Raw genomic sequence first — 109,126 nt, forward strand, 5'->3', positions numbered from 1 at the left:
ATTTTGCCGATCATCTCTGACTTTTATATGTATTTTTCGGGGTTCTGGAATATCTACTCTATCATTATCTTGAATCTCTTTCCCTATACTATCTATACTATCTTCAATTATATCACTCAAAGTACCAACAAATGCATCCAAGTTCAAAAAATTATCAATATCTAATTCTTTCTCTTCGCCAATTACTATTTCCTTCTCATTATTGTAATAATCAAGTAGGTCATCTTCCAATTCAAGAAGGTCTTGGTCGGGATTCAAATGTGCATCAGTTAATATTTGATGAATTTCTTCAGTGGATTTTTCTGTACCATAATATGGCAATTCTTTTTTCACATTTGCATGGTAATAGGCTAAAAGTTTATACATATTTTCAACTTTATTTAAGCCTAAACGTGTCCTTCTTTTACCATATATCCAACCAAGACTTGACCATACTCACTCACATCCAGCTGCATGAGGTGTGATGGAAAAGAGTTTAAGCGCCAGTTGAACTAGGTAATCTTTATCTTTAGGAAAGCTATCTTCGATAGAAAACCACAAAGTATAGGAAGTTTCAGTATCACCTATTTCAATATCAAAAGGCTTTTCTCATTTACGATATTGTTTCATTTGGTGCATTAATTCTTTATGTTCAGCATTTTTTTTTCCCATTTTCATAAAAATTTCATCCGCTACCATTAATAAATCTCTAAAAAGTCCTCGTGCCCAGTAAATCATCAGCAAGTTTTAAACAGGCGTATAAAGTGTTGAAAAATGCCATGTGTTGCTCAACGCCAAAAAACGTAGGGAAACGAACCTTTTATCAATCAACGCCACCTAAAAATGTTGAAAACCGCGTAAAACAACACCAATTTAAATGTAAAACAACATACAGTCAACTCTGGATATAACGAACCCTCCGTTCTAGGAGGTTTAGTTCGGTATATAGTGAATTCGTTATATAATATACCGAACTAGTTTTCTTTATAGGCAATTTAGGCCAAATTTGTAATGCTGGCCAAAATTATAATTTCTTTTAACATAAATTTTCAAAAAAATTACTAGTAATTCTGGCCAGCACTATAAAATTGGCCTGGACTACTATATAGTCACATGACCGTTCGTTATAGAAAGTATAAAGTTATTATATATCTGATATATAGGAGCTGGTTAAGTTTGGTTCGGATGTGTTATATAGTGTTTTATTATAAAAGTTCGTTATATCCAGTGAAATTATTTATAAAAAATCGGTTCTGGAAATTATGATTCAGTATAACGAGGTTTCAGTACAAACAGGTTCGTTATAACCAGAGTCGACTGTACAGTAAAATAACGATAGTTTAAAAACGTGTATACAATGTATAAAAACGCGTATATTGATATTAAAAATGTGTAAAGCAATGATTTTATTGTATATTATTAATATATATATTATATAAAATATGTAAATTTATTTATAATAAAATACGTATCAATTCAAATACATTATCTAATGTAAATTCCTTTTGTTATAATTGGATTGCCGCGGATTTTTAAGCGATCAATATACTAAATTTCTGTTGACATAGCGCCCCTGGTGACACAACCATAACAAGGTGGGAATGTGATTTGTACAACTGAATCACTTGATTGATCTTTCTACAAACTGAAACGTGATAATTATATTAATATTATTAACTGAATGATATTGCTAAATTGCAATTGATACATAATATAATGCATACTAGAATAATACATATAGATTAGAAGACAAAAAATAACAACAACGAATAATATCAAATTATAAAAGTCACGTGAACTTTTATTGCTCTTCTTCTAAATCAGCAACTTCTAAATCAGCTGCTTGATTATCGTCCGTCGTATGCTCATCATAAACATCATCAACACAATTATCAATTCCAATGATTTCATCATCATCATCAATAGATGTTATAGGTGTTTTGGGCAAAGACTCACATTCACATTCTTCAGAATCCTAAATAAAGAAATACAATATTACTAGTAATTTAATTTAAAACATTACATACAATTCAGTTGAGTACTTACCACGTCTGTATCTGTTATATTTCCGGTCCATGAATCGACAATGTCTGCATCGATTTTTGACGAAAGGTGTTCCTCGTCAAATATAACTTCTAATACTGACTGAACCCAAATGGCGTTTTCATTTGTACGCTCTTTATCAGATGCAAAAACCAATTTAATTATTAACGAAATATAAGTATCAGACGACGGATCATCTGAGTCGCTCGGTTTGTATAAATCTTCATGGACCTGTTGAACGTTTTTACTTGCTTTCCATGTTCGCATCTGTTATTTGCTGAAATTATCTTTGAATGGCATTATTCTATTAATACCGAAAGTACTCCACAAACTTTCTTTCAATTTTCTAATGTAGTAACCTTTTTTAACGCGATTTGCAGCAAGTAACTATATTTAATAAAATAAACAAGTTGTTATAAATTTGGCAATTAATGACTAATATATAATACAAATACTACTTACTTGTGAATGCATTCTATCATCCCACAAATAATCGAACAAAACTCCTTTTCTGGACAACTTCATGAGTATTTTGGCGGATGTTTCATCATTTTCTAATTTTTCTTTAAGGCGATTTTTCATTTGTCAGTCGGTTACTCATCGATGCTCATGAAATAATTCATAAGAAAGATCTTTAATCGCATCCTTAATACATACAAATTATTATATTTAGTAAATAATATAAAGAAATACATAACTTTAAATCATATATTTACGTGATAAAATTCATCTGAGTTTTTGTCTTTCTTTTTCGTTTTACCTTTTTTTTTAACTTCGACTTCAGTTTCAACGTTGCGATGAGAATCTAATACTGACATTATATTTGAAATCTGGTCTTTTTGTTCGTTTAACATAGCTTTAAACCTTTCTTGATTATTAATAATCGTGTTGAGTTTTGATGCTGTTTTTTGATTAATTTGTATTAATTTGGCAAATTCACCAGAACTAACTGCTATAAATTATCGTTAATAAGAATAATAAGAACCAATTTGATAATTTATTAACAAAATAACAATGAACAAACAGTATATATCGTATCTAACCTTGATCCGTTACTTTAGATGATGATGTTATCGCATTATTATTTGATGGCGATTCTTTACTAATCACTGCCTTAACGCTGGATGATGATGATTTACTAGAACCGGATGCTGCTTTACCACCAGATGCTGCTTTACCAGACGCTGCTTTACCACCAGATGCTGCTTTATCAGATATCGTTGTTTTAATAGAGGAAGGAGGAGAGAAGGAAGGAGGAGAAATTACCACCGAAGGGATATAAGAGGATATTGTTGATGATTCATTTATTGCCTGATGAAAACAATAAAATGTATTTAATAAACTAATAATGAATAATATAAACAATAAAAAAATTGATAACTGATATTACTTGAGAAGATCCTTTGGTAGTTTTATTGGTACCGATAATAATCTCATCAATATCTCTATCACAAAACAAATCTAACCTTGCAATTTTCGTCTTTTTTGGAGTCTCTATTTGTGAAGCGTCTGAAATTGTTTGATGATTGGCTTCGGTATCTGTTAATTATAATGTATTTTTAGATATTCGTTCACACAAATTCAAAAAAAAACTAAAATAAACCCTTTCAAATTATTTTGTTCGTTGATCTAAAAGATATTAATTATATAAGTATATTTATACAATCATAATAATTTACAACCAAATATATATAATAATTTAAAGTTAAAATAATTACTTCTATATTTATACTCGTTGACGATCTAGTAGATCTAGTAGACCTAGTACTAGATCTAGTAGTAGGTTTTGGGCGTTTTAAATTATTAAAATCTAAAGAGCGTTTGCCGCTAGTTTTATTATTATTATTTTTGTTGTCGTCGTTATCCATTGATAAAAAGATGACTGACAAGAGAGAATTAATTGATTATTAGAATGTGAGAATGAGAAAAAAAAAATATTAGAATGTGAGAAAAAAAAGTAATCATTTTTTAACTCTTATGTGTGATGATCTACTTGATTTACCTATACGTAAGTATACTCAAGTATACTAATGATTAGTATACTTACTTAGTGTCCAGTGTAACTTGTAACAAACATAATTAATGTAATTACTTAATAGATGTTACTTTAAGACTAAATTGCGGCGCAATGTCACGTGTTACAACGATTCATTCGAATTTCAACGCCCACATCGCAAAAAAGTATTAGTCATGTCACGTGTTGCAATGACAAATCTGATTCATTTCTTCACTTCGAATTTCAACGCCCACATTGCAAAAAAGTATTAGTCGTTGTTCATCACATTGCAAAAGTATTAATCGTTGTTCATCCTTACGAAATCATGTGATGTTTCAAATTGAATTTCTGCTGATGAAGTAGACGTGATGAGTAACTATGGACAGCTAGAAATGAAAGCGTTTAACGATGAACAGAACAACTAGTAGTAGAGGTGAGCAATAAAGAGAAGGAAGAGATTAAATCTGAAGAAGAGAGAAAATTTTAACGGGAAATTGTAAATATCGAGGATGTAAATTTTAACAAGTGAAATTTCCAACAAAATATAATTACCTTCATCCAACGCTCAGTTTTGCTTTTGGACGTTCCAGTTTACTGTATTAATTAATCCTTTATTTTATTCATCGTAAAAGTACTAATAATAATAATTATGCGTTAATTTCTATGATGTTTGTTGTGTTTGTTGACACCTTAAATGTGAATATTTTCATCAGTATCATTACGCAGTTAACTGATGGTATCATTTGATATCCTCACCTAAATATTTAAACGACACGATGATTGATTAATTTAATATATGTATTTCTTGATTGATCGTAATCAGTAACACTAACTGTTAACATTGTGTAAACTGTGCAATACGTCAAGCAATACTGTATTGTTAAGTATTGTTAATATTATTGAGGCACATAGTCAATTTATTGTTAAACAAGTTAATATAATAAATCAACATGTAAAAAACCTTAATGTTTTTATATAAATTAACCTACTTTACTAGCGTCAAATAAAAAACTTATTCACCATAAATCAACTTCAAAAAATGGCTATATACTCGTGTCCACATTGTGAAAGAGTCTTCAGTCGTCGTGCTTCTCTACGAAATCATGTGAAAACTCACGATGATATAATTGATAAAGTTCTTAGAGAAATTGCTGAAGAAGTAGAACATGAACAAGAGGAAGTGGGTGACGATGAACGACTTGAGGAGGCGAGCTACGAAGAGGAAGAGGAAGAGAGGGGGAGTACTAATAATGATGAAGTACAAGAGGAGGTGAGCTACAAAGAAGAAAGTGAAGATAATGATGAAGTACTAGAGGATGTGAACTACGAAGAAGAAAGGGAAGTTAATGATGAAGTACTAGAGGATGTGAACTACGAAGGGGAAGAGAAGACGAAGGGGAAGAAGAAGAGGAAGGGAGCAATAATGATGAACAACTAGAAGAGGTGAGCTATGAAGAGGAAGAGGAAGAGGAAGAAGAGGAAGAGGAGGTGAGAAATCAACGTTAAATGAAATTAAAATAATTTATACTTTTGTGTGCGTCTATATATATCTATATATAGAAAGCGATCGACATATTTATCAAGTATTTATTGTCTATTAACATCCATATATAGGAAGTGATTGATGAATCAAGAGACATTGAAATCGAATATTCGCTAATTGACATTGAACCAATCCTAACCTTCGAATCTCTTGATATTAGAGTAACAAATATACCAGAATTTCCAAGCGAAGAGTTTGGAAATTTTATGGAGTTGCTTACTAAATGGAATTTGTCTGATGCATGTGGTAACGATATACTTAAATTTTCAAAAAAGATTTGCCGCGATAATGTAATTTTACCTACGTCAGTAAAAAAGGTCGTCAATTGTTGGATCAAATTGTTGTACCACATATTTCTTTTAAAAAAGCGCCTATCATGACATATAAACAAGAAACGTATTATCTTCATTATCGTCCGATTTTTGACATTATAAAGGAATTGTTGAGCAATAAGGATATATTTGCCCATTGTACTTTTAAATTTACACTATTAAATCATAACAGAGAAAGAATATATAACGAACAATATAATGGACAATGGTAGGAAAGAGTCCAAAAATCACTTCCTAATGGTGCAAATGTATTGTCAGTAATTTTATATTCGGATACTATGACACGTGATCACTTAGGAAAGACCAGCGAACATCCCATTTATTTGACACTTGGTAATATAGTTAGTTGGCGCAGAAATAGGCCTGATGCCAAAATACTTTTGGGTTATCTGCCGATCCTAAAGGCAAAAGATATTTCACAAAAGAGGTCAAAGAGTTTTCGGTTAGCCAAGCGAGTCCTTTATCAATATGCTTTAAATATATTGACACGATCGTTACTTGACTATAATGGTGAATTTGATCTTCAAACAGATAATGGTATAAAGTGGTGTTTTCCGTTTATTTCCGTAATGTTAGGAGATTTACCAGAAAATGCTGCAGTAACTTTAACATTTAACTTTGTTAATTGTCACCACCCTTGTCATAAATGTTTGGTGGAGTGTGAGAAGCTGAACAATGTGGAGTTAACAAACGATCGAATTATCTTAAGAACACCAGAAAATATGAGATGTCTTGTTGAACAAAATTCTGCACAACAATATTCTCTACACGATATGAAAAACATCTTTTGGAATTATCCGTACGTATCACGTGATTTTTAAAGAAAGTGTGTTTATTTTGCCAATTATTTTCTAATATATTTACTCAAAAATAAATGATAGTCAGTTAAATATTTATTTGTCAACAATACCTGACCGAATGCATCATCTCGACTTGGGATTGTTTAATTATCAAGTGATCTACACAAGGGTGTTGTTAAAAGAATTGTGTGGTCAAATAGCGGTTGACGAACTTGATAATCGTTTGGCTAAAATCCCACGATTTTCTGGCCTTAAGATATTCAAGAATGGCCTGGAAAATATTAAGCAGTTTACTGCCAATGAATTTCGAAATATGATGAAGATATTTGTTTTCGTCATAGAAGGAATAGTCATAAACCACCACAAATCATCGATAAGTACATCCCGAGCCAAATGATCTGATGAAGCATTGGTTGACGTGTATTATTATTGGAATAAGATGTATTTATACAGCCGACGGGAGTATTTTAAGGAATCAGAGCTGGTGATTTTTGATGTATGATAGCGAGATAATATGATGATTAGTTTTTTATGAATATTGCAATTAACATGATTATATTTTATTTTGTTTAAAGAATCTAATCAAACAATGGGCAAAGAGCTTTATAAAACTATTTAAAGAATATTCTCTATCAGAACTTCGATTACCAAAGCTGCATAATTGGTGCTATCATATCATTAAGACAATTAGAGAATATGGAGCAATCAACGGGTTTACGACAGAAACGTATGAATTTTTACATAAAGAAGCTGTAAAAATACCCTATAGGTCTGGTAATAAGCGTGACCCAACAGATCAAATGATTAAATCAGTTGGTATTACAGCTAGTACGATATTCAATGCATTATCACAAATTAATATTGTTATATTATATATAAGTTTACCGAAAAGGGATAATTAAATACTTACTTCAGCGTACAAATGTTAATAGACGCAAACAAAAAACTCTAATGAATAGTTTGTTAGGCACATTTAATTTGCAAGATTTTGATGCGTTTTTCAATAATTACCGATCAAACAATAGCTTGGCCCGTGAAGCTCTAACGGCTCTAGAATATTTTCTGGAATTGTTAAACGAGTTTTTAGATTTATGTGAAGGGTTAACCGATAATGAAACTATTAATATTAGTTGGTATAGTTATGCTAATATTTCTTCAAGCGGGGATTACATTAGAGCAAAAAGCTTGTATTATAACGAACCATCATTTAGTGATGTGTCAATCAGCATGAGCAAGGAAGAGTCTGAAGATTATAATACAGCCGAAGGTGGTGCATGTTTTGGCAAGGTACAGAATTTTATTTAATATTGAACTACTAACAAATGATAATCCAAGCAATAACTTACTTATTTTATATTTAGATTCTTATGTTGATAATTAACGTTAAAATTATCGAAAAAGATTTGTCGTTTGATCTTGCTCTTGTACAATGGTACAATTTTTGTAATTCAAGACAATTATACAAATATGATTGTCCTTGGTTGAAGATTATAAACACGTATAACTTTGTGCCTATTGAATCAATTATAGAATTGGTATAAGTAGTTCAACGTGCTGAACGACAAAATGAATATTTTGTTAATACATTTATGTTTTAATTTCGATAAATTGCGTAAAACAATAAATACAGTATATTATACTTGCAAGTATTTAGTTAGTAGAGATAATTAATATGTTGTTTAGTAAAGTTAAAATGATATGATAATTATAGTATAATTATACTTCGCGTTCACTGGCAGTGAAAAACGCGTATTAAGCTTACATTACATAAAACACGTGATGCAATAAAATTTTTTTTTTAAATATTAATTATAATATATGTATATATATACTTAAATTAAATGGTACAATGGTTAGGTCGTGAGATTTGACGTATTAATAGTGTAATTGAGGTAATCGGTTCGGTTCCTAAGGTGAGCAAAATAAATATAATTTAATTAATATATTATATATATAGTTGTGTTAATATACAGTGCGTTGAACAACAATGCATAATGTGTTGAACTACACATTAGAGTTGAATGACACGTATATTAACATTAAGCGTTGATATACTCCAGTATACGGGTGTTGATTAATATTGTAAAACATGTTGAACAACTAGCTGGTATTGATCAATGCGTATACTGGTGTGAATCAACACTTTTCAAACTTGCTGATGATTTCTGAAATATTTATTTGATATATTAAATTTAGTAAATAATAAAGTAAAATAATAAATCATATGATTTACACGTTAAATAATTCATATTATGTAATAATTTTTTTTTTATTTATTTTTTTTCTTTTGAAAAATAAATATGCATTTAAATTTTTTTCTATTTAGTAATTATTTTCATATATTACCATAATCATTAGAATATACATAATTCAAATAATATAATTATATAATACACTATTAAATACTAAATTATTAATAAATAAATTGTAATTTTAATTATTTTATTATAATATACTCTGCTTTTTTTTCAAAAAAAAAACCTATTGTATTCAATTTATTTACTAATTATTATTACCCTATAAAAAGTATTTATATTTAAAATATAATTAAAAACTTTTTAAAATATATTTAAAATATACTTAAAATATATTTAATTTAAAAATTGCGAAATACTTATAATATACTTAAAATGTATTTAAAATTATCTTAAAATATATTTCTAATATATTTAATTTTTGCCCAAATACTTAAAATATACTTAAATTATATTTAAATTAAAATTTAAGTATATTAGGCCAAAGAAATAAAATTATTCGTTTCTTATGAAAAAAAATTGCTAAATTTGACCCGGCCGCCCGGAAAAAAAATTTATTTTCAAAAAAAAATTTAGCCGATTCCTAAAAGATGATTGGTTGATTTAATAAATTTTTTGCCCGGGTTACCGGGTGGAAAAAAAAATTATTTTTTTATGATTATGATTGGTCAAAACCAAAATCACATGACCAAATAAAATAAATTTTTTTATCTTTTCGCAACATTTACATGACCCGCCCGGTCATGAGAAACAAATAAATTTATTTACTTGGCCTTATAGATATATTTTTTACATACTTAAAATATTCTTATAATATATTTCATAATATATTTTAAGTATATTTTAAGTATGTAAAAAATATACTTATAATAATCTTATAATATACTTAAATTTTAATTTAAATATAATTTAAATATATTTTAAGTATATGGGCAAAAATTAAATATATTAGACATATATTTTAAGATAATTTTAAGTATATTTTAGATATATTAAAAATATATTATAAGTATTTTGCAATTTTTAAATTAAGTATATTTTAAATATATTTTAAGTATATTTTAAGTATAATACTTTTTATAGGGTTATAATAATTATAGGTAATCTGATTCAAACTTACCAGTATAATACGGATGTAAAAAAAAGCACAATAAATATATTGGATCAGCAAATTCAGCGTAACAACGGTTAAAAACTGAAATGCACTGCTGGTGAAAAACCCGGTGATCATTATTAGATAATTTTTTAATCGCAGCTCCAAGTCTTGCAAGTCCAAAAAAACAATCAGCAAGAGTGCAAGACTGAGATTCTAACGCTGCAATTGATTGTTTAATAGGACGTAAAGTAAATGCTAATGCACGTACATCATCAAAAAATGCACATGTTCGTAGAACTGACAATACTGCTGTTGAAAGAGTTTCAGGTTTTTCACATTTTAACTAAATAAAAAGGCAAAAAAAAAGAAATTATTTGTTAAATTAATAATTAAATGAATTCAGACAAATAATTTCTAAAAGCTTACATTTTCTAATGGTACTTTATGACGCATAATTGAATCAACACAATCATACATAGTATGCCATCTGGTATCTGCCCACTTTTTCAATCTACCTCCATTAATATCGCAGGCTTTAGCTTCTTCTTTTAATGCAAAACCTTTTTTTATTAAAAAAATTATAAATTAAATAAATAAATAAATTAAAAATTAAATTACCTCTTTGATGACTTTTTTTAAAATGTCACTATAGTATTACACTTTGTTAAAATCCGATTTGCAAATGAAGTAGAGCAAATATCCTTTGAAATCAGATTAATAGCATGCACATTAAAGATATTTTTATATTATTCTGTGATAATTTGTCGTGCATTTCGAATATTTGCTCCTGAATCTGTTACAATCGCTGAAAATTTTGCCAGACTAATTTCATCAATTATTTCTTCAATTGTTTTGGCTAAAAATTCGCCGGTATGACTTTCACTTGATAGATCTTTACAGAAACCTTGAATTTTTAAACAATACCGAATTGATATAATAATGATGTTAAATAAATATCGTGGTGATATTAATTTGCAAATGATATCATTATGATATCGCAATGATATCATTTCAATATTAATTCAATATATCAAAATGATATCGTAAAGATATTTGTTTGAAAAAATATCAGATCGATATCATTTCGATATTGTTATAACAACAATGAATTTTTTGAAAAATGGGAAGTAAATACGATATTAATATGATATCATTCCAACATTAATTCAATATCAATATGATATCGTAAAGATATCACTTTATAATTATCTAATCGATATCATAATAATATTGACAAAATATCAAATCGATATCATTTCGATATTTCGATATTGTTATAACAATAATGAAAAATAGAAAGTAAATACGATATTAATATGATATCATTTTGATATTGTTATAACAATAATAATTTTTTTTTAATAAATGCAATATCAATATAATATTATTTTAATATTAATTCAATATCAAAATAATATCAAAATGATATTATCTATAAATATTGAATTTACCTTTAAAAATATCAAATCAATCAAATATCGTTAAATTCAATTTTATAATATTTTAATAATTTGTAATCTAATTTAAAAGTTAATTTCAATAGATTTAAGTTACCGGTTATTTATTACAATAACAATTTTAATTACAGATAAAGTATACATTAGTTTAAATATTATATAACAGATAAAAAAAAATATCAATAAATCTATAATAAACTAATTCAATAAATTAGAATTATGAGTTAAATTGGTGATGTAAGTCAAAACATTATGCCTTAATACTCCAGAATCATAACTCATCAACCCAAAGTTGAGGATTAACCGGGTACCTTGCTTTAGATTCAGCGACACTGCCCAAGTTGGATGGGGTGTCACAAGTACGCTTTAAAAAGACTCGCTATGACTCTATTGCAAAAAGGATAAGTATATTTGAAAACACCAGACATAAATTCACCTCAGAAGTTTGGCGGGAAACCCCTGTAAACAACTGCAGTTTCATCATTACCAAAATCATTGAACTTAGGAATACAATGAAAAAGTTCATGAGAATGACGGTTTTAAAAAAAAAATACAAATATATTCTCAACTTTGACAATTCACCCTTATTCTTTGGCCTGGAATTCTCATATGACTGCATTATTGTTGTTTGTAATTTGATCTATTGAATCCACCATAAATTGCCTGGCAAAGCGAACTTTTATTAGATAACCATAGCTTCATCAATAAACGTTGCAATGTGTTTGGATGAATGACATCCTGTTTAATAAATTTTAAATGGGCAAACGTGGACCTAAAACCCATTAAAGATAGGCTGCAAGAAGTGCAAAGCAACCTACCAATCCACGAGTGGGTCTAAGGATTAGGGAATAAAATATACGCCAAACACACACAAGTTGATATGGAGTTAAAGTCTTACAAACTAAAAATTATTTTTGCCACTTAATTTTTCAATAATCAATGTTATAAAAAAGTTACTTATGACTTAAGCCTATTTAATTATATATAAAACGACACTTCAAACAAACAGAGCTCATGATATATGAGAATATCCCATCATGCCTATTTTAACCCTTGATTAAAGGATTTTCGTTACGTTAATTATATAAGCTTTACGCCTATATAACATAAGCTTACACCTATATAATTCAAGTCCGCCTTTTCCTATAACACACTATGCACGACGGCAAACGGTATAGGAGGCAGACTCTACTTTCAGAAAGAAAGTTTTTTTTTCAAAAAAAAAAACGTACAAATAAATAGCGGTTAAATAAAATGATGGTTGAATTGACTTTTTAGGAATTAATAGGTCTTATACGTGATACACGATCATTTAATCAGATAATTTTATAAATTTGGTATTATACGAACTTGATCAACCAATAATTGTTTAGGTAATGCACGGATGAGTTCTTTATAGGTGGATATTACTCAAAATAGAGCTAAATTAACTTTACACAGTTTATACAGATAATTGATTACTTAATGGTAATAACACAACAAGTTAAAGAAATTCAAATATGATTGAATCTCAACAGATATTCAAAACTTTTAAAACTTTTTGTAATTTTTCGATTGAAGCTAATTATTATTAAAGTCTATACCATTAAAAGAATAATAATTAAATAAACTAAGAAGAAATACTCAATAAAACTCAATTTTATTTTTTTATTAAAATTTTATAAAATCATTTATTAATGATTCTTCTTCATCATATAATTTTATAAGAACGCACCTAAATCTATAATTTAATTTTATTAATATATTATTATCAAAAGCATAATGTGCAAAATAAATAAAATAACTTACTTGTTTTAGGGTATTTACTATATCACTTCCACTTCGGGAAGGGATAATTAAATTTTTAGTCATGGTATCCAACTCCTTTATACCAGATAAGTTTTTACCGTCCCAAGAAACGTGGACGGCTTCCTTAACAAACTCAACTAACGTATCAGTTCCTCCATTATTTGTTAATTCCAAAATATTGACAGCTGTGAGTTGACGGTTTAAAAGTTTTTGCATCACGTTTTCATCAACGTATTCTTTAATTTCTTTTTGTGAAAGATTTCCAGTTGTACCCCTATAATTAATTAATTAATAATTATACAAATAGCACTATTTTGTTGACTATAAAACAATAAAATAAATAAATACCTGCTCTTTCTTATTTTTTTGTATTTTTCCACTAAATTTAGAATATTTTGGTTGAATTTATTTCAAAAGTCAATTAAAGACTTACGAGTTTTTTTCTAAATGGCTTCTAGCTTCACTAGTATAAATTTTAAACTGAAAAATTTTTACAACCAAATCATCGAGTGCTTCACTACTCAGATTCCTCGTTCGTAAAAATAAGCACTTTACCGACTCATCCTAGAGTCGTATTTTATCCTAAAATATTATGAGATACATTATTTAAAGATTTAAACATAATAAATATTACCATATTATATTAATACTAACTTCAGTATTCTTTGAACTAATGACATAAGATGATTCATTCATCTCATTTGCTAATCGTAAAATATCTGGATTTTTTAGAAGCCAGTTACATATATCTAATTTTGTACAAAACTGAAACAGATCCAGAACTGTTTTAGCCACGCCTAACTTGTCATTATCATTATAATCATCTTCTTCTTCTTTATCTTCTTCATCTTCTTTTTCACTTTTATTCTTTACATCATCTTCTACTATTACTTCTTTTTCTATATAATATATCATTTCAATTATTTCAATTAAAATTAATAGAATAATATCAAAGAGCTAAAGCCTATATAATTAATATTTACCTAATAATAATTGATTGGTTTCTTCAATATTTATTTTTCTCCTCTTTTTCGGTAAAGTCCTTGGATTTTTTTTCGTTCCTATCATACATATTTTTGGTATTTTACTATTTATTTTCCTTACATATAAGCAAAAAATATAATTATATTTACAAAAAGTTATATATATACCTGTTTCAACTTCTACTTGATTATTATAAACTGCTTTACGTTTAGACATAATATAAAATATTAGTGAAAAAAAATATAGAAAAATTTGATTAAGAAAAATAAGCGAAAAAAAAGTAAAATAAATATGTTTACTGAATTAAAGTTCTTTATATTAATTTTGAAACTGGACATTCTCATCTCGCGAGATCACACATTCACACAGTACATAATGTATGTATTCCAATTTTATACTGTAATCAATTCTAAATTCTAATAACCGAGTTCTCATATTTATATCGTGCTCCATCTCCTATTTTTTGATCTAATGTCTCATTTTTGAAGAATGTTATATAACAATAGAATTTATTATCTATTGTCAAAATATAAAATGACTATTATAAGATAAAAATAAATGTTATGAATTTCTGTTTAAAAAAATGAATGATGAAACAATAATGTTAAACTTTCTTTTACGATTAAGTACAGCCTTTTACAGCCATAATTGCTATATTATTCTGACACTGTATGACATATCAACTCGCATGGTCAAAGAAAAAATCAAAATTTAATGATATCGGTATTATTTATGCTTCACAATTAAACATAAGTAAGGGTAGTTAATATTATAATATTAATATAATTGGCATGTATAAATGTAGTTAGATTATTATATCTAGCGAATTTAATCGTTTTGAAACTCGTCAAACTCGAGTTGAATTTGAGTTTGAATTTGCGTTGATGAAATTGTTAATTTTTGTTAGATTTGACTTGATTAAATATGATTTAATTTTACAATTAGAAAAAATAAATTAAACGATTAAAATTGTAAATAAAAAATAGTATAATAAATTCATAATATCTAGTGAAATAAATTAGTTTGTGTGAACTAAGGTTGCCTGCCGAAACCTATTTGGCTTAATGCCGAAAGGAGAAACTCCACATATAATGCCATAACTGCGAAACTGCGAAATTGCGAAACTGCCAAAACTTGCGAAACTGCCAAAACTTGCGAAACTGCCAAAATTTGCGAAACCTTTATAATGAGTTTATCCATAGTTTCGGCATAATAAATAATAATATTTTATATGAATTTCGGCATAATTACAGCATTCCTAATATTTTATTTTTAATTTCAGTTTCTAATAAATTTACATGTAAATAAACAACGTTATAATATTCTAATAATAATATTATTATTGAAAAAATCCTAACAAATGTAACAGTCATGATTTTTTTTCTGGAAATTCTACATAAAAAAAAATAAATTAATTAAATTTATCAAAAAAAAAAAATAACGAAACCCTTCTCCCGGTACTTTACCTTGATTACAAAAGTCTGGTTATATTTTTTCATCTGACAATCCTACAAAAAGAAAAAAAAATCAATTAAATTTATTAAAAAAAAATGATGAAAACACCTTCTCTGACCCTCCCTCACCTTAATTTTAAGAGTCTGGTCATGTTTTTCATAAATTATGAAAAAATTAACGAAAAACTTTCACTGGTCCTCCTTTACCTTAATTTATAAATCTGTACATGTTTTTCGTCCAGCAATACTACAAATAAGGTTGCTTGTCTAAACCTTTTCAAAATCCTACGATTAGTTTCGTCAAAATTTTACTATAGATTTATTATAGTTTTGGCAGAGTTTTGGCAGTTTCGGCATTTATAATAAGTTTCGGCAGTTTCGCTTTTCTCCAAAGTTTCGCCAGTTTTTTAATATAACTTTAATATAGTTTTGGCAGAATTTCGCTTTTCGGCGAAACGCCATCTTGCCTAAACCCCTAGGTTTCGGCAAGCAACCTTAACTACAAAAAGAAAAATAAACAAGAAATTTATTAAATAAAAAAACAACGAAAAACCTTCCTCAGCCCTCTCCTTTACCTAAATCCCAAAGTCCGGTCATGTTTTTCATCCAGAAACACTACAAAAAAGAAAAAAATAAATAAGTTAAATTTATTAAATAAAAAAACAACGAAAAACCTTTCTTTAGCCCCTCTTTTACCTAAATTCTAAAGTCCGGTCATATTTTTCGTCCGGCAACACTACAAAAAAGAAAAAAATAAATTAGTTAAATTTATTAAAATAAAAAACAACGAAACCCTTTCCCTCAACCCTTTCTTACCTCATTTCCAAAGTCCGGTCATATTTTTCGTCTGGCAACCTTACAATAAAGAAAAAATAAATAAATTTATTAAAATGGACCCTTTTCCGGTCCTTTCTTACTTCAAAAAGTCTGGTCGTGCTTTTTGTCTGGCAATCCTACAAAACGAAAAATAAACTATTACATTTTTTAAATAAAAACTTCCTGTCCGGACCCTCCTTAGTTCTTTACCTCATAATTTTTGTCCGAAAACCTCAATACAAGAAAAAAGAGATCATCAGATGATTTGTACTATGCAATCTGTCTGATAATTTAACTTTCCTGTGCCGAATTGGCGTAAATCATTGAGAATTCGATAAATTTGGCAAATTTTGGCAATTACGTCTATATAAATTCAATATGGCTGAATACGGCATTGCGTCAAAAAAAAAATCCATGCCGAAATTAATCATAATTCATAATGTTGCCGAAACTAATATATGTATATCATATGATGTACTATGCCAAAATAGTTACGGCAGCTTAGACAGTTTTGGCAGGTTTCAGCAGTTATGGCATTTCAATATTTTAGACCAATTTTGCGAAACTAGTTTTAGCAGTTTCACATACGCCATCCCGCTGAAACCTCCTAGTTTTGGCAAGCAACCTTAGTGTGAACTCAAATTGAACTCGAGTTGAACTCATATTTGACACGATTGAATTCGTTCGATATTTAGATAATAACTTATTATTTGTAATTGTCTGATATAAATATATTGCAAGGGCATCTTAATCTTATTACCTGCATATATTATTTTTAATTTTTAAATAAAAAAGAAATTTATTTTTGCAGATATCTTAAACATATTACTTGCATATATTATTTTGAATGTTAACTAAAATAAACAGAATTTCAAACTAGAGAAAATATTTATAAGGGAAGTATACGTCTTTTTTTTTAAAAAAATAATCATTTCTCAACAAATTTTAATCATGCCTATAGAATGGACCTGTGCAGCTACTGACCATTTGATAAGACAAAAAAGGTAAAATAAAATATTTTTCTAGATGTCTTCTTTCTTTTATATTACTTACATTATTCTTTTATCTAATAATTCAATAAATAATATCATAATAATGTAAAGACATGATAATGAGCGCTACCATGATATAGATGGTAGAAGTAGGGTCTCCTTCTGGGAGACAACTGCAAGATGACTCTACCAGGACCTACGATTTTGTTACTCTGCAAGACAGTGTGAGCAATGATTCTGAAATTTAATTTGGAATTTCAATGTTAGTAAAGCAATAATAAAATAAAGATAATAAAAAAAAATGTATTAACTGTGTTGATATTTTTAGGATTTTGTTGAGTGGATAAATGGAGGTCATCGGTCTGGGTGTGGGTGGAGCAAGCTCTCACCCACCTTCGAATCTATAACCTGTCGCAATTTTTCCATTCTGAAGCCTTTTAACAATTGTATAGGAGTGTGGTTAGTTTTTCCACTCTATGACCCTTTTGGTTGCTATATTTGAGGTCGAGGGTGTGGCTTATTTGCTGGCCTTTTAAGTTGTCAAAATGGTGTAAAAAATCGTATCAGATGGCACAATAAATTTGCGATCAATTTTGGCTGACATTATGCTTTAATTTCAGCAGAGCTTTTAGGCAGAATATCTTGGTTTCCAGTAATTAGATTCGTGTGATCTTTAGCTTATTTGAGTAAAGATAGTTATCAGTTCTAGAAGACCGCGGTCCTACGGTCTTACACCATAAAAAGACAGACTGATCTGTCTTAGTGTAAGATCACGATCTTTCAGTTCTATATCACATATAATAAGACAGGACTCCGGATATCTAATATAAAGGTCATAATGGACTTTTGGCCAAAAACACCCCTTTTTGCTGAAACTCAAAAAATCGTTTTTTGTAAATATCTCAGCATCCAGTAATTCAATTTTAATGAACTTTTTTTTATTTTGTAGCCCTCATTTAGCTCTACAATTTAAAAAAAAGTTCATCAAAATTGGACCACTGGATGCCGAGATATTTACAAAAAACGATTTTTTGAGCCCCTGAAAAATGGGCCAATCTGCCGAAAGTGTGACTTATGACCTGTTTTGGAGATATCCGGGGTCCTCATCATGCATTTACTATTATTGTATTAGTGACAATCATATGATCATTTTCGTTTAATCAAACACTTGGTAATCATAACCTTTTAGCTAAATATGAGTTAAGCATGATAAAACTAGTTGTATTTATACAAAAATGCATCATTGTGTTTAAACTTACACAGTAGTTAAAAAATTTTTCCCATCGCAATTTTTTTTTTTATTAAATTTTTTTTTTTTTTTGAATTATAGCTGAAGAGCAAGAACAAGAGGATAATTATAACTCTTTTCCATATGAATCCTTTATAGAGGATCAAATTTTTATTGATTATGAGGATGAGGAATATAAAGAAAGATATAGTGAAATAACAATAGAAATGACTGAAAAAGGAACTGAAATTACTGAAACTGAAACTGAAACTTCTAGTATTAGATCTAAAGAATTAAGACAAGCTCGAGTTTGGAAACATTTTGAAAAAAAGACAATTGAAAAAGATGATAAACAAACTGAAACTTATATTTTATGTCATATTTGTGAAGGCCATTTTTCTGCAAACAATTCTACTACAACTCTTGAACGTCATTTAAAAGCTAAACATTTTGATGTACACTAGTCGAATGATGGAATATCGGTAATAAATCAGTTACCTGATAATCATCTGATAATCCACATATCGTATTCTGATATTTCCAGATTAGTAATTCTGATATGGTACCGATTAATGGAAGAGATAGTTATATTTAAATTACATATAAGTTACATATCGATTTATAAATATTATGAAAATATCACATAAATATCATACTCATATTGGTATCCATATACCTCAATAATACCTGTATGATACTTGTATGATCATTATATGTATTATATACTGATAGATCAATAATTTTATTCTGAAATTTGTATAAATTGTATTTATTATATTTATTGCAATATTCTATCTAATGCTATCTATCGTATAATCTAATGTCCTATTTAATGTCCTATCTATCGTATAATTTAATGTCTAAAATTTGAAATTTAAAATCTACAAAAAGAAAAAGAGATGATTAGTATTAATTTAAAGAAATTAAAGTTTTGGGAATAATTTTGAACTTACCGAAATTTTATTATACATCCAGAACTAATCACCTAAAAAAAAGAAAAAAAAATAAAACGTAAGTTAAGTTTCATTAAAAAGATTCAAAAGAAGCCTGTTGAAAACTCACCAAAATTTCATGCCTAGGATGAATATCTTGAAGTTTTGGAACTCACCCGATCTAAAGCCTGGAAACTAAAGCCAATATTTACAAATAATTTAATAAATTTTTTTAAAAAAAATAAAGTTTTGTAAAACTTCTGAAACTCACCAATCTAATACCCCAAGGATCAAAGCCGATATCTACAAATAAAAGAAAAAAATATTAATTAAATTTTTTAAAAAAATTGAAGTTTCAAAGTAAAACGAAACTTCAAAATCCACCTATCCAACATCTAAGAATTCAAAACTGATATTTATAAAATAAAAGAAAAAAATATTAAATTAATTTTAAAGAAAAAGATAAAGTTTCGTAAAATTTCAAAACTCATCAATCCAAAGAATCAAGGCCGATATCTACAAATAAAAAAAAAATATTAATTAAATTTTTAAAAAAAATTAAAAACAAAACTTCAAAACTTATCTACCCAAAGAATCGAAGCCAATATCTACAAATAAGAGAAAAAATGTTAAATAAATTTAAAAAAATAAAGAAGTGAAACTTCACTTCATAACTCACCTATCCAAAGCCCTTATATATGCCTATACGAAAAAAATAATTTTTTCTTAACTTACCAGTCCGAAATAGCGTCTAAAAAAGGTTCAGAACCTGCAAAAAAAATAAGAAAGAAAGTTAGTATACGTTTATATGCCTTCTATTTAAAAAAAATTTTTTTCTTAACTTACCAGTCCAAAATGGCGTTTAAAAAAGGTCTGGAATATACAAAAAAAAAATAAAAAAGAAGGTTAGTATACGCCTATACGCCTTCTATTTAAAAAAATAATTTTTTCTTAACTTACCAGTTCAAAATGGCGTCTAAAAAAGGTTCAGAACCTGCAAAAAAAATAAGAAAGAAGGTTAGTATACACCTATATACCATCTATTTAAAAAAAAATTTTTTCTTAACTTACCAGTCTAAAATGGCGTTTAAAAAAGGTCTGGAATATACAAAAAAAAAAAAAAAGGTTAGTATACGCCTATACGCCTTCTATTTAAAAAAATAATTTTTTCTTAACTTACCAGTCTGAAATGGCGTCTAAAAAGGGTTCAGAACCTACAAAAAAAATAAGAAAGAAGGTTAGTATACGCCTATATGCCTTCTATTTAAAAAAAAATTTTTTCTTAACTTACCAGTCCAAAATGGCGTTTAAAAAAGGTCTGGAATATACAAAAAAAAAATAAAAAAGAAGGTTAGTATATACCTATATGCCTTCTATTTAAAAAAATAATTTTTTCTTAACTTACCAGTCTGAAATGGCATCTAAAAAAAGTCCAGAACCTACAAAAAAAAAATAAAAAAGAAGGTTAGTATACATCTATACGCCTTCTATTTAAATAAAATAATTTTTTATTTAACTTACAGTCCAAATGGCATCTAAAAAAGGTCCAGAACCTACAAAAAAAAATAAGAAAGAAGGTTAGTATACGCCTATACGCCTTCTATTTAAAAAAAAAATTTTTTAAATTTACAGTCTGAAATGATGTCTAAAGAAGGTCTAGAACCTATAAAAGAAGAAAGTAGAAGGTTAGTAGCACCTATACGCCTTCTATTTAAAAAAAAAATTTTTTAAACTTACCGGTCTGAATGGCGTTCAAAAAAGGTCTGGAACCTACAAAAAGAAAAAGTAGAAGGTTAGTATATGCCTATACACCTTCTATTTAAAAAAAAAAATTTTTTTAAAACTTACAGCGTATAAAAAAAGTCCAGAATCTACAAAAAGAAGAAAGTAAAAGGTTAGTATGCCTATACACCTTCTATTTAAAAAAAAAATTTTAAAACTTACCAGTCTGAATGGCATTTAAAAGAGGACCAGAAGCACTCCGGAAGTTATAAAAAAAGAATAAAGAAAAGGTTCTATTTATTAATATATATATATACATATATTTAACTTACTGGTCTGAACCTAAAAAAAAAGAGGGAAGGAGTATGCATGTGACTCCATCACTCCATAAAAAAAAATTTCTGAAGTTACTGGAAATAAAGTTAGTTTATTATTATTATAAGCCGATCATTATTATATAGAAAATACTAAATTTAATATCAGCATAGTATATTATATGATATACATATTTCCGATCAGTTCCTAATTAATTTACTGATCGTTGATAATCTTTTTTTTAAAAAAAATTATTTACCTGTACTTCTTTTTTTTTGTAGGACATCAGAATATTTTTTTTTATAGGACAACTTTTTGGATTTCTTCTTTTTGTAAGATGTCAAATACTGGACTTGAATAAACTGTACAAGTAAATAAAGTGAGTGTTATATGTGCATGTAAAAATAAAGCTCAATTCATTAAAGAAACAATACTAATGTTTCTTTTTCTAATTTTTTAGGATGCTGAGCTTCTTAGATTTCTTGTCTTTTGTAGGGATGTGAACCAGACAGGTGAATGGGATGGACGCATAGGAATAAAAAATATATTTATATTCCTTGGACTTCTTGGGTGAACCTGAACTTGAATTTTAAGTATGTAAGTTAGAGGGAACTGAAGGGAAGGTTTTTTTTTATTAATATATTATATATTACTAACATTTACTCTAATTTTTTTTCTTTAGTCTACCAAACATTCTTGGTTGAACCCAGACTTGAAGATAGTATGGGTGGGAGTTTTACTTAATTGCTTTAAAGAAATGAATGTATTAATATTTCTTTTTTTACTTTGGGATGTGAACTTTAACGTATATCATTGATTAAGTCCTTTATCAATAAAAAATCAGTTTATTACATACAATAAAATAAAAATATTACAATAAATAATTTTACAATAAATTTCAACTACATATAGATTTATTGGTAACCGTTTGAAATTAAAAAAATTATTATACAGTAAAAAGATTGGAATGCTAAAACTATGGCAAAACTCTAAAATTTTAACACTTCAAATACGATTATCTTAAAAAATTATTTGTACAATAATATAAATATCATATAAATATTATATTATTATCATATAAAAATCAATAATTTATCAGATATCCAATAAGAACCAGATAACTTATTGATATGAGTTTAAAAAAATTATTTATAATCATGTGAATATCACTGGCCTATCGGTTACTAATATATGTTCAATTTTTAAAATGATCTGCTAGTGGCATATCGGTTTATGATATTTTTCTGATTTTATCTGATATGTCACAACTCGATACCTCATCATTCGACCAGTAGTATATAAAGACTTAGGTCAAGTTAAATCTAATGTAAAACCCTGGACAGTTGATATACAACAAGAAAAGCATAATCTTTTTGTTAATTGGATTATCACAGACTAGCAATCATTTACCATTGTTGAAAATCAAAGTTTTAAAAAATTTATAGCATCTATTCAACCAAAATACAAAATTCCATCTCAACACACAATAAAAGATATGATAATGAAAAAGTTTGAAAATGCACAAATTCAAATAAAAAACTACTTTCAACTTTCAACTTCCAAAATTTCGTTAACAATGGATATGTGGATAACAATTAGTTCATTAGGTATTTTGGCAGTAACAATTCATTTTATAAAAGATAATTGGCAGTTTGATCACTTTGTATCAGATGTATTGTATATTCCTTTATCATACACAGCTTTAGCAATTAAAGATTCTATTATCAAAATTGTTTCAGAATTAAATATTGCAGATCGATTAATTGGAATTACTAGTGACAATGAAGCAAAGATGTTAGTTCTGACTTGACTGATTAAAGAAGATCTTAATTTATCAGAATTTCGCCACTATCGCTGTGCAGCACATATTTTAAACCTTGCTGTTGAAGCAGCATTTAATATAAGGTTGCTTGTCTAAACCTCTTCAAAATCCTACGATTAGTTTCGTTAAAATTTTACTATAGATAGATTTATTATAGTTTCGGCAGAGTTTTGGCAGTTTCGGCATTTATAATGAGTTTCGGCAGTTTCACCTTTCTCCAAAGTTTTGCCAGTTTTTTAATATAACTTTAACATAGTTTTGGCAGAATTTCGCTTTTTGGCAAAACGCCATCTTGCCTAAACCCCTAGGTTTTGGCAAACAACCTTAATTTAATACAAATATAGTTCCTAATTGTGCCAAAAAGTTGCGTATATTTATTAGTACAGTAAAAAATTCACCTAAACAAATGGATAAGTTAAAGGAGTTTTTTCAAGTTGAAAAAATTAAATTTAAAGTACTACTTCTAGATTGTACTATAAGATGAAACTATACATTCTATATGATAGATCGAGCATTAGAAATTAAACCTCTTTTGGCTTATTTAGTATCAAATCTTACATCATTATCAAATAATTGGCCAAATGAAGAAGAATGGAATATACTTACTATTTTAGCAGACTTATTGGCTCCTTTTGCATCAGTAATAAGAGTGATATCTGCTTTATACATGCCACCCAAATTATTTTGGACTGCCGTAATTATAAGTAAAATCCCAAATTCAATTATGGCATCCCAAATTATTTTGGCACTTTACATAGTAAATTATATATAAACTGAATGAATTATGGCATCCCAAAATAATTTGGGCAGCATGTATAATCTGCTTCTAGTTATCCAACTATTGGTGAAGTTAAATTACTTTTTGAAGGTATTAGAATGCATTTAAATCAATCTCGAGGTGAAAATTTTATTTTACAAGACCAAGTAGATGAAATGAACCATGTTTTTACAAATTATTTTAATGAAATAAGTGAGGCATTACATATTTCAGCCTTTTTTGATCCCCATTATAAAAAATTAGCATATGGTGATATCACTGATATGTCTCAAAATAATATTTTTGAACCAATTCGTAGAGTAATTGCCAATTATTAATTATCAATCTTTTTTTTTTATATTGTTTTTTGCATAATTTTTTTTTTTTTTAAAAAAAAATTTCTTCATCTCCAGAAAAACATTATAAGCAAGTTGTATATTAGATATTTGAATTCTATTTTTACCAATTTTTTTGTAGTATATTTTCTTTTTAAATACTTATTAAATATATTGTATTTATTTTCTAGATATTTTAATAAAAATTTACTGCTTTCTGTAAGAAGAAATATTTTAAAAAATAAATAAAGATAAAGCTAATTAATTATAAAAAAAAAATTAAAAACAAAAAATTTATTTATTATTATACTGTATAATTTTTATTATTTAGCAATTATAATATTTATTATTTTGAAAAAAATATATTAGTATATTAAAATATAAATTATAATGCAGCAATTCTTACTAGCATTATGCAATTTTCAAATATCTAATTCTTTAAAGGTTATACTATATTAAAATTTCCTTTATATTATGTATAGTGCTGATCTGAATTAAAATCAGTGTAACCCATAATGTAACCGTTGTAAGTCTACAATCAGTATTTGTTATATCATAAAAACTATATATAATGGTAAAATTATTAATTGTGAAATGGGATATGGAAAATTTATTGATATAGACATATAATATTGGTACATAGAATATATAATATTAATATATTTTATATATAGTTCAATTTTTTGCAATAAAGTTAATTTATATTTAAAATTGTGGTTATATTAATATGATATGAAAATACAATATTATAATATGTGTAACATTATGAACATTTCAAAAATAATACAAATACATTTAACATTATATAAATGACGTGAAATGTTTATATCGTACAGGTAGTACAACTACAATAATAATATTTAATATTTTTGAAATTCGGTCAAGTAACTGACACTAATAATGTTGATAGTTCGGAAGTATTCTCAATAATTATATGTGGAATGGACCAAAATTAATACTGGGAAATTTTCGAAAATCAAAAAAAATCAGATACTAACGCGTTTTAAAAGTATCACAAAATGGTTTACCTAAATTGATTGTTTCATAATAAAATAAATGATCATGATTTTAATGATTTTGGTGATTCCACATTAAACTTTCCAATTTTGTAACGCGATTTACAATTTTTTTTTTTCAAACGACATAATTCCGAAAGTTCTCCGAAATCACCAACTAAATGAATGTAAATAATTATTACATTAAGCTTTAATAAATGAAGCAATTTTAAAAATTTTTTTATATCACTAAAACAGGGTTTCTTTTAAGAAATTTCTCAAATAAAAAAAAAAGGGGAACTAAACTTTATTTGATTAGACAGGATCAAAATGCCAAGAAATTTTTTTAATAGATCCTCCATCAGTGTTTATGATCATATTATTCTAAATTTGACAAGCTGTATACGCGTGAAAAAAATACAGTATAAAAAAAATATATATAATATATTAGATATATTATAATTGTATTCATTTATTCATTCATTCATTATAAATTAAAATTCGGAATCAAAATAACCGAATATATGAATATTTATTTAGAAGATAACTTTATATGCATAATTCATATAAACATTTTTAAAATGGTGAAATATTTTATGTAATTTCTGGAGATTAAACTCCGTTATTCTAGAATGTGATAATAACTTTATTATTAAATGTTTGAAAAAAAAAAAATTTTTTTTTTTATTATAAACCAAAGATTTATAAAGAATAAAGATTATATAGAAGGATGATAGAGGCGCAGAAATCATAGAGAATAATATAAATAAGGAATTGTGGCGTTGATATTTTTTTGTCGTTCATGTGACGCAACTTAAGGATGAGACGCGCTACACTTGTTTTATATAATATTGATAATATACATAATATAACGTTTTCGCGATTTGATAAAGAATAACAATTCTAATTTCCTTTTTGAATAAATTTATGAATACAATTTCATTAATGAATACTTTCAAAAAAGATTAGTCTCAAACTTTAACTTTGTAAAAGAACAATATCAAAGAAATTTTCGTAGATAAATATTTATTTTAACATAACATAAAGTAAAAAAGTTAATATCATGTAAAAAAAAAAAATTTTTTTTTTTATCTTTTTCTTTTAGAAGAATGATCCAATTTCTATATCGAAAAGTCAAGCATATATGTGATATTTACAAAAAGTAAAGCATAACTAACTGTTTTTTCTACGTAGAATAGAACAAAAATAATTTAATAACTGCATCAATGGAAAAAATCTTCCCGGGTTACGGCTTTATTTTAAGCATTTAATATTCATGGAACATATTCATCGAATTAACTGAAATTCTAAAAATAATGGATTGTCAATTAATGACGATCAATGATCAGATGACTATTTTTATCCGTTGTCATGCATAACAAATTTTTCGAAAGAACATCACAAATTTTTTTTTTTAAAAAAATTGTTTCTATAAAGAAGCATTTTTGTTTTTGTCACATTTGAATATTTTTCCCATGAAAGACTTTTTCTTCTTTTTTTTTCTATTCATTTGGAAAATCTTAAAATTCTAATCAAAGGGATTGTTTTTTTCTTTAAAGGTCATAAGACTAAATAAGGTATTGATTTATTCGGTTTCTTTTACCAGAAAATTATCGCACATGCTATTAATATGTTATAGATTATTGATATTCAAAACAAATATAATTTAATTGTTTTTTCATTATTTAAAAAGTTTCAATCTTTAATATTATTTCCTTTCTCGTAATTTCAAAATATAAACACTTTCTAAATTAATTATTTCAGTTTCTGTATAGAATGGTTTCACAATAAAAAAATATGTATGACAACTTCTAAATGAAAGGGGTAATATATTACCAAATGGGGAAGTTACTGTGGAAGTTACTTAAAGTAATGATGTCTGTCACGTGATTATTATTTCTTTGTTCCATACTTTCCATTCTTAATGATAAATGAGTTAATGATGATATATGCTTACTGCAATATGTTATTTTAAGTATAATTAATGGTCATTCTATGTACAACTTTGTATGATTTTTGGGCTGTATGATAGATTACGTATATTTTTTTTGAACAAAACCTCAGATCAATATTTAATTACGAATTGAATTTGCCAAGAATCGGTATGATTCATCAATAGAATATGTTAAGTGACTTTCGGAAATCAAATTACGATTATCAAGCATGCCACTTACAGCCGTCTTAGAGACGGTACTCCCTCTGTCCCCTTTACAAAAGGTCTTCAAGCACCGGACGGGTAATAAAGGATGGGGGAATGATATACACTACCCGGAAAAAAGTAAGTAAGCAACCGTAAATTACAATAATCGTTACGAAAATATCCTTCTATATGTCTTTTGTGTAATAAGTAAAGTTAATCATCTAGTTGAATTGTATTTGTTCTAAAAATTACATGAATTTTTGGTTGAAAATATTTTATGATTTATCAAATAAATCAGATTTTAAATGGAATTATTTGAGTATAACGTAACATTAAAAAAATTTTGTTTTACCTTTTAACTTTTAGCATATTATTACGAAATATCATCAAAATCAATGAAATGATCGACAAGTTATAATCATTTGACCGATCATTTATCGATCATTAAATTCGGCCCAATTTTTTTTATGAAAACTTATTTTGATTATTATTTCTAACTTTTTTTTATTGAAACCAGAACTCAAGCTCATAATTTGGGCGCTTTGCAGTAGAAAGGGACGAAACTACTAAAAAAAAAAATAAAAAATGAGTTAATATAAAATCTGAACAAATTATAGCATTTAGAATATTTTTGGCATATAAAAGAAAATTTGAATTTTTTCAGTAGTTTCGTCCTTTTTTACTGCAAAGCGCCCATTTGTTCTTTAGTTAATATCTTGTAAAAAACTAATAGGTGCAAGTCATCCTTGTTAAATGTGTGTAACTTACAGACTATTTCGCTGATTTTGAAGATACTTTGCAATAATATGCTAAAATTTCGATAAATAGTTTATTTAAAAATGAATCGTAATAAAGCAAAATTTTTTAATGTTATATTATACCTAACTATTTGCCGTTAAAAATCTGATTTATTTAATAAATTATAAAATATTACAATCAATTTTCTTCAGAAGCTCATGTAATTTTTAGAGTAGGTGCAATTCATCAACTTTACTTATTACACAAAGGACAGGTTAATTATTAAAAAAAAAAATTTATATAAAAAGGATATTTTCATAACGATTATTGAAATTTACTGACTTTTTTCCGGGTAGTATATATATATATTGTATATATATACGCAACATCAAATACACAATAAATAAATTTTTTTTTTATGGCCAAGATTAAATACTTTTTATTATTATTGTCGAAACTTGAATATTTTTTTTTATTGGAAAAATTATTCTGTTACATGAAAATATGTGAATTTTGAAAGAAAATAATGGAAATAATTCAGAGATATTAAAGTGATATTAAGGTGGGAATTACATTAATCTTAATAAGAAACTTGATAGAATTTAATATAACAATCACAAGAAAAAATTTGACCTGTTGAATGTTGATGACATTTGCTGACATACTGTAGTATTGATTAGTTGGTTCACGTCCAGGTCACAAAACTGGTTGCGTAACTTATATATTTGTAAAAAAAAAAGATTCTTTTCTATCTTGTCTATTTGTAATAAGTAAATTTCAATAAATTGAAAATTTTAGGCGTAAATTGAAAATGGGTCTTCCCATAACAATGGAATTGATATACGATGCCTGTTGAAATTGTTGGTACCACAAATTACTCTTTGTCTTCGAAATAAATCTAAATTCAAAGTCTATCGGATCGACGACCTCAAGTAAATTATAAATCCCACACTTTGATGGATTCTAACTTACATTGTGATCAAATTATTACTAAAGAACTGTTAAATATACAGCACGTAAAATTGGAGAAACCTTTTATGGTGTCGAAGGGTCGAAAGAAATAGTACTCGAGAGCACCTGATATTGATGAGTTATAAAAAATTTAGCAAACGTGATAACGTGATATAACGTAATTTTTTTTTCGTCTTTCTGCCATCTTTGTCAACAGTACCGAATACTCACACGTTGTTACCGATAAAGTCGTAATAAATTTAGTTAATGCGAGTGTACGCGATTTTTCTTTACACAATAATACAATAATATCGAATATTCCAAACCTATATTGATTTTTTTCATTGTCATGGTAACCAAGAAAAGGTAATTTTCTGTTATATTTTTTATTTGTTTCGCTAATATCTCATTATCCTACCTTGCAGAATCTCTGAAGAAACATATTGAGAAAGTTGTCAAGGCGAACTTAGACGTGAAGTACGTGAAGTACGTGAAGTGAAAAAAGTACGTTCCGGGTCAATCGTAAAACATGTTGAATTTCTTGATTTATCTAATATAAATTAAGCAAAATTTTGATAAATTTACTACATTATGGTAAAAAAATGAATTTTCATAAAAATTTATTATATTATGGTTTTTTTTTCCCGAGAAAAAATGTACTATTTATAAACACTAGTACACAACGTATAATATTCCTCTTTTATTAAAATATGTACTTTTTTTTTATTGTGACCTAATCTAAAAAAATGAGTGAAATATCGGGGTCTTGTTCCATTCGTAATGAATGACTGAAGCTTATAGTACAACTTTGTACGTTTACATATTAAAATTTCCAAAGAACTTAAAAATATTATAATAATTATAGCAAAAAAAAATATCATACCTTATTAAAATCAGTGATTCAGTATTAGCATTTTCCGATTTTTTCGTGCCAAAAAAAATTTTTTTGACCACACCAAATAAACCAAATTCCAATCGGTTCAATTAAGTCAAAAATAAAAATCAGAGTCACTGACCACAGCCAGACGCCGATCTTGACATTCACACACCTTTTAAATCTGACTAATGAACAAAGTACCGTTATCATCGTCAAACATTACGTCTTTTCTGTGTCACTAGCTGTACATTCGCGAATGATCATCCCATGATTGCTGCCTAAACCTTTTTTGACTAGTTTCGGACCTAAACCCACAACCTTTTAAGTGTCGGTATCCCAAATTATAAATTTTATTTCAACATTTACCAATTGACATTATCTTACTAATTGACGTTAACTAATTGACATAATAAGTTTGAACATTTTTTCCCTAATAGTTTGTGTAAATACCGAAATTATATACAATGACCTTTGATCTGCAACAAATTATATTACCTATTGGCTATTGCTCTAACGACCCATAAAGGTCATAATATAAATTGAATTTAGACTTTAGAGTTTAAGACGAAATGACGAATAACATTTAGGGATTTACCTTACCTTTACATTTTTACAATTTTAACTGGTTTAGCAACATCTTTGGTCTAGCCTTTTAATATTTTCTGCCATAATTTCTATAAATGCCTATTTTTGGTTTGTTTACTGGTACACCAACCAAATTATTAAATTTTCCGCTGTGATATTGAATGTATAATGCAAGTCTCTGTAGAATTATAGTATTTATAGTATTTCCACTATTTGGTTTCATTTCCACTATTGGTATCATTTCCACTATTGATATTATTTCCACTATTGGAATCATTTCCACTATTGGTATCTAATCATTTGATATCATAAATGTTCACGATTGAATTGTTGATCTTTTGGTTAACATAACATTGTGATTTACATTCTTATGATCAATAAAAAATGATAATCTTAAAAAATCCTGCAAAGAGATTGACAAATTTTAAGAATAAATTATATTAATTAATAGTAATAAATAATAATAATAATAATAATAGTAATAGTAGTAATAATAGTAGTAGTAATAATAGTAGTAGTAATAATAGTAGTAGTAATAATAGTAGTAGTAATAGTAGTAGTAGTAATAATAGTAGTAATAATAGTAGTAGTAATAATAATAATAATAATAGTAGTAGTAGTAGTAGTAGTAACTATTATTATTATTATTATTATTATTATTAAAATTGAAAAAATGACAAACCCACCACTAACATACCTCTTGAAACATTGGTCCTCATTATTAACTAGTCGGGATTTCGTGATTTCAAATACCATCCACTTCTCAACCCTTGATAAACTAATACGCACAATGTTACAATGTCTCTTCCTCTTCACTCAAGTTATTTGTTGGCATTCCGTCATGGCGAATAATTTTGGTTAACTTACTTGGCCGCTTTTGGCTTGGTCGTTCAAATCTTGGCCAAACCAATTTTGTTTATTTGTTATTATTAGCTTCTCAGCATTGACACTTGAATGATTAGTCGCTTTATCTTGGCAACTTGGTTTTGAATAAAAGTTTCGTCAAGCGGCGTAAAGAAACTAAGAACTTAATTTTCTTTATATTAAATTAGTTTGATAAAATTTTTTTTTAAAAAAAAAAAGTAAGAAAGAAAATGAGAATAAAAGAATAAAAATAATACATTTGTCATAGTACAAAATATTGGTTTTGGAAAATTATTCGGTAAAATAAAATTGGACGTACTATTTTAGGAAAATAAAGAACACAATATCACGTGATTAGCGGGAAAAATCTTTTAAAAATCTTTATAAAAAATTTTTTATAATAACAATAGAAAAAAAAAAGAAAAATTCAAAATAAAAAAAAAATTTAAATTAAAAAAGTGTTAAAATAAAAAAAAAATTTTTTTTTTTTTTTTATATGTTGTTTCGAGATTGCATTCTTTTCTCAGGAGAAGATATTATAATGAATTAAAATGGGAGTAATGTTTAACGCGTTTCATCCCATTTAGTTTATCTAATAATGTGAATCATTCAAAAACGTTCAACACCTTCACACGAGAAAGAAACTTTAAAAACTTGTTATTGACTGTAAAAGAACAAAGGATACTAAATTCAATCAACTGAATAAATTTGATTGGTGCATGAATTACATAAAAATATGATCGCGTATGTGAATATCGCATATAAATAATACAAAAAAAGACATTTCACGCCAAATGTACAAAGTTTTTCGGAGATTCCGGAGATTATAAAGTTTTATAAAGTAAAAAAAAAATTTTTTTCAATCAAAGTGATAATTAATGAATCTTGATTTTTAACGCGCTATGGCGCATCTCAAATATTTAAGTGAGCAACATTTTTAAATGAACATCTTATTATAGTTAATTTTTTTCCATTTCCTTTAGGTTATTTGTTTCGCGAAACATGGAAATGTAGGGTGAATTTGATATTAATTACCTCATTCTCAATTTATGATATAAATAAATGCCGTCAAAATGATTTGATCTTTTTTGTTTTTGAAACGTTTTAATATAAATATGTCAAGTAAGAAAAAAAATTATGTACAGGTTATATGTTACGTGATAATCTAAAATATACATCCTTTATTATAAATTTTTTTTTTAATGAAGTGGGAAAAAAAACCTGAAAGAATAAAAGAATATATATGTACATATACGGTGAAACTTTACTCTAAAGATCACGATGCGGTAAACACCATTACGGAGAATTAACGCCGTATATGTACCAATAAGGATTTAACATATCCATAAAATGAACAATATAAAAAAACTTTGATAAGATGAACCATGTACATATATAAATATATAATATATAAATATTATATATATATAATAAAAATATATATTTTATATAATATTTGAATATTTACTTTATTTTCATCGAAAGGAATTGAATTGCTAAAATCATCCGTTCCGTTACCTTTTTATCTTTTTTTTTTTAAAAAAAAAATTTATCATCATAACCTAAACTTTATCAAGAAAAATATACTACTATAAAAAAATTATATGAAATATGTATTACTTTAAATAGATTGTGGCACAGCAATATTCGGTTAAGGCTGAAATGAGTAGCGCTAAGAATATCAATTATTAGGATGAATTTGGTTAGCGTTGTACGAGCGCAGTTGATTTGTATCATATTAGTTATACCTTTTAACAATGAAAAAATACTTAATTAATTCTTTTTTAAAAATAAAAGGGTAACAATATGAATCACGTGATATAGTTCGCTTCTCATAATTTTTTCATATGTACAATGAAAACATTTCCTAATTGGGACCCGAAGAAATCATGTGAAATGGTTATTCGTTCATGCTTAATTGGCGTGTTTCACATGCGCAGCTTACGCAGCTTTTTTTTTTTAAAAAAAAATACTTACAATGAAAAATTCCTAAATTATTTGAGATAAAAAATAATCAAACTATTTTAAAAAAAAAAGCCACGTAAAAAAATTAATAAAAACAAAGTATCGTATACGGTTTACAACATTTATTTTTATTTTTTAAGTTAATTTCCGGGATCGACCGGGAATTCCGATCGGAATGCAAAAAATGCAAGCAATTTAATTATTTTTTTCAACGATCATCTAATGTCATACAAAAAAAAAAAAAAGATTTCCGCGTTTTCCGTACACATGCTTTCAAAATGTTTCAGATTAAAATTTCCAAGAATTTTCTCATAAAAAAATCCTCATAGACAATTTTAAATGTGAAACATTATTGAAGGAGTCCAGAAAAAACGTGAAAATTCCATTAATGAATTCTCAAATTTCTATCATAAAAAATTCTTTGATAAACCTCCATTGTATTATTTCCACTTTTTATCATTAAAAAGTTTCAAGAATTTGATTATATCATAATTACAATTTTTTTATATAATCATAATTATTCATAATTATGAAGATTACATAATTACAGGAGATAATTACAGGAGAAAAAAAAAAAAAAAATTTCCCTAAATCAAAAGTAATTTAGGTTAGAACATTGTATTGAAAAAACTTTGTTATGTTTACATGTAAAAAAAACAATTAATTTATTTATTATTTTTTTTTTTTTTTTTTCTGCCAAGAAATGCATAAAAATACCGCTTAAACCAAGTTTTTTTTCTAAAAAGAAACGCACGAGAAAATCCACGTGAAAAAAAAAAATTAAAAAAATCGTGATAATCAGGAAATATGATGTGCTTATTATCTAATTCACTACAAAACAAATTTTTTTCATTTTTTTTTCTATATTTAATTTATTTTACCTGGTAAAAAAAAAAAACCAGGTGTAATAAAATTTGTTGTACTATGGAAATTTCTATCTAATTGTTCTATGGGATGTTGATCAATTTTATTACCGTTTTTGGAAATTTATTTTACAAAAAAAAAGATAACCGTGAGGATTGACGTGAGGATTGCCAGTGAAAGATTACCGTTACTTTTTATCTTATTTTTCATAACATCACATTTTAGTAAGAAAGAAATTCTATCATCCATTAAATTAACAAGTTAACGATTGTTATAATAATCAAAGCCCCAAGACGGAATTAATACTCCAAAGAACCAATAAAATAGAATTAAAAAAATTTTAAAAAAAAAACCAATTTGAATTCAATTTTTAACGATCATTTCCTGTTTGTAAAACAATGGAAAAAATCAAAAAACTTAAATTGCTGCATTTCCGAAAAAGAGAAAATATCAATATCCTATTCCGGTTTAGTTTTCTAGAAATAGAAAACAACCAATTTTTGATTAATTTGCTGCGCACAATGACATATTGGGCTGGGTAATTTAATTCCGGGAAAGATCTACAAACAAAAAAAAAACCTTAACACGAGAATGAAAAAACATGACAACATTTAAGATCACGTGAAGCTTTCTTAGCGTTCTTAGCGGGCGTCGGTATTTTTTCTCCTTTTTTCATTGAAAAAATTAAAAATTTTAATCAGATGATTATCTCTTATTGTTATCTTTATATTGTTTTATAATATTTATTTATTATTTTTTTTTTTTAACAAAGAAAAGAGAATTTGCTAAAATCATTGATCAAATAATTTTCAATTCATTAAAATAAATCAGATTTTTTTTTTAGTAGTAGATTCCGGAACATGTATTCCGTAGTTTCCCGCATGAAGGTCAGAGGGATTTTTTTTTTTTTTTTAAGAAAAAAGGATCTATTTTTAAAATTAAAGAGTAAAAAATAAATTTCAGACCAATTCATTTTTGGAAATTAAGTTTATAAATCTTAATTCTTGATCCGAAAATATCAACAAATCATTTTAATAAATTCGGAAAATTTTATAAACTCATTGTCTGCCCAAAAAAAGGTTGTCGATCATAACAAAAAAAATGGTTGATCTTCAGAATTTTTTTCATTTTTGTAAATGAATTTCCAATTTAAAGTAATAAACGCAGTAAAAAAATATAGTAAGTAACAAAAAAAATTATTTCAAACCTGTCAATTTCTTTTTTTTTTTTTCAAAAATAAAATTTTTTTTTTTTTTTTTTTAGAAATGGTTTAAGTTAAATGATGTCATCATTTTTTAATAAAATTAGAAAAAATTTTTTTTTGGGCGGAAACAAATTATAATTGGAAAACTAATACCAAAACATTTTTTTGTATATAAAAATCAATACTTAATAAATTGAGACTAACTTCAATATTTATTGTTATCAAATTTTAGCCAAATGGCTAAAAATAAAAAAGAATAATTGAAGGAATTTTTTTTTTTTTTCGCTAAAAATTTCATAAAATTTGTTATTGTTTTTTTATTGTTGTACGAATTAAATTAACCATTAAAAAATTAGTCAAAAAGAGTAAAATTATGTGACAAACAATTTTCTCAATTAAAATTTATCAAACCTACTCCGGTTATATATAACATAACTATTACAATACAACATAACGATAATAATACAACTTTTATATAACATAACTATTATAATACAACTATACAACTATACACAACTATACACAACTAACTATACACAACTTATACACAACTTATACACAATTATATAACGCAGCTACAGTATATACACAACGGTTTTTTTTTTAAATAAAAATAAAAATAAAGCCACAAACGATCGGATAAAAAGGGTTTTCAAAGAAAAAAATGAATCATTTATAATCATTTAATATAAGGAAATAAGGAAAAATATAAGGTAATGCGTTATTATTGATTAGATGTTTTATTATTATTATTATTTTTTTTTTTTAAAAAAAAAAAATTTAAAATTAAATACACAACATATTAAAATTATAATTTATTGGTAAAAATAAAATAATTTTCATTTCCAAAATAAGATTCTTTAAAAAAATATTCCTCGAATAAAACAAATTTATTATATTTATTATGTATGTTTATAGTAATTATAGCAACAAATTAAAATCAATTTTGATGTTTCAAAATTTGAATATTTTAAAATATTTTTTTGAAATAACCAATATATTGAATATATTAAATATCGAATATATTGAATATTGAATATATTGAATATATTTAGCATTTTGAGTATATTGAGTATTTTGAGTATATTGAGTATTTTGAGTATATTGAGTATTTTGAGTATTTTGGGTATTTTGAATATCCAGTCAAATCATTTTCCAAAAAGTATTCTTCATTTGCTTCGAAATCAATAATATAAACCTGTTAAAAAACAGGTTATTATTATTTATTATAACCGTAGATTAAAAAAATTAACACATTTTATGAAACATAGTAAACATGAACAACAAAATATTAATTATTAATAAACATGAATAACGAACCATTTTTTTAAATTATTATTAAATATGAATAAAGTCTTTATTGGAGAAAAAAAAATTAATCCCAGATCAATTCAATTTATGTAAATGATAAAAAAAAATATACAATTTATATACGAAAATAAAAATATGAAAAAAAAATGTATGTATAAAAAATGAAATAAAAAAAAAGAAGAAAAATAAAGGAAAAAGAAGAAAAATACAGAAGAAAAAAAAAAAAGATTTATTTTATATATTACAGATTTTGCTTTTGCCAAAAAAGAATACGAAATACGAAAAAGAATTTACAAATAAACTTGAAAATCGTGAAATAATCTTAAAACTTATTACAATATATATATATATATATATATATAATTCGAAAGGGAGAAAATGAAAAAATCTATATATTAACAAGAAGAGAAATCATAAAAAAAAAAGAAATTAAAATTCGACGTATTATAAATTTCTATATCGTAAATTTTTAACGAAAATCTTATTTCTAAAGTAAATAATGTTGGTTATTATTGATCGCGTTTTGGTTATCCTCGTACGAAATAAATTGTTGTGGATATTCGGGATATCCATTATTTAAATTAAAATTGTTATAATTATCAAAATATATCAAAAGATCTAATGGATTATTAAAAGGTGATGGTAATTCATTAGAAGCTTCTGATACACATTGTGGAAATAAATCTGGTGATTCGACAAATTCCGGCATTGGTGACGATGAAGATGATGAATATGATGATAATGAAGAAGACCCGGGTGAAAGCAATTGAGGTGAAGCTAATTGTGGGGGAGATGGAAGTAATTGTGGTGAAAGTATTTGTGGTGAAAGTATTTGTGGTGTAATTTTTTGTTCTGTACCATTATTATTATTATTATTATTATTGTTATTTGAATTTATCAAATTTGTTGAGTTTTCTATTGAATCATTATTATCATCATTATTCGTCGTATCTCCTAGAAAATTGGTTACACTAAAAGTATTTAACATTGAACTATCAACAACTACACTATTCTCGCTAAAAACGTGCGATTTAAATATTTGTCTTTTCTTTGGCTGAAATCTATAACCGGGATATAATTCTTGATGAAGTATTACTGCTTGCAATGCGAGGATATCATAGCGTTCTTTAACTTCCGCGGAGATGTTGGTCCATAATTGTTTGCTTTGACGACATATGTCTGGCATTGCGTATCTGTAACCTAACTTTCTTAGTTCAAGCATATAACAATTCTTGAACAGAAAGTAGGAGTTCGGCGGTCTCGGAGGTACCACTTGCTTGCGAGGCTTCCTTCTTGTACTAATCAATTCAGTTACAGTGTATTTTGGATTATAAACACAATCTAAATCTAAATTTTCTGGAATACATTTATGATTTTTTGTAGAAGAAACTGTTGAAGAAGTTGAAGAAACCGAAGAAGTTGGTAATGAAGAAGGACGATAGACGGAGTTGAGACCATTTTGTTGTTTGCTAAGTTCTTCAATGGCAACTTGAAAGGCTTTGGATTTTCCCATTTTTGTCATTTTTTTTTTTATTTTTTTTTGATTGAACGAATTTAACAAAGTATAAACGAGTAAAAGAAGAAAAAAAAATATCGAGTTTATAAACGAACTAAAGCTAAAAATTTTTATATTTTAACGAGTAAAAAAAAAATTTATCGAGTTTATAAACGAACTAATTTGAAAATTTTGTATTTGGTATTTTTTTTTTCCTTGCAACAAAAATTTCATCCTTATTTATATTTAAAATTTCTGATAATAATGTATGTATTCAATTGTGAAACATAATTATTAAATTTGGTATAGTGTATGATGATTATTGTGATTATTGTGATTATTAAAGATTATATATATACTTTATAATTTATTTATTGTCCCTTTGTCCTGAGTTAAAATACTAAAAAATTTATCGGAATGATTTTCTGACTCAGTTCCTAATACTGTATAAATTAAGAAGTTTTAATTTAATTTCATTTATGCAAATTTAATATGCAAATAAAATATACAAAATAATATACAATAGAATAAGAATTGATTATTTAATTTATATGATAATCGCAAAAAAAAAAAATAAAAAAATAAAAAAAAAAATATATACATTTATTTTTTTTTCAAAAGAGTATCACAAGATGTGTTTTTTCACTTCTTCACGGAAAAACAACAAAAATTCGTGTGAAACTGTTTCTAAATTTATTTTTTTTTTTATCTGATAAGAATTTTGCTTTTTACTTTCATTTATTTTATTTTATTTTATTTTTTTTCTTTAGGTAAAGATAAAAGAGATTTCTTTTTTCGTTGAAAACCGGAAAATTGGCGTCTTGGGATCATGTTTGATAAAAAAAAAAAGTAGAAAAGAAAGAATTTAAAGAATTTACTAAGAAAACTTGCACACATTTACACATCATATGCATTAATGTGTACATATTCGGAATAGCCGTGATTTAAAATAAAATCTTTTATAAAAGTTTATAAACACGTAAGATTATAAAATATTGATATTATATTTATTTTGTACGTGATTAAGTGATTTATATTACTGGTAAACTGAAACGATACCGTATCCAAAGTACCCATTAAATTTCTATCGGTTTTAAAGGTCCGTATTACACTTATATTAAGTATATACCATATTTTAAGTATAAGGAACCAAAATCGGTTATCCTTGTCCGTAAGTATAATGAATATATAATATATATTTATTTTTAATTTCATATAATTTTCAAGTTTTAAATTTCCATATTAGTTAATAAGATAATTAGAACTAATAATATTCGAGACTGAAATGCACATCTAATACTTTAGTAAATTTATAAGTAAAAAGGTAAAAAGAATTTTTAAAAAATTATATTTAGAATTTATAAGAATCAAAATTGGACATAAAATTAACCTAATTAAAAAAAATCATTAAATTTCAACGTGAAATTGACTTTTTTCCAAAAATAGAATTTCATCAATGATATTCTGTTTAAAAAATTTACTAGTTTGCCTTTTTTGATATCAAGAAATATAAGTAAATTTAGTTCGATATCACATGATCGACACTAAGAACAATTTATTTCATTGTTTCAAATAAAATAGTTCAAACATTTTCGTCATTCTACAAAAAAAACGAAACCAATTTCACATGATATATTATGATATATTAAATGGCGCATGCGCAGTAAATCAAGGGACCAGTTCAATATATTATTATAATATTTTTACTTGTTAGAAAACTTTAATTTGTACATTATTATTACATGTAATCATTATTATTAAAAATTCTTGAAGCAGACGCCAATCCCTCATGTAATGAAATGATCTTCTTTACCATATTAATCGATTGTACAAACAAGACGCATGGTCTAATTAAATGATGCATTTATACCGGAATCCTCATTTCCGACATGCGTTTTAAAATGATTTACTTATTTTACTTATTTACCGAATTTATCAATTTTTTTAAACCGAAACTGTATTTTTTGACTAATGTTTGACTATTAATATTATTGAATTTTTTTTTTTTTAACCAAAGGGATTCTCTTATTTCGGAATAATGATTGCGTTTCATAAAAATTTTTTTTTCATTAATAAAGAAAAACATATAACAAATAAAATATAAATATGTAATGTATGTCATAAATTTTTTCATTATTTCAAAGAGATTTCATCCTCACTTCGGAATCAAAAGTACGTCATGCAAAGTGACCATAAAACCATCTTATAATAGCAATAATGTCGTAATAATTAATGCGCATGATTATGATAGTACAGAAGAATGATTATTTCGACAATTTATTATTGTTGAAGAAAGATGATACAAGTAGGTCAGATGAAAGGGTCCATTATGTGATCACGCACATGATCACATGAGTAATCATTGATATATAGATAATAAATATGTTGTACATAACCCACATAACCCACATAACCCAGCATGACCCAACATAACTCACATAACTCGACGGTTAATATTTTTTATATGCAACACAGTACGATAATATTAATAAGTTGAAATTTAGCCAGACAAATTATTTATTGCAATTTATAGTAATTAATAAAAAAGCGTTGAAGCAACTTTATTTTTTATAATTTCTTTATTAAGAAGTTTGAAGAATAGTAATATTACTCCATTTAGAACATCATAATTTATACAATCCTTTCTTTTTATTATTATTATTATATTTATTATCCAATAAAAAATTATTATTTTACTATTACTAATACGCAATGCAATGGCCGCTGATTGAAATGCTGCAATGAACCTGCAAATGATGGTTGACTTCTCTTTAGAATTGGATGACAAAAATAATCAAATGATATTTTTTGACCAAATATTTCATAATTTCTAACATAGAAGAAAAAGAAGAAAGAAAAAAAAAAATATGAAAGGGAATACCAGGAATAGGAGGTAGTGAGGAAGATGACAAATATAAACATAAATAATAATAGTAGGTTTTTCCGCCAAAGAAAAAAAAATTTTTTTTTTTGTTTTGTTTTGAATATCATAAAAAAAAAAAAAATTTCATTCATTCAATAATAATAATATTATTAACAATATTATATAACCTTTGTCTGTCATTTTGTCCGTGGTCCGTCATTTGTGTTTTCTGTTTTATCACATAATTGTTTTCCCCTTCGATACAGAACTTTCAATTGAAAAATTTTAATGACTTAGCAAAATACGGAATGTATATACATATAATATATATATATAGTATTTCAATATATATTAATGATCGCTTAATTATTTGTTTTTATACGACACACATTTTTTACCAGGTAATTATTTTAGTCAGATGACCCCCTAAAAGCATTCCTTTTTTCTTTTTTTTCATAGCTGTGGGTAACAAAGAACATATGCATAAGACAAAGTAAGTAAAATTTATAAAAAAAAAAAAAAAAAAAAGATTCTTTAAAGAAAAAAAAATACCCTTGATAAAGTAAAATGATGATCATAATTAAATTATTATTTGTTTGTTTTGATAGCTATTTAGACTACTTTACTACTTTATTATAAAAAAATAATTTCACGTGTTACGTATCTGTCGATCGGTGTCTATCGGTTGGTTTTTTACCAACAAAAATAAAAATAGAACGGAGTTGAATTACCATCTATTAATAGATTTGTACTTTTGTTTGCTGTTATTTTTAATTACTTTTTTTTTAGACGAGCATAGAAGTAGATTGTGGAAAAAAAAAAAAAATTTATATATATACACATAAATGTAAAGAAGATATTCTTCTATAATATAATTGTGCAATGAAGATTATTCCAAAGATTTCGATAAAGGCTGACATAATTTTAGGAAATTTCGATTATTGAGTACGATAAAGTTTTTTTTTTTTCCAAGCTTCTATATCGAAAAAACGTTAATTCTACGTGGAAAGGCAAGATTAAAATTTAACATTCCAGAAAAAAATGTGGGATGTTTATTAAATACATTATCTATTGAATATCAAAAGTTTAGTGTTTGAATGTTTTGATGTTTCGATGCAGAAAAATTGGTTACGTGTACTTAAATGAATTCTTTCAAAAGGAAATATAAAAGTTTCAAAAGTTTCAAAAAAATATTCTTTGTGTTTCGTATTTTATTTTTTTTAATATAATAATTACATATATATATATTTTTTTAAACAAAGTTTTAATATTGTTTTCATTTTTTTTGATCTAACTTATTTTACTTATTCTTTAAAAGAAACAATTATCATTTTTTTTTTGTTTTTTTTTTGGAATTTTCTTTGTGATCTTTTTTAAATTACTATTAAATAATATTTTCAAGTATATAAAAAAAAATTTTTTTTTTTTTTTATTTCTCGCGTGCATTAAAAACGCGTCGCGTTTTTGTTTATCATAAGCATTTAATCGGAAGCACAATTTATTCATCCATGTTTACATTTGGTTTTATTATTGAATCTCCTTTTTTTTTTAATCAAAAGGTTCATATAGTTCATATTAGGATAGTAATTCATATAAGGTTCATTAATTAATTTATTTATCGGCTTATATACTTATATACTATTAATAATATCGGGTATAATGCATAAGGTCACATCTTAATCATCTTAATTGCTTAAGTGGAATCTTTTTTGTATAATTCACTTCATTTTTTCCGAAGATTCGAAACTTTTATTATAAAGAAATAGAAAAAAAAAAAATTAAATAATTGCAGTGGTAGTTACACAGAAAAAATTTAAGACAAAGAAATTTGGACTATTCTAGCCCACTTGGCAAGCGGGCAAATTTTTCTTCGAGAAAATAATATATTCAATTATTTACCATTATTATAATAATTATTTATTTTAAACAAGAAAACAAACAAGAAAAAATAAAATAAAAATATATATATATAAAAAAAAAATTTTATTTATTAAAAAAAATAAAATAAAAAAAATAAGATTCAATGGATTCAATAATAATAAAAATGGCGTTTTTATAAAGTGATATTAAAGAATAATTTTATCAAAAAAAGAAAAAAGAAAAGAAACAAAAGCCAAGAATAATTTATTACTCTTGAAACCTTAATCCTAACATGATTATTTGATTTAATGGGTTAATCCCAAATGGGACGCGTCCGTGGTTTTTCTAATAATAAAAGAATTACACTTAATTCTCTTGTAAAAGAGAACTGATATTAAAAATTTATTTATGTACAACAAATAAACGTTTACTAACATTAGATATTCTCTTCATCATGTTAACAATGTTGGAACAATTAATTTTAAGTAACAAAAGGTGATAATTAAAATAATTATTCCTAGATTTAGATTGTTTAGATTGTTATGGAATACGGAATTCAGCTCCCGATATTTCACCAAATTCGATCAATTAACGTTTAATACGTTTAATACATGTTTCAAGTTGATGTCAATGATTATGTCAATTGGAATTCAATTCCGATAATTTCAGACTAAATTGATCAAAAGTTAAATTTATATTATATTAAATTATATTTTATTTCTTATCAATCAAAATCTCTTTTCTTGGTATCCGCAGTAACTTAATCACGTTTAATTTACATATTTTTTACATGGTTACAAATTTGACAAGAATCAATTACTTTATATTGACTTTTTCTTACTCATAATGAATTTCTTTCATTTTATTCCGTTATTCCGCGCATTTATTAATTTATTTTGCAGCTTCTTCAAATACAATTTGAAACGTTTTATAAGGCGTATGACATACATTTTGTCTGTACGATTTGTCAGACAATAATTTATTGGCATCTCTGGATATCTTAGGGTATCTTTGGGTAAGACCTTTTTTTGTAATTGCCAACCTTGAAAAAAAAAAAAAATTCATACTCTTTTAACTTTGCAATTATCAACTTTTGAAAAAAATTTGTATTATTTGTGTTTTACATATTCTGACATCTGACTATTCTGTGAATACGAATCACATATCTTAAATAACTATCAAATATCAAAATATCAAGTGGGATATAGATATACTTTTCATTCTTTCATTCTTCTTCCTTTTTTTTATATATATAAACCTTTTTGTTTTCGTTCTTCATTTGGTCCAGTTGGAAATCTTTTGTGACGTGCGATTTTTCGTAGCATCATTTCGATATTTCGATTGAAATCTTACCATGTTATATACTGTATGTACGGTAGTTATTGCACTGTGTACGAGTTAAACCACTGTTTTCTTTTGAATGCTTTTAAATTTTCTACATTATTAGATAAATTTCCGTAAACTTGATTTCAACCGGGATTCGAATTATTATTAAATCTTCGTGAGTTTACTATGGTTATTTGAAAGAACATAAGATTATCGAAATTGAAAGAAATATTCCGAAATTACATAATATCGATCGTCAATCAGATTTTTAATAAACAATTTGATAGTTAAGGTAATAATTTTTAAAATTAGTTATAATAAAGACAAAGAAAATTTTTTGCTCTTTGTTATTCTTTGTTAAAAAAATTTTTTTAATCTTATATTTTAGTAAAATACAAATTCAATTGTACTTTGGAATGAATTCAATTATATTTTGAAATCATTTAGTCTCAAATTGTGTAAGATTTTGAAATTGTGTAAAGTTTTGATCTTTTTTGTGTCAAAATTTCATCCCTCTTGATAAATTACTTTTTTTTCGAAAAATTTCTTTTTCATTATTCAAAGAATCCAGGATTTCTACCTATTAAATGCATGAATTGTATATTAGTAATCTTTAATTTCAATTTTTTTTTTTGTAGTGATTTGCTATCTTTTGTGATTGTAAAACTTTTATCTTTTGTGACGTGCGGTTTTTCGTAGCATCATTTCGATATTTCGATTGAAATCTTACCATGTTATATACTGTATGTACGGTAGTTATTGCACTGTGTACGAGTTAAACCACTGTTTTCTTTTGAATGCTTTTAAATTTTCTACATTATTAGATAAATTTCCGTAAACTTGATTTCAACCGAGATTCGAATTATTATTAAATCTTCGTGAGTTTACTATGGTTATTTGAAAGAACATAAGATTATCGAAATTGAAAGAAATATTCCGAAATTACATAATATCGATCGTCAATCAGATTTTTAATAAACAATTTGATAGTTAAGGTAATAATTTTTAAAATTAGTTATAATAAAGACAAAGAAAATTTTTTGGTCTTTGTTATTCTTTGTTAAAAAAATTTTTTTAATCTTATATTTTAGTAAAATACAAATTCAATTGTACTTTGGAATGAATTCAATTATATTTTGAAATCATTTAGTCTCAAATTGTGTAAGATTTTGAAATTGTGTAAAGGTTTGATCTTTTGTGTCAAAATTTCATCCCCCTTGATAACTTTTTGAAAATTACTTTTTTTTCGAAAAATTTCTTTTTCATTATTCAAAGAATCCAGGATTTCTACCTATTAAATGCATGAATTGTATATTAGTAATCTTTTAATTTCAATTTTTTTTTTTTGTAGTGATTTGCTATCTTTTGTGATTGTAAAACTTGGGAAATGAAGATAATGAAACCTGTTCTCGGGAATAAAAGCGGAATGAAATTTCATAATACGCTGAATTCACGATGGTATTCCTCGTTATCATCATTTGCGAGTGATGGATGTTGAGATAAGATCCACACGAACTGGAAGTTTTCTCGAGTCTTGACGAATTTGACCGGTTAATTTGAACAATTATTTACAATTATTTCAAGAAATTAAAATCAAAAATACCTTTTATATACATGCTATATACGAATCCTAATTCAAATGTGAGTGGATGAAAAATTTTAATTGAACATTATTATGGAATTTTGTTATATCTTTCCAATGGTATGTAAAAACTCTAAGATTTGGTTATTTATTTATTTACTTACCTTTTAATACTTAGGTTCGTATTTTTTTTTTGTGAACTTTGTTACTATGTGAAAACTTTGAATTTTGAAGGAAGTAACTAAAATCAACCTTACCTTTCGTAAAATTTTAAAATTTTATGAATATTTAAAATAATACGAAAGAATGATATGAATATGATTCATATGAAAATTATTAATTATACATGTATTCTCAAATTATTAACTTTCGCATTATTTACTTATTTAAACGAACAAAAAGGAATCAGATTTACGCCTTACTATTTATTTATTGTATCACTGCAATCTTGCATGAATAAACTGGCCGTACAAATTATAAATCATGATATAGTTTTGGCCGGTATGATTTAAATTTTTCACTTATTATACATTTTTATCAATTTGGTCATACATTTCTGAGCTAATGTTTAACTAGTTAATACAGTTTTTTGATATCTAAAAATAAACGATATATATATTTGGCGGATCCCCAAATTTAGGTAACGTTGGCAAATTGTCGAAACTTTTTCGTCATTTCGATATCGATAACGAAGGAAAACCGTAATAGTAGCCGTAATGGTATATACATAAAATTTTCATTTTCATTTTTTGTTGGTTGCAATTTTAATATCACAATTTAGTAATCGCAATTTTAATATCACAACTTTAACTTTATATCGCAATTTGGCAAAATTTAGTATCCGCAATTTAATAAATTTAATATCCCAACTTAATATCCCAACTTAATATCGAAATTTAGTATCTTCAGGTATTATATTTTCAAAATTTGGGTGCAAACACAATTAGTTTTGCAAATTATAATAAATTTTGATGAAAATTTGGGATATTATGAACTTTTTTGCTGGTTCACAGTTAAAAAAAGGTATTTCTTCTATTACGGTAATTACGCAAAACCACCAGATTAAAATGGCGTAATTAAATATCAGGCCATAGATGATAACCTTACTTTGAAAGGTAAAATATTTATTTTAAATCAATTTCCTTTTGGCGTTTTAATCATCAATTTTAAGAATCTTTATTTGGGTAAAAACTGTTAATCTATATAACCTAAATAGGATGAATTCTATTAATATAATTTGAAGGTATTTTTTTCTTCTTTTATTTATTTATATGAATTTTTGATGGACTATAGTTAATTAACGGTTAATGGATAATTTACGATAATTTACTTTACAAAAAAAATTCAAAAAAAAAAATTATCTTGACCAATCAAATAAAATTCAAACAAGTTGACCATCCAATTCAACAGGAAACTCCAAAACGAAAATCTCATATCAATTGATCGAATAAAAGAATTGATTAACAAAAGAATTATAAATCGTTAATCGATTAACGAGAGGTTCAGACTTCAGACCAAGTATTATAGAAATTTACTAGTAGTGTATTATTATTTATACAATAAATATACTAAAAAATGATTACCATACAAAATTTCAAATTTCTTTAGGTGGCGATGAGAATTTGTACAAGAACAAAAATCAACATACGAAAAACAAGAATACAACGACGAATAATTTAACGTTACTTTGTAGCGTCAAACACTTGTAGCGTCAAAACAACGTACGAAACTAGTAAACTAAGAATTACGAGAATGGGTCGTTACTCGTTAGACTAGGCTTCAATAGATCATACTGTGAATTATAGTGATGAATCAAACTCAATCATCATTGATTCAAATCAAATCTATCATAATAATAACTATAATGGCTCTTCAAACAATAATTTTTTATTTTTTGAATTAATTATTTAATCGAACCAGAATCCTTTTTCATTTCCTTCAATTTTTTGCCTGTTCAACAAAATATTCTTTAAAAATGCATGATTATCAGGCTATTAAAGAAATTGAAAAATTCCTTGAGGAATTGGCAGATGCCGAAGACGATTATATCGATGATTATGAATATGATTTTTTACCTGAAAAATATCTTGAACCACCAGATTCACCAATTGAAAGAATTGCAGTTGGAGTCATTAAAAAACGTGTTTCCGGTTTCAATATTCCATTCATCGAACACCATGCTCTTATTGTTAAGACTCCTAATGGATTCATTTCTTTTCATTACGAACGTAATAAAAATAGACCAATTCTTAACCGATGTATTAATCTTAACGATTGGGAATTGACAAAGTTTTACACTCCTAAAGACGGGATTACTATGGCGGATTTATTTCAAAATGTTGGAAATTTTTGGATTTTTCCTAAATTCAGATTCGTTCAAAAAATTCTTTCGATTTTATTTGAACAAAGGTAAATTTTTTGATACACTTATTTTAATTAATTGATTTGTGTAACGACTTTATTAACATGGGTATTTATTTCTTACTTAGGATCGTTAATATGTTGAGAAGAGAATGGGCAAAAATTTCTCTTGTTCGAAAAACTCTAGTAAAAATTAAACTAATAATTAACTCGGGAGTTGAGTGGATTATGACACATATAAAAAGAATGTTTTCGCGATTTTTGTATGTAATTTTTCTTATTATTTTATTTATTATATTGTGGTTTCAATTATTAATTCAGCGAATAAAATTCTTTTTTTTCAGCCAGTAAAAGTCACACAGCATACACAACATATTAAACGTTGAATGTTACTTTACATAGTATATCTGATATGCAAAAGTAATAAAGTTGATTGAATTTCTCAGTGTAATATGTTCTTTTCACATGATAATTTATTAATTTCTTAATCTCGGAAATCTTTGTTAAAACAAGTATAACAAGTTTTATTACAGGATTTATGTGCACTTCATTGTCAAATTTATATATATATAATACCTATTTTGTAACCAAATCCATTTGCTTCGCTTTTTAACTCTCGTTTTTTATTTTATTTTTTTCTTTTTTTTTCTGTTTTCAAACTTTAAAAAATGGGAGCTTCTTATTCGACATGTGCAATTTGTGTAGAGTCTCGGTATACTTCAGAATTTAAAGCAGTTACAAAGAATTGTAAACATACGGCATTAACTTGTCAGACATGTGTTAATAGACACATTGAAGCTGAATTAAACAATAAAGGAAATTTGGAAATTATATGTTTAGTTGAATCGTGTAGACAAATTATGGATTATAGTGATATAGAAAATGTCGCAAGAAAAGAGGTAATGGTAAGATATGATAGAATGTTGGTTAATAGTGCATTGGGTGGAGATCCAAATTTTAGATGGTGTAAAAATTCTAAATGTGGATCTGGTCAAATTCATAGTAGCGGACGTATGTCTTTTAAATTTTCTTTTCAATTATATGTCATGGTTATGTTTTTAACGATAATTTTTGATTTTCTAGACAATGAACCTATAATGAGATGCGAATCATGTGGTCAAAAATCTTGTTATACACACGATGTTCTTTGGCATACAGATTTAACGTGCACTCAATATGACGATATTATTAAAAAAGCGGAAGAGGCAACTCAAGATTTACTTAATCGAGAAACTAAAGCTTGTCCTAAATGTGGTGTAAGAATCACTAAAAATGGTGGTTGTAACCATATGACTTGTAGAATTTCGACTTGTAAACATGAATTTTGTTGGTTGTAAGTATTTTTCTATCTTTTCTTTTTTTTTTTGGTAAAGAAAAAAAATTTAAATAACTGATAATTTGAAAATTCTTTTATTTTTTTTATCTAGGTGTTTGGCTGATTATAATGCGATTCGTAAAAATGGAAATAAATCTCATCGGAGAACTTGTCAATTTTATGCCTAAAGAAATCCTGATTTCTGAGAAATTATATAAATTATGATGATTGTGATTGTTATAGGAATTTTTGATATATATATATATATATTTCTAATATCCTTTTGATATATTGTATATAAATATATATTTTATTTTGTTTCTTTTTTTTTATATATATATATATATATATATAATAAAGGAAATATATTCGAATTACTAGGAGCTTTTATCATGTAATGATTTTTTTTTTTGTAATATTATCAATATTTTTATTTTCTTACCGTCCCAGCCCAACTCCCTATTGGAAGAGAATACTTTTTATTTAATACATTAATGAATCCAGTTTCTGAAAGTATTGTTCCAAGTTGCCTTGTAAGTTTAGGTTCAATTTTTTTTGCTTCAAACATGTCAATCCAGAATTTCATTATCATTACATAATCCATGTAATGATTTTTTATTGTAATATATCAATATCATTACACAATCCATGTTCTTTATGAATATACTACGACGTAAAAATTCCTTACTATCACGATCTCTCAAGTGTCAAATTCTATGGAAAACTGTATGTATTATTACCTTTGTGAACAATTCGAAAAAAAAATCAAATCACGCCGCATTATTAATAAATACTGTAGAAAAAATTTCCAGAATTATATATAGTACATAAATTGATGAAGGTCGTTTTTTTTCAAAGGACATGATTGATCCAAGTTAGATGTGATATTGATTATGAATTCTGGCAGTTCTAACAGTATATGAGATGTTATTTATTGTTTAAAATGAGTCGTGATGAATCAAGAGACTAATTCATTACTGGCAGTATATGTGTATTGTTTAAAGTGGGTTCATATATCAATTCATGATGCTAATTCATTGCTGGAAGATATGGCAATGGAAGCCACGTGCTTTTAGTGATTTGGTTGGTTGATATCTTACCATGTGATATTAAAAAAAAAAAATATATAACATAATATAGGCCAGAATTATAGAGAATCATAAATGTTCTTAAAATTGTTCTACACTTTTAGGAATCTTATTGTAGGTATGATAGCCAAGCAATTCATTCAGTTCGCAAATTCACAGTTTTCAATGGTTGTTTAAGCTACATAGATGAAAATTATGAAATCCTGCTTACTGGATTTGGTTGTAAAAGTTAAATTTGTCTATATGATTACGCTTTGGTGATATTCCTTGTGTTCGTTTCAAAGTGATCAAAATCTATCACATCTTGCTCTGTAAATCTTACAGTATTTACTTTTTCATTTATCATTTAACTTAATGATGGCCTTTAACTATAAAATATTTTATAGATACAAAAAATCCTTGATAAGAAAATTCTCGATCTTAACGATTATGGATTTGAAATAATTGTAAGACAATCCTTTTGTTGATGCTTTAATTTTGATTAAGATTTTTTAAGGTTCTAAAGTTAATTGAATTATAATTTTAAGAAATCATTTGTAAAAAAAAAATCCAATAAAGAAAATCTTAATGGCCAAAAAAATATTTTTGTAAAAATTTTTTTTATTTTTTTTTTTTAAAAAAAAATAAATATCATAAAATAATATGTTAATTTAATAATTTATGGGGGTGTTTATATTAAATTAACGTCAATCTTGACGTTAACCAATATAAATACCACCGTACAATATCTATATTATCGTACGGCTAATGCGGATCATGCTATCGATATTGATATCAAATATTGTACGATAACGAAACACTTAATTTTAATTGAACCTTATCATATTGATTGTAAGCAAAGATAATTATACATGACGATTGGATTATTTTTTCTCCACGAAAAAATAAGCAAGTTGAATCTTTAATCACTATGAATAATTTGTGCCACGAAAAAATAAGCAAGTTGAATCTTAATCACAATGAGGTTTTAGTGGGGTTGTTAAAGAATAGGATGTCAGCTAATGAAGAACCTGTGATTAAGAAGCGTCGTGTGGAAGAAAAAATCAAGAAAAATAATTTTTAAAATTGACATTGCATTGAAACATCATTTATTATATATATATATGCAGATTTCTATAATGTGTCACGTGTAATTCCAATTTCTTATATTGCAAAAAATTTTATTTATTAGATTATTAGGAAAGGGAACAGCGAGAACGCAACTTCCTAGGATTTTTTAATTGATAATTTCATCTATAGGAAATAATATACTATTTAATATATATAATTATTTGTAAACAAAGCTAATTTTTTTTTTATACAACAATTCAAATACAAAAACTACAATATAAAGCTTAATATGTATTATGTTTCAATGGAGAAAGAAAAACCCTATGCATTATGGCAACATAACACCTATAAATGCCGCAAGACTTTCATATTCATCCATTTTTAGTCCATACCTTTTTAAAAAGTTCAAGAATTTCGCCTTCGATATGATCTTGAGGCCTATAGATCCCGAGGGATAATTCATAGGGGTTCCTCCTTGATCACTCAATGTCTTTGTGATGGTTATAGAGAACGGCGTTTCTCGTTCTTGCGACTGAGCACATTTCTTTTATAAAAAAAAAAGTTATAAAAGTTAGCAATATGTGTAAATTTCTTTTTATTGGAAATAAAATAATATACAAATGATAACACTTTTTTTGTTCTATTTCAGTCCTTACTTCATTTATTTTTTATCCGTATCGTCTTGTTGTTTCTTTTTACTTCTATCCATTTCATTTAGTCTTTGTAAAAGTTGATTATTAGTTACTCTTTAAATATGATGTGTTGGATGTTCAACAGTGTGAGTTGTTCAACAGTATGAGGTGTTGAAATAAAAAAATACAGTATGTGTTGATTCAGCAGCACGAGTGTCGCGCATTCCGCCCGCCCATCTTTTAATTGTATTTTCTGTTTTCTTTCCTCTCCGATTTTCTTCATCTTCCTCCTGACTTCTTTTTCTCATGATGATAAATGATTTTTTTTTGTATTTTTTATTTTACTCCTTTTTTTTTGAAATTGTTGAACTAAAAAAAAAAGAATTTTTTTTTTGAATATGATGTGTTGGATGTTCAACAGTATGAGTTGTCCAACAGTATGGGAGGTGTTGAAATAAAAAAATACAGTATGTGGTTGGTTCAGCGCGCATTCTGCCCGCCCAACTTTTAATTGTATTTTCTGTTTCTTTCCTCTCCGATTTTCTTCATCTTCCTCCCCGATTTTTTCTCATGATGATAAATGATTTTTTTTTGTATTTTTTATTTTAAACTCCTTTTTTTTTGAAATTGTTGAACTAAAAAAAAAGAAGATTTTTTTTGAATATGATGTGTTGGATGTTCAACAGTGTGAGTTGTTCAACAGTATGAGGTGTTGAAATAAAAAAAATACAGTATGTGGTTGGTTCAGCAGTACGAGTGTCGCGCATTTCGCCCGCCCATCTTTTAATGTATTTTCTGTTTCTTTCCTCTCCGATTTTCTTCATCTTCCTCCCTGATTTTTTTTCTCATGATGATAAATGATTTTTTTTGTATTTTTTATTTTAAACTCCTTTTTTTTTTTGAAATTGTTGAACTAAAAAAAAGGCATTTTTTTTTTTGAATATGATGTGTTGGATGTTCAACAGTATGAGTTGTCAACAGTATGGGAGGTGTTGAAATAAAAAAATAGAGTATGTGGTTGATTCAGCAGTACGAGTGTCGCGCATTCCGCCCGCCCATCTTTCAATTGTATTTTCTGTTTTCTTTCCTCTCCGATTTTCTTCATCTTCCCCGATTTTTTTTTATCACGATGATAAATGATTTTTTTCGTATTTTTTATTTTAAACTCAAAAAAAGAAAAAAGTCCTTTTATAAATAAACATTTTAATATTGTACGCAAAACCTGCAAAACCTTAATAAAACGCGCAACGCGCCAATCACGTGAACATGACGATTACCACTAGACTAGTAATTTTCCGGCACAAATCACTACTTTTTACTCGCAGACAGCTCTCAAAATTTTAGAAAATGGAGGTTAATGGCCGTGCCTTGCCTTCCTCAATGTTACCTAAGAAAAGTACAGTATTTATAGCATGTATAGCATGGTGGGCCTGTGTCAAAATACCGCTGTATTCGATAAAAAAGGTAACTGAGTGAGGCAAGAAAGAAAGAGGGCTAGGACGGAGGAATACCGTTTGAAAAAATAATTATGTAATATTAGCATAGAAATTTCACCTTCGGCATATCATGGGCTTGCTTATTGTTTTATATTGTATTAATAAAGCGAGCCTCAGTTAGCGAAGCAAACCCATCCGAGCTTGAAGTATTGAAACAACGCATCGGTGAGCTTTGAGGAAAAGAATGCCGAGCCTGAAACCGCAACCGCAATGGAATCATTCTCATTTTCGTCGGATCATACTTCATATGAATGTGATCTTACTTCATATGAATGTCAAGGATTCAGTTAATCCTAAGAAAAAATGAATTCACTAGAAGATTCAGTTAATCCTCAATTAGCAGCACTCAACAACAGAAAGAATATTCGTTTCAAATTTATTATCTCCAAGATATGGATGTTCAATAGAAGTAATGAAACAGCGTAACATTGTGCTTGAAGATGAATTGCCAAGCTTAAAACAACCTCTCTGTTGAGCTTTTCGAAGTTAAATCCGAGAATGCAAAGCTCAGGCAGGAACTCAGGAGCAGAATCGAAAAATAGAGCGATATTGATATCAAGAACGCCTGAGAGTGCAAACCTTATGGCAAGAGTTTCGAAATTGGAACAGGGTTGGTTCCTCGACAGTGAAAGTCCAGACATGGAACGATAAGGAAGCGATACCAGCTGATACCAAGTCATCGAAGGACCCTGATAGTGAAACTAATAATGATATGGAAATGGGGGGCTTTCTTGATCGAAAAGCATAAGAAAAAAGTTAATGATGAGATAAGGCAGAGGAAGCAGGAGAAAAAGCTTCGTGATCAGTTGTCGACAAGAGAGGTATCTTCAACTCCGTTATCCGATAATAATATGAGTAAGATTTCAGTCGGACCCCCTTGCCAAAATAGTCATAGGAAGAAAGGTGCAGAAATATCGTATAACTGATAGCTGATGGGATGATGTCCAATCCGGTACTCCTTACGATGAAATTTCAACCGAGGTCCCCCGCTAAAATTCTTCCACAGTTTCTTTAGCACAGTTATTCAATAAGCGACGGGTGCTGAGCATGGCGCAATCGTGCTATCCAGGAAGAGATTTACTCTGGTATTATTATGAAGAAGAATTCTTGAATCAGGATAGAGCAACTACACATAATAATAAAGGAGAAATCGGTGAAAAAAAAGCAAATGGAATGATCTATGATAAAATCTTGGAAGTTCTTCTATTTTTCGTAAAAAAGAGATCTGAAGAGACAGGATTGCGACTCCCAGAAGTCTAAGCTGTAAAGATATATAAACAAGTACATCACGTCATATAGTGTGAACTCTATTTCAGAGTTGACTAATAAGTGATCAAAGATAATTTCTCGGAGCATACCGATTATAGGTCTGAAATAGAAAAGATGCCAGGATCAGCTGGTTAAGCGAAGTAAATCCACCATCTACATCTCAGGACACTCCAGCTAAGGCAGAGGAGGATGACCCTTTTATTAAGATATTCGAATATCTTGAAGAAAGACAGAACGAAACGTCATCAAGTGAAATTCTTGTCGTTTGCATTAGATTTCATAATTTACACGTACGACTCTAATATGTCAGATGATGATCGAAGAGAAGAGAATCGCTGATACTGTACTTTTTTAAAAAGGGATCGTACTTGGGCAACGTGTCTTCAAGAACGTCTTGGTTCAGCTAAACAATCTAGATCATCACCTTCATCATTCAAATTTCGAAAGTTTCATCATTACGATGTTTGCAAAGATGGTTCATCCAAAGCTATTGCAAAAAAATAAAGGTACTGGTACAGACGTCTCCTTGAGTGTGTATTGCAAATAGAATTCTATGGGACATCAACCCAATGTTCTTCAACCATTTTTTGCTTCTGTGTATTTAGGAACAATATTTAGGTCAAAGGGATATCGAGATTTCTTCATAAACGATAAAAGAATGAGCTATTGAATTTTACGAGATGGAACTCAATGGAACTCAATTGACAGAATTTAAAAAACGTGGTCCTATTTGCGAAAGAATGAGCAGTTATTGATATTTGAAATTTAGAATGAAATTACCAAGAGGAATAGGACACAAATGATTTATGTCATTTACATTGAAAACTTTAATTCTGTTCAGTTGATGTTTTCTGATGAGTTTATTCAATTGCTAGGTAAAGAAGAAAATTTGCTTAGATATAATTTGATTTTTCATGAATATTGATTAAAATGATCCATTATATAATATGACTAGGAATATTTTTATTACATTGTAGAATTCTTTATTCTTTTGTATAAATAAAAAATTGTGTGCAATTCAATTTTTGATACCACAATTACATCCATAATTGCCCATTCGGGTGAAACTATAATGTTATTTTTGTAAAATAAGTGTCATATTAAGAACGCGAACCTTGCGAATCTCCGCGTGAAAAATTTCTATACCTCTTTGAGACGAGATAAAATCATCATAATTCATTTCACTTCGTCACGAAATAATTACATTAAATAGTATGGAATAGTGATCATATGGGTCAGAGTTTAGTTTTACTATATAATCAATGAAAAATTAGGAATTTACTTAAATAATAATAAATGTATAAGTCTGCTAATGGGTTGTTTATTAATTCATTTAAATAATATTATTAAAATGAAAATCAGGAAATTAATCCTATAATTCGTACATAATGCATTTGTACTAATTCTTCTAAAACTACGAAATATAATTATCAACTTCCTTTCTTGATCCTAAAGCGATTTCTTTAAGAATTATATTACAGTCGGGTGAAAGAGACGGTTGGAATATATTCTCACTTATTTGGAATTTTGAAGGGTCTGTTTGCAACAGTGATTTGGATAGTATATTTGGATAGTTATAAATATTGATGCTTTGATAATCTTGTTATAGTATATTCCTTGTTTAATCCTAATATCATCAATATTGTCGAATTTCTTCGAAAGTAGTATTGAAACAAAGCCTTCTTAAGCTTACCGAAGTCAATCTTTTAAATCTTGAATCTTTTCAATTAAACTTGCCTGAGTTCTTGTTGGTTAATTTGGCTCGTTAATGATCATTCTCCAATTTTAACTTAACAATTTTTAAATTATCTGCTTATTACATTTAGGAATAGACGCTTTTTTAAATCTTCAAATGACACGGTCTCATTTGGTTGCTGACTCATTATTTACTTGAAAGTCCGTCCCCATTACAAATCATTGCATGCGACCACAATTCAAACAACCTTCTCCAAATGGCTTTCGAAACTCTAGTGTTTCATAGTCGCGCATATGTAAGCAAATCAAACATTGAATTTGACATCACTACAGTTTCAGAAACGGGCCTCGAAGAACTGAATGTCCTTTGAATTCTCATTAAAATCGCGTAGATCTTCGAAATGAGATTATTAAATTTTTAAAAAATTCATCTTCCACGAATTTAGGTGCGAAGGATGAAATTCCATCAATTGACTATCATATTTGAGCCGCTTTGTTATAACAAATAAACAATACAACTCAGCTTACTGCTTTAGCATACTTTTCAAGTTGTTATCCAGACATGCGCCTTTGTCAATATTAAATTTTACTCTGTTATTAAGAATCAAAGAACCACCCTGTAACACCTCAGCATAAATCAAACTTTTTCTTGATTGAATTTGGTACATTATGCACAAGTGCAGTTGACGGCGTATTGTCAGAATTTTACTATGATCATGATATTGAAATAGAGTTAATAATAGTACTCCACGCACCCAGACATAGTCCCCAACACCAAATATTGTTATTATTTCATCAAGTTCAGACATTATATAAATAATTAACATAAAAATAAAAAGGTACTTTTTAGAAAAACGAGAAAAACTTTCGGGTGGCTTAACCACTTGAGAAATTGAAGATCTATATGAGTATTAAGCGGTTCTATATAAACATATTACTATTTCGTGATCTGCGGTCGAATGTCAATGGTTACTTTGTCATTGTGGTGATATTTTGTTAGGCTATTGATTAAATTTTGAATCTTCTCTCATCCGAAAAGATATAAGTCAAGACTTTATTATTCTCATTCATCCTTAAAGGTCAACATTAACTTTCTTGCTATAACTATTATTATTTTTCTCGTTCCATTTTTTTCTAATTGAAGAAAAATAACTGCAAATTTCTTGTTTGTGAGGTAAATGTTGGAAAATAATTCCTAGACTTGTCATAACTATTATAAAAAAAAGCAATAATGATTTATCATAACCATTATATGATTTAATGATTTTGTAGTTCAAAAATAAACTTGAGTTTTAACTCATAATTATTCTAATTATATAAAATAGATTGATAATACTAGATCCAATTTCTATATTATCATGGATATACCACGTAATAATTGCATAATGATTTCCTGCAACTTTCACCAAGCTTACGCTTATCATATAAAATATAGAACAAATCGTTTAATGGTTACCACTCATACGCTAATAAAAATTAGTAATGATAACTATGATAATGGTAAATAGGCAATATCGTGCCGCCAAGCTTCTGATCTTCGATGTAAATATCGATAAGTTTTTTTCTTCATTGAAACCTTCCAAGACTCATACTTTTATAACTTTATCTCATAAACTTGAAGTGCCCAATTTTGAGTTCACTTAACATCCGAAGATTGGGAACTTTCAAAACCTTTCTTATGAGTATTAAATTTTAGTTAATTTTAATCCCGACCCTGCTCATTCCCCTCGCTCATTGGCTTCTTTAGTCGCTACTAATCCATCAGTTTCTTCCCCTTTTACCATTAAGCAATGGTCCATAGCATAACCGTTTGGATGATTCAATCTGGATCATCCGCTGAAGTTTCGTACTCGGTAATGTAATTTCAACAGCGTTACTGAAAGATATGCGTCATGATGTACGAGAATATAACCAATCGTCTCGTAATGTAAACATTTTAAAGTATTTTTGGATTAGGCTTAGCTATAGCGGAAGGTAAAAAGAATTAGAGATGATATTCTAATGATATATGCCTTATATTAAACACCTCACCTGAGATTTTTAATCTCCATTTTCAGCCGAACGATGATAACATTTCGTCAATTACAAAGAACAAAATATTTTTCTAGTAACAAACATGATTTAAATTAGATGTTCTGCAAAAGCATGTCAACCATGCGTATATCACGAGATCGTGAGTCAAAACTCCTGTTATAATTCTCGGTACACAAATTACACTGGTTTTTTTCCGTTACCATCAGATATGATAATTCTATTTTTGGCCTAAAGAAAATCATCATCGATGTATCTAGCAACGTAAAAGCTAAAATCCTTAGATTATGGAGAGTTAACATTGATGAGAGACGGAGAGTAATTTTCCTGATAATTTATTGAATGATGAAAATGAAATAAAAAAAACGGTTGGCGAAACCTTTAATGACGTCCGAGGGGGAAATATTCGAGTTGTGGTAAGAGCTCCTGATACTGATAAGTGAGTCGTTTAGTAAACGCGTAATAACCTGCTCCTAAAAAACACATTCACACTACTGTCATCTAATTTCTTGTGTCTTGCCAACCATTAGAGCTCTGGAACAAAAGAAAATTTTCGGAAGAGTGTAAGAATGTACAGAATTGTCCTTGCATCTTTCAGTTTTTCGTCAAATATTTTGTTTGATCAGTGAGAAAGACATGGATGGTCAACGGCGCATTACGAGAAAATGATTGGTCCTCTCACTATTTTGTGGATCCACTAAATTGTATAATGAAATTGAGAGACGAGTGTTATATGGAACACAGGCATCGGAAATCAACGCGCGTGATTAGAACAATATCGGAATTGGAAAAAAATAATTATATATGCAACTAGTAAGTTTTACTCCTGTTTGCTAGAATCGCTTTTATACACATTCTAACTTGCCGTCTTCTTTATCTTTTCATGGTTTCTGAATCAGCTTGTCTTTTAAGTATATTTGAATTCACTTGGAATAAATCTCAGTATTGGTAAACGTACAAATAAATATAAAAAGTAGTGATGATTTCCTAGTATAACAGGCTGGGAGGAAGCTGGAAATAAAGGAGATGAACGTATTATTCTTTTTTTTTTTGATGAGTTCGAAAGATTATTTGAAATGAATGAGGATATTCGCTCCAATTTCCTGTGTATTCTTCGCGCCACCAGAAACTCCATTGAAAACTTTGTCATCCAAACTATCGTCGTAATTGGTACATACAGTATCCTGTATACAAATTCGCAGAAAACTTCACCCTTCAATATTAAGGTCCTGGTCCGTAATCCAAATTTCACCCTGGGACAAGTGCGAGCGCTATTTAAAGATTTTGGAGAAGATAATAAGATGGATTTCGAACAGCAAATCATCGAGGATATCTTTATACAAACAAATGGGTACGTGAAAATGTCCAGACCAAATATAAACTATCTTTTATCAACTAATAAATCGTATTATAATAGGCATGCAGCCTTTGTCTGTCTTTGTGGACGAGCAATTGAAGACAATCTCATCAGAATACTCGATAATGAACGAATCTTAAGTTATGAAATTTGGGAACGATACAAAGTCAGATCATTAATGGATACTATTGTTATGTACCCAACATTCCGAAATATGGTTCAGTCTCTCCGGGGTTCAAAAGCTAAGATATGATTGATTTTTTCGGAAAATTTCCTAGCAGATTTTGGACATAAAGTAAAATCTACTGATGCAGAGTATCTTGCTGACGAAGGAGTTCTGGTTCGTGGTGAAGTTGTTGGATCATTCAAACTTTCTTCTCCTTTGGTGCGTTGGTTGATCCTTCAACATGTAATTCCTGCTGTATTTCCATCCTTCCCTCCCTTTCTTAGTTGGTACTAGAAACTTGGATACTTTATATGCCTTAAGGCTTGCTATTAAATATTTTTGATAAGGATGTTATTTTTCAGGCTCGTTATCATCCATTCAAGTTGTTAAACTACCAGTCAATCGTAAGTCAAATCAACCTGTTCCAAGAGAAAGCGTCTATGACGCCAAATTATACCTAATTTTGCAGAATTGACTTAGTCCATCAAATTTTCAAGTTACGGGCCAATGTCAGCATAAATATAGTAACGTCATAGATATGCCCTATGGCCAAAGAATCGTTCTCGAACTCTTAGCGACAGCAAGTAACGTCGATCTCAATGAATACTTTCAATGGGCTCTTCAATATGCGGATCTACTCTCCGCACATGAAACTTGGATCGTTCATATAACATGTGAAGATAGATATATTAATCATCCTCATTGGCCATCTATTTCTCAATTAAAAAGGAATCTTAATGTTGCACATTTTTACCATGATACTTTATTTAGTAGAATTGAATTAATTGCAGGCTGGTGGAATTTTAGTAAACACGAAATGTATACTTATAAAAATTCTATTAATATATAATGCTAAGTGTTTAATCTTGACAAAATCATTGAGAAAAGGAAATTTGTTTTTATACATTGTTATATGTTATTCATATCTTGCGTTACTAAAAATAATGTATCTCGTGATTTTTTCATTACTTAGTGAAATGTTACAAAAAAAATTACAATATACAAAATGAAAAAATCTTTATTTAGGTTTTGTTAGTTGGTATTGCCTAATTATAATCGATTCTTTATAGGCTTCCACTATCTCTTTCTTGAAAGATCTCTTACCTCATCATTGTGTACCCATAACACTCCTTAACCAATTAATTTCATCACGGTATTCTTTAAGCTGATCCTTCAATCAGCCAACCTCTCAATCATCATTTAAAAGCTGTTTTTCTAACGAAGCTATTATTTCATCACGGCTTTTAACGATTTTTAAGTATACTGTATATGTAAATAATAAGTGATTCAATTTGTAAATATAGAGGAAGTGGAGCAAAGTTCCTCTCATTAATTTATTTTTTATGTGAATTTCTCAGATTATAGAATTCTAGGATGCTTAGAAAATATCATTTTCCATTATTACTTAAAGCGAATTGATTAGCTCCTTCGATCTATTAAAACAGATATATGGTGATGCCTTATATCTCAAAAAGTACTTATTATTTCTAGAACAAACAAGTAGCATCTTATTTATTTCAAATTTATAAAAAGAATCAAAATACAGTCAAGCTTATTATAGTGAACCCTCAGTTCTAACATTTTTGTTGAATATTCACAAAATCGCAAGATTTCTTATAGTAAACTTTATATTAATACAAAAAAAAATGGGTCTTTTAACGAAAGTTCTTTGTTAATTTTTGATTTAAAGCATTAAGAACTCTCAATTCTGTGTAATTAGTTGTAATATTATAGCTTTTTATCATCATCATCAATGATAGTATTTTTGATCAGAATCACATTCTTTGCGTCATTGAGGATAAATAACTATGAAGATAAACAACTACCTGGGAAATTCATCAAACTTCAATCTTATCCCACGATCATACAAATTTGTGTATGGCTTAATTAAATAGAAATCTAAATCCATTTTCTTGAGTTTGAATATTTCTCATATGATCGTATCTGTATTTTAAATTTCTAATTATGATTTAAATTCTCTTTTGGTAATGATCATTTAATCGCTCCCTTTGAATGTTGAATTATTATTGATTGGTCAGCATTTATATTTCATAATTTTTAACTATAAAGACTGTCGCCATCAAAAGATTATTTGTTGAAAATAGCATACTTTATTACAATTAGAGTGAACATCACGCAAAAATATAATTAAATGATTCCCATCTTTTTGCATTCCATAAAATAAATTATTAATTGATATATTAATACTATCTCTTTTTTAGTTTTCTTAAGCAACCTTTCTAACGCGAATTAATGCCTTAATTTCGAAAAATAAGTTAGTAGATTATAACCTTCCATAGCTTTAAAGATTACAGCGAATTACTTACCTAATTTTTCTCTTAAGCTTTCAACAAAGTCTGCAAGATCGGAAGCAGGTCCACCCTTCATACCGTAGCTTCTGAGTTTTTCTTCAGTCAGCTTAAGGAAGGAACGACCGGTAATTCTCTCTTTGCGAATAATATCAAAATCTTCCTCTATAAGTTGTTGTAAGTCGTCATGTACCCGCAAATACGAGATAAGTTCTTCTGTATCATAGTGGATTATTTCAGACATGCTTTTATTGTGGAATTAAACCTTGGGCCATTCATTTTTGGGAATAGTTATTTTCGTTACATTACACGAAGTAAAAATCAACTAATTACGTGATCTAAAATATTTCCACATCCTTTTATTTGTCACATGGTTAATATCCTTAATGCCGGCCAATTTTCGTTGATCACTAAAACTCTTACTTTTTCTCAAAAGTATTGTTATATCACATTTACCAAAAGTATTTTTGACATTTTTCATGCATTATTTGAAAACAAATATCTACAATTAACTAGGTATTGGCTAGATCTAAGTTTGCTTTTGATAAAATAAATAAATCTCTTATAATAAATTCCTTCAAATAGATTAATTGATTGATTAAGATCTTTTTTTACCTGTTTCGGTTGAAGTAATAAGGGTCCAAACTTTCCTTACAAAACAATACAAATATAGGAGTGAGAGATTGCATTAGTGATTAATGAACCAGAAAGTAAATTTGCTGTTTATAATTGAAAGTGAATTTGTCAGTGATATTTTGAAATATTTAATTAGGAATTAAAAATAACAATTTCGAATTATGTAAATTGAAAGTACAGTAAGCGAAAGGACTATATTTTAAGTAATAGAATCATCTTTAAGAGAAATTGATTCCATTAAAGATTTGGATGTAATTTCATGTCTAGTTGTCATACGTCTACGAAGATTACGAACATAGGATTGTGGTTTTAATCATAGGACGGGATTGAGTCGAAGTAATAAGTTTATTATTTATAAAAAAAGACTGTTGTATGGCCAGTATTAGTATCTAATTAAGATCATATGATAAACTCCCTTTTGCTTTATACATACTAAAAATGCTTTTTTCCTGCCTGCTAAAATTTGATGCAAGGTTAGCTTTAAGAAAAGTGCAAATATAAACTTGTTTTTATAACGAGTTTATGGTTTTATGCGTGGTAATAATTTACTTGTAATTCTCGCCGAAAAAAAATCTTGGTCTAACTATAGTAGACAAAGATTTATACGACATAAACATGCGAAAACATTTGTCCCGTCACAATTCGAGAAAGTGGACGTTAATGGATTAACTTATACATGAATTTCTAGAAATTTGTCGTCAGATTTCATAAGACCATATTTATCAACTGGTATCCGATCAAAATCTTGAAAGTCACTTGCACGACTAACAAAATCCTGACAAGCCATTATATCGACAATTTTGTAAATCTAATGATGAGTGTTCTAATAAAATAATTTGCTGCAATATGTAATATTTAGTTTATGATAAAATGTGGTAAATTTTATAATTTTGTTCAGAATAATCAACTTTGTAATACACTCTTAACTTATTAACCCTTTATACACTACAGTATAAAAAGTATCATTCATAAATGATTTTAAGACTATTTATATTTTAATTTTTTTATACTTAGATATTTTTATTTATTTATTTATTTTATGTGAAGTTGGCAAGGGCATCAAAGGAGTATAATCTACCCAAAGGGTAGGGAAACTCCACTATAGAACCTGTCATCCGTCAAGGCCTAAACCAGGCCGGAGTGCCGGACCCTTACTTCTAATTAAAGAGAACCCTTACGACCAATTGAGGATAGTATTTATACTTAGATATTTATACAACTTTTATCTTCCTAATATTTAAAAACACTGCAATCACGTGGGCGTTACGTTTAGACTAACCACATAAATAACAATTTACAATTGTGTAACTGCAGTGTGTAATGCAAAGTATAAATCTTGATTTTTTACATGATAGGCACGCGTCATACGCGATTACCGTAATTAAAAAAAAAGCAAAAAAGTAAGAAGCAAAAAAAAAAAGTTAGAACAAAGTTAAAGAAAGAAAAAAAGAGAACAAAGGAACGAAAAAAAGAACCCACCTATATGGAACCGAAATACCAAAGCGCCGAAATTGCCGAAGAACAGGACCTATCGAGGAAATGAAGTTAGCACAAAGTTAAAGAACAAAAAAAGAATGGAACCGAAATGTTAAAGCGCCGAAGTTGCCAAAGAGCCAGGACCTAAAAGGAAAGAAGAGTTAGAACGATAGAACAAAGAGCCGAAATGCCGAAGAGCTGGGATCTAAGAGGAAAGAAGAGTTAGAACAATATAACGAACGAAAAAAAAGACAAAAAGAGAAAAAAAAATGAAAAAAAGTACCTTGGAACCTTGAAACCGAAATATCAAGGCCGAAGAGCCGGGACCTATTGAGCAAAACATAAAAAACAAAAATAAAATCCCTTGGTAAACTATATAATTTTGCTTTTCTTACTTTTTTTGAGATGTTAAATGAGTTATATTAATTGGAAATTTTTTACATTATAGTTCCCCGTTATCCTTATGTACTTGCATTTGAACCATCTGTTATTGAAGTGCGTCATGTCTGGGAGGAAAGAATAGTCAGAACGAACAAAAAAAATGAAAAAAAGATGCACCTTAGAACCAAAGAGCCGAAAACTGAAGAGTCAAAATGCCGAAGTGCTTGGACCTAAGAGAAAAAAAAAGTTAAAACGAAGTTAAAGAACGAAAAAAGAGAATAAAGGAGCGCAAAAACAAGAACCACCTGTATGTGAAACTGAAATGGCAAGGCGCAGGTATTATATATAAATAATTAAAATTTTACTTTATATATGTTTTTAAGTTTTAAATATTAACTGTTAACGTAGTTAACAGGTGAATCCTAGTTTTTTTTTAATAAAAGGAGACTTTTTTCCCTTAAAAATATTAAGAATCACGCGTCAATAAATAAATTTAACCAAAAAAATTTTCAGGTATTCAGCAATAATGAACGAATTTTTCATGCGCAAGTCTTCAGAATGAAATATTTTGGACTTTTTTTTGAATGCAGTATAGAAGAATTTATGCAGAAGATAGAAGCTTACATTACGTCACTCAGGGCCATCGCTGATACTCAGGAAGGCAGAAGGAGCGAACGAGCAAAAGAGTTTCTCAATAATTATAAAAAGGCGAGTTTATTTTTTTTTTTGGCTAAAAACATAGATAAGAAATTTGGTGGCGTGGCAGAGGGACTTTGGGTCCTTGTGTCATTCAAGTCTTCGAGATGAGCTACGAAGCTAATGTTAGGGCGCAGAGAATCTTTGAGATTAGCTGACGTTCAAGACTTTGAGTTGACCTGGCATTGGCCCCACCGGGGCGCAGAAAATCTTTGAGATTGGCTGACGTTCAAAACTTTGAGTTGAACTAGTGGGATGCAAAGAACAGATGGGAAATTCAGAAGCATGTTAAGAATAATACTAATGATCCTTCTTTTTAGGACGACCAGCTGGGGCCAGTGAAAGGCTTCAGTGAAATGTGTTTCGGCAAAATCGAAGTGTCCACCCAGGGAAATGGTATATCAGCGAAACGAAATTGCTTCGGTGAAATGGGTTTCGGTGAAAAGGACTTTGGCGAAAAGTCGGATACCCTTTTCTCATATTATCTTCGTTGAAAAAAACATAATATCATAAGTTTTTTCGCGTTTACTCCAATTAATTTATCAAAAGCCCTTATACTTTATAGTTATAATGAGTATATATTCTGTTTCATCTTCTTTCGTTACTTCCTCTCTGTTTTCTTTTGATAGTTGCCTTACGAATTTGTGGCAATTTCCATTAGCCAGGAATTAATAATGGGTTTGATTCATATGACAAACAAGTTATGTTCAGAAACTATGGCTACTAGAAATGGTTTCAAATTGTAGGGTTGTAACGTCTTATTACTGTTCAATAGCTAAATCTATTTTTGCGATTATCTGAAAGAAATTATATTGTGCATAAATAAAATTCCCTCGTGCAGACGGCCATTCTTAAAATATCATTTTATTTTCTATAGTCCGAAGATGTACGAAACACGGTCATGTAATTAATTAATTATGAGCGAAATTTTCTATTACCATCACCAAAATCAATCCTTATTTTAAATCCATTGCTCTTATTCACGTACGCCTAATCCAATATTTGTTTAAGATAATCAAACAATAAGCTTTATTTAATTTAAGAAAAAATAATTAAACTTTATGATACAGTCAGTATATTGCACATTGTACCATATAATAATAAATTATGCTAATAAAAACTCAACACAATCTGGAAAGATCAAATAAATTTTATCACTATTAATATGTTGAGATCATGTGAAATATTTTGTGTGATGAGGCTAACGTAGAAAGTAAAGGAAAAGTAAAAAAAAAGGTGAATAATAATAATGTTGATAATAATTACTTATAAGGCAGATTTTAAATGTAATAATTCATTATCTCTCTTATAATTATCGATATTTTCAGCATGGTCTGCCATTAAATTATTTTTAATTTGATCAATTTCTCGTTGAGTGAATCCAAGATATTCATTTAGATAATTGTCTACAGTTCCATATATATCACTAAATTTATGTAATGTTAATATCATTGATTCGTATCTATGTATTTAAAATGATATTTCATGAAAAATAAAGGTTAGTAATAAATTAATAAATTAAATAGATTTTTATTTATACAGAAATTTTACTTACTTTGCATTCATTATTTTTCTAATTTCATCCATAGTAAAATGACCTTTACATAAGTCGTAATAGGTTTTAATAATATCTTCATTATATTCTGCCAATTATAAATAAATAAATGTTTAAAAAATCAATTCGATAAATTAACAAATAGATCTATTACTGTAATCAAATACTATATAGTTAATTACTTACGAATATTTCTATTAGTTATTTCATATTCTCTAGCAATAATATCATCGCTAACACCACATAATTTTAATACTAACATACATAATACACCAGTTCTATCTTTACCCATTGCACCATGAATGATAAATGGTCTATTGGGATAATTTAATATATGTCGAAATACTACTTTATAAGCTGGTCTACCTTCATCTAATATAATCATGCACACTATATTATAAATAAAAATTATATTAATATATTTGAAATAAAGGAAAAAAAAAAGTATATATGAATTTCTAATAGTATACTACCATTAGATGAACCTTCGTAGTCTTGAATATATGATGACCATTTTTTGAATAACGCTTCTTTTGAGTGGTCAGCATCTTTAAATATTGAAATATGAATTCTACTTATTCCTGGTATATTTCTAAATTTTATAACAATATTAGTTAAAATTTTTCTATGAAATTCTGTATATTTATTTAATACTTACACGAATCCAATGTCTTGAACTTCAGGAGTTGATCGAAAATCAAATACATTTTGTATGTTAAGCAAATTTAAAGTTTTAATCCCATTTTCAGTAATTCCATTTAAACTAGCAAAAAAAAAAAATTAGCAATTTTCAGATGAGAGAATTTCAAAGAATCAACCTTAAAGAAAAATGAAAAAAGATAACTTACTTCCCACTTCTAAAAATAAATCTTTTACGAACATATTTTCTCGTCACATTAGGATAACCACCCAAATCTCTAAAATTTGTAACACCTTCAACATTCAAATATCTTGGTATACTACTCATAAATTTATTTTTCTCAAAAAATCTCGTAGATTGAAATTCATCCGAAAAATATTCTCTTATTGCAGAAACTAATTCATTATGGTGATCACTATAAGAATGGTTTGCGCCAATGATGACTTTTAGTGTATTATTTGGAACTACGTTGGAGAATTCTGCCGCATCATTTGGTGTTGTGTACTACAATTAAGAATTGTAAAGAAAAAAACGTTATAAGTGGAGGCAAGCTACCTCTTTAAGCCGGCATTTAGGTCATTACTTTTTATAAATGAAATTTTACTTTATAAACTTGCCTCATCATTTGTCCCATGAAGTATTAATACTGAAGTAGATTCCGGAAGTTCACGTACTATATAGAGAAAATGAATATTTAAAATTTTTTCTTTATTCGGTTCAAAATTAAAGTATATTAAATTTAAGAAACACTTACCAAAAGACATATCAATTGAAACAAAATTTGAAAAGCTCTCATAAGTAGTCATAACTCTTTTAATTTCTCCATAAAACTTGTATTCATCAACTTTAAAACCTTCACTTTTAAATTTTTTCAAAAATTCTTTTGGATAATTTCGTAATAAATTACTAAAATGATATCTTGCTGAAATTGCAACTAAATGCGGTATATTCCTCCTTATTCTTGTAACATAATGATATGACGGAAGATTCCCTGTTTCAAAAGTCTGAATGAGTTTGATAAAGTAATGAAAAATAAATTTACGTATATTAATGACATACCCATGGAATGACTTATTATGGCATATAATTGATATCCATATTCCCTTTCTAAATATTCCACCACTGTATCAATGTCGTTAATTTCATTCTAGAAATCAAAGAAAGAAAAATGAGGCTGATACTTTGTAAAAAAGATGATCCGTGTTTTATATTTTATATCAACATAATCACGATTACACAAGATTTTACAGAAAAGTTACCTCACAACTACCATAATCTATAGAAATAAAATCACTTTCTCCATAACCTCTAAAATCAAAACGAAATGTATCGAATGGCAGTTCTTTTGCTAATTTTGGTTGAAAACTAAAGTTTTTATGTGCTATTTATGAAAATATATATTTTAATACAAATGATTTTCATTTAAAAGAAATTTTTCTAAAGAGAAATACCTTGAACGCCATGACACATTATTCCAATTTTTGTACCTCTTGTACTTTCTTTTGGTAATTTACGTTCAAGTATGCCAACAATTATTTGTCCTTTATCATTTTTTATTCTTAATAATTCATCACTCATTCTAAGTAATAAAAGCTCTTTTAGCAATAAAAATTAATTTCAGTGTATCTAAAACAAAAGAATTTTATATAATTTTTTTTTTTCGAGTTAGGACGCGTAGTTAATATTGTTCTTTGGTGCACCCCAAAAATGATCAAAACCCTAATTCAAAATATATGGCAATATGATCAACTGGTGTCACCAGAAGTTCTGACGTATGGATTTGGAGTACTTCATGAACCCGGTGCAACAATCCAAGTATTAAAGTTCCCAAGAAAAAGGAGAAATTGTATGAAAAGTTAAATGAGTTGAATGAGTTAAATGAATTTACTTATAAGTTGTTACGAATAATACTTATAATAAAAGAGTTTACTTATGTTACAAATAATAATTAATAAAAAGAGTTTACTTATAACAAAATTTTGTGTGACAAACGCTAACGTATTTTTTAATAAATAAATTTTTGGATTTTCACATAATTTTCCACAATTTTTTAGGTGGGACGCATTACTACAATTTAGGTTAGCCATTCAATATAATTCGATTTATATGGATTATACCCGAAACCTTAAATTACTTTTATCAATAGATGTACAATAGAACAAACAAAATATGAAAGAATAATAATAAAATTTATTGTTATATTATAAAAAATTCCTCTTTCTCTCTTGTAACATATCATCATATATCATTGTTTCGTTAGACTAAAATCTAATTAATTAAAGCACAAATATGCTTTACTCCAGACTAAAAAAATCTTTAGTTTCTAACGCGTACTATTAGAATAGTGAAAATGGATCTTGAGTTCTGGAATAAATGCTATTTAGAAAAAAATTCGGTATCATAGTTTTTAAAAGCACAAGGAAAACTAAGCTAGATTGTGATGCCTTGATAATATACTGTGGCTGATATACTTATCTGCAATCGTCTTTGGTCTATCTGCTATGAGAGGATCAACTACGTTTTTTACTCATAATAATCTCTTTTTGCGAGAGAGAAATGTTAAAGAATGAAGAAACTCAACAAATATAAATTTACTATAAATTTATTGACGATTACGCAAGAAATCCAAGATTACATTATCCTGGCAGGACGTTAACATGTATTATAGTTAAACTCATTTAATAGTTTTGTTAATTGATATTTTTTTGTTCGGTCGGGATGTTGTTATCTGAATATTAAAAACTTAGTCGATATCTTATCAATTATCAATTTATCACATCTCGAACGTGCCATCCGTATAATGGGTGAAAGACTGGGATCAAATTGAATTTGTAAGTCATATATTGAAAAAAACATTGATTAACTCTATGGTCATATGAAATTAATATGAGGCGAAGTCACTGCGAACTTTTTTTGAACTCCCATTGTCCATTCTGAAAAAAATCGACTAAACTGTAAAAAGAAAATTTTTCTGTTAGAATCCAAATGGCTTAGTTCAGTTTACACGTTTAAGTCGTTTAATAGACCTTGTGCGCCTACCTATTACTATTTAGAGAACAAAATGTCGGTTATCCCTTTACAGTAATAAACTTTATGTTACACGTTTTAACATCTAAAGCTCCTAAGCCATTCTATCTTTTTATTCCCCGTATTTACAAAACAAAATGTGTGTTGGATTTTCTTTCGCAACACTTATAAACAATGAATTTCAGAAGCCTGTAGTTCCTTACCACTTATATTTTATTATAATTGAACATTTTATCTGCTTTTTAAGAGCTAGATTGAAAAAAATTCGGGGGTTTTCTTTGTCTAATCTGTTGTACATCTAAAATAAGGACAATTTATTTATTATTTTATTATTATTTTTTCCCCTAACCTACGCTAAATATTTTTCTTTCATTCTTGAATTTTTCTATTACTTAATGCTTTAATAATCAAGTAAGTATCTTAATCTAATTAATTCATATCATCAAAGAGTCAAGAAAATTTTTCAATCAATTTCTCTTAATTTTTTGGCATTCATTGTTTATATAATAATGTTAGATTTGGATTTGAAAGAATCAACATAATCAAATCAATATTAACAGTATATTTACTCATTCTTTGCAGATTTCATCATATTATAATCTCATTAAGTAATGGATCGAATTCAATGCAATACTATATTATTTCTTTTAATAATTCAATTATTATTATTATACGTCAATTTGTCACAATCAAAGGATAATAATAATTTTCCAAATTATGCCATTCGGGTTAATAAACGTGACGCACAGTCGGGAACTCCTAATATAAATAATACTGTTGCAAAAGAGCCATTAAAGTGTAATGGTGATGCAGCTATTTGCGATCTAAGATATGATCAAGTGGTAAAAATAGCGCGTTCATTTTTTTTTTCCAAAGAAAAAGATTTGTTCGAATTTATTAAAGTGAATTCTCTTTTTTTCTTACTTTCACTTTCCCTTTTCGTTATTTTAGACTTATCCCGGAACTCATAATAGTGCATCATACAATTTAGAATTCGATTGCAATCTAACAGTAAGAAATTGTTTAGATTCAGTAAGTGTATGTAGTAAACAATACGCACAATGTTTAATGACATATGGGATGCAATGCGATGCACAAACTTCAGCGTGTAAACAACGGAATCCACAATGGTTACATTGGTTGTGTGAAGGATTCAATAAGACATGTAGGTCTAGTAATGCTTTGTGTACAGCATGGAATGCTGTTTGTACCAACAGTGATAGAGTTTGTAATGTTTGGGGTAATGCGTGTGAAATTGACGTGCCTGATTGGATTATAACTTGTTTTTGGGAAAACAATCCTGGTTATCCTGTTTTAAGACAACTTCAGGATGGTAAGTCTAAATTTTAAAGGAGGAGAAAAGAGATGATTTTGTTTTGAAATTTGTGTTAACTTTTTTTTTAAAAAAAAAAAACTTTTAGGGATTAGATTGTTTGATTTTGATACATGTCTTTTAAATAATGAACATGGAGTTTTTTGCCATGGTCAAAATCCGGCGAGAGCATTGGGAGAAGAATTAGATACAGTATTTCAAGTAATTTTGGATTTCATGAATTCCAACCCCAACGAGGTTATAACAATTGAATTTGGTGATACGGATGGAGACCCACAAATACTTAGTAATTATATACAATCAAAACTAGCACAATATTTTGTAAATCAAACAACAGGGCATTCAATGATGTATTCAATGTCAGATCCTAATAAGCCATGGATAACATTACGTGAGATGATAAATAATAATACTCGTATAGTTGTTTTCTTCGGTAGAATTTATAATAATGTACAGAATAGACAACCATGGATACATTATACATATGAATGGTTTACTGAATCGTACAGATATACTTCTAATGATATGACTCCTGAACAACTTACCAATAGTTTTAATGGTTATTGTGCTACTTCTGATGCCGTTATTAGAAATGACACACAATTGTATGGTAAAGTGAGATGGCAGACAATTGATGATACGTAAGTATTCTTTTTTTAAAAAAAAGTTGTTTATTTGTTTTAAACAAAACTTATTCCTTTTGAAAATTACAAGTGTAGGAATATTACCCACTAATATAGAAGAAGCAATAAAGATGGGAAAAAGTCCAGGTCCAGTATGCATAAAAGATTTAGCATTAGGAATTAATTTTGATGTACTAAAAAATATTGAAGCATTTTGTTATCCTAGATTTCCCTATTATTTTAGAGTAAGAGTTGATCATTATTGGCAAAGTAGCTTATTTGAAGTTGTTAGAAAAATGAATCGACAAAATGTTATAAAGTTCTTAGGTAATGCTACTAGCACTAATAGCGCAAATCCAACTTGATAATTTTTTGAAGAAAAGGTGGAGGGGAAGAATCGAGATGTGCGTGTGATGATCAAGTTAAATGATTTGAATTATTTTGAATTAGTTCTTTTTTTTCCTTTTTTTTTAAAAAAAAAAATGGTTGGTTTTTTTTGTAAAATAGCTAATAAAAACATTAAAATTAAAAATTAAAAAGATTATATAATTGAAGGAAACTTTATTTATTTAATAAAAAATCGCATTTGTATAATTGAAAATCCAACTATATTGTAAATATTAGTCTAATTATATAAATACATTGTCTTTCAAAAAAAGTATTTTTTAAATAAATCATTAAATATTTTTTTTTCCACCAAATAAATAAATGATTCAATTGATATTGATTGATTGTCTATTGAAATGACCTCCAAGGTAATAGATTTCTAGGAATATTAAAATAGAACATCCGGAATGTATTTGTAAATACTATTTCTAATTTAAATTTAAATTTAGCGGCATTTAGTTACCGAAATATCTTGATATATATCATCTAATCTTTGAATTTTTGGTATTCATCAATAAAATATTCTTTCCTATGATCATTTAAAAAGCTATATTCGCGCATAAAAAAAAAATAAATTTAATTTATTAAAATATATAAAATAGTTACTCTATTCCTAATAATTGAGATGAATATAAAAAGTCTTACTTTAGGAAATCTGACAAGTGATATTTCAAGGTGTCTAATGTATCTTCTGCAAGATTCATATTTGAAATCAATTGTGGAAAAGATACTAAATAAATTATATAAATAATTAGAATCATTTAATTTCAGTAACTCAAGTAACCACACAAATAACTTCACTAATTTAGTTTACACACCAAACAATCTTAATAAATGCTCTGCTCCATATATTTGGGAGTTATCCAATTGTTCAAATTTGTTACGTATTCCTCGATATTGTTGTCTTTCTGATGTATACAATAAACGGGATCTCAAACATTTGTTAAAATAAAATTGCACTCCATCGATGACTTCATTTGCAATACCATCGCTATAATAACGAAAAAAAAAATTAAATTTGTAAAATTTTTATAGGAAACACTAATTATGATATTTTTAATATTCTGTATTTACGATTCTTGTCCTCCTTTCTTATTTCGATATGTCCTATATTGACTTATAATGTCCTTCACAGAAGGTTTTCTTGGCAAAGGCACGACCTGAATAAACAAACACATTATAAATACTAAATAGATTATATTAGGATATACATAAATTTAATTACCAATGATGATTTATCAATATTTTCCCAATCTTGAACTAGAATTGCTCGAAGGGGATCAGGGACAGGAATGTTAATCTTTGGTTTTTTGACACTTTCATCCTAAATAAAAGGAAAGAAGAAAACTCAAAATTTTTTTTTCAATCAATATCAACGTAAATAATAAAGCAAACTCTAGTTACTTTGTCCGTTAAAGTATCTCTCCTTCTTTTCTTCCCTTTTTCAGCTGTAGTTTCTTGAGCAGGTTTTTTAACAGTCGACCTTCCTTTTTTACTTAAAGATTCTTCGAGATTTTTTTGTTTAGCCAAATTCGCATCATTAAATTTTAACACTCGACCCTCTGAAACCCATTCATCCCACCTACATAAAAACCAAAAAATATAGTTTTTTTTTTATTTTCGAAAGAAAAAAAAAAATAATGAATTCTTACGTATTTTTCCATCCTTTGTAATGTATTAGATAATGTGGGCCCGGTAAATTGGTTTTTGGATGTTTATTATCCGCTTCTAAAATCTAAAAGAAAATTATTTTTTTTCATTTATCGTAATTGAATAATAATTATTACAATTTTTATTTGTGTATACATTACCTTTGCTTCATAAATCATAGGTCCATGATAGCAAAGAATTCTTTCACCTTGTTGATAATGAAATTCTTTATTCTGTGCCATATTCTTAAAAAGTATTAAGCAAGATGATCAAATAAATAAAATGATTTAGAAAAATGAAAGGTTTAAAATCAAGAAAATCCTGATTTATAAAAATTTTCCGGGTATTAAAATAAATGCATTCCGCATAATTTCCATTTTTGGTTAAATTAAAAATATGAAGAACGTCACAAATTCCTTTATAAATTTCAAGAATCAAAAAGGTTGATCGATCTCGATTATTTTAAAAAGGAATTTTAGTGACATAATTTGATTATTACATCATAAAAAAAAATTGGTCATTTCCGGTAATATAACATTATAAACAAAATGTAGTTTTTGTAAATTTTATTGCGGCTTAAATTCCTTAAATCTAATGGGCTGTGTTGGCTTTTTATATTAAGAAGGAATCTTGCATTAATCAAAAGTTATTTATATTCATGACCAACAGGGACTAACTTAATTTGTAAAATGATGTGCCAGCTAAGCCGCGGCAAAGCCTCAAGCTAACTTTAATTTGGTACGGTTTAGGGCGTAAAGTTCGGATTTCGTATAGCCGAAGTGAGTCCGGCTTATCAAATTTGTATATGGCTGAGACGGCAAATTCACACGTGATGATCAAAAATAATGAATATAAAAGGCTTTTGGGCAAAAAAAAATTTTCGTTTTTTTCTATAAAAATTTTAGCTTTAAATAACTTTATTTTATTATTCTTTTATTTTGTGACAATGAATTTTTTTAAATATAATCCGGCAGTTTCGGACGTTATACCCGGTAATTCATCAACAGGTAAAATATAAAATTATTCCTTAAAAAAAAAAGATAAGATAATCTGATTAATTCCGTGTTTCTTTCAAATAAATAGATAGTATTAATAGTACGAGTGACGTGGATAGTGAGACTTCAGTAGAAAATACTCTTACAGAAGTTACACTAAATTCTCGTAACGAATCGGATTCAGATGAAATAGAACAAGATATGCTTCAACACAGTTCCGCAGAAAACGAAATTGATGATGAATCGTCTCCTCAACATAATGAAATAAATACATCCACTTCTGTTAATTCGAGTAGTCCTGATAGTGAAAAAAGCACAAATGATAAAAATATAAATTTGCCATTGTTCAAGAAATCTCCGTTAGATATCTCATCCATTTGCACTTCTTCAGAATCAAATGACACGAACGTTCAAACTATTCAACGTTCTCATGACGTTAACAATTCAAATCGCAAGCGTAGTTTCATAAACTATGAAAACAATTCGTATGTTTGCTCTGAACCATCTTGTAAGAAAAGATTTACTCAAACGGGAGATTTAAAGAGACATCAACGTATTCATACTGGCCATAAACCATATGCATGCGAAGAATGTGGGCGAGAATTTTCTCGATTAGATACTTTAAAAGAGCACAAACGAACTCATACTGGTGAAAAACCCTATGCATGTGATTTTTTGGGATGCAATAAAAAATTTAGTAAATCGGGTAACTTACGACAACATCAACGTACTCATACAGGAGAACGTCGTTATATTTGCCAAGAACCTGGTTGCAATAAAAAATTTATGTATTCAGGAGATTTGAAAAGACATAAACGCTCTCATACTGGAGATAGTCCTTATGCGTGTAATTATCCCGATTGTAACAAAAAATTCGGAAGGATGGATTCTTTAAAAACACATCAACGAATTCATGTGGCGAAAGAAGCATCCGCTTCTGAAACCGTTGATAATAAGGCATCAAATAATAAACTAGTATCGAATTTGAAAATACATCAATTCATTAATGCAGAAGAAAAACCATTTGCATGTACCGAAGCTGGTTGTGATAAAAAGTTCTTACGTTCTGGAGATTTGAAAAGACATCAACGTGGTCATACTGGGGAAAGACCTTATCAATGTGATAATCCAGGATGTAATATGAAATTTGGACGTTTGGATATATTAAAGTCACATAAGCGTACTCATGCTGATAAAGAAAAAGTTTGCGATGAGCCTGGATGTAATAAGAGGTTTAGTAAAACAAGCAATCTTCGTTCTCACCAACTTGTTCATAATGGAGAAAAACGCTTTGTATGTGGTGAATTGGGTTGTGGCAAGAAATTTATGCGTTCTGGTGATTTAAAGAGACATGCACGTGGACATACTGGCGAGAAACCCTATGCTTGTGAGGATCCTGGTTGTTTAAAAAGATTTGGTCGTTTAGATAGTTTAAAAACGCATCAACGTACTCATCTTACGGATGGTTAAGATAATAAATTGATTTTACAAATTTTAAAACATTATTTGATAGTTGAATAGTTATTAGTAAATAAAATATAGTTATTATAATTTCTTTTAAATTCTTTAATGAACATTTATGAACATTTATTTAGAAAAAAATTAGAAAAGTTTTAATAAAAAATTAATTGATTTTTAATTTGCTATAGCCGTGGTAAAGTATAAAGTGAACTTCATCCATAGAGAGAATATGTTTATATGATAGTAAAGTGGGAACGTGAGAATGTACATGAATAGTGCATATTGGGAGTTCACCAATACAAAGATATACAATGATACCTTAATTACCTTATATGGCTTATTATTGATTAATGTTCTTTTTAAATATTAAACTCACTAATTCATTTGATCTAGATCCTTTCGTCCAATCAATTTGATATTGTTTCAAAAATCGTTAATTTTTACAGTGTTCTCCCATTTCATGTAATAAGTATGAACTTATGCACAGTACTTATTGTATATAAAAATTCCGTGATAAATTTTTTTAATTAATAAATCTTTTAATGCTTCGTGCCCGTTTTATGAATGTAATTAATTATTGGGTAGAAACATCCTTCATAACCAACCAACGCTAAATTTTTGAAATTTCTGATCATAATTACCAAACGAAACTTCCAAAAAATCCTTGAACGTAATTATCGATAATATAATTATCACTTGATTTCATTCAAGAGCTGATATATGCTTTCTTCCGTAGACTTGTTCGAACTTCAAAGAGCAGCTGCTATACATTTTTCATTTTACATAGAAGAAAGGTAACGGTATATTTTATCATTGTTTATGTAAGATGGATTACATGTAACAGTTATATGCTCTTCAAACAATGCTTCAATTTCCAAAATCTAAAATCTCAAGTATGTCATTTTGTCATTTTGCAATCTAAACTGATCCTACACTATAATCAAATAAAAAGATTACCGTCTCTTAATACTTTAGACTTTCCTGCCGAAACAAAAGAGTAAAGTTCTTTATCTGAGAATTTGTATCAGCATTTATAGAAAAATTTTTATTGGAAATTCTATTTTGTATTTGCTGAAATCTTCATTTAATTATAAACCTGTCTCCTGAGTCCTAATCAACGTTAATTACCAATTCGCCTATGAATCGGACCATACTGAGAAATTCTGGATTACTATGGTATCAATTGATTTTATTTATCGTTATTTTCGGAAAGGTGTGGCCAGTTTATCTTTATGTCTATGGGGAACAATCAATCAAATTTTCAAAATTAAGTTTTAATGGTTTTGGAAAAGCAAGAAATCTGGAATCTCGTGATCTCTCAATTGGGTCACAATACGACCATAATGAACAAATGTCAATATAAAAATAAATTTTCTCTATTAACAGTATAACTCACCAATTTCCAAAATTCCTATCTTTCTCTCAATTTTAAATTTTCTATCAATGGATTATCAGAGATAAATTCTCTTTTTTTAAATTAAATTAGCAGAAATTTATTGATATAAACAAGTGATAGAAATATACAACAAATTTGATGACGTAGGAATATTGAATTAAAAGTAATAATGATAGATGTTATCCTTGTTGATTCGAAATAAACTTTGAGCCTAATGGTATAATTGATAACATTAATTAAAATTTAATTATTAAAATTATATTCAATAATTTAAAAAGATTAGAACTTACGTAGATCTTCATATCTTTTCGTTCTGAACTTATCAATCTTAATTAAACGATCACAAATTGTAACAATTTCATCATCAATCTTCTTTGAATCCTCTTTCACGTTTGATTTTAACTCGCTTAAAAGATTTGCTAAGGTTTGTAAACAATCTAATAGAATAAATTAAAAAATAATGTTAAATGTAAAATGTATAATATATAAATATATGCTTTCCAATTTTAAACTTATACAAACATTTGCTATCTGGTTCTAATTCCAATAATTCTCTAACCACGTTAATTTCACGTTGCAAAAGTTCAATTCTTTCTGATGTATTTATCGATAAATTCTGATTTAATGAATTTGATGATTCTTTTGATTCTTCATTCATTTGTGAAGTAGATATAATAGAACCTAAAAATAAATAAAAAGTTTAAAATAAAATTAAAGTAAATATTAATGTCAAATTTTTCATACCTTGAGCAACCAACCACCAATGATATAGCCATGCACTTTGATCATCTGGATCAGTATAAAATGCCGCTTTTACCAATTCAAATTCTATAAAAAAATGTTTGTTTTTTTTAAAAAAAAAAATTGAGTTTTTAAAGAATGTAATCATTATTTTTACCTTTATCAATTAGTTTTTTTTTCTTGTTCATCCAAATTTTTCTCTTTTATTAAAAGTGGTAATAATTTACTTCGTTGATGCCAAGCCGAATAATTAGAGAAATTTTGATTAATCTTTGTAGTTGTAAAATCAAACTCAATTTGAGTGAGCGAAGTTTCAGTTGTGCAAGAAAGTTTTGATGTCACATAACGTCGGTAATCCCAAGCGTGAACTTTTAAACCATTTTTGATAAATAAATAGTTAAAAATAATAAAAAGAATATTATTATTATTGTTGTTAAATTGAAATATTACTTACAATTTCTAGCATCCAATTCCAAAAATTTTCCGACAAGTTGCAATTCTTTATCCCAATCTGGATTCTGCATAGTTTCTAAACACCATCTTCTATGATTAAAAATCCAATAAGATTTCGGATTTAACTGAAAAAGTTCTTGAAGAAAAACCAACTCGGTTGATAAAGTTTGTTGTTTATCTTCTTCTGAACTAATTTAAATAAATTAAAAACATTTATTTTGTTAAATTAACATTGAAATAATGAATTTAATAGAAAATACCATTCTTTTAGAAGCCCATTTAATAAAATTAATCTCCTAAAGTTCCATATTGAATAAAAATCAGGGTTTTGTGACAATATTTTTGTAGTTAAAGCAAGTGCATCATTATCAAATTCTTTTTTATCTTTCTAATAATAATTATGATAATAAGTACATTAATAAATTAATTAAATTGATAAAATATATAAGTATATAAAAGAACGTTAAGAAATGACTTACTTTTTGAAAATACGACTCAACTAAATTCCTATATTCTTTTATTTTAGTTACTTCCTTTTCTTTACGAAGTTTTTCTACTTCAGCCGATGGTTTTACTCGCTTACGGCCATGCTAATTGTAAAAAATGTGTATGTATATCATCTAATATATTTTTATCAGTTATTAAAAAATTCTAGATTCATACCATTTTGTAAAAAATTAAAGAATGAAATTTTAACCATATGTAATAAAAATGAATTTAATATAATGTAGTGGCACATGACAATCATCTGAGATCATAACAACGTGAAATAAATGACTATCATCTGTCCAATTTTTTAAAAGAGATTTTTTGGTCATAGATCCCTGGAATAGTGATGTCAAATGATCAAGTCACTTGCCGAATGATTGAGCCTTTGGGGTCAACTGTATTGTCGCTTATATTATAGTTGTGGGGTAGAAATATCGGTCATCCCGTAGGGGTGACCGATATGTTACCTTCTGTATTATTTATTATGCATGCCATGCCTAATTTTATAAAAAGTTTGATTTTTTAAATAATTAGCGTGTTATTTATATACATAACCAATATTTTTTATCCCACCCCTTTTACTGACAAAAATACGGTCTATCAAAAATAAAGTTTGAAGTCGCATAATATTGCGTACGTTAAATAGTCGCCATTTGAAAGTTTAAGAATTTCAATTTGGTTTTTAATTTGTCCATCAATGATTAATTATAATTCTTCATCAAAACATCTGATAATCGGGACAAGTTAATTTCACTGATAAACGTTTTATTGACAGTCATTAACCGACAGTTCATTTTGCCAGTGCAAAGCTACTTTTAAAGAAAATTTAAATTATTTTTTTCTAGTTTTTTGACTCATCACAGCTAAAAATACTAGTGGTAAAATGATTGTCGGGAAAATGTGTATCGGGAACAATAGGAGATCATGACCCCTTATGTTCTTAATTGTCGTTGAATTGAATGCGTCACCGAAAATCGATTACATATTACTAATTCAGAATATTAGAATAATAATTAACTGTCATTTGTTATTTACAGGGTTTCATGATAAGAAATGCACCGTAAATCAGTAACAAATTTTTAAAAAAATTTAGTAAAAAACAAACACAGATTATCATAAAGTAGTGTAATCATGTGTTAATATCAATGTGAAAAAAATTCATTTTCAACTTGAAAGTCTATTTTACTTTATTAAATTCTCTTTTAGAATGGTAAAATTTATATTTAGGATTCTCATACGGAATTAATCTCGCAGATCTTAATCAAATATATTTAATTAACGAAGAATGTCATAATTACACAGATCTTACTAAATCTAATGTATTTTAATTTAAAGAAAAAGATGTGAAGTGAGATAAGATTGGCGTAACTTACATACCGTATATAACTTACGTTCAAAATTCTTCAAGCACAAATTATCTTAAAAAATTCTTTTTTATATAACCGTAACTTATCAATATGGCGTCTGTTTCATTAAACGAATGGATTAGTAAGAAGATAAAAGAAGGTGAAATAAGTTATTTAGATTATAGTGATCTTAGTGACCTGAGAATGATTGATAAAGAATCTGGCGTAAAAAGAGCTAATTGGGTATACGGTAGAGCTAAATTAGCATTAAAGGTTCTTATAAATAATCCTACAATTAATGAAGATAATATGAACAAGTTACTTATTGAGGTATTTTATATAATCACATATTTGTCTTTTATTATTTATTATTCAAGTTAATATGATTAATTTTTAAATTAATTATATCTAGTTAAATAATTTAATGAAAGTCAATTTTCATCCATGTATAAATACATTTTTTGGAATTACAAAAGGTTAATATTAATGATTTTTAATAATGAAATTAATAAATAATATTCATTTAATAAAATTTATTATTTAAAATTATAGAACCATCATCAAATAATTATATGATGGCACTACAATATGCTAACCAGGGAAATTTAAGAGATTATTTAAAAAGGAATTTTAGATTACTTCAATGGGCCGGTAAAATTAAGATGGCTTTGGATATTGCTCGTGGTTTAAAGTGCTTACATGCAAGAAATATTGTTCATAGAGATTTGGTAAGAATAAAATTGTTTTATTATTACTATTCTTTAAAAAAATTTTAATTTTCTACGTATTAATTTGAATTCGTTACTTACATTATTATATATAGCATGCAAAAAACATATTAATTCACAAAAATAGATTAATGATTGCAGATCTCGGTTTATCGAAACAATTAACTGTCGAAATTACATCAACTTCATATGTTGAACCACAATTCTTTACTGTTGCAAATTATGTAAGAAATAAGAAGTCTGATATCTACAGTTTAGGCGTTCTTTTATGGGAGATATCAAGTGGATATCCTCCCTTCTTAAAAATTCCATATTATTCTTTAATTTATAAAGTTTCAAATGGTCTTAGGGAAGAACCAATAAGTGATTCACCTCCTGAATATGTAGATCTTTATCAAAAATGTTGGGATGTTGACCCAAATATAAGACCAACTAGTGATGAAGTTGTTGATACATTGGAATATATTTTGTCAAATATTAAAGAAGATTCAAAGATTAAAGAAGATATGAATATTAGCGAAGATTCAAAGATTATAAAGAATACAGAATATACGAATATTACTGAGGATCCAAATATTACGAATGATTCAAAGATAACAAATGATCCAATGATTAAAAATGATTTAATAGTTACAAATGATTCAAAGATTACACATAATCAAATGATTACAGATGATTCAAAAATTACAAATAATTTAATGATTTCAGATGATTCAAAGGTTGCAAATGATCCAATGATTATAGATGATTCAAATGTTGCAAATGATTCAATTATTACGAATGATCCAAAGATTATTATTTCAAATGACTCAACGAATACAAATGATCCAATTATTACAAATGATTCAAAGATTACTGGAGATTCAAAGAAAGATGAAAAGCATGATCGTTCAGAATCATCACCATTACGTGAATATAAGATCAGTAAGTATATTTTCTTACATTGTCAAAAGTCTATTAAGACATTATTATTAATATTACATTATTTATTATAGGTAAACCATTACCATTAGTTTTTAATAATATTGAAGATGAAAGTAGATTATTAAGTAGTATTTTAGATGAAATTGTTCAAGTTTATTTAGAATATAATAATATTGGATGGACAAATAATTTTGATTTTGATGAAGTTTTAGAAAAATATAAGTCAAAAGCACGAAAAATTTTTGATTATCTTATTGAAAATTCAAATATAAAGCATTATGAAGTGATAATTGGAAAGTTTTATAGAAAAGGGTTTGGAATTGATAGAAATGATATAATAGCATTCCAATGGTTTATGAAAGCGAATCAAAAGAATGATATGTGTGGTCATTATGAAGTTGGACATTGCTATTATAGTGGAAATGGTGTTACAGAAAGTAACGAAAATGCGTTTAGATATTATAAATTTGCTGCTAATAAAGGATTAAATATAGCTGTGGATTTTCTTGCAACTTGTTATGAATATGGTTATGGTACACAACAGGATAGCATTAAGGCATTTGAATTATATAAAATAGCTGCTAAAAATGGATTTATACCATCACAATATGAATTAGGTAGGTGCTTTAATTCTGGTAAAGGTGTTCAAAAAAGTTTGAAAAAAGCCTTAAAATGGTATAAGTTGTATCAAAAAAATAATGGAATTAGTGATGTATCGTCCAAGATTGAGGAAATTGAAAAAGAATTGGTAAGATAAAATATATATAATTATATTTTTAATTTTTTAGATTACATGATACATGATAACATTATTAATGACTATTTAATTTAATAGGAACGAGGTTGGTTTAGAAGAGCTTTAAAAAAACCATCATCTGATTCGATTTTCAATTTATAAAATACATAAAATTATAATTTTCTGAATTTTATCATTAAATACTATATATCTAATATATTAATTTAATTTCTAGTACTAATTTATAATTTGTCAAACATTTTTTTTTTTTTAAAAAAAAATAAAAAAGTATAATTTCAGCGTCATTATAATTTGGACAAGAGTGAAGTACTTTTATTATCTAATAAAGATTACAAACGTATCAAATATATGATTTCGATAGTACATTTCGAGATTCAAAATCCTCAAATTGAAAATCTCGATTTGTACAAAATCTTAACAATTAATTTTTCTCTCACTTCATTCTAATATACCAACTGTATGTTTAAAGCACGTTAACCCATATTAGTATATTTATTTGTTTGAAAGTTGTATATTTCAATTGTATAAATTATAATAAAAACAATGCTTTTAATACTGTGCGTAATTGCATAATTAATTATAAATGTTCATTCCATCCTTAATTACGAAAAATTATTTCTCTATTCCCACTAAATTTAATTGCTAAATCTCACCGCACCAGCATTAGCAAATATTAACGGGCAGAGTTTCATAACATTTTTAATTCTGCCCAAAATTCTACCCTAATTCTGGTAAGGTGACAATCAGTATGTACTCTTTAATATTTTGCGAAAGTGACAAAAATTAAATGAATAAACTAAAAAGTAAAATTTACTTTACTTAAAATGGCACCACTGAATTTGAATATTTTATTATTTATTTTTTGTAGGTTATTTAAGATTTTGATCTATCGGAATATTTAGGGTTGGATCGGGACCGATAGGACCCAGAAATATATATAAAAGGGTCAGGTTTGAGTTTGCGTATTTTGAACTAAAAAAGTCATGAAAATCTTTCCTTTTTTAGATAATTTTTGATAATGCCAGTCAGACTTTTATTTCCTATTATAGTAACCGACTGGCATTATCATAATTCCGGCCCTGAAAAAATGCGTACAGCTCATAGTAAAAAATTTTTTTCATCACCTGACCCTTATATATATATTTCTGGGTCCTGGACCGATTATATAAATTTTCATCTAATATAATTATATATTATTAATGAAGTTTTCATTTTTAATGATTAAAGCGCTAGAACGTTTTATTGATTTAGTGGAAGTGGTGTTTTATAATCGTAAAAACAAAGTTATAGTGGGAGATCATTATGCGGACTTCCCCCAGGGGCTTGTACGGCGATTTCCTAGTTAGTTCCATCCTTGGAGTAGAAGCGAGCGAGTGACCGAAGGAAGCGACCGTATGCAGTAGGATCAAGGAGAAGCATGGTCTCCAATTCTTTGGCGAATTTTCTTTGACCCATTATTATGTAAATTAAAAAAGAGTGAAAATTATACAGCATATAATATGCCCTGTAAAAAAAGTGGTATCCGATCAAAATCTCGACAGTCACAACACAAGATCGACAACAAAATCTCGACAATCCAAAATCTCGGCAATCCAAAATCCCGACAAGTCATTATATCGACAATTTTGTGATGTTGTGTTCTAATAAAATAATTTGTTATATTTAGTTTAAATGTGTTATAATTTTGTCGGGATTTGACTTGTCAGGATTTTGACATAAGATATTGGATTGTCGAGATTTTGTTGTCGGTCTTGTGTCAGTCGCTCAAATGATTTTCGAGATTTCGTACCAAAACCAAAAAAGGTCGATCCATTTTTTTTATATTCCATTTTTTTTCCATAAAAGGCTCATATTTCCGGAATTAATAACCTTATATCACGGAATTTATCGAATTATTTACATTTTTCCGTGAATGGATCCGTGAAAGGCTCATTTTTACGGAGTTTTTACAGAAATAACGGAAAAATTTTTTTATAGGAATGATATTTTCAGGGTGTATGAATAAACTATCAGAGAAAATTAATCCTAATTTAATTGAATTATATGGTATATGCTCTATTTTTTTTAAATTATGTGATATTAAAGCTAATCCGGAAAAATATGAATTATTAGCTATAGGAAGGACAAATAGAGAGAATGAAGAGGAAGAGGATAATAGTATTCGTTAGATGGAGTTAAAATTAAAGTTAATAATAGTATAACAGGAGTGAATTTCTTGGAGTATGGATAAATAATAATGCATCTTTTAAATCTCATAATATTTATATAGAGAATTTAATGAAAAAGGATGATAAATATAATGCGTTGGAAAAAGTCAACGGCAAAAAAATGTATATATTTATGGAATAATGTTGTGATTCCTATGGTTGAATATCAGCCTCAGTAAACAGTTTTAACCATTAAACATATCAGAAACAATAGAAATAATACTTGGTTAGTGGAGGCATTAAAAGTATTAGCGGATGATAATATAAAATATTTTGACCAAAGGGACATACTACTATAGACATAATAGAAGTTTCCGAAAAGCGTTAATAGTATTAAGTCAGTTAATTAATAGATGAAAATAATTGAATGAAAACTTGGAGTAGAGTAACGAATGAAGCGGGAAGAAGCAATAAAGGAAGAATTCCAAGTTGGTTTATGCAGTTAGTGTTTCTAGAGAAGTTTATAGTAGTTATGAGTTATTAAAAGAGGATATAGGAATGGAAAAAAGTTAAAAAATTATTGGGAAGAATTAGAGAATACATTCAAGGTTGATGATTTAGAATTGTTGTTACAAATTGATAATAGACTAAGCGTGATTAAAAGGATATTTAAATTTAGAAATTTTATAAAAGGATTAGAATATAAAGATAATGAGATTCTTCATATTTATACAGATGCAGGTAAGAAGGATAATAATTGTGGTGTAGGATGGGTTATTTTAGACGAAAAAGGTGTAGAAATATATACGGACAATATGGGGTTTATGAGAAGTGGAATCAGTTGTTTTATACAAATAAGTTATCAACGCGACGTATATAATTATTTCGATTAACAAAGTTAAAAGTCATTATAGGAAATAATTAGCTGATCAGTTATGTTGTTAGAAAACAAAGATCTCTTTAAATCAGAAGTTAAAATTAGTGACATATTGGAGAGGTTTATTGATTAATCAAAATCCTCGAGAATTTATGAAAGAAGTGAATCAAATAAAATACAAAGCGGAATGGTCAGTGTTAGATATTAATCGATGTTCATATATTAGAGACGGATATAGATTGGGTATCGTCGATGGAAATTATTATCTAAGATATCATGGTAGAATAATTGGTTGATAGTAATAGATCACTTTATTGAAATGATGTAATTACGTCTACATTATAATTAATTATATTGTATAATACTAATAAAGTTTTTTTTTTAAAAAAAAAAAATTTGGTATTTTGTAAAACAGCAATATCATTTGATTTCTCATTGGCGCTTTAAGAATGTTAAAGTACGAGAAAAAAAATTTTTCGTATATGCAATTATTTTGTGTTACATGATCGGGATTAGGATTTAGGACTATTATGCGTGACTACGCTTATATTTAAGATATCTCTCTTTCAAAATTCCTAATTTTTCTCGCCGCTATAAAGGTACTTCAAATAAGTATCTAATCCAGTTGTACGATCGGATTCTTTATTGAGCAATGTCTGTTTATTATCTATTTTACTATCTACGTTATTAATTTCATAAATGCTGTATTGATACTTCCTTTGGAAAGTATAAAGTATGATCTTGAAGGAACTCGAAAAAATGACCCCAGAAGGGGTTCGAGTCACGCTGCTCGCACTGACTTATGATACTTCAGACATTATTAAGATCTCTGCCATTTGATAACTGAAATTCTGTAAATAATTCTTTTCGAAAATGCAAAAATATTATGGATGTGTTAGCCTTCTTGTCCTGACAGACTTAAGGATCTGGTTTTGCAGGACCAGGACCAAATTGGTCTAGAACAAAGTCCTAAATTGGTTCCGAGTCGATAGTCCAGGATGGGACTTTGCGCCGAAATCCATTTCGGCGAAGTCATTTTACCAAATGGACATTTCGCCGAAATATTATTTATTCCATTTGGTTATTTTATTGTTTTTATACTAAATACATAAAGAAATCTTTATTATTATCTAGAAAATTCTTGAAATATATGATTTTTATTAAACTCATCTCGTTGTTTATAATACAATAATCTTTTTTTTACTTACTTTTTCGTGAATAAGTGTTTTCGGGAAAATAAAGTTATTTATTTATTGCATAAATATTAATACCAGTTACTTGAATGTTAAAGTGATAATATCCTGGAGAAAAAAAAAGATATTTAAAAATAATTTATTTTTTTTATTTTTATTGCGCGTTGAATATTTTTTATAAAAATGTTAATCGTTACCATTTTCCATTCGGCGAAATGGAATTCGCGAAATAGACGATTCGATGAAATGGATTCGATAAAATGCATTTAAAGTGAAACATCCTTTCGACGAAACTTCTCTTCGGCGATATGTAGCCGTCCAGGAGTCCAGGACCAAGTGTTACCAACCAATTATAATACCGTAATAATAATATTAAATCTTTAATTGCATTTGATTGAATAAAAAAAAAATTTTACTAACAAAACGAATCGTTTAATTAAATCGCTTCATATTTTTTTAATTTTTTCATACTTTTTTTCTTTTTTTGTCCGATCAGTTCTTGTGCCATTGATCCATCAAGATTGACCATTTATCAAGACCGGGACCTTTTCGGTTTTCTCTAATTGATCTTACAAATTATTGACAAATTTGATTTAAAAAATATGGTTGAATTCTTATTATTACGCAAGTCGGCTAAAAATTGGAAATCCCACATGACTAAAGAAATTAAGGAAACATTACTTTTATGGATAAATTTAGGTTAAAATTCTTATGAAACCGATCTATCATTATAGTATATATTTTAACTAGATATTCATCCCGACTCCAGGATCTCACCCTTCGGATAAACGGTAATTTCTTTTACAATTGAGTCTACTTGCCTAGCTGCGTGATTTTGGTTTGATTCCGCAAAATTATGGACTGCATAACTCAGTATTTTTTGCTGAATATACATATCAAATTTTCGAATACTCAGATAAATATCACATCATACTATACAGTATAACAAATATTAAAATATCCAAGAATATATCCGAAAATACTGTTCTTGAAATACTTTAAAATTTTAAACAAATTTTGTCGTGTAACACACATCAGCACAATACTGTAATGTTAGTGGTCAAATTTCGGATGATTTAAATTCAATGATGAAGTAACTCTGCGCAAATCATAAATAATTAAAATACTATATTTTGTTACTATACTATAGATTTTTGTAGTATTGCATAAAATTAACATAATTATATAGTATTAACCGGTAAATTATACTCTGCATCCTCTGTAGACTCAATTGTGAAAATATATACTCTCGGATGGATAAATGATGCTACAAAATTTGATTCGAGTTTAAGGTAATTAATTGAAAATATATAGTCACGTGATGAACGTATATCCAACAAAAATTACTTACGCTCCGAACACTCCGTTATGAATTTCAATTTATTACTCTTTATTGTATTTATAAGCGAAGCATTGTATGCACATTCGCGCATAATTTCCTCAGCTTCTTAACCAAATCAGTTGGAATCTATGTATTAAATATATAATAGGATTACAGAAATTCCTTATTCTTTATTTACATTAAAAATTTATAGGGATTGATAAATAAAATTTACGGTCATAATGATTGAAAATTTAAGATCTTATTTTTCCTACTTGGTTTTCCACTAATGCAGGTAATTCACAAGATAAAAGTTCAAGATTCTCATCGTACTTTAGAACTGTTGGAATTTTATAATAACCTGAATATTGTTTCCAATCATTATGTGCCTTTATTTCACTTGGATTTGATTTATATGCAAACCTCTATACAGTATATACAGTATATTAATAAAAAATTACCATTTAATTAAACACTTTAAAATTTGTAGACAACATTAATAATTTGCAGAATAAGTTGTCCCGAAATCTATTAAATTTTTTTAAATTCTTTAAAAAAAAAATTAAAAATTTTATCGTTTATAAAGTAAATATAGCTTCAATAAGAAAAAGCCATCATAATTTTAAAAACAAAGAATTTTGTTATCAAGAAACGAAAAATTAGCTCGCATTCCAGAACGTCACACCATGACCCATTTATATACTAGATCTAATACATAAAAAAAGTGTTATCGTTCTGACGTAAGCTATTTGAAAAATATTATATTTGAATGTGTACACATAAAGGGCATTGTTTAAGGAATGAAAATCGGGTATCAGAAAAAAAATTATTTTTGCAGTTGACGATGATAATCAGGATTAACTTTGCTGATTTGCTTGCTTAATTAATACTTAGCCGGCATATTTATTTTTGATGTATCATACACAAGTAAATTTTTATATCTTCAAAGCATACGCAACCAAGAAAGGTATTATTGTGTATTTTATATCATTAGCAAAAATATGTCCTTTTTGGTACAAATAATGGATGTTGGGTACTCCTTGTTTCCTTTTTTCAGTTTAATAATAGTTTTAATATTGTCCCGAAAGTAATACAATAAAATAATTCAAATTTAAAGAAATAAATTATTTTTTTTTTTGAAAAATTTTCTGAAAATTAAACAATTTGTACCTGCAGAATGCATGTACATTATTATTAAAGTCGCTCCCTTTTTTTACTAAAAAAGATCATATTATTAATAGTCTTTTAATTAAACAATTTGTAAAAAATAGTTATAATTTCAATGGTGTAGAATTACATACTTGCCGTATTTAAAAAACATAATCCCGGCCAACCAACAGGTATTTGGTATAGCTTAGCCATTTTTGGCCAATCCCTTTAAAACATAATTTATTTCAAATTGGCGTACAAATTTCATTTGTATGCGAGTGATCAGTAAATATCACACTGTACAGTACAATATAATTAAATAAGCCTTTGTTTTCATTCATTTTTGAACATGCCAGAGTTATTCCGAGATTCTGAGATTCTGGTAAACTAAAATTAAATAAAAGGAATTTTATTAATCCGGGAAGATCGTGTCCAGAAAAAAAAATGAGATACTGCTTGCTCTTAAAAGGATCAGATGAGATCGGCATGTTTACATTATTTCGGTAATGAATCGGTTGTTAACAAACGTGTGACAGTCGATCATAATGATATATGTTAATGATAAAAATGAAGACGAAACATATGAGTTTATTGTAAAATTACTAAACTTTGTCAATCAGTTAACTTTTCTTCAGGAAACCATTATATTTTGAATCTTTCCGTAATGTACATATAAGTTCGCTTTGTCACACAAATTAATACAAACGCTATTTATAATAAAATATTCAATTTATTATTAACATTCCTTTCTAAGAATTAAATGTTATGATGATTGTCAATGTTTATTAACTGCTTTTCTATGATTGTGTTGAGTGTAATCTCTAGCTACCGGTTTTAATTTATTGTACGAAATGATCTGAATAACCTGATAAATTTTAAAATTTACTTTTACAGGAGATTCTGAATTTAAGATTGATCATTAATTTTATTTATAACAATGAGGCATTCTTTTTTAATAATTACCTATCATGAATCGCCACATAATAATATTTTTTTAAACAATCACCCATAATGAATCGCCACATAAAATTTCTCAGACCTCTAGCTATAAATATAAAAAAAATTAGCCACCAAGAGGCATAACTTCATATGCACATTTAATATGAAATCTACATCTCGTGATCGGTAGATCACAATAAACATTTAATTTTGTCCACAAAAAAAATCAGTAACATGAATTAAGCGAAAACTCGGTTAAATTCGGTAATTTATTCATTAATGATGAGGAATGGAAACTTGAGATAATAATAAATACAGTAATCATTTTTCAAGTTCTGGCTGTATCACAACTCAAAGAAGACAATAATGATAATAAATTATTAATTATGATTTCTCGATTATCAAATTATTCAATAATTTTAATTGGTATCGTACTAGTAATCTGTGTGACAGAGTATTATTACAAATATTTTACTCGTGTCAATGGTCTCTTTCCCATTGAAAAGTTGCCTCAATTAATTTGACATCGTGGAAATTTCAAAAAAATTTCGAATATAATCAAAAGAATTATATGGTGACATATTTGAAATCCAATTGACTTCTATATTTATAAATAGAATTGAATATAACGAAAAGTTTTTAACAGCTTCAGCAAAATATTTATATATTAAGAAAGTTTGCTGATTCTAATACAAACGGATATCAAGATTTAGGAGTTTTGGAAAAGAAATAGTATTAAATCAAGATTATCATGTCATTTTTTACGCAAGCTGTTCTATTATAGCTAATCATAAACATTTCAACGAAAAGTTATTAAAATAAATTATATCTTAGTGAAGAAACTACCAAGGTAAATAAAAAAAATGTGACACTCATGTAAAATATTAGCAATTGCATTAATTATCATTTTATTTGATAATTATATAATACTTTATTCATTTACTAATGAAGTTTTTTTACTTAGATCACAGAAACTGTTATTATTGATATTGAAATGTTTTTCAGATGAATTACTTTTCAATTACTTGAAATACTTCATAATCTTCTACTTCAAAATTTTCTGGAATTCCTATGTTTGGATAGTTATCACCATGGCCACGTTCTATATTAGACCAATTATTATTACAATTGTATAAATTACCCATAGTTGGACCGTAACTATAACTATTCCAAACAGCTCGATCTTGTTTCTTAACATAACTGACTTTTGAAGTAGAAATATCTTTTCTATTTTTAAAATTAAAAATAAAGCTATCTGCTGTAGCATCCCAACGAGAACGACTTCCATTCCAATTAAGTGGATTATACCCTCCAATTAATTGTGTTGAATCTTTAATTTTTGCTATCCAAATAGTAGCTCCTTTATTGTCACAATTTTTATGAAAAGATTTAGTATCAACTCCATCTTGACTTGAGCGATATAATAGCTTAAAATCGTAAGGAACATTTTTTCTATAATGTGATGAATCTTTTTTATCAATCCACGAAGCAAATAGAGGAATATGATTTGACTCAATCAATGTTGAATCAATTTGAAAATTTAATTTTTGTTTTCTTGAAGTTGGTAAACTGGTTTTAGGTTTCACATTAGGAACTATATGATATTCCAAAAGATCATGAATTAAATCTTGTGGTAAGATGTCTTTGTAACAATAAACTTTGTAAAAGAAATCAGTAGGTTCAATATCATAGAATCGAATTAAAGGAATAAATCTATATAATTCACTTTCAACTCTTATAATATCATCTTTATTCCAATTTGTTGGATCATCCTTAATATTTTGTTGGGTAAAACACCATTTTGATAAATACTCCCAAATTTCAATTTCATCTATATTTAAGTCATCTCTTTTTAATAATAATTCCAATAAAGGAGCTTTTAAATTAATAAAATTTTCAGAATTGAATAAAATTTTAGGCTCCTCACAAATTTTTTCAAGGCAAAAATTCCATAAATCCGTAAATGTTTCATATTGATAAACAATTTCAAGAATTCCGGTTGGATTTTGTTGTAAAAATTCGGTTTGATGTTTAATCAAAAATTTTTGAATGTGAGAAACTAATGAATTGATATTTAGTTCATTCACAGCTATCAATAACTTTAATACTTCAGAACCTTGTAAATTCTTCAATTCAATATTTCCACAATAAATGAACCTAACAATATAATTAATAGTTAAATATTTTATAAATTTAGATGATTAAATTTATTAAACAATATATCTTTAGTTACCTAAGAATGATATTAAATAATTGAGGTGAAATATTTGGTTTTCTAAAAATAAATTTTTCATCTCTTTTCTCGGTCCATTCATTAGAAAATGCAGTACGAAAATATTGAGACCTAGCACACAAAACATTTGAATGAGCATGAATTTCTTTAATATTTTGTTCTTCTCCAGCATAAATAATAACGTCATATCCAGTTTCCGTTTCAAAAAGTTTTTCGTAATCGCTAGATAATTCTGCCCAAAATTTTGAAGACATTGTTTATTGTAAATAGTAAGAAAAACAGTAAAATTTAAAGTTCGAAGTCGAATCCTTAATCTATATCTATAAAAAAAAAGCATTGTGCGACCGTGACGTTAAGACTACCCTGCATAAAAAGGTAAATTGGATCGTCCAGCATCATGTGTTGCGTCCTGTGCTACAGATTTTTATATAGGATTCGAAGTGGCGCATTAATTAGCTTAATTGGGTAGCCCTAATCCCAATATAATTTTGAATTAGAACAAATTTATAGCAACTAATCCGATTAGTAATTGTGATGTAAAAAACATAATATAAAAAATTAAACTCGTGACAATGAAATTCTTGTCATTTTAGAAGTCGTCATTTGTTTTTTTTAAAAAAAAAGTTTTTTTGGATTTTCCCATACGACGAATTTTTCTTTTTTTTTTAAAAAAAAAATATTTTTCGGTTTTTTTTTGAATTTTCCCACATGACGAAAAAAAAATCCTTTTCTTTTAATAAAATAAACCTTTTCTTTTAAAAAAATTTTACATTTAATTTTTAATTTCTAATGCCTGTAAAACTCTCAAAGTTTTAGGAACCGGGATTTTACCAGGGGGAATCAAAAATTTCTAATAACAGAAATTACAGGTATTTAATAACTGCAAAAAAACCAAAAAAAAAATCCTTCTTTTTTTAGATTTCAGTAGTTTTCTTGGTTTGTCTTCAGACACATGGAAGTTTGGTATTAAGGAAGGATTTAATACATTTCTTTTAATCAAACATTTCTAATGGTTTGATTTTTCATTTTTTTTAGATGACTGAATAAGGTATAATTTACACGAACAGAGTTGTGGTGAGTATTTTTTCTTTTAAAATTTTTTTTAATAATATCACATTTCTTCATTTTTTATACAGTTTATTCATGATTCTGGATGCATGAAATTTTAGTAGGTTCTTTTAAAATGCTTCTTTTAACGTAATGTTAGTTAACAAAATGTTACTAATGTTTATTTTTGCATTCTGTAGGTGGCTTTTTCAGTCTTTCTGGACATGGAATTCGTAAGTGTATTTCATTAATTTTTTTATTTATTAATGAAACGAAATGCTAACTAACATTTCATGTTTTACATTTTGTAGGTTAGACAGTTTTGTGACACCTTGGATGGATGCAAATTTTGGTAAATGAAATTTATCTAACATTATTTCTTTAATGAAACATTATTGATGTTTCATTCTTTTCTTTTTTTTAGTATAGATGGTCAATTTTTGAGAACTTTGGGTAAGTTCTGAAAAATGAATTTTTAACTTTAAAAAATTCTTTTCGTAATTACTAATCATTTTTTCATTTCTTCTTTTAAAGTTTTTTACTAGACACCAGAATTTTGGATTTATGATTTATACTTTATTAGCAGATGCATGTCATCTAAATTGTGATAGGTTGTTCATTAAATATTTATCACAATATTAATAAAGTTTAAAATTAAAAAAAAAAAGATTTATGATTTTTATTTATTTCTTTACATTAGTGATAATAGAAGTGAAGAACAGTTAATGTAAACATACATTCAATTAATAAAATAATTAAAATAATACTGTGTTTGTATAAAATAATAATATGTGTTGTTATACAGTACATGTCAATTTACTGCACTTTTGATCAACATTAGTATTTTGATCAATTTGATGTGTTGTTTTGTATGGTTAACGTGATCAGCAACTATTATAACTATTATAATAAAAAATGTTATTACTTTATTATTCCCTATTTACCACAAACTTTCAAATTAATACCAATAACCATTCTATACTTTATAACTGATTTTCATAATCTTAATTAGCCAGGCCCGCGTGAAACGCGGGCATCCAGCTAGTAACAGTGATAAAAATAGTCAAATTTTATATGGTCAAAACAATCTTAAATTATCATATCTTGAAAATTCATTAGGTAAGTATATTGGTTATATTTATTTTTTTTTAAAAAAAAATATTGAAAATATATTATTAATATTTGTATCATTAGGTGAATCACTACGGCCAAAATTTACAAACATGAGAGAGAAAATATAATTAACGCTACAGACGAAATTATTGATGCTTATTTAAAAAGAAATAATCTTCTCTAAAATAAGACGAGCGCAGTCCACCCGTTTCACGAATTTTTAGGTTTGATAGCTCCAGAAGTGATTCAAGCATTACTGTCAAGAAAAGTAATATTATCTTGTCATTTCGTAGTTCGTACAACGTCTATTAATGCACTTTGGAAATTCTGAAGGAAAAATTAAATTAAGATTCTCTTAGTACGGACAATATTATTAGAAATTTTATATCCCGAGTTTCACTAATAAGTTAGTATGATAAATTGATAATACAGTTTTTATTATTCAATGCGACCTTTAGTTTCATTGACAGTGAAACGACTAAGTTTACTTAATTCGGTTAGAATTATTTACATCGGCGTACACTAATCTCAGTTTCCCAAATTATCAAAATTAAACGTTAAAGTATTTAAACACTCTTTTTTCAATGGTACACGATCCTCACACATATGCTGTAGCGGCTGTGCCCACGCTCTTTTCACGCAGTAAGACTTCCTTCAAGAAAAGCATTATAATTTCGTTATTTCTGTTATATTATTGGTTAAAAGTAAATATTTGAACAAACGATCTCAAAAATTTATTTTATTTTTAATTTTTAATCATTACGTAGAATTAATTACCTTGCGGTAAAAAGATTACTAATATTTGTAAAGCTAACTAGTAAAAGAAATTGTTGTAATTTTCCTTACTAATTTTTACTAAATTATTTTATATTAAATGATCGCAACTAAAGGAAACGATATGGAATTATTTCATTTTTTATCTACTAGTCTTCCTATAAATACCAAGTCTATTAAGTAATTAAATTCTCGTGAATCTTAAACAATTTATATACTTTTATTACAGGAATCGATTTGAGTGAACCATTTAATTTTGGTTTATTCAAGATATTTTCAAGTTGAAATAAGTTCACTAAGGCATCGCTGATTTCATTTAATCTATATTTAAATAAATAAAATGTCTCTTCCGTGAAAATATCAGTCAATTTAAATCCAAGATCAGTAACGATAGCACGTACACCAGGGCAGGTGGTGTTGGAGGGAATAATATTAAAAGAGCACCTTGCATATTAACATCGTTACAAATTCATGACTCTGGCTACAACGTTTAATTGAAGACTGTTTTCGTTGGCGAATACTCCTCATGTGCTCTTGCTTGCATTAATTGAATATAATGTACTGTATCTTCATAAGTAGGACGAGGAGGGAAAGGTATAAACTTTTTATTGATAATTAAATCTTTTTTTATTTCATTGATATTTTGAAATAATTTTTGAGGACCGGAATTAATAGCGAGAGGGCCTGCGGATAAGAAGTGAAATAGTTCCATGTCATTTCCTTTAGTTGCAAGTTCTTGATCATTTAATATACTATAACCTTCAGTAATTAGCTTAGTAAAAATTGGTACTAGCTCATGGTGACAGTAATTTATTTTGAAAAGCTCGAATTCTATCGAAGTTAACTTATTCACGTTATGTTCTATTTTAAGTTCGATAATTTTCCCATCATAGTTTCCGAAGTGCATCAATAGGCGTTTAACGAAATAACGAGATAAAATTTGCTTTTCTTGAGAGTAATGCTTGAATTACTTCTAGCGTTATGAAGCTATTTTCGAGTCTCACCGCATGGAAAAGTGCGTGTGCACGGCCGTATTTATTGATAGGCCACTCAGAATGTGACTTACGTGAGGGTGTTTTGATATAAAATAATTGGTAAAGGAGTATGTACAAACTTAGAAAATTCGATAATTAATTTATAAACTAGAAAATTTTTAAATGAATAATAATAACAATAACTACACGATGAGACATACCGTCAATTTATATGATTTGTACTATACAAATTAACGGTGCTAGCGTCAAAATAAGGTTAAATCCGTTATTATTTTTCGCATTAAAGAAATGTAAAAAATCAATTTGAATAAAAAATTATTCAAAAATTTATTGGAAACTCAACTCCTCAATCCAATCAAATATACATAAAAATAATTTTTTTTTGGTGTAATCTTTTATAAATGAAATAAAATAACAAAACAAACAATGAATTACAAAATACGTTGTTACGAATGCCTTTTTTTTAAAAATTATAGAATAAAGAATATAAAGAATCAAATATTTAGTTTAAGGTATCGGGACATGTATCCATGAAGATTTTATCAGATATATACATATGTACAGTATGTATAAATAATATATTATTATTATTTATTTCGTCACTTAGACTTTTTTTTTACTATTTTTTTCGTTCTTTCACCTTTTTAGGTTTATGTCAATCTTTAGCCATATAACTGCTTAATTTATCTTCCCGGACAGAATTAACTTACTGATATTCCCCTTTCCCACTTTATTCAAAATTCTAAATTAATATATTCTACTTTATATTAAATTTTTAAATTTTTAGCAACAAAAATAAATATATATAACATAAAAAATAAACAAATCACAGTAAAAATACAACATACGAAAATAAAAAAAATCGAATAAGAAATAACAAACTCTATATCTATTTTAATATCTTCTATTTTTATCAAGTGTATATTTATCCCCACACACATGCACACATGATACCCTCACTATAAAACGCCGCACCACAATATCTTAGGTTATGACAAAAATAATTCTTCCCATGTGAGACCCCAAAACTAGCCCTCCATTCTATATCCTTTATGGATGTAGGCGGAAAACTGAAAGAGAAAAAATGGTTAACCTATGTACACTTGGTTAAGCAAGTAAGCATTATTATCAAAATCAGATTCGATCTGATCCGATTCGAATCATCCGAATAGCCAACAATTATTAGGATAAAGCACGTAGAGATAATATCCTCAGCATAGGGGTGTTCGGCGAAATTAATGGTAAAAGGCGTTCGAAAATAATGGTAATCCCTATTTCTCCTCACTAAACGCTGTAGGCCTCACCGGATACTATCATGTTTGTGATTGACCTCAAGGTACTACCCGTGTATCCTATAATTGAAGACAACCAGGCATAAACACGACCAGAAGTCAACAATTATCAGGATTAAAGCACGTAGAGATAATATCCTCAGCATAGGGGTGTTCGGCGAAATTAATGGTAAAAGGCGTTCGAAAATAATGGTAATCCCTATTTCTCCTCACTAAACGCTGTAGGCCTCACCGGATACTATCATGTTTGTGATTGACCTCAGAGGTACTACCCGTGTATCCTATAATTGAAGGCACCCAGTGAACAGATAAAAATAACAGACACTCACTTGTGAATTTAAGACCTCAGATTCCTTACTTTTGTTCCACTTGACTTTCTATTTGGGTGAAGATTTTATTTCATTACTTCTTTTTTTCGCCAACTAATCCTGTGGGCTTGACCAGAGAAGATAGACCTAAAAAAAAGAGACAAAAAAAATAAGATAAGACACAACCCACAACCCACACTTCCACACTCCCAACCCAAAGGGAAGACGTAAAGAAAAGGGGCTTAAAAGAAGACCTAAAAAAGAGAAGAACTAGACAGAGAGAAGATAGACTTAAAAAAAAGACGACGAAAAAAACAAGATAAAACACCAAACACTCTCAAACCCACACACTTCCGCACTCCCAACCCATACAGTATAGATCGTCCCGTCATCTTTTTTTTTTGTTAGGAGAGTTTAGAACTCGGAGACAACATTAAGGACACTATACTTTGGAGAGTGGGTTTTAAGTTCGTGTATAAGTAAGTCTATACCAGTCATCCAAACATATTATTGTTACGTTTGATAATATCTGATTTCGCAAGAATTTTTAGTATATTTTCTTTGATGGTTTTTGTGTTTATTGTGTTGTAAAATTTTTCTTGAAAAAAAAAGGAAATAAGGTCATTTTATACATTTTATTGTTGTACAATTTTTTATAAATTATGTAATAGCAATACCCCTGGACGCGATTTATTATTTTACTGGTTATTCTGATTATTAATCAAATTAGTAAGGTAAATATAAATAATATCAGACCGTTTATGCAATTTTTAAAATCCGTTACTAATTGTTATTATACCAGCATATCGGAATCTGAATAAAATCCGTTCATAGCGCAGTACGATAATTACTGAGCCATTTTTTAGCCACTTTTGGAAATGAATATCGAACGGCTTTTCCCTTTCATCCGTCCTTGTCAGATTTTTCAGGAGTAGGCGTCCTTCAGATACTGCGAGACATCAGGGTAGAGAGTGACGGACAGAGAAATTTTTTACCGACACATAAAAATTGTCTACACGTCCTGTATAAAGATAACTAATCTGAAACTCTTAAAATGTTACGCGACGTCGCGACGTGACGACAATTATTGACAAATATAGATAAGATTGATCAGTAACATCAGTAACTTATGTTACTATGTTGACATTAAAGGCGCAGTGCTGTAGTGCTGTAATGAGTCATTGTATACAAAATATACACATATACTATCGCATAATCATTTAATTATTTCATATTAGTACTATTGCGATAGTCAGACTATGAAAATTTATTTATTAAATATCAAATTTTTCTATTATATAAATCATTTATATTTTCGTTTATTTTTATAAATAAATGTTTTTATACTAATAAATTAATTATCCTTAAACCTATTACTATAAAATGATACCTATAGAAATGATAATATAATTTTTCTAATTATTATTATTATTGTTAAACTAGCCAGTATTTTATGGGACCCACCGTAGCACAGTTGAATTGTAGTGCGATGGGTTGGTGACGTGATCATCTGATTTTTTATTTTTTTTATTTTTTATTTATTGCGCATAAAAAAATAATAATAAAAATGTTCACATAAAATAAATAAATAATAAAAAAAATGAATATAATGAAATTTTTCATGTAACATTCATGCGGATAAAGTATTTTAATGAATTTATTTGTTATTTTTTTATTTATTGAATTTGTTATAATGCTGTTAAATAATAGGTAGGGACAGTTTTTGTTGAGAACATGTGGAAGTCTCTAGTATTCGTGAATGACATTAGGATAAACCATAAACGCTGATCCATCGAGGTGAGATATGTTGACATTGTCCCATGTGGAGCACCTGCTGAGGGCGGACCAGAAGATATTACTGTCTAATGTGAGTGTGACTTTCGGTAGGGTCAATCCTTGAGTCTTGTGGACAGTGAGCGTGAAGCAATTTTGCAATGGAAACTGGGTGTGTCACGTTGTTATTGAAATAATGGGTATGTTTGTAAACATCAACGTCTATTATTGATCCCCTAACACTCAGATACACTGTTCAGGTAGTTTTACGTTAGTAACTACTCCTATGGTACCGTTACATATACCATACTCGATCAGGGATTATTTAGGTACATCACGCGAGCCCCTGGTTGCAAATAAACGAAATTAGGTTGTTTTTGATTTGAATATGTGGCGTGAATGTAATGTGAGGGGTCCCATTGGTCAGAATTCAGAAAATTGGACACTTGCGATAGTAAGAAATTGTTGGAAGGAACAGTGAGTAAGTTAGTGTTGATTTGTTGGGTAGAATTTGTTCCATGTTTGTGGGGAGATGTTATTTATTCGTACCTCTTCTAAAAGTCGGTAGAAAGTCATATCATGCTTCACCTCAATCCAAAATTCATTTGGTTCTCGGTTTTCCTAAATAATTATGAAAAATTACAGATTATTTACATAGTTAACATTGTGTTATTAGAGAAGTGCAAATAGAGGTCAAACGCGAAAAGTTCTTCATGCGTGCGATGTTCAGAAAATATTATGTATATATCTCATGTGAGAGTGTCATGATTTGATCATAAAATTCCGTTTTTTCCTAATATAAACATCCAAGTGATCTGTGTTATCAAACATTACGTAAAAAAAATCATTTTTCATAAAAAACGTTGGTATATTACGAAATTTTATTTTAATTTCTTACTTCATTAGTTTTAATTAAATTTACTATTTATTAATTAAAAAATTTTTTTAAAAAATATAAATAAGACACTATTAGGAGTAGGAGTAGGATTAGGAGTAGGATTAGGATTATTAAATAGATTAATTAAATAGATTACTAAATAGATTAATAAATTTACAACCATTTTTTTTCCAAATTCGCCTAGTAAAATCAAAAATTATACCTTTTTTATTAAAAACACTACATGATATAACACACACAAACCATACATAATAGGAAAAAAATAGTAGCTGTTCTATACTACAAAATTGTGATACATCACATTATCACATTTACACAGTAACTCGGGAAAATTTTACTCGGAGAAACTCGTGATATGTATATCTAAATAATATCATTTTTATTCCGTCGTATAATTTCTAATAATAGAATTTTTCAATAAATTTATGAATTTAAATAGAATCTTGGTTTAAATTTTTCCATATTTGCAACTTGAACATTTTTTTGAGTTTTTGAATTTTTTATGTCATTTAGACTAAAATGCATATAAAAATTCATATATAAAGCGGATACAAGAGAATTTTTCTTTCTTTTAACAAAATACTTTCTTTCCTTTGGGCTTCTCTTCTCATATAATTTTTTTTTATTTGTGTATTTAAACATTTAACAAACCAATTGGAGGGGTTACTTGACTATTAAGTAAGATTATTCAAAAATTTATGAAAATTTCGTTAAAAAGTTATTTTTATAAAGCTGTTCTCCTTACGATCATTATGATTACTTTCTTCTTCAATATAACGTCAATAATGGATTAATTTATATAATAAAAAAAAATTTCTCGGAAGTCTTAATCCCTCTTTTTATGTACTGTGTTATTAATAACTCTCATAATGGAAAATATTGAAAGTAAAAAGAAGGAATAAAGAAATATTTACACAATGAAATTTATTAAGTGAATTTATTGGTACACCGGAGTCGATCGAGTTGAATTTTATTTCGATATTTCGATGTGTTTTAAAATCAAATATTTTTTGACACGATAATCGTTCGAGGAATACTTATCAATTCGTACAATATTATAATTGACATCCACCACATACATGCATGAATTGTATTTGCGCATCTTTTAACCACTGTTAAGTCAGTTCTATCAGAAAATTCGTTCCACTGGATAAAAATAATTTTGAATAATTTTAATACGAACTATTTGCTAATTTAGTACTGAAAAAATCTTTTGATTTATTATTACACGATCGACAACTGATTATTTTTTTGTAGTACAAAACAATTCACACTATACAATTAAAACGTGATTTACTGTTGGTATATTATTTATTAAATAAAGACATAATTTGACTCAAAAGTATTGAACTAAACCGAACGATGAGGACAAATGTTTTACGCATATAACGTGCTTTTTTTAGTAAAATTATTATTAAATAGCGAAATCTTGGAATTGTTTGTGAAAAAATTTAACAAAAAAAAAAAAGAATTAGTGGAATTAGATCTGGTTGTTAGATGACGTATCAAAGAATTTTCTGTTTTGTAATCAACATCATAGTGAACGTTGCTATAACTCTTTAAGAACAGATTAATATTGAAGAATATGTGAAACACCGGTTTCTTCGATTGTTGTTCTTGATTGAAATGCACGGTTAAATGTGACTGTACAAAACGAGATACACATAGTCATATGGAATAAAAAATTTAATAAACGGGTTCTCATACAATCTATCATATAACCATATTGCTTAGTGGGGAAAATGATCCTTCCGGCCAACTTACCTAAGGCTTTCTAAATTTATCTATTAGTCCTAAGAAATTGGCTTATAGCGTACTGCATGTTATCGATAATTAAATATAATTACGGGTTCTAAGAAGCAGGCACAAACGTAATTTTTCCCCAAAAGAGAATAGTTCTAGGCAATAGATAATTGCCTTGTTTCATAGCAACCAATAATATTCTTGTACGACCAATCTGATATTATGACTAATACATATCACGTAATTCAATAAAATTGGATTTTCACGTACGTCATTGGATGTCGGTAAAATGGATACCCGTGAACCTAGCCAATTTAGGATTTTTTTTTTTTTAAATTGATTAATACGCACAAAGGTTTTCATAGATGTATACCAACTGGTTTTTTATTATCATGATCAAACCGATGGGGTCTTCATTTATCCATATTTTGTAACCGGGAATGCTTTTCACGGGGTCTCCCAAAAATCCGACACCAAAATCCCGATAATTGGTTGACACGGTCCTATTTTAAAGATTTTTGATCATCAAAAAAAAAAAATCATTCCGTTAAAATACTGTTTTTCCAATAGTATTTTTTTAAAAAAATTTATGATCATCAAGTATTTGATAATAACGTAAAATTTATAATATAATTATAAATTACTAATAAATTTGGTAATATGTTTAAACTTTTTATTCAATAATAAATTTAAAAATAATCTATAAACTAAAAAAAAATGTGTCGTGTGTATATATTTTTATGTTTAAAGCGAAACTTTTATGCTTGCTTTGATTTTTTTCTATCAAATAAAGAATTTGAAGTATATTTAATCAATTTGAATGCAATTCCAATAAGTGCAAGAATGATAATAAATAAAACTCCATAAACGTCAAGATTATTTGCTTTAATAAATCCCATTCTAGACTCAGCAGGTATCCATTCTTTTAAAAAGTCGTCATCTAAATATTCATTTAAACCACTACTATATAACATATATTCAATTAAATCGGCTGCTCTATATTTTCTATTACTATTAATTCTGGCTAGATATTTCATTCTCTTTGAATTCTTCTTTATATGCTCATCATTTAATAAGAAATCGATTTTATTTAAAATATCTTTGACATCCAAAGCATTTTTATTTATTGATAATGCTATACCGGCTGATTTTAATTTTTGAGCGTTGCCCATCTGATCACCAGCAAAAGGTAACACTAACATAGGAGTACCAGTATAAAGGGATTCATGAGTACTTCCTGCGCCTCCATGGCTAAAAAATAATTTCGTATTGGTGTGATTAAGTACAGCGAATTGTGGTGCAAATTTTGTAATATGAATATGTGGATGTATATTATTTAAGATTGGTAAAGTTTGAACTTGTGTACCATCAGTAAAGGTTAATGTTGGATTGAATTCATCTTTTGATGTCTCAGATAATGCCCAAATTACACCATCAACTATTTTATTGTTGATTGCTTCAATAAGTGATTGTAAAATTTTGGTGTTATTCTCGATAGTTGCGAAGAAACGTGTACCAAAAGCTACGTATAAAACTCGTTTGTGTCCATTTATAAAATCCGAGAGTTCAGGCGTAAGTGGGGGATATTCTTCTGATAATACTGGTCCAATTTCCTATTAAATTGAAGAATGAAAAAAAATTAATCTTTTATAATTTTTGCTAAACTTCATATAACAATCCGTCCATCATCCGCTATAGAAGTATCCGTCAGTTTAATAATCCGAAGGATAAGTCCTTGAATATCCTCAGATTTCGGACGGATTTAACGTACGGATCATTAATTACCTGAACATTTGGTGCCGTAGATTGTGGTAACTTTAAAATAAAAAGAAAAGACCATTATTTTTATGAGATAATTTTATCTAGTTTGTTGAACTAATTATTAAAATTATTAAAATGTAAATTACCTCAAAACCGAAGAAAGTATCAATCAAAGCTAAGGAAACTTTTGGCACTATTTCCGATACCGATTTTATATTCATTTGGTCTCTTATGTCATTTAATTGACGCACAAAAGGCTTATAAGCATAAGCTATTTCTAAAGGTTGTATTAAAGTACACCTAAACCTTTCAAAAAATGATTCATTTTCTAATGAGATATTACAGCCGAAAATCGGATCAGATTTATATGATTTAGGTTCCATCACTAAACAAAAGAGAAATTTTTTTCGTTAAGTGAGTTTTGCTATTAAAAAAAAAAGGAAAATATGATTATTTATAATTACTTTGCATAGATGCAATAAAACCAACAACAGGTTTATTTAGATTATTGCCAACATCTATGCAAGCTTGGCTTGCCAAAACGTCACAAATGAATAAATCAATATTATTTTCTTTAGCAGTATTCTTGAATTTTTCATAAGTTACGTTGTAGGCTTCCGTAGCTAATCTCATAAGATGTATCAATATTTTATAATCGTCGTTGTCTTTATGAAGGTTACTACTATTTTTGGGAGTCAGGGTCTTAGATCCCAATGTGATTTGTTTTAGACCTGGATATTCTGATGACGGTTCATATTTTCCTGTTGTTAATAATATTACCTATGAATCGAGAATATAAATAGGAGAAACTTAGACCGACGACCAAACCATTATCACGTAGAATAAAAGAAAAACCCTTACGTTGTGGCCTCTTTCAATCAATATAGTAGCGACATCTAACACTGGTTTAAGATGGCTTCTTCCTCCAAGAAAAGAACCGACCAAAATATTTTTAGGCGAACGCTCTATATCAATATTTCTAGGAACGTAATCTTGCGCCACGGCATTAACGTGGACTTGATTTAATAATAGGATGAGTATCGGTAATAAGAAAATAAGATTTTTATTAATCATTTTGATGTTTAATTTGATATTGGATATATTGAATCCAATAAAGGTAAAAACATCGCTTTATTTATACGTATTTTTTTTTATACTGATCGATTTTAAAATGCAAAATAATTTATTCGGTCAATCAATATTCCGAATTATTATAATACTTTCCTTTCAAGTGATGATCTTTGCATTTTATGACAAAATATATGCATAAATTCAGATAATAGTGAATATTATAATTGTTTCAAAAAAGGAAAAAGGGGTTTCTTTAAATTTAAATTCTAATGATTAATGAAATGAACCGTAGAACAAATTTCTTTGATTTATCCGATTACGGATCTTTCATGGAAGGTCTTCTGTTTTTTATCTTGGAATGATTTTGGTTGATATGTTTTGTATCTTAAATTTATTTTTTGCAATTTGATGTAAATAAAATATTTAAAAATAAATTCATATATAATTTACTTGAAAAAAAAGAATTCAAACATAATATAAACACATGATTGTTGTTGAAATGGTGAGTCGGATAAATTCATGTCAGGAGTTGGGTAATTTCATGTCAGCCGGTTAATTTTCATGTCTCGGTAAATTGGATATCCGTGTAACCGCTGCAATTTTTATTAGTTACAGCTGATTTCAAAGAAGGTCGAGACACTTCGCAAATTTTAATGAACTCGAAAATATTCGGTAAAGCTTGATATAAATAAAAATTATACGCTAATTTTAGAGTACTATTCCGAGAATGGTGGTATAATTTTATCTTATTTTGAGCTTTACTGAATATTTCCGAGTTCTTTAATTTGCTACATTATGAAATCGGCTGTAATATTACTGCAAAAATTCGAAATATAGTGTACACTTGAAAATTTTTATTGTCGTTGTGTCGTTGTCGGGTACTCGGGTTACTCGGCTAGTCGGGATATTAGAAAGATACATAACACGTGACATATATATGATGGCGTAGTATAAAGTATATTGGAGTATAATTGTATGTAAACATATCAATATATAAATATAAATTAATAAATAAATTGACATTTTCTTTGGAATTTTGTTTGAATACCTGTCCAATTTGTCTTATTTGTTTAGATTGTTCAAAATCCTTTCAATTATTAATAAACGAAATTGTTTATTTAGTATTGATTTTAGCATCATACAAAAAATCAAAAGAAAATAACACGGGTATACTTTAATAAAATTTTAATATAACATAATTACATTATATAGTATATACAATTATACTTTATTATACTTATACTACGCCATCATATATATGCCACGTCTCCTTTGGTATGTAGAAGTTCAGCCAACTTTCCCGCAAAAATCATTCCCGTTAAATAACAAAACAAGGTATGTATTATGCCAGAAGATATGTATGCATGGGAGCGAAACTTTCTCACAATGGCCTTGTATATAGGAAAGCGAGATGTCTGATAAGACTGAGGTACCTGATAAGTCCAAAACGCCTGACAAGCTTGACATTATTCTTAATTGTTTCATCCCCAGTGAAGAAGTGAACGATATTTTTGAAGTAACGATATCTAACGCTAATGTCAATAGAGTCTCTTCTTTTGCGGAGGCAATCAGAAACCATCGTCTAGATCGATTTCAGGATATTGTTTCGACCAGTTTTGCTTTATATAAGGTTGGGTTCGTAGCTGATAGCGTTATAATCCAAACCTTAAGCAACAACAATGTATTCATAGTAGAGGGATCAGTAAGAATGGGACTACAAGACACAATTTTTAGTCATTTACTCACACAGCCCCAGCGTATCT

General features: G+C 27.6%; 20 protein-coding genes across 20 annotated transcripts; 10 read left to right on the top strand and 10 right to left on the bottom strand.

Annotated features, from left to right (window-relative positions):
- Positions 1-1,780: 1,780 nt before the first annotated feature.
- OCT59_024608 (uncharacterized protein) lies at positions 1,781-3,890 on the bottom strand (the record flags this gene model as incomplete). The annotated part of the gene is made up of 8 exons (XM_066132744.1): positions 1,781-1,954; positions 2,026-2,273; positions 2,337-2,409; positions 2,485-2,585; positions 2,783-2,974; positions 3,066-3,333; positions 3,413-3,561; positions 3,755-3,890. 8 exons carry the CDS (start codon positions 3,888-3,890, stop codon positions 1,781-1,783), a joined length of 1,341 nt encoding a protein of 446 aa, XP_065991553.1.
- A 9,325-nt stretch (positions 3,891-13,215) lies between these two features.
- On the bottom strand, positions 13,216-14,489 carry OCT59_024609 (uncharacterized protein; the record flags this gene model as incomplete). The annotated part of the gene is made up of 6 exons (XM_066132762.1): positions 13,216-13,221; positions 13,290-13,563; positions 13,723-13,853; positions 13,944-14,188; positions 14,273-14,350; positions 14,441-14,489. 6 exons carry the CDS (start codon positions 14,487-14,489, stop codon positions 13,216-13,218), a joined length of 783 nt encoding a protein of 260 aa, XP_065991554.1.
- A 9,941-nt stretch (positions 14,490-24,430) lies between these two features.
- Positions 24,431-24,649, top strand: OCT59_024610 (uncharacterized protein; the record flags this gene model as incomplete). The annotated part of the gene is made up of 1 exon (XM_066132780.1): positions 24,431-24,649. The coding sequence occupies one exon, from the start codon at positions 24,431-24,433 to the stop codon at positions 24,647-24,649; it is 219 nt and encodes a 72-aa protein (XP_065991555.1).
- A 12,978-nt stretch (positions 24,650-37,627) lies between these two features.
- On the bottom strand, positions 37,628-38,662 carry OCT59_024611 (uncharacterized protein; the record flags this gene model as incomplete). The annotated part of the gene is made up of 1 exon (XM_025318167.2): positions 37,628-38,662. One exon carries the CDS (start codon positions 38,660-38,662, stop codon positions 37,628-37,630), a length of 1,035 nt encoding a protein of 344 aa, XP_025176760.1.
- A 9,579-nt stretch (positions 38,663-48,241) lies between these two features.
- Positions 48,242-48,978, top strand: OCT59_024612 (uncharacterized protein; the record flags this gene model as incomplete). The annotated part of the gene is made up of 3 exons (XM_066132789.1): positions 48,242-48,675; positions 48,756-48,890; positions 48,972-48,978. The coding sequence occupies 3 exons, from the start codon at positions 48,242-48,244 to the stop codon at positions 48,976-48,978; spliced, it is 576 nt and encodes a 191-aa protein (XP_065991556.1).
- Positions 48,979-49,226: 248 nt separating this feature from the next.
- On the top strand, positions 49,227-50,330 carry OCT59_024613 (uncharacterized protein). The gene is made up of 3 exons (XM_025310931.2): positions 49,227-49,638; positions 49,711-49,960; positions 50,055-50,330. Exons 1-3 carry the CDS (start codon positions 49,296-49,298, stop codon positions 50,128-50,130), a joined length of 669 nt encoding a protein of 222 aa, XP_025176762.1. The 5' UTR covers positions 49,227-49,295; the 3' UTR covers positions 50,131-50,330.
- A 3,729-nt stretch (positions 50,331-54,059) lies between these two features.
- On the top strand, positions 54,060-54,634 carry OCT59_024614 (uncharacterized protein; the record flags this gene model as incomplete). The annotated part of the gene is made up of 3 exons (XM_066132802.1): positions 54,060-54,176; positions 54,253-54,373; positions 54,525-54,634. The coding sequence occupies 3 exons, from the start codon at positions 54,060-54,062 to the stop codon at positions 54,632-54,634; spliced, it is 348 nt and encodes a 115-aa protein (XP_065991557.1).
- A 621-nt stretch (positions 54,635-55,255) lies between these two features.
- OCT59_024615 (uncharacterized protein) lies at positions 55,256-55,468 on the top strand (the record flags this gene model as incomplete). The annotated part of the gene is made up of 1 exon (XM_066132807.1): positions 55,256-55,468. One exon carries the CDS (start codon positions 55,256-55,258, stop codon positions 55,466-55,468), a length of 213 nt encoding a protein of 70 aa, XP_065991558.1.
- Positions 55,469-59,326: 3,858 nt separating this feature from the next.
- OCT59_024616 (uncharacterized protein) lies at positions 59,327-61,576 on the top strand (the record flags this gene model as incomplete). The annotated part of the gene is made up of 10 exons (XM_066132817.1): positions 59,327-59,345; positions 59,513-59,642; positions 59,734-59,766; positions 59,948-60,016; positions 60,103-60,114; positions 60,195-60,554; positions 60,621-60,700; positions 60,839-61,009; positions 61,089-61,130; positions 61,224-61,576. The coding sequence occupies 10 exons, from the start codon at positions 59,327-59,329 to the stop codon at positions 61,574-61,576; spliced, it is 1,269 nt and encodes a 422-aa protein (XP_065991559.1).
- A 1,238-nt stretch (positions 61,577-62,814) lies between these two features.
- OCT59_024617 (uncharacterized protein) lies at positions 62,815-63,318 on the bottom strand. The gene is made up of 2 exons (XM_066132824.1): positions 63,054-63,318; positions 62,815-62,983 (listed from the first exon to the last, which is right to left on the bottom strand). Exons 1-2 carry the CDS (start codon positions 63,277-63,279, stop codon positions 62,967-62,969), a joined length of 243 nt encoding a protein of 80 aa, XP_065991560.1. The 5' UTR covers positions 63,280-63,318; the 3' UTR covers positions 62,815-62,966.
- A 229-nt stretch (positions 63,319-63,547) lies between these two features.
- OCT59_024618 (uncharacterized protein) lies at positions 63,548-64,458 on the bottom strand (the record flags this gene model as incomplete). Its single annotated transcript, XM_066132833.1, has 5 exons — positions 63,548-63,573; positions 63,651-63,685; positions 63,740-63,754; positions 63,850-63,863; positions 64,348-64,458. The coding sequence occupies 5 exons, from the start codon at positions 64,456-64,458 to the stop codon at positions 63,548-63,550; spliced, it is 201 nt and encodes a 66-aa protein (XP_065991561.1).
- Positions 64,459-66,131: 1,673 nt separating this feature from the next.
- OCT59_024619 (uncharacterized protein) lies at positions 66,132-66,896 on the top strand (the record flags this gene model as incomplete). Its single annotated transcript, XM_066132842.1, has 3 exons — positions 66,132-66,236; positions 66,545-66,620; positions 66,790-66,896. 3 exons carry the CDS (start codon positions 66,132-66,134, stop codon positions 66,894-66,896), a joined length of 288 nt encoding a protein of 95 aa, XP_065991562.1.
- A 336-nt stretch (positions 66,897-67,232) lies between these two features.
- Positions 67,233-69,997, bottom strand: OCT59_024620 (uncharacterized protein; the record flags this gene model as incomplete). Its single annotated transcript, XM_025318170.2, has 11 exons — positions 67,233-67,686; positions 67,780-67,867; positions 67,966-68,169; positions 68,253-68,371; positions 68,438-68,542; positions 68,628-68,923; positions 69,037-69,092; positions 69,174-69,410; positions 69,479-69,566; positions 69,679-69,800; positions 69,871-69,997. 11 exons carry the CDS (start codon positions 69,995-69,997, stop codon positions 67,491-67,493), a joined length of 1,638 nt encoding a protein of 545 aa, XP_025176766.1. The 3' UTR covers positions 67,233-67,490.
- A 1,578-nt stretch (positions 69,998-71,575) lies between these two features.
- On the top strand, positions 71,576-73,938 carry OCT59_024621 (uncharacterized protein). Its single transcript, XM_025318171.2, has 5 exons — positions 71,576-71,857; positions 72,029-72,288; positions 72,398-72,779; positions 72,868-73,420; positions 73,494-73,938. Exons 2-5 carry the CDS (start codon positions 72,058-72,060, stop codon positions 73,765-73,767), a joined length of 1,440 nt encoding a protein of 479 aa, XP_025176767.1. The 5' UTR covers positions 71,576-71,857; positions 72,029-72,057; the 3' UTR covers positions 73,768-73,938.
- A 5-nt stretch (positions 73,939-73,943) lies between these two features.
- OCT59_024622 (uncharacterized protein) lies at positions 73,944-75,762 on the bottom strand. The gene is made up of 8 exons (XM_025318172.2): positions 75,601-75,762; positions 75,442-75,524; positions 75,194-75,371; positions 75,015-75,113; positions 74,864-74,949; positions 74,608-74,780; positions 74,435-74,519; positions 73,944-74,336 (listed from the first exon to the last, which is right to left on the bottom strand). The coding sequence occupies exons 1-8, from the start codon at positions 75,679-75,681 to the stop codon at positions 74,276-74,278; spliced, it is 846 nt and encodes a 281-aa protein (XP_025176768.1). The 5' UTR covers positions 75,682-75,762; the 3' UTR covers positions 73,944-74,275.
- A 3,322-nt stretch (positions 75,763-79,084) lies between these two features.
- On the bottom strand, positions 79,085-81,151 carry OCT59_024623 (uncharacterized protein; the record flags this gene model as incomplete). The annotated part of the gene is made up of 12 exons (XM_066132864.1): positions 79,085-79,131; positions 79,292-79,332; positions 79,496-79,502; positions 79,582-79,728; positions 79,814-79,972; positions 80,036-80,119; positions 80,190-80,232; positions 80,375-80,400; positions 80,487-80,674; positions 80,746-80,873; positions 80,965-81,075; positions 81,149-81,151. The coding sequence occupies 12 exons, from the start codon at positions 81,149-81,151 to the stop codon at positions 79,085-79,087; spliced, it is 984 nt and encodes a 327-aa protein (XP_065991563.1).
- Positions 81,152-82,431: 1,280 nt separating this feature from the next.
- OCT59_024624 (uncharacterized protein) lies at positions 82,432-84,870 on the top strand (the record flags this gene model as incomplete). The annotated part of the gene is made up of 6 exons (XM_025331146.2): positions 82,432-82,650; positions 82,733-82,796; positions 82,873-83,048; positions 83,144-83,972; positions 84,044-84,720; positions 84,808-84,870. The coding sequence occupies 6 exons, from the start codon at positions 82,432-82,434 to the stop codon at positions 84,868-84,870; spliced, it is 2,028 nt and encodes a 675-aa protein (XP_025176771.2).
- Positions 84,871-87,303: 2,433 nt separating this feature from the next.
- Positions 87,304-88,049, top strand: OCT59_024625 (uncharacterized protein; the record flags this gene model as incomplete). Its single annotated transcript, XM_066132875.1, has 3 exons — positions 87,304-87,368; positions 87,433-87,748; positions 87,822-88,049. The coding sequence occupies 3 exons, from the start codon at positions 87,304-87,306 to the stop codon at positions 88,047-88,049; spliced, it is 609 nt and encodes a 202-aa protein (XP_065991564.1).
- Positions 88,050-98,012: 9,963 nt separating this feature from the next.
- OCT59_024626 (uncharacterized protein) lies at positions 98,013-98,429 on the bottom strand (the record flags this gene model as incomplete). The annotated part of the gene is made up of 1 exon (XM_025332123.2): positions 98,013-98,429. One exon carries the CDS (start codon positions 98,427-98,429, stop codon positions 98,013-98,015), a length of 417 nt encoding a protein of 138 aa, XP_025176774.2.
- A 6,860-nt stretch (positions 98,430-105,289) lies between these two features.
- On the bottom strand, positions 105,290-107,366 carry OCT59_024627 (uncharacterized protein; the record flags this gene model as incomplete). The annotated part of the gene is made up of 5 exons (XM_066132886.1): positions 105,290-106,144; positions 106,317-106,346; positions 106,439-106,677; positions 106,757-107,072; positions 107,154-107,366. 5 exons carry the CDS (start codon positions 107,364-107,366, stop codon positions 105,290-105,292), a joined length of 1,653 nt encoding a protein of 550 aa, XP_065991565.1.
- Positions 107,367-109,126: the final 1,760 nt, after the last annotated feature.

The sequence above is a fragment of the Rhizophagus irregularis genome, chromosome 5, assembly GCF_026210795.1.
Source record: "Rhizophagus irregularis chromosome 5, complete sequence".
NCBI classification, from domain to species: Eukaryota; Fungi; Glomeromycota; class Glomeromycetes; order Glomerales; family Glomeraceae; genus Rhizophagus; species Rhizophagus irregularis.

What these genes read in the sequence shown, in the direction of transcription:
- OCT59_024613 (XM_025310931.2), top strand. Translation starts at nt 49,296, where the DNA reads ATGGGAGCTTCTTATTCGACATGTGCAATTTGTGTAGAGTCTCGGTAT. An exon ending in TCAAATTCATAGTAGCGGAC is followed by an intron (nt 49,639 to 49,710) that starts GTATGTCTTTTA and finishes TTGATTTTCTAG; the next exon opens with ACAATGAACCTATAATGAGA. An exon ending in AAACATGAATTTTGTTGGTT is followed by an intron (nt 49,961 to 50,054) that starts GTAAGTATTTTT and finishes TTTTTTATCTAG; the next exon opens with GTGTTTGGCTGATTATAATG.
- OCT59_024617 (XM_066132824.1), bottom strand. Translation starts at nt 63,279, where the DNA reads ATGTCTGAAATAATCCACTATGATACAGAAGAACTTATCTCGTATTTG.
- OCT59_024622 (XM_025318172.2), bottom strand. Translation starts at nt 75,681, where the DNA reads ATGGCACAGAATAAAGAATTTCATTATCAACAAGGTGAAAGAATTCTT. An exon ending in ATATTGATAAATCATCATTG is followed by an intron (nt 74,950 to 75,014) that starts GTAATTAAATTT and finishes TTGTTTATTCAG; the next exon opens with GTCGTGCCTTTGCCAAGAAA. An exon ending in AAGAAAGGAGGACAAGAATC is followed by an intron (nt 74,781 to 74,863) that starts GTAAATACAGAA and finishes TCGTTATTATAG; the next exon opens with CGATGGTATTGCAAATGAAG.
- OCT59_024621 (XM_025318171.2), top strand. Translation starts at nt 72,058, where the DNA reads ATGGATCGAATTCAATGCAATACTATATTATTTCTTTTAATAATTCAA. An exon ending in ATCTAAGATATGATCAAGTG is followed by an intron (nt 72,289 to 72,397) that starts GTAAAAATAGCG and finishes TCGTTATTTTAG; the next exon opens with ACTTATCCCGGAACTCATAA. An exon ending in TGGCAGACAATTGATGATAC is followed by an intron (nt 73,421 to 73,493) that starts GTAAGTATTCTT and finishes GAAAATTACAAG; the next exon opens with TGTAGGAATATTACCCACTA.